Source organism: Bufo gargarizans, unplaced genomic scaffold (assembly GCF_014858855.1).
Source record: "Bufo gargarizans isolate SCDJY-AF-19 unplaced genomic scaffold, ASM1485885v1 original_scaffold_1162_pilon, whole genome shotgun sequence".
NCBI lineage: Eukaryota > Metazoa > Chordata > Amphibia > Anura > Bufonidae > Bufo > Bufo gargarizans.
Genome location: NW_025334262.1, coordinates 1 through 141,618, shown reverse-complemented (window position 1 = coordinate 141,618; position 141,618 = coordinate 1). Strand labels below are relative to the sequence as shown.

The following is a 141,618-nucleotide window of genomic DNA, read 5'->3' as shown; positions in this document are numbered from 1 at the left end:
ACTCCAAGGCCGCGGGGCACCCTGGAAAGAATCAGCTGTCCTGGGCGGTTTCACGTCTGTTCTGGTGGCCTTCTCTACGTTCCGACATCGCCGCATATGTAGCGGCATGCTCCGTTTGTGCCCAGAGTAAGTCCCCTCGGCACCTTCCGTTGGGCCTTTTGCAACCCATAGCCACCGGGGAGCGTCCATGGTCACACCTGGGGATGGATTTCATTGTGGACCTCCCTGCATCCAGAGGCCATACGGTCATTCTCATGATTGTGGATCGGTTTTCCAAAATGTGCCACTGTGTTCCTCTCAAGAAGTTACCCTCTGCACAAGAGTTGGCCTCGATTTTTGCCAGGGAGGTCTTCCGGTTGCACGGTTTGCCCAAGGAGATTGTGTCGGATCGGGGGAGTCAGTTTGTGTCCAGGTTCTGGCGCGCCTTTTGCTCCCAGTTGGGGATTCATCTCTCTTTCTCCTCGGCCTACCACCCTCAGTCCAATGGGGCCGCAGAACGATCCAATCAGGCCTTGGAGCAATTCCTTCGTTGCTATGTCTCCGATCACCAAGACAATTGGGTTGACCTCCTGCCTTGGGCTGAGTTTGCCAGGAACACGGCGGTGAACTCTTCCTCTGGGACGTCTCCCTTCATGGCCAATTATGGGTTCCAACCTGCCGTGTTACCGGAGGTATTCTCTCCCCAGGATATTCCGGCTGTGGAGGATCACCTTTCCGTCCTACGTGCTTCTTGGGTACAGATCCAGAGGTCCCTTGAGGTCTCTGCGCAGCGCCAGAAACTCCAGGCTGATCGCAGACGAGCGCCCGCTCCTTCCTACCAGGTCGGAGACCGCGTATGGTTGTCCACCCGCAACCTCAACCTTCGAGTGCCCACTCCCAAGCTGGCGCCTCGCTTTGTTGGTCCCTTCCGAGTGCTTCGCAGGGTAAACCCGGTAGCCTATGCCCTTGCGCTTCCTCCTGGCATGCGGATCTCCAACGTGTTTCATGTCTCCCTGTTGAAGCCACTGGTGTGTAATCGTTTCACTTCCTCGATTCCTCGGCCTCGTCCGGTCCAAGTGGGCAATCGTGAGGAGTATGAGGTGAGCAATATCCTGGACTCACGCCTGGTCCGCGGCCGGGTGCAGTTTTTGGTCCATTGGCGTGGTTATGGTCCAGAGGAGCGTTCCTGGGTTCCCTCCGCAGATGTCCATGCTCCTGCTTTGCTCCGAGCCTTCCACGCACGCTTCCCTCAGAAACCGTTCCTTACTCCGCGGAGGAGGGGCCCTTGAGGGGGAGGTACTGTCATGGTCTTACCTCCTTGCTGTTCCCTTCGTTTGACATGTGCTGGCGGCCATCTTGGTTTCTGGGTTTTCTTGTAGCCTCCCACCCTGCGGCTCCTCCTTCCCACTGGGAGGAGCTGGATGCCCAGCTCATATATATAGGAGGTCTGTGGCTTCAGTTCCTTGCTTGGTCCTCCTGTGTTCACATGCTTCCAAGACTGCTGCTGCTTCTGGTTTCTGATCCTGGCCTCGTCTGACTACCCCGTTGGTTCCTGATTCCGGCTTCGTCTGACTACCCCGTTGGTTCCTGATTCCGGCTTCGTCTGACTACCCCGTTGGTTCCTGTTCCTGGCTTCGTCTGACTACCCTTCTGGTTCCTGACCTCTGTCTCCGCAAGACCCTGCTTCGGTTTAGCCATCCGTTCGGACTTTGCTTACGGCTTGCTCTTCAATAAAACCTTCTTATTTTCCACTTATCCCTTGTTGTACGTCTGGTTCATGGTTCCATGACACTGCTGTGTATCGGGCAGGCTTACCGCCGCAGTCCGCTCCACTCATTGTCTAAGCTCCTGCTATGTATGGGGCAGGCTCACCACCGCAGTCCGCTCCATCCATTGTCTCAGCACCTGTTGTGTATGGGGCAGGCTCACCGCCGCAGTCCGCTCCACCCATTGTCTCAGCACCTGCTGTGTATGTGGCAGGCTCACCACCGCAGTCCGCTCCATCCATTGTATCAGCATCTGCTGTGTATGGGGTAGGCTCACCGCCGCAGTCCGCTCCATCCATTGTCTCAACACCTGCTGTGTATGAAGCAGGCTCACTGCCGCAGTCCGCTCCACCCATTGTCTCAGCACCTGCTGTGTATGGGGCAGGCTCACCGCCGCAGTCCGCTCCATCCATTGTCTTAGCCTCTGCTGTGTATGGGACAGGCTCACCGCCGCAGTCCGCTCCACCCATTGTCTCAGCACCTGCAGTGTATGGGGCAGGCTCACCGCCGCAGTCCGCTCCATCCATTGTCTCTGCACCTGCTGTGTATGGGGCAGGCTCACCGCCGCAGTCCGCTCCACCCATTGTCTCAGCACCTGCTGTGTATGGGGCAGGCTCACCGCCGCAGTCCGCTCCATCCATTGTCTCTGCACCTGCTGTGTATGAAGCAGGCTCACTGCCGCAGTCCGCTCCACCCATTGTCTCAGCACCTGCTGTGTATGGGGCAGGCTCACCGCCGCAGTCCGCTCCATCCATTGTCTTAGCCTCTGCTGTGTATGGGACAGGCTCACCGCCGCAGTCCGCTCCACCCATTGTCTCAGCACCTGCAGTGTATGGGGCAGGCTCACCGCCGCAGTCCGCTCCACCCATTGTCTTAGCAACTGCTGTGTATGGGGCAGGCTCACCGCCGCAGTCCGCTCCATCCATTGTCTCAGCACCTGCAGTGTATGGGGCAGACTCACCGCCGCAGTCCGCTCCATCCATTGTCTCAGCATCTGGTGTGTATGGGGCAGGCTCACCGCCGCAGTCCGCTCCACCCATTGTCTCTGCACCTGCTGTGTATGGGGCAGGCTCACCGCCGCAGTCCGCTCCACCCATTGTCTCAGCACCTGCTGTATATGGGGCAGGCTCACCGCCGCAGTCCACTCCACCCATTGTCTCAGCACCTGCTGTGTATGGGGCAGGCTCACTGCCGCAGTCCGCTCCATACATTGTCTCAGCTCCTGCTATGTATGGGGCAGGCTCACCACCGCAGTCCGCTCCATCCATTGTCTCAGCACCTGCAGTGTATGGGGCAGGCTCACCGCCGCAGTTCGCTCCATCCATTGTCTCAGCACCTGCAGTGTATGGGGCAGGCTCACCCCTGCAGTCTGCTCCACCCATTGTATCAGCACCTGCAGTGTATGGGGCAGGCTCACCGCCGCAGTCCGCTCCATCCATTTTCTCAGCACCTGCTGTGTATGGGGTAGGCTCACCGCCGCAGTCCGCTCCACCCATTGTCTCAGCACCTGCTGTGTATGGGGCAGGCTCACCGCCGCAGTCCGCTCCATCCATTGTCTCAGCACCTGCAGTCTATGAGGCAGGCTCACCCCTGCAGTCCGCTCCACCCATTGTATCAGCACCTGCAGTGTATGGGGCAGGCTCACCGCCGCAGTCCGCTCCATCCATTGTCTCAGCACCTGCTGTGTATGGGGCAGGCTCACCGCCGCAGTCCGCTCCACCCATTGTCTCAGCACCTGCTGTGTATGTGGCAGGCTCACCACCGCAGTCCGCTCCATCCATTGTATCAGCATCTGCTGTGTATGGGGTAGGCTCACCGCTGCAGTCCGCTCCATCCATTGTCTCAACACCTGCTGTGTATGAAGCAGGCTCACTGCCGCAGTCCGCTCCACCCATTGTCTCAGCACCTGCAGTGTATGGGGCAGGCTCACCGCCGCAGTCCGCTCCATCCATTGTCTTAGCCTCTGCTGTGTATGGGACAGGCTCACCGCCGCAGTCCGCTCCACCCATTGTCTCAGCACCTGCAGTGTATGGGGCAGGCTCACCGCCGCAGTCCGCTCCACCCATTGTCTTAGCAACTGCTGTGTATGGGGCAGGCTCACCGCCGCAGTCCGCTCCATCCATTGTCTCAGCACCTGCAGTGTATGGGGCAGACTCACCGCCGCAGTCCGCTCTATCCATTGTCTCAGCATCTGCTGTGTATGGGGCAGGCTCACCGCCGCAGTCCGCTCCACCCATTGTCTCTGCACCTGCTGTGTATGGGGCAGGCTCACCGCCGCAGTCCGCTCCATCCATTGTCTCAGCACCTGCAGTGTATGGGGCAGACTCACCGCCGCAGTCCGCTCCATCCATTGTCTCAGCATCTGCTGTGTATGGGGCAGGCTCACCGCCGCAGTCCGCTCCACCCATTGTCTCAGCACCTGCTGTGTATGGGGCAGGCTCACCGCCGCAGTCCGCTCCACCCATTGTCTCAGCACCTGCTGTGTATGGGGCAGGCTCACCGCCGCAGTCCGCTCCATCTATTGTCTCAACACCTGCTGTGTATGAAGCAGGCTCACTGCCGCAGTCCGCTTCATACATTGTCTCAGCTCCTGCTATGTATGGGGCAGGCTCACCACTGCAGTCCGCTCCATCCATTGTCTCAGCACCTGCTGTGTATGGGGCAGGCTCACCGCCGCAGTCCGCTCCATCTATTGTCTTAGCCTCTACTGTGTATGGGGCAGGCTCTCCACCGCAGTCCGCTCCATCTATTGTCTCAGAACCTGCTGTGTATGGGGCAGGCTCACCGCCGCAGTTCGCTCCACCCATTGTCTCAGCACATGCTGTGTATGGGGCAGGCTCACCGCCGCAGTTCGCTCCACCTATTGTCTCAGCACCTGCTATGTATGGGGCAGGCTCACCGCCGCAGTCCGCTCCATCCATTGTCTCAGCATCTGCTGTGTATGGGGCAGGCTCACCGCCGCAGCCCGCTCCATCCATTGTCTTAGCACCTGCTATGTATGGGGCAGGTTCACCGCCGCAGTCCGCTCCATCCATTGTCTCAGCACCTGCAGTGTATGGGGCAGGCTCACCGCCGCAATCCGCTCCACCCATTGTCTCAGCACCTGCTGTGTATGGGGCAGGCTCACCGCCACAGTCCGCTCCATCCATTGTCTTAGCACCTGCTGTGTATGGGGCAGGCTCACCGCCGCAGTCCGCTCCATCCATTTTCTTAGCACCTGCTGTGTATGGGGCAGGCTCACCGCCGCAGTCCGCTCCATCTATTGTCTTAGCCTCTGCTATGTATGGGACAAGCTTACCGCCCCAGTCCGCTCCACCCATTGTCTCAGCACTTGCTGTGTATGAAGCAGGCTCACCGCCGCAGTCCGCTCCATCCATTGTCTCAGCACCTGCAGTGTATGGGGCAGGCTCACCCCTGCAGTCCGCTCCATCCATTGTCTCTGCACCTGCTGTGTATGGGGCAGGCTCACCGCCGCAGTCCGCTCCACCCATTGTCTCAGCACTTGCTATGTATGGGGCAGGCTACCGCCGCAGTCCGCTCCATCCATTGTCTCAGCACCTGCTGTGTATGGGGCAGTCTCACCACCGCAGTCCGCTCCCTCCATTGTCCCAGCACCTGCTGTGTATGGGGCAGGCTCACCGCCGCAGTCCGCTCCACCCATTGTCTCAGCACATGCTGTGTATGGGGCAGGCTCACCACCGCAGTCCGCTCCCTCCATTGTCCCAGCACCTGCTGTGTATGGGGCAGGCTCACCGCCGCAGTCCGCTCCACCCATTGTCTCAGCACCTGCAGTGTATGGGGCAGGCTAACCGCCGCAGTCCACTCCACCCATTGTCCCAGCACCTGCTGTGTATGGGGCAGGCTCACCGCCGCAGTCCGCTCCATCCATTGTCTCAGCACCTGCTGTGTATGGGGCAGGCTAACCGCCGCAGTCCGCTCCATCCATTGTCTCTGCACCTGCTGTGTATGGGGCAGGCTCACCGCCGCAGACTGTCGGTAGTCACTTTCAGGAAAGGAGAAGGGGTGAGGGAACCATCTAACCCTTGGCCCCAACATGCCCTCCCTCCACAAATGACACAGACAACCTTGTCACGTTTATAACTTTTATTTAAAAATTTTGTTGGGTGGTAGTCGGCCACAGCTAATTCTTTAAACGGCATAACCATAGCTGAGCCCATGCGATCCGCCAGCCGCTGGACTCCCAGCGGGCGGATTACGCCAGTTCACCTGCTCAGTAACCAACTTCTCTTTACCAGCCGCCAGCTGTGACTTAATAGGATGCCCCAATGAACAAGACCTACATGACCAAAAACCCACCAACATAAACCTTGTATCCAAACAATAGGGAGGGAGGGACACAGCGCTTCTGCAAAGAGGAAGAGGGAGGGGACGCAGAGCCTTATAAAGGGGCACTCAGCAGCACGCCCCTTCCTGCCGGCAGGATGTAACCATTAACCCCCAACGCACCAGAACCTCAACCCAAACGAATGGGGCCCTATAACAAGGATAGGTGACCTAGGAAAAAGGGGAAGGGGGACCCACAGTCCCTGTACACCCTCCCAATATGGTCAGGTGTCCACCAGTCCGCTCCATCTATTGTCTCAGCACCTGCTGTGTATGGGGCAGGCTCACCGCCGCAGTCCGCTCCACCCATTGTCTCAGCACCTGCAGTGTATGGGGCAGGCTCACCACCGCAGTCCGTTCCATCCATTGTCTCAGTACCTGCTGTGAATGGGGCAGGCTCACCGCCGAAGTCCGCTCCACCCATTGTCTCAGCACCTGCTGTGTATGAGGCAGGCTCACCGCCCCTCTAGGGCGTGTCAGGAGGAGCCGCACTGAGTGGTCACCCCCTCTGGGGCGTGTCAGGAGGAGCCTCACGGAGTGGTCACCCCCTCTAGGGCGTGTCAGGAGGAGCCGCAAAGAGAGGTCACCCCCTCTGGGGCGTGTCAGGATGAGCCGCACGGAGTGGTCACCCCCTCTAGGGCGTGTCAGGAGGAGCCGCACGGAGTGGTCACCCCCTCTGGGGCGTGTCAGGAGGAGCTGCACGGAGTGGTCACCCCCTCTGGGGCATGTCAGGAGGAACCGCACAGAGTGGTCACCCCCTCTGGGGCGTGTCAGGAGGAGCCGCACGGAGTGGTCACCCCCTCTAGGGCGTGTCAGGATGAGCCGCACAGAGTGGTCACCCCCTCTGGGACATGTCAGGAGGAGCCGCACGGAGTGGTCACCCCCTCTAGGGCATGTCAGGAGGAGCTGCACGGAGTGGTCACCCCCTCTGGGGCGTGTCAGGAGGAGCCGCACTGAGTGGTCACCCCCTCTGGGGCATGTCAGGTGGAGCCGCACGGAGTGGTCACCCCCTCTGGGGCGTGTCAGGAGGAGCCGCACGGAGTGGTCACCCCCTCTAGGGCATGTCAGGAGGAGCTGCACGGAGTGGTCACCCCCTCTGGGGCGTGTCAGGAGGAGCCGCACTGAGTGGTCACCCCCTCTGGGGCATGTCAGGTGGAGCCGCACGGAGTGGTCACCCCCTCTGGGGCGTGTCAGGAGGAGCTGCACAGAGTGGTCACCCCCTCTGGGGCGTGTCAGGAGGAGCCGCATGGAGTGGTCACACCCTCTGGGGAATGTCAGGAGGAACCGCACAGAGTGGTCACCCCCTCTGGGGCGTGTCAGGAGGAGCCGCACAGAGTGGTCACCCCCTCTGGGGCGTGTCAGGAGGAGCCGCACGGAGTGGTCACCCCCTCTAGGGCGTGTCAGGAGGAGCCGCATGGAGTGGTCACCCCCTCTGGGGCATGTCAGGAGGAGCCGCACTGAGTGGTCACACCCTCTGGGGCATGTCAGGAGGAGCCGCACGGAGTGGTCACACCCTCTGGGGCGTGTCAGGAGGAGGTGGCAATGATCGGGTTCTTTTCCTGGGCCCCGCCCCTGGCTGTGTGAGGAGGCGGAGCCAAGGATCGCACAGTGAGTGAGAGACAGACCACTGCCTGATCAGAAGTAGTCGGGACATGCGCAGTGAGCCAGCACAGTGGGCCCCTGGGGGACCGCTTCCTCTTCTGTGTGCTTCAGTTATCCTATGGAGGACCCTCACCGGAATATGCAGCCAGGGTCCTCCACGATTCTTAAAGGGGTTGTCCACCATTCTTTAGAGTAGAACCCCCCCCCCCCCCGTTGGGTAAATTGGCCGTTTGAGATCTAGATTACATTTTCGGTGGCAATCCTCATTAGGGATAGACACTGAAATGACGGTTCTGTATAAATAAAATAACCAGGGCATCACACCTCAGTGTGCCATAGAGAAGTACAAAGTCATGGAACCCAATGCTGCTTTATGCTACTTCCACAGCCTGCTGGGAGTTGTAGTAATCAGTGGCTGACCCCCAAGCAGCATCACCAATATCATGCTGAAATCAACCTGCATTACCATTTTAAGATCTCTGCTTGCTGTGATTCGGAGGATTCATGTTGCTATCCAGACCTAATACTTTTTTGTCCAATGTTTTTGACCGGATCTGTGACGGAGCCTTCGAGACAAACGTGAACGCAGCCTTCAGCTTCACGCACGCGGCCACAAACGTGAACGCAGCCTTCGCATCATGCACTCAGCCACAAACGTGAACGCAGCCTTCAGCGTCACGCACGCGGCCACAAACGTGAACACAGCCTTCAGCGCCTTGCACGCGGCCACAAACGTGAACGCGGCCTTCAGCATCACACACAAGACCATATTTTTCATCTGTGTACTGTCTGTGACTTACTGATTTTGAATGCGCACATCTTTATTTTTTTCGGATGCGTGTGGCCATCCCGCAAATTGTAGAACATGTCTTAGTCTGGTCCGTAGTGTGGACGAGAATAGCTGTTACTATGGATGGGGGGGAGAAAGATGCGGAAGGTGTCCGTGTTTTGCAGATCTGTGGTTTGCGGATCAAAATATGACATGGTCACATGCATGAGGCCTTTGGCTCTGCCCGTAATCAAAAGCGTTTCTGTTTTATGACAGCAAGCGAAGGTGTTGACAACAGTGAGGAAGCGATACACTAAGTATATCAAAGTAATTAAAGGGGTATTCAGGTTAGAACAAGTTATGTGTTGGATCGGTGGGGGGCTGACTGTTGGGACCCCCACCCAACTATGAGCATTGGGGTCCCATGTCTCCTGTTTTAAAGAAGCAATGGTCGAGCATACAGTCCACCGCTCCATTCAGAGTCTATAGGACTGCCTGAGATAACCCAGCACTGTACTCAGCCTATAGATATGGATCGGCAGAGCGCAAGTTCTACCCCGCTCTCCTGATCTGTGGGGTCCCACTAGTCCAACCCTTCCACCCCACCCCCCTCTGGTCGCTGCTTATTCAACCAAAATACCCCTTTAAGGACGGTTACATCAAGTTATCCCCTATCCTGTAGGGGGATAACATAGATTGATGGGGGTCCTACTGCCGACCATGAGAAAGGAGAGGTCATCAGTATAAATCCCCTTTAATTCACATGAAAGTGGCTGAGCTGCAATACCAGACACAGCCCATGGGGAAGAGTGGCGCTTTTATTTATTTTATAAAAACTACTCGCCGGCTCCCGACACTTCCCGCTTCTTCCCCTGTGGCTCCCGACACTTCCCACTTCTTCCCCTGGGGCTCCCGACACTTCCCGCTTCTTCCCCTGGGGCTTCTGACACTTCCCACTTCTTCCCCTGGGGCTCCCGACACTTCCCGCTTCTTCCCCTGGGGCTGCCGACACTTCCCGCTTCTTCCCCTGGGGCTCTCGACACTTCCCGCTTCTTCCCCTGGGGCTCCCGACACTTCCCGCGTCTTCCTCTGGGGCTCTCGACACTTCCCGCTTCTTCCCCTGTGGCTCCCGACACTTCCCGCTTCTTCCCCTGGGGCTCCCGACACTTCCCACTTCTTCTCCTGGGGCTCCCGACACTTCCCGCTTCTTCCCCTGGGGCTCCCGACACTTCTCGCTACTTGCCATGGGGCTCCCGACACTTTCTGCCTCTTCCCCTGGGGCTCCCGACACTTCTCGCTTCTTCCTCTGGGGCTCCCGACACTTCCCACTTCTTCCCCTGGGGCTCCCGACACTTCCCGCTTCTTTCCCTGGGGCTCCCGACACTTCCCGCTTCTTCCTCTGGGGCTCCCGACACTTCCCACTTCTTCCCCTGGGGCTCCCGACACTTCCCGCATCTTCCTCTGGGGCTCCCGACACTTCCCACTTCTTCCCCTGGGGCCCTCGACACTTCCCACTTCTTCCCCTGGGGCTCCCGACACTTCCCGCTTCTTTCCCTGTGGCTCCCGACACTTCCCGCTTCTTCCCCTGGGGCTCCAGACACTTCCCGCTTCTTCCTCTGGGGCTCCCGACACTTCCCACTTCTTCCCCTGGGGCTCCCGACACTTCCCGCTTCTTCCCCTGGGGCTCCCGACACTTCCCGCTTCTTCCCCTGGGGCTCTCGACACTTCCCGCTTCTTCCCCTGGGGCTCCCGACACTTCTCGCTTCTTCCCCTGTGGCTCCCGACACTTTCCACTTCTTCCCCTGGGGCTCCCGACACTTCCCGCTTCTTCCCCTGGGGCTCCCGACACTTCCCGCTTCTTCCCCTGGGGCTCTCGACACTTCCCGCTTCTTCCCCTGGGGCTCTCGACACTTCCCGCCTCTTCCCCTGGGGCTCCCGACACTTCTCGCTTCTTCCCCTGGGGCTCCCGACACTTCCCCCTTCTTCCCCTGGTCTCTGCTCCCTGGTCCCTTCTGACACCCTGGATATTAACAATGATTGTCTGATTGATCACTTCTTGTGTGTCGAGAGGAACCAGGAAGCGAAGACCAGTGGGAGATTCGGCAAGTGTCATAGCGGGAGCAGGAGGATCAGGGAGGTGAGTAATGAATCTTTATTTGTATCCACCAGACATCCCAGGTAGTGCGAAGATGAAATCTTAGGCCGCATGCACACGGGGAAGATATTGATCCCAGCGCAGTGACACAATCATCATCATCACATGAAAAGGTCTTTCTCGCATTGTCATCTGCCTGAGGGTCAGAATCGCCCGAGGCGGTCCCTTCGGTCAGTTCTGAGTTCAGGCGGCTGGCCATGGAACGTGTAATGGCCAGAACAGGTACAGCATCATGTATATCACCATTGCTAACACTAACACACGCACTCTCCACAGCTGACTTCATACGTCACTGGTCAGCTGGAGGAGACCCGCATTCGGATCAACAATGACAGGTGCAGAAGTAGGCAAATGACATTCGGTTGCTTGTACATTTAAATCTGATACCTCCCTAGGTGCGTTAGGGACAGTAGAAATAGCAGGCAAAGTGTCCCCGTCTCCCTGTTTCCCCAAAGGGCTGTACAGTACCTGGTTTAGGTCAGGGAGCCCTGCTTGGGCCTCCTGCGCGCTTGCAGGGTATTCGTAATGGGAAACAAGGGTGCCCAAATCAGTGCCAAGCACTGTGGCAACGGGAGTATCATCCAGGACCCCAACAACTCGCTTTTGCCGTCCCATTCCCCAATCAATGGTGACTTGGTCTTGGGCCACATGAGTGCGAGTGGCCCCAACTCTGGTCAGAGCGAGGTACTTTCCTGGAAGGATATCCTTCTCCGTAACAGATGTGAACGGACCAAGGTGACATCTGCACCGGTATCACGGAATCCGATGACAGTCTGGCCGTTCACAGTGACAGGCTGGTGATTCTGGGATCCGCTGTGCACCTCGGGTCCTCCGACCAGAAATACAACAGACGAGGTAGGTGAGGAAGCGTTGGCCCCCTTAGGGCTTGGCGTCGTCACGGTTCTAGGAGGTTGGGCCGGCTTCCCTGTGTAACAGGTTTGCTTGGTGTGACCGGGCCTGCGACACAGCTCACACCAGGGCCTGGTTGTCTCACGGTTCCCAGGGCCAGCGGGCCTGCCTTCTCTCCAGTTCTGGGACATGGCTCTGTCCTGGTTGGGTACTGGAGTTTCGCGGCTGTCAGGTACCAGGGGTTTGCGGATGTCTGATACTACCGGCCTGCGGATGTCTGTTATCACAGGTTTGCGAATGTCCGGTACCCGGGTTGCGACAAACATGTCTGCCAGCTCAGCAGCTTCTTTCACAGACTGGGGCTTGCGCTCCAGCACAAACTGTCTCACATCTGTAGGGCATATCGCAAGGAGTTGGTCATGGATCATCAAATCCTCAAGGGTAGCATAAGTCTTTTCTTTAAGAATTCTAGTCCATTGGCGGAATGTGGTGCATAAGCGGCTAGCCACATCCGCGTAAGAGTCTGTGGATCCTTTCTGGATGGCACGGAACTTTCTCCGGTAAACCTCAGGGGTTAACTGGAACTTAGCAATTATGGCCTCCTTGATAGCCTGATAATCGCAATCTTGGTCAGTGGGTAGTTCCGCAAAAGCATCCAGCGCTTTACCAGTCAGCTGAGGCGTCAGGTGTAGAGCCCACTGATCCTCAGGGATGCAGAACTGGCGGCACGCTCTCTCAAACGAGCGTAAATATAAATCAATGTCCCCGTTTTTCTCCATAACTGGAAACCTTGCTTTAGGGACCATGGGTAGAGGTGTGCCTCCTGCAGCAGGAGTGTTAGGAGAGGAAGACCGCTCGGCCTGTCTCACTTGGGCCAGTTCTAGTGCACGCTGGTGCTGCAGCGCTTCTCTCTGAAGCTGGAACTGCTGCTGTCGCTCCTCTATTTGCTGCTGTCGCTCCTCTCTTTGCTGCTGTCGCTCCTCTATTTGCTGCTGTCGCTCCTCTCTTTTGAGCTGCATCCAGTGGCGTACATACAGGGGTCGCACTTGCGACCGGGCCCGGCACTCCAGGGGGCCCAGCCGCCTGTGGACCTGCCCTGCAGTAGTACTGTGCCTGTATAACCCGGGCGGCCGGCCGGGGCCCGCCCCCCAGTGTTGAGTTTCCCTGCTGCCAGCCCTACCCTCCCTTGAGTCTCCTCCCCCTAAGTCTCCTCCCCGGCCGCCTGTGGACCCGCCCTGCAGTAGTGCTGTGCCTGTATAACCCGGGTGGCCGGCCCGGGGCCCGCCCCCCCAGTGTTGTTTCCTTGCTACCAGCCCTACCCTCCCTTGAGTCTCCTCCCCCTGAGCAGTGGCTACCTACCATATAGGCAGACGGGGCCCCGAAGTGGAGGAGAGGCCCCGCCCCCTAATTGCTCCTATTTATCTTTCTAAAGCTAAAGGACCTTTGATGATGTCATCAGAGGTCCTGTAAGGGAACTGCACAGTGTAAAGTGTAGTTCCCAGGTTAGAACAGTGCATCTGCCAGGACCTGTGATGACATCATATTCAACATCACAGGTCCTGCAGAATCTAGCAAAGGAACTGCACCAAAAATGGTGTAGTTCCTAGGTTTCAAAGGTATATCTGCCAGGACCTGTGATGACATCATCCCAGGTCCTTCAACCCCTAACAGCAAGTATTAGAAGTTCACAATCAGCTCTGCGTTAACCCATACAGACTGGACTGGAGTGGTAAGAGGAGACGAGGCTGAAGTTGGTTTCTTATTCGTCCAGTTTCTTATTCACTGAAGTTGGTTTCTTATTCGGCAGTTTCTTATACATTACTATGATAAATAAACCTTTTTTTCTCTTATTCCTCTGCAGTAAATCTGTTTTTTTCTACATTAATGTTAAATATTATTTGTGAACAATCAGATTAATAAATAAAAATCTATATTATTTGTGTTTTTACTTAAAAAAACGATAGTGAAAAATGGATGAAAAAATATGCATTTTGAATAAGTAACTGAGGAATTTAAGGGGTTAAACGCTGTTGGGCCACTGATCTAAGGGTGGAAATAGAAAGACTAAGGACCCCTCCATAACACCTAACTGTACCCAGCCTGGCCCAAACTGTGGATTGGCAGGAAAACAGGTGCCAACCTTGCCAACTATATACATTTTCAACATTTTGAATAAGTAACTGAGTAATTTAAGGGGTTAAACGCCGTTGGGCCACTGATCTAAGGGTGGAAATTTAAAGAGTAAGGACCCCTCCATAATACCCAACTGTATCCAGCCTGGCCCAAACTGTGGATTGGCAAGAAAACAGGTGCCAACCTTGCCAACTATATACATTTTCAGCATTTTGAATAAGTAACTGAGGAATTTAAAAGGTTAAACGCCGTTGGGCCACTGATCTAAGGGTGGAAATATAAAGAGTAAGGGCCCCTCTATAATACCCAACTGTACTCAGCCTGGCCCAAACTGTGGATTGGCAAGGAAACAGGTGCCAACCTTGCCAACTATATACATTTTCAACATTTTGAATAAGTAACTGAGCAATTTAAGGGGTTAAACGCCATTGGGCCACTGATCTAAGGGTGGAAATATAAAGAGTAAGGACCCCTCTATAATACCCAACTGTATCCAGCCTGGCCCAAACTGTGGATTGGCATTAAAATAGGTGCCAACCTTGCCAACTATATACATTTTCTACATTTTGAATAAGTAACTGAGGAATTTAAGGGGTTAAATGCTGTTGGGCCACTGATCTAAGGGTAGAAATACAAAGAGTAAGGACCCCTCCATAATACCCAACTGTACCCAGCCTGGCCCAAACTGTGGATTGGCAGGAAAACAGGTGCCAACCTTGCCAACTATATACATTTTCTACATTTTGAATAAGTAACTGAGGAATTTAAGGGGTTAAACGCTGTCGGGCCACTGATCTAAGGGTGTAAATATATAGAGTAAGGACCCCTCCATAATACCCAAATGTACCCAGCCTGGCACAAACTGTGGATTGGCAGGAAAACAGGTGCCAACCTTGCCAACTATATAAATTTTCTACATTTTGAATAAGTAACTGAGGAATTTAAGGGGTTAAATGCTGTTGGGCCACTGATCTAAGGGTGTAAATATAAAGAGTAAGGACCCCTCCATAACACCCAACTGTACCCAGCCTGGCCCAAACTGTGGATTGGCAGGAAAACAGGTGCCAACCTTGCCAACTATATACATTTTCAGCATTTTGAATAAGTAACTGGTGATTTTAAGGGGTTAAACGCTGTTGGGCCACTGATCTAAGGGTGGAAATATACAGAGTAAGGGCCCCTCCATAACACCCAACTGTACCCAGCCTGGCCCAAACTGTGGATTGGCAGGAAAACAGGTGCCAACCTTGCCAACTATATACATTTTCAGCATTTTGAATAAGTAACTGAGGAATTTAAGGTGTTAAACGCTGTTGGGCCACTAATCTAAGAGTGTAAATATACAGAGTAAGGACCCCTCCATAACACCCAACTGTACCCAGCCTGGCCCAAACTGTGGATTGGCAGGAAAACAGGTGCCAACCTTGCCAACTATATACATTTTCAGCATTTTGAATAAGTAACTGGTGATTTTAAGGGGTTAAACGCTGTTGGGCCACTAATCTAAGGGTGGAAATATAAAGAGTAAGAACCCCTCTATAACACCCAACTGTACCCAGCCTGGCCCAAACTGTGGATTGGCAGGAAAACAGGTGCCAACCTTGCCAACTATATACATTTTCAGCATTTTGAATAAGTAACTGAGGAATATAAGGGGTTAAACGCTGTTGGGCCACTGATCTAAGGGTGGAAATATAAAGAGTAAGAACCCCTACATAACACCCAACTGTACCCAGCCTGGCCCAAACTGTGGATTGGCAGGAAAACAGGTGCCAACCTTGCCAACTATATACATTTTCAGCATTTTGAATAAGTAACTGAGGAATATAAGGGGTTAAACGCTGTTGGGCCACTGATCTAAGGGTGGAAATACAAAGAGTAAGAACCCCTACATAACACCCAACTGTACCCAGCCTGGCCCAAACTGTGGATTGGCAGGAAAACAGGTGCCAACCTTGCCAACTATATACATTTTCAGCATTTTGAATAAGTAACTGAGGAATATAAGGGGTTAAACGCTGTTGGGCCACTAATCAAAGGGATAAAATATAAAGAGTAAGGACCCCTCCATAACACCCAACTGTACCCAGCCTGGCCCAAACTGTGGATTGGCAGGAAAACAGGTGCCAACCTTGCCAACTATATACATTTTCAGCATTTTGAATAAGTAACTGAGGAATATAAGGGGTTAAACGCTGTTGGGCCACTGATCTAAGGGTGGAAATACAAAGAGTAAGGACCCCTCCATAATACCCAACTGTACCCAGCCTGGCCCAAACTGTGAAATTCCTCAGTGTGAACGGGTCTCGCGGAGTTAACACTGATGCTATGTTCACCGTGCAGAATTAAACTCCTGGGATTCAGCAGTGTGAACAGACCCTAAATAGACGAACCCATCTGTGCATCCTGTGGATTACTTCAGATTCAGTGGACTACAGTGACTAGCGTTTTTTTTGGTTTAATAATAATAAAATTGTTAACGAGGGCTTGTTAGAATGTTTTGTTTTTAGAATTTTTTTTATTTTTTTTATTTACTTTAAAGAGTCCATTACTAAGCCAGGGCTTAGAGTTAGCCACAAAAACAGCTAGCGCTAACCCCCAATTATTACCCCGGTACCCAATGCCACAGGGGTGCCGGGAAGAACTAGTACCAACAGGCCCAGAGCGCCAAAAATGCCCTCCTTAGCCTAGGCGGTAACAGGCTGGCGTTATTAGGCTGGGGAGAGGTTGTAACAATGGTCCTTGCCCACCCTGGTAACTCTAAGCCCCCGTTTAGTAATGGACTCCATCTATAAGACAGCTTCCACTACTAAGCCCGTAAAGTAATAAAAAAGAAAAAAAAACCATATTTAAAACTTTTTATTTCAAAAAACAATCCCCCACAAGCTCTCATTAACCATTTTATTAACACAAAAACTAAAAAATAATAAAATAATGCTGCTCATCAATGTAGTCCACCAACTGAAGTAATCCACAGAATACACAGATCTGAAATGAGAAGAAAAAAACGCCAGAGAAAAATAGGTTAGTACATTTATTGTCACCTGTCTGCACAACTACTACTCCTTAGAGTAAGGACATGCTGGGAGATGTAGTCATCCGCCCGCACATCTTCTACCCGAGGAACACAACTACAACTACAAAGTCCTGAGACTTTTTGTGCAACTTTTAAAAATGCTGTCAAAAGCAATTTTTTTAAGCTAGGTCTGACCTTGCTGATACTGGCGACTTTTTAAAAGGGTTTTGCCACTAGTTTGACTTTTGCAAAAAAAATATACCCTAAATCCATTGTTAAATGTCCCTCATTGAGTTCTTGACATGGAGATTTTTCTCCTTTCCAAAGGAGTAACAAAGGTCTCTTTTATAGGGTGACAACAAGCAATATTTTCTAACAATACAAAATGGCTTCAGGGGCCGGGCATTACCACAGCCGCGCTCATGCCTGAGTGGAATGGTGGGTGTTGGGGCTGTACAGCGCAGGCGCCGGGCATTACCACAGCCGCGCTCATGCCTGAGTGGAATGGTGGGTGTTGGGGCTGTACAGCGCAGGCGCCGGGCATTACCACAGCCGCGCTCATGCCTGAGTGGAATGGTGGGTGTTGGGGCTGTACAGCGCAGGGGCCGGGCACTACCACAGCCGCGCTCATGCCTGAGTGGAGTGGTGGGTGTTGGGGCTGTACAGCGCAGGGGCCGGGCATTACCACAGCCGCGCTCATGCCTGAGTGGAATGGTGGGTGTTGGGGCTGTACAGCGCAGGGGCCGGGCACTACCACAGCCGCGCTCATGCCTGAGTGGAATGGTGGGTGTTGGGGCTGTACAGCGCAGGCGCCGGGCATTGCCACAGCCGCGCTCATGCCTGAGTGGAGTGGTGGGTGTTGGGGCTGTACAGCGCAGGCGCCGGGCATTGCCACAGCCGCGCTCATGCCTGAGTGGAATGGTGGGTGTTGGGGCTGTACAGCGCAGGGGCCGGGCATTACCACAGCCGCGCTCATGCCTGAGTGGAATGGTGGGTGTTGGGGCTGTACAGCGCAGGCGCCGGGCATTGCCACAGCCGCGCTTATGCCTGAGTGGAATGGTGGGTGTTGGGGCTGTACAGCGCAGGGGCCGGGCATTACCACAGCCGTGCTCATGCCTGAGTGGAATGGTGGGTGTTGGGGCTGTACAGCGCAGGGGCCGGGCATTACCACAGCCGCGCTCATGCCTGAGTGGAATGGTGGGTGTTGGGGCTGTACAGCGCAGGCGCCGGGCATTGCCACAGCCGCGCTTATGCCTGAGTGGAATGGTGGGTGTTGGGGCTGTACAGCGCAGGGGCCGGGCACTACCACAGCCGCGCTCATGCCTGAGTGGAATGGTGGCTGTTGGGGCTGTACAGCGCAGGGGCCGGGCACTACCACAGCCGCGCTCATGCCTGAGTGGAATGGTGGGTGTTGGGGCTGTACAGCGCAGGGGCTGGGCACTACCACAGCCGCGCTCATGCCTGAGTGGAGTGGTGGGTGTTGGGGCTGTACAGCGCAGGGGCCGGGCACTACCACAGCCGCGCTCATGCCTGAGTGGAGTGGTGGGTGTTGGGGCTGTACAGCGCAGGGGCTGGGCACTACCACAGCCGCGCTCATGCCTGAGTGGAATGGTGGGTGTTGGGGCTGTACAGCGCAGGGGCCGGGCACTACCACAGCCGCGCTCATGCCTGAGTGGAGTGGTGGGTGTTGGGGCTGTACAGCGCAGGGGCTGGGCACTACCACAGCGGCGCTCATGCCTGAGTGGAATGGTGGGTGTTGGGGCTGTACAGCGCAGGGGCCGGGCACTACCACAGCCGCGCTCATGCCTGAGTGGAGTGGTGGGTGTTGGGGCTGTACAGCGCAGGGGCTGGGCACTACCACAGCCGCGCTCATGCCTGAGTGGAGTGGTGGGTGTTGGGGCTGTACAGCGCAGGGGCTGGGCACTACCACAGCCGCGCTCATGCCTGAGTGGAGTGGTGGGTGTTGGGGCTGTACAGCGCAGGGGCCGGGCACTACCACAGCCGCGCTCATGCCTGAGTGGAGTGGTGGGTGTTGGGGCTGTACAGTGCAGGGGCCGGGCACTACCACAGCCGCGCTCATGCCTGAGTGGAATGGTGGGTGTTGGGGCTGTACAGCGCAGGGGCCAGGCACTACCACAGCCGCGCTCATGCCTGAGTGGAATGGTGGGTGTTGGGGCTGTACAGCGCAGGGGCCGGGCACTACCACAGCCGCGCTCATGCCTGAGTGGAATGGTGGGTGTTGGGGCTGTACAGCGCAGGGGCCGGGCATTACCACAGCCGCGCTCATGCCTGAGTGGAGTGGTGGGTGTTGGGGCTGTACAGCGCAGGGGCTGGGCACTACCACAGCCGCGCTCATGCCTGAGTGGAGTGGTGGGTGTTGGGGCTGTACAGCGCAGGGGCCGGGCACTACCACAGCCGCGCTCATGCCTGAGTGGAATGGTGGGTGTTGGGGCTGTACAGCGCAGGGGCCGGGCATTACCACAGCCGCGCTCATGCCTGAGTGGAGTGGTGGGTGTTGGGGCTGTACAGCGCAGGGGCCGGGCACTACCACAGCCGCGCTCATGCCTGAGTGGAGTGGTGGGTGTTGGGGCTGTACAGCGCAGGGGCCGGGCACTACCACAGCCGCGCTCATGCCTGAGTGGAATGGTGGGTGTTGGGGCTGTACAGCGCAGGGGCCGGGCACTACCACAGCCGCGCTCATGCCTGAGTGGAGTGGTGGGTGTTGGGGCTGTACAGCGCAGGGGCCGGGCACTACCACAGCCGCGCTCATGCCTGAGTGGAATGGTGGGTGTTGGGGCTGTACAGCGCAGGGGCCGGGCATTACCACAGCCGCGCTCATGCCTGAGTGGAGTGGTGGGTGTTGGGGCTGTACAGTGCAGGCAGATTTCACACTCAATGAAAATTTCTCCTTGTGTAATACAAAGATGCCCTTCCACACCAAAAAATATTAGCACTTGATTTTTGGCCACTACCTTTTTGGATATAATATAGGGGCCATTATTCTTCTAATTTGTTTCCTAACGTGAGTTACCAAATGGGCTTTAACCCCTTAAAATCACCAAAATGCTGAAAATGTATATAGTTGGCAAGGTTGGCACCTGTTTTCCTGCCAATCCACAGTTTGGGCCAGGCTGGGAACAGTTGGGTATTATAGAGGGGTCCTTACTCTTTATATTTCCACCCTTAGATTAGTGGCTCAACGGCGTTTAACCCCTTAAATTCCTCAGTTACTTATTCAAAATACTGAAAATGTATATAGTTGGCAAGGTTGGCACCTGTTTTCCTGCCAATCCACAGTTTGGGCCAGGCTGGGTACAGTTGGGTGTTATGGAGGGGCCCTTACTCTTTATATTTTAACCCTTTGATTAGTGGTCCAACGGCGTTTAACCCCTTAAATTCCTCAGTTACTTATTCAAAATGCTGAAAATGTAAATAGTTGGCAAGGTTGGCACCTGTTTTCCTGCCAATCCACAGTTTGGGCCAGGCTGGGTACAGTTGGGTGTTATGGAGGGGTCCTTACTCTGTATATTTCCACCCTTAGATTAGTGGCCCAACAGCGTTTAACCCCTTAAAATCACCAGTTACTTATTCAAAATGCTGAAAATGTATATAGTTGGCAAGGTTGGCACCTGTTTTCCTGGCAATCGACAGTTTGGGCCAGGCTGGATACAGTTGGGTGTTATGGAGGGGCCCTTACTCTTTATATTTTATCCCTTTGATTAGTGGCCCAACGGCGTTTAACCCCTTAAATTCCTCAGTTACTTATTCAAAATGCTGAAAATGTATATAGTTGGCAAGGTTGGCACCTGTTTTCCTGCCAATCCACAGTTTGGGCCAGGCTGGATACAGTTGGGTATTATAGAGGGGTCCTTACTCTTTATATTTCCACCCTTAGATTAGTGGCCCGACAGCGTTTAACCCCTTAAATTCCTCAGTTACTTATTCAAAATGCTGAAAATGTATATAGTTGGCAAGGTTGGCACCTGTTTTCCTGCCAATCCACAGTTTGGGCCAGGCTGGGTACAGTTGGGTGTTATGTAGGGGTCCTTACTCTGTATATTTCCACCCTTAGATTAGTGGGCCAACAGCGTTTAACCCCTCAAAATCACCAGTTACTTATTCAAAATGCTGAAAATGTATATAGTTGGCAAGGTTGGCACCTGTTTTAATGCCAATCCACAGTTTGGGCCAGGCTGGATACAGTTGGGTATTATAGAGGGGTCCTTACTCTTTATATTTCCACCCTTAGATTAGTGGCCCAACTGCGTTTAACCCCTTAAATTCCTCAGTTACTTATTCAAAATGCTGAAAATGTATATAGTTGGCAAGGTTGGCACCTGTTTTCCTGCCAATCCACAGTTTGGGCCAGGCTGGGTACAGTTGGGTGTTATGGAGGGGTCCTTACACTGTATATTTCCACCCTTAGATCAGTGGCCCAACAGTGTTTAACCCCTTAAAATCACCAGTTACTTATTCAAAATGCTGTAAATGTATATAGTTGGCAAGGTTGGCACCTGTTTTCCTGCCAATCCACAGTTTGGGCCAGGCTGGATACAGTTGGGTATTATAGAGGGGTCCTTACTCTTTATATTTCCACCCTTAGATTAGTGGCCCGACAGCGTTTAACCCCTTAAATTCCTCAGTTACTTATTCAAAATGCTGAAAATGTATATAGTTGGCAAGGTTGGCACCTGTTTTCCTGCCAATCCACAGTTTGGGCCAGGCTGGGTACAGTTGGGTGTTATGTAGGGGTCCTTACTCTATATATTTACACCCTTAGATTAGTGGCCCAACAGCGTCTAACCCCTCAAAATCACCAGTTACTTATTCAAAATGCTGAAAATGTATATGGTTGGCAAGGTTGGCACCTGTTTTCCTGCCAATCCACAGTTTGGGCCAGGCTGGGTACAGTTGGGTATTATAGAGGGGTCCTTACTCTTTATATTTCCACCCTTAGATTAGTGGCCCAACTGCGTTTAACCCCTTAAATTCCTCAGTTACTTATTCAAAATACTGAAAATGTATATAGTTGGCAAGGTTGGCACCTGTTTTCCTGCCAATCCAGTTTGGGCCAGGCTGGGTACAGTTGGGTGTTATAGAGGGGTCCTTACTCTTTATATTTTAACCCTTTGATTAGTGGCCCAACGGCGTTTAACCCCTTATATTCCTCAGTTACTTATTCAAAATGCTGAAAATGTATATAGTTGGCAAGGTTGGCACCTGTTTTCCTGCCAATCCACAGTTTGGGCCAGGCTGGGTACAGTTGGGTGTTATGGAGGGGTCCTTACACTGTATATTTCCACCCTTAGATCAGTGGCCCAACAGTGTTTAACCCCTTAAATTCCTCAGTTACTTATTCAAAATACTGAAAATGTATATAGTTGGCAAGGTTGGCACCTGTTTTCCTGCCAATCCAGTTTGGGCCAGGCTGGGTACAGTTGGGTGTTATAGAGGGGTCCTTACTCTTTATATTTCCACCCTTAGATTAGTGGCCCAACGGCGTTTAACCCCTTATATTCCTCAGTTACTTATTCAAAATGCTGAAAATGTATATAGTTGGCAAGGTTGGCACCTGTTTTCCTGCCAATCCACAGTTTGGGCCAGGCTGGGTACAGTTGGGTGTTATGGAGGGGTCCTTACACTGTATATTTCCACCCTTAGATTAGTGGCCCAACGGCGTTTAACCCCTTATATTCCTCAGTTACTTATTCAAAATGCTGAAAATGTATATAGTTGGCAAGGTTGGCACCTGTTTTCCTGCCAATCCACAGTTTGGGCCAGGCTGGATACAGTTGGGTATTATGGAGGGGTCCTTACACTGTATATTTCCACCCTTAGATCAGTGGCCCAACAGTGTTTAACCCCTTAAATTCCTCAGTTACTTATTCAAAATACTGAAAATGTATATAGTTGGCAAGGTTGGCACCTGTTTTCCTGCCAATCCAGTTTGGGCCAGGCTGGGTACAGTTGGGTGTTATAGAGGGGTCCTTACTCTTTATATTTTAACCCTTTGATTAGTGGCCCAACGGCGTTTAACCCCTTATATTCCTCAGTTACTTATTCAAAATGCTGAAAATGTATATAGTTGGCAAGGTTGGCACCTGTTTTCCTGCCAATCCACAGTTTGGGCCAGGCTGGGTACAGTTGGGTGTTATGGAGGGGTCCTTACACTGTATATTTCCACCCTTAGATCAGTGGCCCAACAGTGTTTAACCCCTTAAATTCCTCAGTTACTTATTCAAAATACTGAAAATGTATATAGTTGGCAAGGTTGGCACCTGTTTTCCTGCCAATCCAGTTTGGGCCAGGCTGGGTACAGTTGGGTGTTATAGAGGGGTCCTTACTCTTTATATTTCCACCCTTAGATTAGTGGCCCAACGGCGTTTAACCCCTTATATTCCTCAGTTACTTATTCAAAATGCTGAAAATGTATATAGTTGGCAAGGTTGGCACCTGTTTTCCTGCCAATCCACAGTTTGGGCCAGGCTGGGTACAGTTGGGTGTTATGGAGGGGTCCTTACACTGTATATTTCCACCCTTAGATTAGTGGCCCAACGGCGTTTAACCCCTTATATTCCTCAGTTACTTATTCAAAATGCTGAAAATGTATATAGTTGGCAAGGTTGGCACCTGTTTTCCTGCCAATCCACAGTTTGGGCCAGGCTGGATACAGTTGGGTATTATGGAGGGGTCCTTACACTGTATATTTCCACCCTTAGATCAGTGGCCCAACAGTGTTTAACCCCTTAAATTCCTCAGTTACTTATTCAAAATACTGAAAATGTATATAGTTGGCAAGGTTGGCACCTGTTTTCCTGCCAATCCAGTTTGGGCCAGGCTGGGTACAGTTGGGTGTTATAGAGGGGTCCTTACTCTTTATATTTTAACCCTTTGATTAGTGGCCCAACGGCGTTTAACCCCTTATATTCCTCAGTTACTTATTCAAAATGCTGAAAATGTATATAGTTGGCAAGGTTGGCACCTGTTTTCCTGCCAATCCACAGTTTGGGCCAGGCTGGGTACAGTTGGGTGTTATGGAGGGGTCCTTACACTGTATATTTCCACCCTTAGATCAGTGGCCCAACAGTGTTTAACCCCTTAAATTCCTCAGTTACTTATTCAAAATACTGAAAATGTATATAGTTGGCAAGGTTGGCACCTGTTTTCCTGCCAATCCAGTTTGGGCCAGGCTGGGTACAGTTGGGTGTTATGGAGGGGTCCTTACTCTTTGTACTTCCACCCTTAGATTAGTGGCCCAACGGCGTTTAACCCCTTATATTCCTCAGTTACTTATTCAAAATGCTGAAAATGTATATAGTTGGCAAGGTTGGCACCTGTTTTCCTGCCAATCCACAGTTTGGGCCAGGCTGGGTACAGTTGGGTGTTATAGAGGGGTCCTTACTCTTTGTACTTCCACCCTTAGATTAGTGGCCCAACGGCGTTTAACCCCTTATATTCCTCAGTTACTTATTCAAAATGCTGAAAATGTATATAGTTGGCAAGGTTGGCACCTGTTTTCCTGCCAATCCACAGTTTGGGCCAGGCTGGATACAGTTGGGTATTATGGAGGGGTCCTTACACTGTATATTTCCACCCTTAGATCAGTGGCCCAACAGTGTTTAACCCCTTAAATTCCTCAGTTACTTATTCAAAATACTGAAAATGTATATAGTTGGCAAGGTTGGCACCTGTTTTCCTGCCAATCCAGTTTGGGCCAGGCTGGGTACAGTTGGGTGTTATAGAGGGGTCCTTACTCTTTATATTTTAACCCTTTGATTAGTGGCCCAACGGCGTTTAACCCCTTATATTCCTCAGTTACTTATTCAAAATGCTGAAAATGTATATAGTTGGCAAGGTTGGCACCTGTTTTCCTGCCAATCCACAGTTTGGGCCAGGCTGGGTACAGTTGGGTGTTATGGAGGGGTCCTTACACTTTATATTTCCACCCTTAGATCAGTGGCCCAACAGTGTTTAACCCCTTAAATTCCTCAGTTACTTATTCAAAATACTGAAAATGTATATAGTTGGCAAGGTTGGCACCTGTTTTCCTGCCAATCCAGTTTGGGCCAGGCTGGGTACAGTTGGGTGTTATAGAGGGGTCCTTACTCTTTATATTTCCACCCTTAGATTAGTGGCCCAACGGCGTTTAACCCCTTATATTCCTCAGTTACTTATTCAAAATGCTGAAAATGTATATAGTTGGCAAGGTTGGCACCTGTTTTCCTGCCAATCCACAGTTTGGGCCAGGCTGGGTACAGTTGGGTGTTATGGAGGGGTCCTTACACTGTATATTTCCACCCTTAGATTAGTGGCCCAACGGCGTTTAACCCCTTATATTCCTCAGTTACTTATTCAAAATGCTGAAAATGTATATAGTTGGCAAGGTTGGCACCTGTTTTCCTGCCAATCCACAGTTTGGGCCAGGCTGGATACAGTTGGGTATTATGGAGGGGTCCTTACACTGTATATTTCCACCCTTAGATCAGTGGCCCAACAGTGTTTAACCCCTTAAATTCCTCAGTTACTTATTCAAAATACTGAAAATGTATATAGTTGGCAAGGTTGGCACCTGTTTTCCTGCCAATCCAGTTTGGGCCAGGCTGGGTACAGTTGGGTGTTATAGAGGGGTCCTTACTCTTTATATTTTAACCCTTTGATTAGTGGCCCAACGGCGTTTAACCCCTTATATTCCTCAGTTACTTATTCAAAATGCTGAAAATGTATATAGTTGGCAAGGTTGGCACCTGTTTTCCTGCCAATCCACAGTTTGGGCCAGGCTGGGTACAGTTGGGTGTTATGGAGGGGTCCTTACACTGTATATTTCCACCCTTAGATCAGTGGCCCAACAGTGTTTAACCCCTTAAATTCCTCAGTTACTTATTCAAAATACTGAAAATGTATATAGTTGGCAAGGTTGGCACCTGTTTTCCTGCCAATCCAGTTTGGGCCAGGCTGGGTACAGTTGGGTGTTATAGAGGGGTCCTTACTCTTTATATTTCCACCCTTAGATTAGTGGCCCAACGGCGTTTAACCCCTTATATTCCTCAGTTACTTATTCAAAATGCTGAAAATGTATATAGTTGGCAAGGTTGGCACCTGTTTTCCTGCCAATCCACAGTTTGGGCCAGGCTGGGTACAGTTGGGTGTTATGGAGGGGTCCTTACACTGTATATTTCCACCCTTAGATTAGTGGCCCAACGGCGTTTAACCCCTTATATTCCTCAGTTACTTATTCAAAATGCTGAAAATGTATATAGTTGGCAAGGTTGGCACCTGTTTTCCTGCCAATCCACAGTTTGGGCCAGGCTGGATACAGTTGGGTATTATGGAGGGGTCCTTACACTGTATATTTCCACCCTTAGATCAGTGGCCCAACAGTGTTTAACCCCTTAAATTCCTCAGTTACTTATTCAAAATACTGAAAATGTATATAGTTGGCAAGGTTGGCACCTGTTTTCCTGCCAATCCAGTTTGGGCCAGGCTGGGTACAGTTGGGTGTTATAGAGGGGTCCTTACTCTTTATATTTTAACCCTTTGATTAGTGGCCCAACGGCGTTTAACCCCTTATATTCCTCAGTTACTTATTCAAAATGCTGAAAATGTATATAGTTGGCAAGGTTGGCACCTGTTTTCCTGCCAATCCACAGTTTGGGCCAGGCTGGGTACAGTTGGGTGTTATGGAGGGGTCCTTACACTGTATATTTCCACCCTTAGATCAGTGGCCCAACAGTGTTTAACCCCTTAAATTCCTCAGTTACTTATTCAAAATACTGAAAATGTATATAGTTGGCAAGGTTGGCACCTGTTTTCCTGCCAATCCAGTTTGGGCCAGGCTGGGTACAGTTGGGTGTTATAGAGGGGTCCTTACTCTTTATATTTCCACCCTTAGATTAGTGGCCCAACGGCGTTTAACCCCTTATATTCCTCAGTTACTTATTCAAAATGCTGAAAATGTATATAGTTGGCAAGGTTGGCACCTGTTTTCCTGCCAATCCACAGTTTGGGCCAGGCTGGGTACAGTTGGGTGTTATGGAGGGGTCCTTACACTGTATATTTCCACCCTTAGATTAGTGGCCCAACGGCGTTTAACCCCTTATATTCCTCAGTTACTTATTCAAAATGCTGAAAATGTATATAGTTGGCAAGGTTGGCACCTGTTTTCCTGCCAATCCACAGTTTGGGCCAGGCTGGGTACAGTTGGGTGTTATGGAGGGGTCCTTACACTGTATATTTCCACCCTTAGATCAGTGGCCCAACAGTGTTTAACCCCTTAAATTCCTCAGTTACTTATTCAAAATACTGAAAATGTATATAGTTGGCAAGGTTGGCACCTGTTTTCCTGCCAATCCAGTTTGGGCCAGGCTGGGTACAGTTGGGTGTTATAGAGGGGTCCTTACTCTTTATATTTCCACCCTTAGATCAGTGGGCCAACAGCGTTTAACCCCTTAAATTCCTCAGTTACTTATTCAAAATGCATATTTTTTCATCCATTTTTCAATATTGTTTTTTTCAGTAAAAACACCAATAATGTCGATTTTTTTTAATTAATCTGATTGTTCACAAATAATATTTAACATTTATGTAGAAAAAAACAGATTTACTGCAGAGGAATAAGAGAAAAAAAAGGTTTATTTGTCATAGTAATGTATAAGAAACTGCCGAATAAGAAACCAACTTCGGCCTCGTTTAGAGGAGGTCCTCCACTTTCCATCATTTAGCCCCCTCCATGCCCTGCTTTTACTCATTGCTCACTCATATATAATACTTCAGACAGTTAGGCTACTTTCACACCTGCGTTCGATCGGATCCGCTCCTATAATGCAGACGTTTGCATCCGTTCAGTACGGATCCGTCTGCATTATAACTTAGAAAGTTTTTCTAAGTGTGAAAGATGCCTCAGACGGATCCGTCCAGACTTTACATTGAAAGTCAATGGGGGACGGATCCGTTTGAAGATTGAGCCATATGGTGTCATCTTCAAGCGGATCCGTCCCCATTGACTTACATTGTAAGTCTGGACGGATCCGCTCGCCTCCGCACGGCCAGGCTGCTTGCAGCGTTCAGGTGTCCGCTCACTGAGCGGAGCGGAGGCTGAGCGCTGGCAGGCGGATGCAGTCTGAGCGGATCCGCGTCCACTGAGAATGCATTAGGGCCAGACGGCTGCGTTCAGGGCCGCTCGTGAGCCCCTTCAAACGGAGCTCACGAGCGGACACCTGAACGCAGGTGTGAAAGGAGCCTTACAGTGACCACTACCTCATATACCTCACACACACAGTGACCATAATGTATAACTGACCACATATATCTGTAAACACTGCAGCTACCGTATTATACCTTCTATGTCTCACATCAATACACTGCTGTGTGTGTGTGTGTGTGTGTATATATATATATACACACTGCATATATTACACAGTATTATACATGCAGTGTGTACAGATATATAGTATATACCGCAGTGCACTGATATGTGAGGTACAAGGTATAATAGATGCAGTGTGTACAGATATATAGTATATACCGCAGTGCACTGATATGTGAGGTACAAGGTATAATAGATGCTGTGTGTACAGATATATAGTATATACAGCAGTGTACTGATATGTAAGGTACGAGGTATAATAGATGCAGTGTGTACAGATATATAGTATATACAGCAGTGTACTGATATGTGAGGTACGAGGTATAATAGATGCAGTGTGTACAGATATATAGTATATACAGCAGTGTACTGATATGTGAGGTACGAGGTATAATAGATGCAGTGTGTACAGGTATAGAGTATATACAGCAGTATACTGATATGTGAGGTACAAGGTATAATAGATGCTGTGTGTAGAGATATCAGTACACTGCTGTATATACTATATATGTGAGGTACGAGGTATAATAGATGCAGTGTGTACAGATATATAGTATATACAGCAGTGTACTGATATGTGAGGTACGAGGTATAATAGATGCAGTGTGTACAGGTATATAGAGTATATACAGCAGTGTACTGATATGTGAGGTACAAGGTATAATAGATGCTGTGTGTACAGATATCAGTACACTGCTGTATATACTATATATGTGAGGTATGAGGTATAATAGATGCAGTGTGTACAGATATATAGTATATACAGCAGTGTACTGATATGTGAGGTACGAGGTATAATAGATGCAGTGTGTACAGGTATATAGAGTATATACAGCAGTGTACTGATATGTGAGGTACAAGGTATAATAGATGCAGTGTACAGGTATATAGTATATACAGCAGTGTACTGATATGTGAGGTACGAGGTATAATAGATGCAGTGTGTACAGGTATATAGTATATACAGCAGTGTACTGATATGTGAGGTACAAGGTATAATAGATGCTGTGTGTACAGATATCAGTACACTGCTGTATATACTATATATGTGAGGTATGAGGTATAATAGATGCAGTGTGTACAGATATATAGTATATACAGCAGTGTACTGATATGTGAGGTACGAGGTATAATAGATGCGGTGTGTACAGATATATAGTATATACCGCAGTGCACTGATATGTGAGGTACAAGGTATAATAGATGCTGTGTGTAGAGATATCAGTACACTGCTGTATATACTATATATGTGAGGTACGAGGTATAATAGATGCAGTGTGTACAGGTATAGAGTATATACCGCAGTGCACTGATATGTGAGGTACAAGGTATAATAGATGCTGTGTGTAGAGATATCAGTACACTGCTGTATATACTATATTTGTGGGAGGAGCTAAGCGAGGAACAGAATAGGCATGCCTACGGACTGTCCTAGATCAACTGGCTGGAGTGTGCCCGGCGCCAGTGACGAGGTACGGCCTGAATAGTGGGCCACCTAGGAGGAGAGTATGAGAAAAGGGGATGGGAGGGAGGGGCAACAACGGGCGCCCTCCTGCTTGTAGGAGGGGGTTTATAAAGGGGGAGCACGCTCCTCCCACAATTACAGGCTGCAAGCAGCCTTCAACATTTGTGGGAGGAGCTAAGCGAGGAACAGAATAGGCATGCCTACGGACTGTCCTAGATCAACTGGCTGGAGTGTGCCCGGCGCCAGTGACGAGGTACGGCCTGAATAGTGGCCAAAGAGAACTGGTACGTAGCAGGGAGTGAAGCATTAATTGAAGCATAGTGTGAACTAATGCCAAAGATCAAAAGGCTCTGGAGATCTCCGCCCGTGGATTCGGAATGTACTTTGTGAAGCCGGACGACCGCCAACGACCCATCTTGCGGATGACATGCGCCGGCACCCGATGACTTGATGCTGCGGATGCGGCCCCTAGCAGAAGGAGTGCCTGGATGTCGTGCTAGGCATGAACCCAGCCCTGCGGCCAGGGTACGGATGTTGACATAAACAGGGTTTAAGGCAGGTGCCTACCGTTGATCGGGAGCCCTGGGTCGTCTAGAGCGGAAAATCGGAGGGAGGCCAGGAGCTCCTGGAGCACCTTGGCGGAACACCAACAGTCGGCCGTAGGGAAGAACTCTACCTCGGTGGGGGGACCAGCCAGATTGGACTCGGTGGCCGGGATGGACCGTATGAAGTGGACCAAATTCCAGGCGAGATGTTGCCTGAGCAGGGTCGCTCGGTTGACCGTGCCGCAGGTGAACTCCCCCGGTCCAAGAGCCCACGGAACCCCAGGTACATGGCTGCTTGGTGACGATGCTTGCTGAGTGCCCAAGGGAGACCGTTTAGGCCTACGGCCAATCTGCAGAAAGCTAGCCCGACACTGGTTGCCTACGCACCTTGTCCGCCGCGCTAACCCTGGGGGTGGCTTTGAAGGCCTGATACGAAACGGATTTGGCGGAGGGGTCCCCGAGCACCCAACGGTATTGAATGCCGGCCAATACAGCTTGATGGTGTTGAATGACAGGTGGCGGTGCGTGTGGTAATGGGCTATGGAAGCCACTGGTTACCGCTGAAACCCTGAGCGTTCCAGGCAAATAACGGATCCTGAGCGATTCAGGCAACTGCGTACAACCTGTGGGACCAAAAGACCTGAGCGATTCAGGCAAAAGCGAACCACCTGTGGGACACAGACCTGAGCGATCCGGGAATATGTAACCTGAGAAATCAAGGAAAACACACAACCTGAAAACCGCCAACCTGGAGACAGGAAACAAAACCTGAGTGATTCCGGAAAATACGTGACCTGGGTGAATCAGGAAAACATACCACCTGGCGATACTGGCAACCTGCAAGACAGAAAGATACAAAACCTGAGCGATTCAGGGAAATGTAACCTGAGTGACTTGGGAACATACATAACCCGAGCGACACAGACAACATGAACCCGGGCGATTCTGGAACATAAACCCGAGGAACTCAGGAATACACATGAACCCGAGCGACCCAGGGAAATGCATGGACCTGAGTGATCCAGGAAACACGTGAACCGCGCGACTCCGGGAATTAGACCTGGGTGAATGGGCAAAAAACGTGCCTTTGAGCTAATCCGGAAAAACATGAAACCTGAGAATCAGCAGGAAACAGAGAAGAACATGGTATAGAAAGGATTGCAACCTACCGAATCAACGGACACTGCTGCCGAGTCTCCGGCGATAACCGCAGACCTGGAAAGGTGGCTCGTGATGAATGAAGGAAGGCTCTGAGCTTTGGAGAGGCATCACGCCGCCACTCGGCTGGAACCTACCTGAAACCCGGCCCGTGGCGTGACGGGGCATGGAGGAGCCCTGCGATATAACTGAGGATGGATCGACATTCCGGTGGGCTGAGGCCCTGCTTATAAGAAAAATAAGCTTGCGTCGGTGCGAGACCCGGAGAGAGGTGCGATCTGGTGGCACTGGAAAGAGGTGATGGAGAACCGGGATGCAGCCTGGGCGTCATGGCCAACTGCTGGGTGACCCTGGACAGCCAGCATCAGAGCCTGAAGTCGCGCAGCATGCAACAAACCTGCGGAAACAAAATCCAGACACACAGGACACGAATCGGGTACCCAGGAACCAGCCGGACGTTGCTGAACCAATCCCTGAGCATTACAGGCTGACGCATGGAACCTGCGAAAATCGGGCGATGCACTGCCTCCTGAGCGGTTCAGGCGACATGGAATACCAAGCAACGCAGGCAATTATATGCATCTACATGAAGATGACGGACATCTGGGAGGGCCGGGCAGAACCTTGAATCTGGCTGGACCTGGCCACTACATACTCCCTGGGAGAGCCGGGAAAACAGAAGCCTGAGCGAATCAGGCCAACCTGACCTGTGTGCATCAGAGGAATACATAACTAGACTGTTCAGGAAAATATGCAACCTGGGAACAACCGACCTGGAAGAGGAAGGAAAACAAAACCTGCATCAGGGAGAACGCCACACCTGAGCGATTCAGGGAACACACCACACCTGAGTGATTCAGGGAACACACCACACCTGAGCGATTCAGGGAACACACCACACCTGAGCGATTCAGGGAACACACCACACCTGAGCGATTCAGGGAACACCACACCTGAGCGATTCAGGGAACACCACACCTGAGCGATTCAGGGAACACCACACCTGAGCGATTCAGGGAACACCACACCTGAGCGATTCAGGGAACCTTACCCCTAAGTGACTAAGGGAGGCATAACACCAGAGCGATTCAGGGACCTGGCCCCTGAGTCACTTAGGGAAGAATGACATGAGCGATAGAAAACATGACACCTGAATTGGAGAAACATAACCCTGAGGATTCAGGGAAGACATGACACATGTGGTTCCTGGGTAAAATGACACCTGTAATTTGGAGAAAAAGCCAGGGAAAACAAACCTGAATGATTCAGGGTAGACATGCCCCTGGGACCTGAGGAAAAACATGAGACCTGAGCGATTCAGGGATCTGGGAAGATGATACCTGGGTGATACAGGGAAACCATGATACTTACGTGTTTTAGTGAAGACATTACCCCTGGGCGACACAGGGACGACATTGACCCCAAGATTCAGGGACGACATTGCCCCTGAACGATCCAGGGACGACCTCATACCCGAGCGATTCGGGGAAGACATTCGCACTTGGGCGATGCAGGGGGGAATGGGTCTGACCACGTAGAGGTGTTCGCTACTTACCTGAAAAAAAAACCCAACCGTGCTACTGATCTCTGGGTGAGATGGAGACCTGTGGACGGGAGCTTGTGACAATAAATACGCTGCGTAGTGGCAAGGTGCACAGCAGGCCCGTGGCTGGGTTTTACCTGGACCAGGAGAAGATTTGGCGGAACGAACGCAGCTAGCTCGCAATCCTGGAGGCCGAGACCCTGTTATACGTGAAACAAGCTGGGTTTTGGACCGATACCCGGCGAGGGATGCGAACAGCTAGACCCCTGGGCAGGGAAGGGTGCGTGACCCTGACCCAAGGGAAACTTGGGCCGGAATCGGGTCCGGATGACCCAGGGAACACATGACACCCGGGTTTGTACTGCCCGTGGCACCTGACACAACACGGGGAACACATGACCCCTGAACAACAGGGAACACATGAGCCCCGAACGCTTAGGAACACCAGGAGCTCGGCCAACCACGGAGATTCATGAAACCCGAGCGAACAGGGAACATATGACCCTGGACGAACCAGGAACACCCGGCCCCCGATTGACCCAGTGAACACGTGACACCAACATGAAGCTGGGCGGACATCATTCCTGAGTGATTTGGGAAAATATTACCTGAGTGATTCAGGGAGACCTCGCATTTGAGTGATTCAGGGAGACATTGCACCTGAGTGATTCAGGGAGACATTGCACCCGAGCGATTCAGGGAGACATTGCACCCGAGCGATTCAGGGAGACATTGCACCCGAGCGATTCAGGGAGACATTGCACCCGAGCGATTCAGGGAGACATTGCACCCGAGCGATTCAGGGAGACATTGCACCCGAGCGATTCAGGGAGACATTGCACCCGAGCGATTCAGGGAGACATTGCACCCGAGCGATTCAGGGAGACATTGCACCCGAGCGATTCAGGGAGACATTGCACCCGAGCGATTCAGGGAGACATTGCACCCGAGCGATTCAGGGAGACATTGCACCCGAGCGATTCAGGGAGACATTGCACCCGAGCGATTCAGGGAGACATTGCACCCGAGCGATTCAGGGAGACATTGCACCCGAGCGATTCAGGGAGACATTGCACCCGAGCGATTCAGGGGGACATTGCACCCGAGCGATTCAGGGGGACATTGCACCCGAGCGATTCAGGGGGACATTGCATCTGAGCGATTCAGGGGGACATTACACCTGAGCGATTCAGGGAGACATTACACCTGAGCGATTCAGGGAGACATTACACCTGAGCGATTCAGGGAGACATTACACCTGAGCGATTCAGGGAGACATTACACCTGAGCGATTCAGGGAGACATTACACCTGAGCGATTCAGGGAGACATTACACCTGAGCGATTCAGGGAGACATTACACCTGAGCGATTCAGGGAGACATCACACCTGAGCGATTCAGGAAGACATTACATTGAGCGATTCAGGAAGACACCACAGCTGGGTGATTCAGGAAGACATTGCCCCCTGAGCGAATCAGGGCGGCATTACCCCTGAGACCAGGTAGCCCAGCACCGGAGATGTGGAACTGGGAACGGCCCCCCCCCCCTTTTTTTTTTTTTTTTTTCTTTTCTTCCATTTAATTTAACCCAGCAGTGCAAGAGTTAACCATCAGCTGAATTTTTTTTTTTTTTTTTTTTTTTAACCCAGCAGTGCGAGGGTTAAATGTGAGAACAAGCTGCAGCACTTAACTTGATTATTTATTTCCCATATTCAACCCAGCAGTGCGAGGGTTAAATGTGAGCCCGAGCTGCAGAACTTCATTCTTCATTTATTAAAGGTGACTGCCGCAGGCCGGCACTTGGACGCCGGGAGCCGCCAATGCCGGCGCTCCCGACCCCGCCATGGCTTAGTCACCTGGGGAGGGAACAACAAACAAAATTTTCGCCGGCTGAGGGGCGAATCCCCAACACAGCACCCCAGCCATGCTGAAATAACGGCCCGGGTTGCCGTAACATGTCCCTGCCAGCTGACCAGTTTCCCCGCCCTCCCCCCGCCCCTCAGGCGGAGCGGCATCCCGTGACGCCGAGCGCCAGAGGAATAGCACGAGGTGCGGGGGGCGGGGAGGCCCGCGATGAACACAGATCGGGCTGCAACGGCAGCCAGAGCGGGGCCGACGGGCAAGCGCTGCCGAGCCCAAGGAACGAGGTGCCGGTGGCGGCGCGCCTGGCCAGCCGCAGAGCGGCTATACTCACCACAGGGAATGCTGCTGGAACCGGAGACACACTGACGCGGCGACCGGAAGTGATGTCAGGCGCTGGGCTGCTGCTCATTCACGAAAAGTAGGCAACAACGGGCGCCCTCCTGCTTGTAGGAGGGGGTTTATAAAGGGGGAGCACGCTCCTCCCACAATTACAGGCTGCAAGCAGCCTTCAACATATGTGAGGTACGAGGTATAATAGATGCAGTGTGTACAGGTATAGAGTATATACCGCAGTGCACTGATATGTGAGGTACAAGGTATAATAGATGCTGTGTGTAGAGATATCAGTACACTGCTGTATATACTATATATGTGAGGTACGAGGTATAATAGATGCTGTGTGTAGAGATATCAGTACACTGCTGTATATACTATATATGTGAGGTACGAGGTATAATAGATGCAGTGTGTACAGGTATAGAGTATATACAGCAGTGTACTGATATGTGAGGTATGAGGTATAATAGATGCTGTGTGTAGAGATATCAGTACACTGCTGTATATACTATATATGTGAGGTACGAGGTATAATAGATGCAGTGTGTACAGGTATATAGAGTATACAGCAGTATACTGATATGTGAGGTACGAGGTATAATAGATGCTGTGTGTAGAGATATCAGTACACTGCTGTATATACTATATATGTGAGGTACGAGGTATAATAGATGCAGTGTGTACAGGTATATAGAGTATACAGCAGTATACTGATATGTGAGGTACGAGGTATAATAGATACTGTGTGTAGAGATATCAGTACACTGCTGTATATACTATATATGTGAGGTACGAGGTATAATAGATGCAGTGTGTACAGGTATATAGAGTATACAGCAGTATACTGATATGTGAGGTACGAGGTATAATAGATGCTGTGTGTAGAGATATCAGTACACTGCTGTATATACTATATATGTGAGGTACGAGGTATAATAGATGCAGTGTGTACAGGTATAGAGTATATACAGCAGTGTACTGATATGTGAGGTACAGGGTATAATAGATGCTGTGTGTAGAGATATCAGTACACTGCTGTATATACTATATATGTGAGGTACGAGGTATAATAGATGCAGTGTGTACAGGTATATAGAGTATATACAGCAGTATACTGATATGTGAGGTACAAGGTATAATAGATGCTGTGTGTAGAGATATCAGTACACTGCTGTATATACTATATACCTGTACACACTGCATATATTATACCCTGTACCTCACATATCAGAACACTAGGGAATATACTATATACCTGTACACACTGCATATATTATACCGCCGTCCTCATATGACTGTACACTGCTGTATATACTATATACCTGTACACACTGCATATATTATACCCTGTACCTCACATATCAGAACACTAGGGAATATACTATATACCTGTACACACTGCATATATTATACCGCGTTCCTCATATGACTGTACACCGCTGTATATACTATATATCTGTACACACTGCATATATTATACCCTGTACCTCACATATCAGAACACTAGGGAATATACTATATACCTGTACACACTGCATATATTATACCGCGTTCCTCATATGACTGTACACCGCTGTATATACTATATACCTGTACACACTGCATATATTATACCCTGTACCTCACATATCAGAACACTAGGGAATATACTATATACCTGTACACACTGCATATATTATACCGCCGTCCTCATATGACTGTACACTGCTGTATATACTATATACCTGTACACACTGCATATATTATACCCTGTACCTCACATATCAGAACACTAGGGAATATACTATATACCTGTACACACTGCATATATTATACCGCCGTCCTCATATAACTGTACACCGCTGTATATACTATATACCTGTACACACTGCATATATTATACCGCCGTCCTCATATGACTGTACACCGCTGTATATACTATATACCTGTACACACTGCATATATTATACCGCGTTCCTCATATGACTGTACACTGCTGTATATACTATATACCTGTACACACTGCATATATTATACCCTGTACCTCACATATCAGAACACTAGGGAATATACTATATACCTGTACACACTGCATATATTATACCGCCGTCCTCATATGACTGTACACTGCTGTATATACTATATACCTGTACACACTGCATATATTATACCCTGTACCTCACATATCAGAACACTAGGGAATATACTATATACCTGTACACACTGCATATATTATACCGCCGTCCTCATATGACTGTACACCGCTGTATATACTATATATCTGTACACACTGCATATATTATACCGCCGTCCTCATATGACTGTACACTGCTGTATATACTATATACCTGTACACACTGCATATATTATACCCTGTACCTCACATATCAGAACACTAGGGAATATACTATATACCTGTACACACTGCATATATTATACCGCGTTCCTCATATGACTGTACACCGCTGTATATACTATATATCTGTACACACTGCATATATTATACCCTGTACCTCACATATCAGAACACTAGGGAATATACTATATACCTGTACACACTGCATATATTATACCGCGTTCCTCATATGACTGTACACCGCTGTATATACTATATACCTGTACACACTGCATATATTATACCCTGTACCTCACATATCAGAACACTAGGGAATATACTATATACCTGTACACACTGCATATATTATACCGCGTTCCTCATATGACTGTACACCGCTGTATATACTATATACCTGTACACACTGCATATATTATACCCTGTACCTCACATATCAGAACACTAGGGAATATACTATATACCTGTACACACTGCATATATTATACCGCCGTCCTCATATAACTGTACACTGCTGTATATACTATATACCTGTACACACTGCATATATTATACCCTGTACCTCACATATCAGAACAATAGGGAATATACTATATACCTGTACACACTGCATATATTATACCGCGTTCCTCATATGACTGTACACCGCTGTATATACTATATACCTGTACACACTGCATATATTATACCGCGTTCCTCATATGACTGTACACCGCTGTATATACTATATACCTGTACACACTGCATATATTATACCGCCGTCCTCATATAACTGTACACTGCTGTATATACTATATACCTGTACACACTGCATATATTATACCGCCGTCCTCATATAACTGTACACCGCTGTATATACTATATATCTGTACACACTGCATATATTATACCCTGTACCTCACATATCAGAACACTAGGGAATATACTATATACCTGTACACACTGCATATATTATACCGCGTTCCTCATATGACTGTACACCGCTGTATATACTATATACCTGTACACACTGCATATATTATACCCTGTACCTCACATATCAGAACACTAGGGAATATACTATATACCTGTACACACTGCATATATTATACCCTGTACCTCACATATCAGAACACTAGGGAATATACTATATACCTGTACACACTGCATATATTATACCGCCGTCCTCATATGACTGTACACCGCTGTATATACTATATACCTGTACACACTGCATATATTATACCGCGTTCCTCATATAACTGTACACCGCTGTATATACTATATACCTGTACACACTGCATATATTATACCGCCGTCCTCATATAACTGTACACCGCTGTATATACTATATACCTGTACACACTGCATATATTATACCGCCGTCCTCATATAACTGTACACCGCTGTATATACTATATATCTGTACACACTGCATCTATTATACCGCGTTCCTCATATGACTGTACACCGCTGTATATACTATATACCTGTACACACTGCATATATTATACCGCCGTCCTCATATAACTGTACACTGCTGTATATACTATATACCTGTACACACTGCATATATTATACCGCCGTCCTCATATAACTGTACACCGCTGTATATACTATATATCTGTACACACTGCATATATTATACCCTGTACCTCACATATCAGAACACTAGGGAATATACTATATACCTGTACACACTGCATATATTATACCGCCGTCCTCATATGACTGTACACCGCTGTATATACTATATACCTGTACACACTGCATATATTATACCGCGTTCCTCATATAACTGTACACCGCTGTATATACTATATATCTGTACACACTGCATCTATTATACCGCGTTCCTCATATGACTGTACACCGCTGTATATACTATATACCTGTACACACTGCATATATTATACCGCCGTCCTCATATAACTGTACACCGCTGTATATACTATATACCTGTACACACTGCATCTATTATACCGCGTTCCTCATATGACTGTACACCGCTGTATATAATACACATCTGTACACACTGCATCTATTATACCGCCGTCCTCATATGACTGTACACCGCTGTATATAATACACATCTGTACACACTGCATCTATTATACCGCGTTCCTCATATGACTGTACACCGCTGTATATAATACACATCTGTACACACTGCATCTATTATACCGCCGTCCTCATATGACTGTACACCGCTGTATATACTATATATCTGTACACACTGCATCTATTATACCGCGTTCCTCATATGACTGTACACCGCTGTATATAATACACATCTGTACACACTGCATCTATTATACCGCGTTCCTCATATGACTGTACACCGCTGTATATAATACACATCTGTACACACTGCATCTATTATACCTCTTTCGTGTGCCAGGGCTGTTTTGTAATCCCAATCCGGCCCTGATGGAATAAATTATAAAACGCAGCAGCAAGAATAGTTCATGGAACAAAGGGAGGGGCTATTAAAGGGGAATGGGGGCCCAATTTAGATTCCTGCTATGGGCCCCAGTGATTTTTATGTACGCTCCTGCCCCTGAGTCTCCTCCCCGGCCGGCAGTGCGGCGTGCCGGACATGGCGTTGAGATGCAGGGACAGGGAGAAGGCGCCAGAAAAGAAAGGGAGAGGGAGAGCGCTGCGCAGGGAAGCCGGTCCGGCTTTCAGAGTGAGTGAGGTCTGATGGGGCTGAGAGTTGGGCAATGTATGTAAAGTTATGACCGGTGACTTGTGCTATGAAGTAATGGGGTTTTCTGTTGTCTTGGGGGGGCAGCTCTTCTGTGTAGGCACTTCTATTGAGCTTCTAGTATATGCTTGGATGTAGCAGAGCTGGTTTTGTCATGCATTTCTTTTGCCTTCATATAGTAAAATACTTTATTGGCCTATCAATGGCTTTATAACTAACTCTGCTATATTTCTGTAGCCTACAACCTCTGACTGCCCAGTTGAAACTACTACACCCAACATGTTCTGGCAGTAATAGTAAATGGATAATGGTGCAATTCTGAGCGACTAGTCTATATATTACATAATGTAGCCTACATATTTATTATATAGACTAGTAGCTCAGAATTGCACCAATATCCATTTACTATTACTGCCAGAACATGTTGGGTGTAGTAGTTTCAACTGGGCAGTCAGAGGTTGTAGGCTACAGAAATATAGCAGAGTTAGTTATAAAGCCATTGATAGGCCAATAAAGTATTTTACCATATGAAGGCAAAAGAAATGCATGACAAAACCAGCTCTGCTACATAATGTAGCAGAGCTGGTTTTACGTGGGAATACCGTGGGTTATACCGAATATCATCCTCTTGTATATAGTAATATACAGTATGTGTGTATATATATATATATATATATATATATATATATATACATATACATACACACACACACACACACACGCGCGCATACACGCGCGGCAGCGGGTTTGGGGGGGGGCCCATGGATCAGTTTCGCACCAGGGCCCCGTGGATTGTGTGTACGCCACTGGCTGCATCTGAAGTTGGAACTGCTGCTGTCGCTCCTCTCTTTCGAGCTGCATCTCCAGGTATAAACGCAAATCCGCGCCAGTCAGGCCCGGTAACAACTGCTGGCTCATAGGGCCCAAGGCAGTGAAGTTCAGTCCAGAGCTGCTTGTTCCTTGCTGAGGGTTAGCAGGAGCTGTGGACATGCTGTTATCCAGGGTACCTGCATCACCCGGAGCTGAATAGCAACATCAGCACTCCCATAGCTGGCGATGCTGGGTGACGTTGAACGAAGGGGCAGCGAAGCCTCCCGCACGGGATTGGAATCCTGCTATCCCACTAGCTGCCACCAATGTGACAACCACCCGCCAATCCACTGTGAGCACAGAAGACGTTTAAGATTGGTTGGTGGGCCCAGACAGGATGCAATCACGGTTGTATGTACAATCGGTAAAAATAAAATTACTGATTTCACGCTGGAAATCAAATTAATTTGCTGCCAACCGATTCAATACGAAGAGTGGTGGCAGCAAATTAATTTGATTTCCAGCGTGAAATCAGTCATTTTATTTTTACCGATTGTACATACAACCGTGATTGCATCCTGTCTGGGCCCACCAACCAATCTTAAACGTCTTCTGTGCTCACAGTGGATTCGCCTCCAGAAGTCTCTAGTGGAGACCTGTATGGCAACTGTGGCTTAGTACGACGGGATTGGCGGGTGGTTGTCACAGCCCCTGTCCCTCAGTGCTTGTTGGCAAGGGGCAGGGGAGCACATATCCTTCCTGCTGCCTGAGGCAAACATTGAAAGGGCACCCCTCATGCCAAATTCTTAACCTAACCCCTTACCTCCAGCCAGAGGGGTAACTTGACCAGCATACGCTTTCTATAATGCCAGTGTCTTATGTGGCACAAGGGTCTTTGGGCCCCCTCAGACTCCTGGGCCCGGTAGCGACTGCTACCTCTGCACCCCCTATAGCTTCGCCCCTGATTGCGTTGTCATCTCATTCAGGCAGCATAGAGAAGGCGTTTATTCTACAAACAGAGGTTCTTCGAAGAAGGAGAAAGAGTAGGTCACATGCTTTCTATGATGGCTCAAGAGCAGCAGGGAATAACATGTATTACTGGTTTGATAGACTCGAGTGGACAACTCAGACAAGATACTAATAGCATATTGGAAATTTTGGGACATTTTTATACAGCTCTATACTCCTGTAAAACATCATGCTCAGACATTAAGGAATTCTTACAAGAGGCTGACCTCCCACAGCTTCCGCATGAAGCCAGCTCTCTTTTAGACGCCCCTTTAAAATTAGAGGAGCTGGAGGAAGCAGTGAAACTAATGGCTAATGACAAGGTACCAGGACTAGATGGTCTCCTGGTTGAGATATACAAAAAAATGTTTGGATATACTACTCCCGGAACTGTTGAAGGTATTTAACAATTCCCTGGAAGTGGGATATTTGCCTGCCTCCATGCAAGAAGCAGTGATAGTAGTCCAAGCCAAACCTGGGAAAGACCCAAAATCACCAGACTCATATAGACCATTTTCACTATTATCCACAGATGTCCAGTTCCTGGCAAAGGCCTTGGCTGCAAGACTATCTCAAGTAATATTATCTGTTATCAATTCAGACCAGACGGATTTTATCCCACAAAAGTCCACCTCCATCGATATTTGGAGAGTATTCAAGAGTCTATAGATTCCATCTGACAATATGTGGGATAGGGCAGATTTCTCTTTAGATGCACCTAATCGTTGGGGTGGTTGCACCTAAAGGGTCGGAGTGGGTGCACCTAAGGGTCGGGGTGGTTGTACCTAAAAGTCGGGGTGGTTGCACCTAATCGTTGGGTTGGGTGCACCTAAGGGTTGGAGTGGGTGCACCTAAGGGTCGGGGTGGTTGCACCTAATCGTTGGGGTGGTTGCACCTAAGGGTCGGAGTGGGTGCACCTAACGGTGGGTGCACCTAACAGTCGGGTGGGTGCACCTAATGACTAGGGTTAGTGCACCTAAGGGTCGGAGTGGGTGCACCTAAGGGTCGGACCCCATGACTAAGTGACCCAAGTTTGGTGACTTTAGTTTCAAATCTGTGCGACTGGGAGCAATTTGAAAATGTTCCCTGTCAAAGTGAATGGGAAAACCGTGGATTGCTTAGCCGTGGACATTGTTAGTGGCAGCAGGGGTAGCGGAACGGTCTGATATAAGATTTGTGTAGGTGGCCTGACAGTGAGGGAGTGGTGGCCGGTTAGAAGTCGTGTCCGGATTTTTCAGCTTTTGCAGCTCGCACTCTAGCTTTGCCATTCATTACTATGGGACAACTTTCGCCACAAGAACCACGATATTCCGTGAACCATCCGGCGAAACGTTCCACAAAGTAATAGCAATCCGATCGGGAACAATCTGCACGTTTTGGTAAATTTTTGTCTATGTAGTGTAAAAACTGTGGGAGGAGTTCGGGTGGCAAATTTGGCTATAAGAAGAATAATATATATGTGAGGTAACATTAAGGGGTCCTGCTGTGCGACAACACGTAACTAAGGCCTCATGCACACGGCAGTATTTTTTCACGATCCGCAAAAACGGGGTCCGTAGGTCCGTGATCCGTGACCGTTTTTTCGTCCGTGGGTCTTCCTTGATTTTTGGAGGATCCACGGACATGAAAAAAAAGTCGTTATGGTGTCCGCCTGGCCGTGCGGAGCCAAACGGATCCGTCCTGAATTACAATGCAAGTCAATGGGGACGGATCCGTTTGATGTTGACACAATATGGTGCAATTTCAAACGGACCCGTCCCCATTGACTTTCAATGTAAAGTCTGGAGTCCCTTTTATACCATCGGATCGGAGTTTTCTCCAATCCGATGGTATATTTTAACTTGAAGCGTCACCATCACCATGTCATTTCCGACAGTATATTCTAACACAGAGGCGTTCCCATGGTGTTGGGGACGCTTCTAGTTAGAATATACTACAAACTGTCTACATGACTGCCCCCTGCTGCCTGGCAGCACCCGATCTCTTACAGGGGGCCGTGATCAGCACAATTAACCCCTCAGGTGCCGCACCTGAAGGGGTTAATTGTACTATCATAATCCCCTGTAAGAGATCAGGGCTGCCAGGCAGACCCCCCCCTCCCCAGTTTGAATATCATTGGTGGCCAGTGCGGACCCCCCTCCCTCCCTCCCTCTATTGTAATAATAGGTTGGTGGCACAGTGTGCGCCCCCCCCGCCCACCCGGCCCCCCCCTTCCTCCCTCTATTGTGATAATTTGTTGGTGGCACAGTGTGCGCCCCCCCATCGCCCCCCCCCCTTCCTCCCTCTATTGTAATAATTTGTTGGTGGCACAGTGTGCGCCCCCCCATCGGCCCCCCTCCTTCTATAGCATTAACAACATTGGTGGCCAGTGTGCGGCCTCCCATCTCCCCCCCCCCCCGATCATTGGTGACAGCGGAGTTCCGATCGGAGTCCCAGTTTAATCGCTAGGGCTCTGATCGGTAACCATGGCAACCAGGAAGCTACTGCAGCCCTGGTTGCCATGGTTACTTAGCAATAGTACAATAGTAGAAGATTGATACTTACCTGCTGGCTGCTGCGATGTCTGTGACCGGCCGGGCGCTCCTCCTACTGGTAAGTGACAGTTCATTTAGTAATGCGCCGCACAGACCTGCCACTTACCAGTAGGAGGAGCTCCCGGCCGGACACTAACATCGCAGCTGCCAACAGGTAAGTATGAATCTTCTACTATTGTACTATTGCTAAGTAACCATGGCAACCAGGACTGCAGTAGCGTCCTGGTTGCCATGGTTACCGATCGGAGCCCCAGCGGTTAAACTGGGACTCCGATCGGAACTCCACTGCCACCAATGATCGGGGGGGGGGGGAATGGGAGGCCGCACACTGGCCACCAATGTTGTTAATGCTATAGAGGGAGGGGGGCCAGGGGAGGCCGCACACTGTGCCACCAACAAATTATTACAATAGAGGGAGGAAGGGGGGGGCGCACACTGTGCCACCAACGAATTATCACAATAGAATATACTGTCGGAAATGAGTTTTCACGAATTGAAAACTTAGATCTAAAAAAGGTTTTATGCAGACGGATCTTCGGATCCGTCTGTATGAAAGTAACCTACGGCCACGGATCACGGACACGGATGCCAATCTTGTGTGCATCCGTGTTCTTTCACGGACCCATTGACTTGAATGGGTCCGTGAACCGTTGTCCGTCCAAAAAATAGGACAGGTCTTATTTTTTGACGGACAGGAAACACGGATCACGGTCTCAGCTGCAAAACGGAGCATTTTCCGATTTTTCCACGGACCCATTGAAAGTCAATGGGTCCGCGAAAAAAAAACGGAAAACGGCACAACGGCCATGGATGCACACAACGGTCGTGTGCATTAGGCCTAAATCGTACCCCACTGTTAAGTGTAAGGGGTTACACTCTCAGGCTGGGCGGCGATGACAGATTCTCTTGCAGACCGCAGGATTAAAGTCCAAATGCTGCTTTATTCATCACACTCTGGCAATACAGGCACCGCAGTTATAATTCACTGGGTAGGGTGAAGGTCCAGCACCACAAAACATAAACCAAACTAAAATAAACCCCTGCCCGTCTGGGCTCTGGCTAATACAGTGAAGATCCTAGCTCACCTATGGCACATCGGTCACACTGAGGACTCGGCTTCTCTAGCCAGCGGGGCAGCCAGCTTCCCAGGCTTTCTCCAGGCATTCCTCTCCTCAGACTGACAGCCTGGACGGTGCTTTATCTCCCCTTGATGATCCCAGCTGGCTTCAGCTGGGATCCCTCAGGCTAGGGGAAAACCTGTCCCGGAATGGGGTGGACTGGGGAGGTCCCTCTACCAATCCTACCTTCTCCCAGTCCAATAAAATCCAGCCCATAAACTTAACAAAACTGTCTCAGCAACCTACACATTGAGGAGACCATTGTAACCGTCTGGATTTTATTTACCTCACCCAGTTGAGGAAGCTGGGTGGGATATACACCCCTTCCAGGACTTTACCATTTCTGTTCACCTTACCACATAAGGAACTTTCGTAATAAAGGCAAGGCTTGGTGCAAATTACATCTATCAGTCGTGGGTGGAACGAACCTACTTAAGATGGTTTTGATGCCGCAGCTTTTGTACATTCTACACAATGCCCCGGTCTGGCTGCCAATGGACAGGTTCAAAAGGATTGACCTGATATTTAGAGACATAATATGGCGTAGGGGAGAGGCTACAATAAAGCTCGAGACACTACAATACTATAAAACGGAGGGAGGCCTAGCAGTTCCTAATCCCTGGGTGTACTACCTTGCAGCTCGAGGCCAGCACTACAAAGGATGGCTAGAATTAGAAACCGCAGACATGACTGGTCAGATATATAGAAACCACCTGAAAGGTAGAGACCTAATGATGCTACTGGAGGGACTGGAAGCGAAACCAGTGTGATCAGAGATTCCTATAAGACAGAATCACCGGAATCACGGCATATACCCCAATATGGCCAAATCCAATCATTGTCAGGATTTGATGAGTGGAAGGACAGAGGGGTGATAAGAATGGGTCACCTCCTGGAGGGTGGAGTGTTCAGATCCTTCACCAGTATTCAAGGAATATATGGCATCCCTCACGGGCGCTTTTATCAATATCTGCTATTGCGTCAAGCATATAATACGATGATTAGGAATGGTAGCGTAATGGCACAAAGAGACGCAGCGTTGCATCGGATTGTTTCAGGGGGAAAGAAGGGGGATGATATCTCTAACGTATCGATTGATACGAGATAAATACCTAGAATCTCACCCACTGACTAGAAGGCATAAATGGGAGACAGATGTGGGTGAACTCACGACAGAGCAATGGGCTGATATATTAGAGGCGCTGCCCGTGTCATCTGTCCGTGACAGTGGAAAGCGCTCACAATTATTTATTATCCGTAGAGTGCACAAGACGCCAGGGTTTTTACACTGAATTGGTCACAGATTAGATGCTGAGTGTCCTCGGTGTGATGTGGCATCTGCAGACTTGATACACATGCTATGGAAATGCCCGGTCCTGACTGTATCCTGGAGAGAGGGGACTGCTATCATACCAAAAGCATACCCAGTAATACTCCACAAGACCCGCAAGTGTGTATCCTAGGCTATGTATCGGAATGGGGTACGGAACACGTGTTCAGACTTGCTATAGGCAGACTACTGTATGTGGCTAGCTGATAGCTCAGCACCGGATACAGGCCGAGCCTCCCACAATCGGGGAATTTAGGTGCAAAGTCAACACTAGGATTGTATATGAAAAGGCCATTTTCCAGAAAAGAGGCTGTCCCAGCAAATCTGAGAAATGATGGGATCCATGGCAGGCACAACTGTGCATGGGTGCTAACTCAGGTAGAAGAAGCAGCCGATGCCGGAATGGAGGGCTGGGCGGTGGGGGGCTAAGAGTTTACATAATAAGTATACATGGCAGTTATCAACTAAGGGCTCTTTCACATCTGCGTTATTGTCTTCCGGCATAGAGTTCCGTCGTCGGGGCTCTATGCCGGAAGAATACTGATCAGGATTATCATAATGCATTCTGAATGGACAGTCTGTCCTTCAGGATGCATCAGGATGTCTTCCGTTCCGGAACGGAACGTTTTTTGACCGCAGCAAATACCGCAGCATGCTGCGCTTTTTGCTCCGGCCAAAAATCCGGAACACTTGCCGCAAGGCCGGATCCGGAATGAATGCCCATTGAAAGGCATTGATCCGGATCCGGCCTTAAGCTAAACGTCGTTTCGGCGCATTGCCGGATGCGACGTCTAGCTTTTTCTGAATGGTTGCCATGGCTGCGGGGACGCTAAAGTCCTTGCAGCCATGGTAAAGTGTAGCGGTGAGCGGGGGAGCAGCATACTTACCGTCCGTGCGGCTCCCGGGGCGCTCCAGAGTGACGTCAGGGCGCCCCAGGCGCATGGATGACGTGGTCGCATGGATCACATGATCCATGCGCATGGGGCTCTCTGACGTCATTCTGAAGCGCCCCGGGAGCCGCGCGGACTGTAAGTATACCGCTCCCCACTACTACTATGGCAACCAGGACTTTAATAGCGTCCTGGCTGCCATAGTAACACTGAAAGCATTTTGAAGACGGATCCGTCTTCAAATGCTTTCAGTACACTTGCGTTTTTCCGGATCCGGCGTGTAATTCCGGCAAGTGGAGTACACGCCGGATCCGGACAACGCAAGTGTGAAAGAGGCCTAAGACAACAAGACTCATGTTGCATCCTAATTATTGTTACAAATCAAGTTTATTGTCTAATGTATTCTGTACATTTGTGTTGGACTCTCTTTTGGAATCAATAAAAAAATATATATTGTTGCCCTTTCTGACGGATTCCTCAGAATTACACCTGAAATGTATTTCAAGAAACTGGTTCCTCTCTAGTGAAATACTTTTCATAATCTTTGGATGGTGTGTACAGTATATATGAGTCACAAGCACTTAAAGGAGTGGCCTCCTCTGAGACAATGGGGGCAAATCACTAGGATGTGCCCCATTGTCTAATAGGTGCGGGTCCAACCGCTGGGACCCACACCTATATCGAGAACAGAGCTGGCCAAAGTGGTGGCTGGAGGACTCTGGTCCGGCCACCACCAAGCTCTCTCCCCATAGAAGTGAATGGGAGCGAACTGTGCATGACCGGCCACTGTTTCCAGAGCCACTGTTTCCAGAGCCTGAGTAATAATGTCCCCCAGGGTGGCCCCCATCAGTAATATAATTAGTAATGTTAATAATGTGCAGGGTTCTGTTTAGGAGATACCAGACAATGGGGCATATCCTAGTGAACTGACCCCATTGTCTCAGATGAGAAAACCCCTTTAATATAAATGCGTGAAAAAAGTAGAGCGACTTTTCTCTACGCGTGCAAGTGGATGAGAGGCGTAATTTTTTTACCCCATAAAAACAAAACCCTGCACATTATTAACATTACTAATTATATTACTGATGGGGGCCACCCTGGGGGACATTATTACTAACTGGGGCCACTATGGGGGACATTATGTATACTGCAGGGATTGGTCATTAAATAAAAACAAGCAACAAAAAATCATCCCAATCATCCTCTAATAATGGCTGTTAAAAATGAATGGAAAACGTCCGGACGACTAAGAAAGGGTTGCAAAAAATGGTTGAAAAATGGGCATGAAATCTGAGTGTGTCCGTTTTTATGGTATTTTTTTTCAAGTGTAAATGTAGCCTTAAGAGCTCATACAAAAAAGTCTGACCACTGAACACCAGCTATTTCCTGCCTGCCTGTGAATAAAGACCCCAAGATATCCTGACCCAGGTGACCAACGCTGCGTATTATCAATAGTAATTCTATGTAAAGGAATAAACACGTCGGGGAGCTCCCCGATGGTCAGTGACGGCTTACCGTGCTTCCTACTGTCCATTCTACTCTCCTCCCTCCGAGTCCTATAGCCCAGGTCTCATTCCCCGGCCTGCACTCTCCCCAGCAGCAGGTGTGATACAGTGATGTCATTGTACCCGCTGAGCAGGAGAGCGCCCAGACCTGAGATAATGCCCCGGCCTGTGCGCTCTCCTCAGCTCAGCAGGAGAGATGACGCCATCACGTCTGCTGCTGGGAAGAACATGATGTGCTCAGTAGTACTTTTTTTACTTTATTCACAGTACAGGAGCTTCACTGATGTGAAGGGGACACTAAGGGACAGCACTACCGCAGGGGCGCACAAAGGGGGCATAACTACTGTGTGGACACATCATGGGGACATTCTACTGATTAGGGGCACTTGGGGCCCTTGTAGACCAGCGTCGGTCACGCTGTGAGCCCACAGCGCAGCACCTGCCCTGAACTCCCAGCGCTGTTGGGGGTCACATAGCATTATATTGATTTATGATGCTATGTAACCCTTACAGTTCTGGAATATATTGGATAACACTGTCATAATGCTGCCAGTTATCCGATACATTCCAGAACTGTAAGGGTTACATAGCATCATAAATCAATATAATGCTATGCAACCCCGTCAGTGCCGGGAGGCCAGGCCGGGAGCTGAGCTGCGGACTCGCAGCGTGACCAACGCTCGTCTGCAAGGGCCCTTAGGGAGCATCAGTACTGTGAAGAGGGCACTAATGGGGAATTCCACTGTGAAAGGGACACTGAGGGGAGATAACTATTGTATGGGGCACTAAGAGGGCATTCAGCGCTAGGAAATGTTTTATTTATAAGTGACTGATTGGGTGGGGGTTGCATGGAAGTTGGTCAAAGTGGAGGCCAACCTGGCCTAGTTATGCTCCTTGGTCTACTATTAGATTGTGGTCTGTTTGGCCACCACAGTTTTAGTCAATTCATACTTGAATTGTCTGCCATGTCTTGTTCTTTATGTGGATTTTTTTTATATGGAAAAGTTATAAAATTTCAATGCAATTAAATGGTATATTATTCATCAATAATAAAATGTGTGTTTTATCCTTGGCAGATGACTGTACCAGGAACTCAGAAAAACATCTGATTTCTAAACAGGTCCGATCTTCTGATTCATCACAGACTGAAACACAGAACAGAAGTCACAGAAAGGGTCCATTTTCATGTTCAGAATGTGGAAAATGTTTTAACCGTAAATCAATTCTTGTTATGCATCAGAGAATTCACACAGGGGAGAAGCCATATTCATGTTCAGAATGTGGGAAATGTTTTAACTGTAAATCATATCTTGTTAGACATCAGAGAATTCACACAGGAGAGAAGCCATTTTCATGTTCAGAATGTGGGAAATGTATTAACCGTAAATCACATCTTGTCAGACATCAGAGAATTCACACAGGAGAGAAGCCATTTTCATGTTCAGAATGTGGGAAATGTTTTCACAATAAATCAAATCTTGTTATGCATCAGAGAATTCACACAGGGGAGAAGCTATTTTCATGTTCAGAATGTAGGAAATGTTTTCACGATAAATCAAATCTTGTTATGCATCAGAAAATTCACACAGGAGAGAAGCCATTTTCATGTTCAGAATGTGGGAAATGTTTTAACCGTAAATCAGCTCTTGTTATGCATCAGAAAATTCACACAGGAGAGAAGCCATTTTCATGTTCAGAATGTGAGAAATGTTTTAACCAGAATTCAGAACTTGTACTACATCAGAGAATTCACACAGGGGAAAAGCCATTTTCATGTTCAGAATGTGGGAAATGTTTTAACTGTATATCCCATCATGTTATTCATCAGAGAATTCACACAGGAGAGAAACCATTTTCATGTTCAGAATGTGGAAAATGTTTTAACCGTAAATCAGCTCTTGTTGTACATCAGAGAATTCACAAAGGGGAGAAGCCATTTTCATGTTCAGAATGTGATGTGTTTCAACCATAAATCCTCTCTTGTCAAACATCAAAAAACCCACAATCTTCATGCTTAGCCCCTTAGTGACCTCCTCCTCCTCCCTTATGTGTTTTTTTTTAAATTAAAATCTTTTTATTGTTAGCAAATCAAAATATAGGTTGCAAACACTGCATATTGCTTTGACAGCAAATAAAGCATAAAAATGATCTAAAGTCTTACTTGTTTTCTTTTTCTATTACATAATGTTTACAATGTAGAAAGTGTCCAACAGTTGAAAACTTTAAATTCCCTCCCCTTCCCCCAAACCCCCAAATCCAACATCCTTCCCCCCTCCCTCCCCCAGATGCCTCTCCCTCCATTGAGCTGCATTTGAACGATGGAATAACCTGCTCTACTTATGGACGAACACGCTATCTCCAGGAAAACACTCCCTCATCAGTCCCCTCCGATGGACAGCCTACCCAGATCTCCCCTTAGTTGGGAAATTAAAAACCATTTTGTTTGCTGGAAGGGAGCCATCAGCTCCTGTATCTCTGCGTGAGACAGCACTTCCGTAATGAACTTATTCAATTATTTATGAGCCTGCCTTTCCTTATGTCTCTCAATCTCCAACCTTTCCATGCAAAGCACATGTTTCATTGTGCCTATGACTTCCATACCCGAGGCTCCGGTTGCCGCCATTTCCTCAGAATGGATTTCTTGACAGACATAAGCAAAATGTGTATATCCCCGTCTGACACTCCCTGACCGTGATCATCGGTCTGGTCTCTTTGGATGAATTGAAAGATACATTGTTTAGGGTTAACTAACATTTCAATTCCCCATACCTTTTGTATAAATTCTACAGTTGTTGACCAGAGAGACTGTATTCTCGGGCAGGTTAGGAGGCCATGTGTAAGATCCGCCCTGGACAGGGCACATTTAGGGCAATGTCTAAGGTAGTGGGATGGGGCGTCCCTATAAGACAGATTGAATGCATAGTTGGCCCTATGTAGAATCCTCAATTGGGTCTCTCTCCATTGCTCGTTTTGAATAGCTTTCCTGATAAATCCCATGGCCTTTCCATGCCATCATCGTGTCTCTCAGTAATACACTTTGTTTTATTTGGGGAGGAGCGTCGCGTAGCCTTGTGTGAAGGAGGGCCGCCAGATGCCACGGATGAGCCAGTTTTCTCTCTAGTGGGGTCACCGAGAAGTGAGAGGATCCCTATGTCCACTCTCTTGCATGGCGGAATAGGGCCGCTAAATTATAATGCCTAATATTCAGTAATTGTAGACCTCCACTTTAGCATTGTGAGTTTATTGTACGCTATCCGAGGTCTTTTATGCTTCCAGAGAAAGGCTGTGAAAGCTGACTGTAACCCCATAATGTCTTTATGCTTCAGTAATAGGGGAATGGTCTGCAGGGGGTACAATAATCTTGAAAAGCATGCCATCTTGATTACGTGGGCCCTGCCACTCAAAGAAAGCGGGAGGTCCTTCCACTTTGAAAAATCTTGTAATATTTTTTGTATTAAAGGGGAATAGTTCAGGAAATATAGTTTTCCCGAGTCCCTTCCTATTTTAATGCCCAGGTATGTCATATAGTCCTTGCTGACCTCTACCCTACTGTAATGCAATGTGTCAGATGGCGTGCTGGTTAAAAAGAGAAGTTGGCTTTTAGTGACATTGATTTTATAACCTGTGACTGAGCCATAGTATGACAGGGACTCTAGTATCTCCTGAAGCTGGGTGTCTGGGGAGTCTATGAACAACAGTAAATCATCCGCAAAACATGCTAGTTTTACTTCTTCTTCTTTGCCTACTCTTAGCCCCCGGAACAGGGTGGATTTTTTTAAAGTATAACACCAAGGGCTCCATTGCTAGATTGGACAGTAGAGGGGATAAGGGACACCCCTGTCTTGTCCCCTTCTCTAACCGTAGGGTATTAGAGAGGAAACCCGGAATGAAGACTTTCGCTTGGGGCTAGGCCAGTATACAATTCTGGAATTCTTCGTCCAGGCCTATAGTATCCAGGACCTTGCCGAGCCATTGCCAACTCACGTTATCAAAAGCTTTTTCGGCATCCACTGCCAATAAAGCAGGATTACCCCTTCCTTTCTGTCCCCTCAGGCTATCCTGCACTGCCAGTACCCTTCTGATGTTAGTGACCGCTGACCTGCCTTTCATAAAGCCTACCTGGTGATCCCCAATTATTGCCGGCAGTATAGTGGCTAACCGGTTGGCCAGGAGTTTCGCTAAAAGCTTTATATCCTGGTTTATTAGCAATATAGGCCTATAGGAGCCTGGATGAGCCAAATCCCTTCCGGGTTTGGGTAGGACCTTTATGTAAGCCATATGTCCCGAGGTTGGCAAATCGTCGCCCTTCAGTATACTATTAAATAGCAGAACGAGTGTCGGGGTCACTTCGTCTCGCATAATTTTATAGAAGCCTGCCGAGAAGCCGTCAGGTCCCAGGGCTTTACCGTTCGGGAGGGATTTTATCGTATGTTTGATTTCTTCCTCTGTTAACTCCTTATTAAGCATGGCCTTAGCCTCATCTGACATGAGTGGTAACAGAATTTTTCCCAAAAGGTCGTTGGCTCTTCCCTCATCAAAGGCGTCTCGCAAGTATAAAGTTTGAAAGTATTCCCACAGGATCCCCACTATGTCACCCGGCTGGGTATGGAGCACTTCCCTTTTATCTTTCAGGGGGTGATAATGTGCTTGCGTTGTGTGAGGTTTGGTTAGATTTGAAAGTAACCTGCCTGCTTTATTCCCATGCTGGAATAAGTCTGCCCGTTTGCGGTCTTCATACCATTTGGATACCTGCTCTATAATAATCGTAGGAGTGTTTGGCTGTTACCCTAAGGCCTCATGCACACGACCGTTGTGTGCATCCGTGGCCGTTGTGCTGTTTTCCGGGTTTTTTTGCGGACCCATTGACTTTCAATGGGTCCGTGGAAAAATCGTAAAATGCACCGTTTTGCAGCCGAGACCGTGATCCGTGTATCCTGTCCGTCAAAAAAATAAGACCTGTCCTATTTTTTTGACGGACAACGGTTCACGGACCCATTCAAGTCAATGGGTCCGTGAAAGAACACGGATGCACACAAGATTGGCATCCGTGTCTGTGATCCGTGGCCGTAGATTACTTTCATACAGACGGATCCAAAGATACGTCTGCATAAACGCTTTTTCAGATCTAAGTTTTCACTGAGTAAAAACTCAGATCCGAAAGTATATTCTAACACAGAGGCGTTCCCATGGTGATGGGGACGCTTCTAGTTAGAATACACTACAAACTGTGTACAAGACTGCCCCCTGCTGCCTGGCAGCACCCGATCTCTCACAGGGGGCCGTGATCAGCACAATTAACCCCTTCAGGTGCGGCACCTGAAGGGGTCAATTGTACTATCATATCCCCCTGTAAGAGATCAGGGCTGCCAGGCAGCAGGGGGCAGACCCCTCCCCCCTCCCCAGTTTGAATATCATTGGTGGCCAGTGCGGCCCCCCCCTCCCTCCCTCTATTGTAATAATTCGTTGGTGGCACAGTGTGCGCCCCCCCCCGCCCCCCCTTCCTCTCTCTATTGTAATAATTCGTTGGTGGCACAGTGTACGCTCCCCATCGGCCCCCCCATTCCTCCCTGTATTGTAATAATTATTTGTTAGTGGCACAGTGTGCGCCCCCCCTCGGCACCCCCTTTCTCCCTGTATTGTAATAATTATTCGTTGGTGGCACAGTGTGCGCCCCCCATCGGCCCCCCCTTCCTCCCTGTATTGTAATAATTATTTGTTGGTGGCACAGTGTGCGCCCCCCATCGGCCCCCCCTTCCTCCCTGTATTGTAATAATTATTCGTTGGTGGCACAGTGTGCGCCCCCCATCGACCCCCCCTCCTCCCTGTATTGTAATAATTATTCGTTGGTGGCACAGTGTGGTCGTAGACTGCTGTACGGGCACACGGCAGGGCGAAGAAGGAAAGGAATGTCATACAGTTTTTGGAAGGCAGATTTTGCTAGACAGTTTTGTTGGACACCATGTCCCATTTGAAGCCCCCCTGATGCACCCCTAGAGTAAAAACTCCAAAAAGTGACCCCATTTTAGAAACTACGGGATAGGGTGGAAGTTTTGTTGGTACTAGTTTAGGGTACATATGATTTTTGGTTGCTCTATATTACACTTTTTGTGAGGCAAGGTAACAAGAAATAGCTTTTTTGGCACCGTTTTTTTTTTTGTTATTTGCAACATTCATCTGACAGGTTAGATCATGTGCTTTTTTCATAGAGCAGGTTGTCACGGACGCGGCGATACCTAATATGTATAGCATTTTTTTTAATTTATGTAAGTTTTACACAATGATTTCATTTTTGAAACAAAAAAATATGTTTTAGTGTCTCCATAGTCTGAGAGCCATAGTTTTTTCAGTTTTTGGGTGAATATCTAAAGTAGGGTCTCACTTTTTGTAGGATGAGATGACGGTTGGATTGGCGCTATTTTGGGGTGCATATTACATTTTTATCGCTTGCTATTACACTTTTTGTGACATAAGATGACAAAAAATGGCTTTTTTTACACCTTTTTTTTTTTTTTTTTTACGGTGTTCATCTGAGGGGTTAGTTCATGTGATATTTTTATAGAGCCGGTCGATACGGACGTGGCGATACCTAACATGTATACTTTTTTTTATTTATGTAAGTTTTACACAATGATTTCATTTTTGAAAAAAAAAATAAAAAATCATGTTATAGTGTCCTCATAGTTTTTTTATTTTTTGGGCCATTGTCTCATGTAGGGGCTCATTTTTTGCGGGATGAGGTGACGGTTTGATTGGTACTATTTCGGCGTACATGCGACTCTTTTGATCACTTTTATTACCTTTTTTGGGAAGTAAGGTGGGAAAAATGTCAATTTCCTAATAGTTTTTATTTTTATAGCGTTCATGACCGTTTTATAGATCATGTCGTTACGGACGCGGCGATACCTAATATGTGTACTGTATTTTATTTTTTTAATTTTTATTCAGTGATAAATGTGTTTTTATTATCTTTACTTTTTTCACTTTTTTTAAAATATTTTTTGGACCCAGACTACTTGGTTCTTGAAGATCCAGTGGGTCTGATGTCTGTATAATACAGTACAGTACAATATATATTGTACTGTACTGTATTTTACTTACACTGAACAGATCTATGCTTTTAACCTTCCCCGTCTGCCACAACTGAGCAGACGGGAAAGGGGAAGGAGGGGAGCTCCCTCCCTCTGTCCCCCCATCCATCTGGATCCCGTAAGGACCGCGGTATGGAAAGGGTGAAACGGCTAAACGGCTGACATCGCAGCGATGTCAGCCGTTTATACCAGAGTGTCAGCAATGTGCTGACACTCTGGTACCACTGACCCACCAATGAAAATTTAGCGGGAGGCGCAACTGCCACACCGCCCCGCACCACCCACAAACCACCCCCCTGCACCCCGCCGTCTTAAATGAATTCAGGGGTGCAGGGGGGGGTTAAAAAATTTTTATTTTGGCCATTTTTAGGTTTCTTATCAGAAACTACTTAAAGCGCTGCAAACCGCAGTTCTGAATTGACCTGCGGTTTGCAGCGATCGCCGATATGGGGGGGTCACAGGACCCTCCTCAGCATTGAGCCTGAGTGCCTGGCTGTGTGTAACAGTATACTCGTCCTGGAGCGATAAGTACAGTTGCTCCAGGACGAGTATACTCGTCCAAGGTCCTGAAGGGGTTAAAATAAAAAAACAGTGTCACACCTATCCATGCTTTATATCTTGGATTACAGTTTGGCTCCATAGGAGTCAATGGGACTAAGCTGCAATACCGCACACTACCTGTTGACAGGTGTGGCGGTGTTTTTAAAGAAACCCACCATGTTTTCTAATCCTAGATAACCCATTCAGAGGCGGCTTCATATGGACCTAATCTTTATCTCTTCACCACACTAAGGTTTCAGCAAGCAAGACAGCTACGAAGGAGATATATTGAGGCGGCACGAGAACTGCGAGTGTATACTGGACAGTCAGAGAGGACATATAGCAAGAGAAGGAGATATCTCCCCGATTATTACATCGGCCCAATTCCAACTGAATAAGCCTGTACATAAAAATCTGTCAGTCACATTCATCAAAGAAAACCAACTACATCAGTAAGTTCAATCAGAGCCTTGTGTGCCACGAGTTAACTATAAATCCAGGAAATGAACCATTTAATGTATCCACAAGTTAGCCGTGGCCCATGTCAGGATCTTGCCCGATTCCTCAGGTCGCAGGACCTGATCGGACCGGGATCCCATATCAGCGGTCAATCGGGACAAGTACTGACACTACACACACTATTGATCGCCCTGCTGCCTACAATCTACCAGATTGCACGGGAGATCAAATTGTCGCCGGTTCCTTCTAACAACGACTAAACTTCAGAGATTCGCATTTTAAAGCAAACAGGTAAATTGCCTTAAAAAATATTGCCCGTGCTAGGTTAAATAATTGGTTTTAATAAAAATGGAAAGATGTAAAAAACAGAAGCATACAAATATACCAGAACAGTTATTAAAATAAAAAGGATGAAAGAAAGCTGAGGCGACTTTCCTCACACAGAGACCTGCAGCCATGGGCGTAGGGATCACCATAGCAGCCATAGCAATGGCTATGGGGCCCTACGCCACTGGGGGCCCAGGCTGCCTGCTGAGGATTATTATAATTTTTTTAATTCATGTGGTATAGCTACAGGGGTCACAGGCCCCTCCAGGACAGACAGATAAGGCGCTATCTGCAGGGCCTGTAGGCTGCAGGCAGTGCGATAGGGGGCGGCCGGTGGCAGAGAGGCGTACCTGCAGTGAGGAGAGGGAGTGGTCCCGCTCCCAGTCTGGGCGTCAGTCCTACTGGCCGGAAGTGGAAGAGGCGGAGCGTACAGCGAAGCTGCGTGCTGCTGGGCCTGGCAGCACTGCTGGAGTGTGGGTGCGCAGACGTTCAAGTGGCTGTGAAGTGAGGGCTGGCTGACTCTGGGACTGGTAAAATTTACGCTGGAGTCCTCGACCATTATATCTAGGGAGGAGGGGGGAGCAGGACCCTGGAGGTCTGGACCAGTACATTTAAGGAGAAGGGGGGAGCAGGACCTGGAGGTATGGTCTGGGCCATTATATAGGTCTAGACCAATTTATTGAGGGGGGTTTGAGGGGGGAGTCGCAGGCTCTCCAAGGTCTAAACCATTAAATTGTGGGGGGGAGCAGGACACTTGATGTCTGGACCATTATATCTGGGGACTGGCGGTGGGAGATTTAGGATGGATGTGGGGGTGGGAGGTCTTGGAGGAGTGTCGGGATGCTGGGGTGGGAGGTACTGGAGGGATGTTTGGGTGGGAGCTCTGGAAGGGGTGGCAGATCCGGGAGGGGGGCCCATAATTTTTTTTGCTATGGGGCCCAGTCATTTCTAGCTACGCCCCTGCCTGCAGCCATCAGGTCCTGAGGCAAGACAGGAAGACACGGATCCTCATTCAATCAGATTGGCCTCTAAACGGGGAACTCAGTACAATCTGCTCTGTCCGATGTGTAAGAATTGGTCCAGGCAGTCTGTAAACCCACCTTTAGGGCGCGACATATGGGTTGGCCGGTCAGTCACGCAGAAATCTGGTCTAAAATGGATTTCTGCTCATAACTCTACACAGGAGAATGCCTGCCCGATAATTGTGGGCTTATTTTTCAGCTCTCAGTATTGGGGTCACAGGGGCAGCAAACACGGGGTGTCCACGTGACCCCAATCAGAAGAACTGATTTCCTGAGCCAGGATTTAACATAAGTGGTTGGATTTTGGTATGTGTGGCACAGTCACCTCCTGACCGTTAAAATGGCGTACCTCAATAATCTCTATTGAGTTATATTTTCGAATTATGACCGGAGTAAGATTTTAGTATTTTCCCACTGACAGCGAGGCATGGAGAGAAGCTTGCCCCCTGTGAGGAATATGGATTAATATTTACTGTCAGCCATGTCCTCACACCCCATCTGCTGACAGATAGCTCCACAGGAGGGCCCTGGTTCAAAGCCCCAGCCCTGATTGTAATTTCATGCACCTCTTGGCATGTTCAGTGAACATTCAAAATAAGTTCCCCCCCTCCAGCCATCTGAGTGTCAGTTGGCCAGGAAGAAAGCCCCCAGGGGGTCCAAGCTTCAAGGAGAAGGTCACACCTCAGTGCACCAGTTTGGAGCCACCTGAATTCGGCAGGAAAACCCTCAGCATGGGGTATCCGCCCTTGCCCAGGATCAATGAGACCTCCCAGACATGTTGGCACCTACCTTTCATAAGGAAATATGAATTGCCTGGCCATCGCATGCGCAAACCGGATACATATTTGTGTCCCGGTGGCCACGAGGTACGTTCCCATGGTCTTTGTGTACTGGGACGAGGTCGGGGTAGGGAGATATCCATACTTCCCCATAGAAACCACATAACGGTACCAGGTTTGGGCTCTACTTGTAGCCGGAACCCAGGCAGGTCCATTGGTCCCAGAACCATCTCCCTGTGACCCTCTGGTCTGGAGCTATGAACCCTAAAGGGTTTTGTGGGTCATTTGCTGCCAGCCCAGAAGAGGGGGAGTGGACCCCTCCCTGAGGCCAGGAGGGGAGGGGTTGGCTACAGGTTAAAAGTCTGGTGCCAGCAAGTAGGCGGGTCTTTCTCTGAAGAGGGGTCACATCCCATACACGTGTGTTAAGAGGGACCCAGGAAATAACTGAGCTCACGGTTCTTCATGTGGACTCCAGCAAAGAACATCTCAAAGGAACTTTCATCCAGGGCTGTCGTTACCAAGGGGCAAAAGGGGCAGCTGCCCCGGGCCCAGTTGCTCCTGGGGGGCCCAATGCAGCTGCCTCTTGAGCCCTGCTAGCCACTGCCCCAGGTGTCAGGCTGTCAGCTACACAGGGGGTGCTGCCATGCCATGCCTGCCGGCACTGAGTCCAGGCATCGTACTGTGTTAGAGCTGTGAATGTGATCTAGGACCTTAGATGACATCATCACCATGTGACCAGTAACCTAGCAATATTACTGGTCACATGGCTATGAGGTCATCACAGGTCCTACCAGGAGTGTTGCAGAAGTTAACTGTAGAGCTTTTTTGTGTGAAGATTACATCAGAAAAAGGTGACAGGGGCTGTTATGTTAACCACTTTAACCCCGCTAGCTAAAACCCCCTTAATGACCAGGCCACTTTTTACACTTCTGCACTGCACTACTTTCACCGTTTATTGCTTGGTCATGCAACTTACCACCCAAATTAATTTTACCTCCTTTTCTTCTCACTAATAGAGCTTTCATTTGGTGGTATTTCATTGCTGCTGACATTTTTACTTTTTTTGTTATTAATCGAAATGTAACGATCTTTTTGCAAAAAAATGACATTTTTCACTTTCAGCTGTAAAATTTTGCAAAAAAAACGACATCCATATATACATTTTTCGCTAAATTTATTGTTCTACATGTCTTTGATTAAAAAAAAGATGTTTGGGCAAAAAAAAAAATGGTTTGGGTAAAAGTTATAGCGTTTACAAACTATGGTACAAAAATGTGCATTTCCGCTTTTTGAAGCAGCTCTGACTTTCTGAGCACCTGTCATGATTCCTGAGGTTCTACAATGCCCAGACAGTAGAAACACCCCACAAATGACCCCATTTCGGAAAGTAGACACCCTAAGGTATTCGCTGATGGGCATAGTGAGTTCATAGAACTTTTTATTTTTTGTCACAAGTTAGCGGAAAATGATGATTTAATTTTTTTTTTTCCTTACAAAGTCTCATATTCCACTAACTTGCGACAAAAAATAAAAAATTTGAGGAACTTGCCATGCCCCTCACGGAATACCTTGGGGTGTCTTCTTTCCAAAATGGGGTCACTTGTGGCGTAGTTATACTGCCCTGGCAATTTAGGGGCCCAAATGTGTGAGAAGTAGTTTGCAATCAAAATGTGTAAAAAATGGCCTGCAAAATCCGAAAGGTGCACTTTGGAATGTGGGCCCCTTTGCCCACCTTGGCTGCAAAAAAGTGTCACACATGTGGTATCGCCGTACTCAGGAGAAGTTGGGGAATGTGTTTTGGGGTGTCATTTTACATATACCCATGCTGAGTGAGAGAAATATCTTGGCAAAAGACAACTTTTCCCATTTTTTTATACAAAGTTGGCATTTGACCAAGATATTTATCTCACCCAGCATGGGTATATGTAAAATGACACCCCAAAACCCATTGCCCAACTTCTCCTGAGTACGGCGATACCACATGTGTGACACTTTGCGCCTAGATGCGCAAAGGGGCCCAAATTCCTTTTAGGAGGGCATGTTTAGACATTTGGATCCCAGACTTCTTCTGGCTCTTTAGGGCCCCTAAAAAGCCAGGGCAGTATAAATACCCCACATGTGACCCCACTTTGGAAAAAAGACACCCCAAGGTATTCAATGAGGGGCCTGGCAAGTTCATTTATATTTTTTTTTGGCATAAGTTAGCGGAAATGTATTTATTTTTTTGTTTTTTCTCACAAAGTCTCACTTTCCGCTAACTTAGGACAAAAATTTCAATTTTTCATGGACTCAATATGCCCCTCAGCGAATACCTTGGGGTGTCTTCTTTCCAAAATGGGGTCAGTTGTGGGGTGTTTGTACTGCCCTGGCATTTGAGGGTCTCCGCAATCATTACATGTATGGCCAGCATTAGGAGTTTCTGCTATTCTCCTTATATTGAGCATACAGATAATGAGATTTTTTTTTTCCGTTCAGCCTCTGGGCTGAAAGAAAAAAATGAACGGCACAGATTTCTTTATTCGCATCGATCAATGTGGATGAAAAAATCTCTGCCAAAAAAAAAAAAGGAGGGGAAAGGCGTCTGCCAGGACATAGGAGCTCCGCCCTACATCCATACCCACTTAGCCCGTATGCCCTGGCAAACCCGATTTCTCCATTCACATCAATCGATGTGGATGAATAAATCATTGCCGGGATTTTTTATTTTTTTTTATATACAAAGTGTTTGCCAAAGCATAGGAACGCCGCCTCCTCCTCAGCTCGTAAGCCTCGGCAAACGTATCTTTTTTTTTTTTAAACATCTCTTTATTGAAGTGAAAGGAACCATACAATAAGCACACCGGTTACTTGACATACATGATACAAGACATTATCTGCGGATTGTACAGACAAGTAACATTGCATAGTTCCCCACTCATTTTTTTATTATTTTTCCCAATAAAGTTACCATCACTTCTCACCCTCCCCTCCCCCAACCCTCCCAACGCCCCCCAACCCAGGAACACTAGTCTGGTCACTGAATGCCACTTTACAGAATGCTCATTACGTCAAGATACATTATATTTCTAGCTTCCCCAACCTGTTTGCAAGTTGCGCTTCTAGGTACCATTTTGTCAACTTGAATGGGGCCATCAGCTCTCTGATCTCGCAAGAAGACAAAAACTCCTCTACAAAAACCTTCCATTTTTTGATGAATTTCCCCACCAGTTGCTCTTTGTCCTGCTCCACCTCCAGCCTTTCCAAATAGAGGACATTCTTCATCGTCCCAACCACCTCGTCCCATGACGGCACTTCCACTCCCAACCAGTGTCGCAAAAGAGACTTTTTCATTGACATTAACAAAAGATGTACCCCTCCCTTATTAACCACTGCCCCTAAGTCTTCCTCCTGATTTTTTGGTATATAGTGGAAGATACATTGTTGGGGCGTTGATCCCACTTTCTCCCCCCAAACCTTTTCTATCGTTGTTATTGCTTGTTGCCACAGCGATTGTATTTTTGGACACTCCCATATAGCATGTAGGAGTCCAGCCTTTGGGAGATCACATTTAGGGCATTTTCGTAAGTAATGAGCGGGTGCGTCTCGGTATGATAGATTAAAGGCATAAGTCGCCCTATGTACAGTATAAGTCTTAGTTGCGTTTCTCTCCACTGCTCATTATATGTTGCCCGCCGTACCAATTCAAGACCCTCCCTCATTTTTTTCCCATGTTTTGGTCTGACAGCTCCCTCTCCCATGGCTTATATGCCCCCTTAACTAGGCCTATCGTCTGGATATTGTGGAGTTTTTGGTGGAGATCAGATAGAGACATGGGAGAGCCATCCCTGCCTAGCAAAGCTGTAAACCATGCCAGCCTCTCAGAGTCACCCAATGTGCTCGCCTGCGCTGTGCAATAGCTTTTGACTTGCTGGTAGGGGAGATAATGTGCGTCCTGAAGGGCATATTTTTCTTTCACCTGCTCCCATGACAGCCATAGGATACTGTCACCCTGCAACAGGTCACCAAGCCTCATAATGTTTTTGTTTCTCCATACCTGGAATAAGCTGTTCTCCCTGCCTTGGGGAAATGCCGGCAGCGACCACAGTGGTAACCTAGGTGATACATAATAGGGGAGACCGTAGATCTTTCTCATCGCCTTCCACGCCATTATGGTGTCTTTTAATAAGACTGTCCGTTTAATTGAAGCCGGAATATCTCTTAGCTTGGAATGTAATAGGGCTTCTAAATTCTCCCTGCCAGCCAGTTCTTTTTCGAATAAAGTCGCAGAGTAATGGCCTGTTCCCCACACCCAGTCTCGTATATGCCTAAATAAAGACGCCAGGTTATAATGGCGTATGTTTGGAAGTTGCAACCCCCCTTCATATTTTAACATCGTCAGTTTAGCATAGGCGATACGAGGTTTTTTAGCTTTCCATAGGAAGCGGTTAAAAGCTCTCTGTATCCTCGTGACGTCTGTGTGTTTTAGCAATAGCGGAATTGTTTGGAGCGGATAAAGCAACTTTGGAAAGCTCATCGTTTTAATTAAATGTGCTCTACCACACAGGGACAGGGGTAACTCTTGCCATTTGTCTAACTCCCTTTCTATTTTCAAGAAGAGAGGAGGATAATTCAGTGTATATATTGAGCTCGGGGTACGCCCTATCTTAAACGTATCTGTTACTGCAGAGTAGAAATCTCGTCTTGCAGCGCCGCATACACCGACTTGTGTGTAATCTGACAGCAGCGCAATGCTTCTGTCAGAATGCACATCAGTGCTGCAGCTAGTCGATCGGTTGGTCCACCTGGAAGGTAAAAAAAAAAAAAGAGAAAACCAGGCCGCAACGCAATAATTTTCTTAACTTTGGAACAGAATATATAAACTTTAACTTTTTGAACTAAACATTAACCTTTTTGCTTACTGGTGTTTTTTTTGTTTTTTTTACCTTTATAGAACAAACCTCTCCTTCCCCATGGGACAATGTGCAAAGCGCAGATCGCCCAAAGATGTGGCGAAGTGCGTTATGCACTTTGTCCCAGGTAAAAGGAGAGGTTTGCAGCAGCTGTATGTGAATGGGCCCTAATAGCCCTGTGTACCTGTCCTGGTGAGATGATCCCTATGCTAGGTGTACCTGTGTGTGGTACTTCCGGAAACACTCTCCAAAGCATAGGGCAGGGTGGTCCGGACAGTCAGGACAGAAATAGCGGGTGTCACGCCTTATTCCACTCCTGCTACAGACACGACATCTTTTTCGGGGTGGCGGTCGGTTTGAGGTACCAGCAACGACACTGGGGAAATGTCGCTCGTGTAGACAGCTAACTACACTGGTGGATGGGGCCACGGAACCTCCTGGGTACAGGAGGCTCTCGATGATCATCTCCTTCTGAAATTTGAGGAAGGATCCTGTTCTCCCAGCCTTACTGTAGAGAACAAAACTATTGTACAGAGCCAATTGAATTAAATATACAGACACCTTCTTATACCAGCGTCTGGTTCTGCAGGAAACTAAATACAGAGACAACATCTGGTCATTGAAGCCCACCCCTCTCATGTGAAGGTTATAGTCGTGGACTGAGAGGGGCTTTTCAATGACACGGGTTGCTCGCTCAATTTGTATTGTCGTGTCTGCGTGAATGGAGGAGAGCATGTAAACGTCACGCTTGTCTCTCCATTTCACCGCGAGCAGTTCTTCGTTACACAATGTGGCCCTCTGCCCCCCTTGCAAGACGGGTGGTAACGAGCCGTTGGGGGAAGCCTGCGCGACTAGTTTGCGCGGTGCCACAGGCGCCAATCCGTTCTAGAAACAAATGCCTAAAGAGGGCCACACTTGTGTAGAAATTGTCCACATAAAGATGGTACCCCTTGCCAAATAAGGGTGACACCAAGTCCCAGACTGTCTTCCCACTGCTCCCCAGGTAGTCAGGGCAACCGACCGGCTCCAGGGTCTGATCTTTTCCCTCATAGATCTGAAATTTGTGGGTATAGCCTGTGGCCCTTTCACAGAGCTTATACAATTTGACCCCATACCGGGCGCGCTTGCTTGGGATGTATTGTTTGAAGCCAAGGCGCCCGGTAAAATGTATCAGGGACTCGTCTACGCAGATGTTTTGCTCTGGGGTATACAAATCTGCAAATTTCAGGCTGAAATGGTCTATGAGGGGCCGAATTTTGTGGAGCCGGTCAAAAGCAGGGTGGCCTCTGGGATGGGAGGCGGTGTTGTCGCTAAAGTGCAGGAAACGCAGGATGGCCTCAAAATGTGCCCTGGACATAGCAGCAGAGAACATGGGCATGTGATGAATTGGGTTTGTGGACCAATATGACCGCAATTCATGCTTTTTAGTTAGACCCATGTTGAGGAGAAGGCCCAGAAAATTTTTAATTTCGGACTGGTTTCCACCGGAAAGGCTAGGCATAATAGCTTCCCGGGTTGGCGGTTATAAATTGTGTGGCATACCTGTTTGTTTCGGCCACAACTAAGTCCAAGAGCTCCGCAGTCAAGAACAGCTCAAAAAATCCCAGGGCCGAACTGATCTGAGCTGTCTCAACCCGAACTCCAGACTGGGCAGTGAAAGGGGGAACTACAGGTGCGGCTGAAGTTGGGGACTGCCAATCAGGGTTTGCCAGCACCTCTGGGATTCTAGGGGCTCTACGGGCCCGTCTTTGCGGTGGCTGCAACGGGGTTACTACTGCTCGTGCCACCGTACCAGCTTCAACTGCCCTTCTGGTGCTCGCCACGTCACCAGGTTGTACGGCAGTGCTGGTACTAGGTCCAGGAAGGGCTGGGCTGCTGGTGTATGCCTCACCACGTAATCCGACAGCGCCAGCCCCACTCTGCTGCTCTTGAAGCGGATCCTGCGCAACCTGTGGTCTAGCGACACGGGGCCGGGTACGTCTGGTGCTATCAGGGACCTCAGCCTCCTCGTCCGAACTTTGGGTCAGAGAGCCACTGCTTTCTACAGGTTCGTATTCTGACCCACTAGATTAATCAGATGAGGGTTCCCATTCCTCATCCGACTGGGTCAGAAGCCTGTACGCCTCTTCAGAAGAATACCCCCTGTTTGACATTTGGGCAACTAAATTTAGGGGTATTCACTGAGACTACCCAAGAAAAAAAAGCAAGCCTGTCTTACAAAGGGGAGGCTAGCGAAGTACCGGAGGCCGCTGCGGTTGATAAAAAATATCAAAACTGACTTTTTTATCGCCGCAGCGCGTGTAAAGTGAATGTGCAGTGATCAAAAAATATATATTTTTTGTCACTGCGGTGGGGCGGGCGTGGGTGAACGCACGTGTGGGCGACCGATCAGGCCTGATCGGGCAAACACTGCGTTTTGGGTGGAGGGCGAACTAAAGTGACACTAATACTATTATAGATCTGAACGTGATCAGTTTTGATCACTTCCAGATACTATAAAAGTACAGATGCTGATTAGCGATACGCTAATCAGTGACTGCGGTGCGGTGAGCTGGGCGCTAACCGATCCCTAAACTACCTAACCAAGGGGCCTAAACTATACTGAAACCTAACCGTCAATACCAGTGAAAAAAAAAAGTGACAGTTTGCACTGATCACTTTTTTCCTTTCACTAGTGATTGACAGGGGTGATCAAAGGGTTAATTAGGGTGCAGGGGGTGATCTGGGGCTAAGTGTGTACTGTTGGTGCTACTCACTGTGAAGCCTGGTCCTCTGCTGGATCCAACCGACGAAAAGGACCAGCAGAGGAGCAGGGCAGCCATATAACACATCATATTTACTAATATGATCTGTTATCTGGCACTTGATTGTTTTTTTTAAAAATCATCAGCTTGCTAGCCGCGATCATTGGCTGGCAAGCTGATGACGCGACCCCCCTTGACGAAATGCCGACCCGAACTGCGCATGCGCAGGCCGGCAAAGCGCGTCATCTCGCGTCTCGCGAGATGACGCCTATATGCGTGACTCTGCGCAGCGCTGCCGCCTCCGGTCCGCACATCTGCGTTAGGCGGTCCGGAGGTGGTTAATATACTGTAAACTACTGTATAGTGGGGTGCTGTATACTGTGTGGGGGCCTGTATACTGTGGGGGGCTGTATACTGTGGGGGGCCTGTATACTGTGGGGGGCCTGTATACTTTGGGGGGGCCTGTATAGTGTGGGGGGCCTGTATACTGTGGGGGGCCTGTATAGTGTGGGGGGCTGTATATTGTGGAGTGCTGTACTGTATACTGTGGGGGTCTGTATACTGTATACTGTGGGTGCTGTATAGTGTGGAGTGCTATACTGCTGTACTGTATTGTGTGGGGGGCTGTATCGTGTATAGTTTGGGGTGCTGTATACGGTGAGGTGCTATACTGTGAGGTGTTGTATACTGTGGGGTGCTGTATACTGTGGGCTGCTATACTGCTCTACTATATACTGTGGGGTACTGTATAGTGTGGGGTGCTATACTGCATACTGTGTGGTGCTGTATACTACAGGGTGCTATACTGCATACTGTGGGGTGCTGGGGTGCACTGTAACACTAGGGTGAGCCGAGCCCTGGTCTCCTTCCTGCAGAGTGGTGCCCACTTCCAGCCTGAGCCCAGCTGCCCAGAGCACTGATCCTGAGCCGCTGGAGTCATCAGAACTGGAAGTATTTACAGTCATTTACTGTACTTTACCAGATGTGTGGATTTTTTGTGTGTGTGTTGTGGTGAAGGGCGTGATTGCCTGCTAGGGTGTGGGAAGGCGGCATCCAGGGGGCCCAAGTAAATTTTTGCCCAGGGTCCAATAAATATTAAAGACGGCACTGCTTTCATCATACTCGGTAACTGACTTTTACACTGCTTAACCCCGTTGTAACCATATAACCTGTAATCTGTAACCTCAGACCACTGTATATATTCTTAGTGTATATTGTGTTAAATCTAGTGTGCCCATACGGCTATTAAGTCTATAATTTAATCTTGTGCTATCTTGTATCTCGATCACGAATCCCCACGTCCGTGTTTTGGCCTAGTTATAAGCTACGGCGGGTTGGTTTCTGGCCCTATATAATCCCGTTAGCGGACCGGGCTTATATCAAACGAGAACTGGTGGCAGTTACCCGGGCTGAGTGCGTCCTGTTTTCACTGCGGCAGTGAAAAGGCTCTCTCAGCTTGTCGCCTCTCTGTGCCCGCGTAGACAGGAGGTGTGTGTGTAAACTATACCAGCCTGACCTTACGTGCTCATCTGGAGGGCTTAACTTCACGTTTTTGGTAAACCCTGTGATCATACCAGGTCTCGTGAGCCCGACGTGGTTGATGTCAGGTGGGCACGAGGTGTGGTATTCATCACATATTGGTGGCAGCAAGGTGGGATCGAGATACTAGTGTGTGTGAGTGTGAGACCCATACTCCCAGACACTAAAGATGACCAGCAGTAGCTCTTGCCACTGGAGTCTTAAGATCAGCTTAACACTAGATAGTCTGAGTGCAGATACAATAAGGTGTGTGTGCATCCGGTAGCAGTCAGTGTCAGTGACCATCCTTGGCAATGACGGCCAGTATGACAAGGAAAAGAGCTAAGGAGATGGCCGATGCTTTGAATGATGGCGGGAGGATGCAGTCCAGATGGGGGGCGGAGAGGAGGTGGAAGGCGAGGGGGAGCACAGCCAAAGCTCCCCAAGGAGCCAGTTGCCAGAGGTGAGGTCCGCGGTGGGCCTCACTCCACCTGCCCATCCCTCCAGCCAAGCTGGCTCAGCTGCTCTCCTACAAGCTGCCATGGACCGTCTCCAGGCTGGAGACCAGGCAGCCTCTGAGCTCCTACTGGCGGCTGCAGAACGTCGCGAGCAAGCAGAGGGTGCAGAGCGCCGCAAGCAAGCAGAGGCTGAAGAACGTCGCGAGCAAGCCCAGGCCGAGCGTGAGCACCAGCTACAAATGCTCCAGCTGAAGCTTCAATTCCAGCAGCCCTCCCCAGCCCAATGTGAGTCTCCAGAGGTCCAGATTCCCAAACTGCGGGCGAAGGACTTTCGCCTACTGGACAAAGATGGGGACCTGGACACCTTTTTGTTGGCATTTGAGACAGCTTGCCATCAATACCAGCTGCCAGAGGACCAGTGGGTCAGATTCCTCACACCACAGCTCAGGGGAAAGGCCCTTGAAATCTTCGGGTACCTGCCCAGCAAGACCATCCTGAGCTATGAGGACATCAAACAGGCTCTGGTCAGGCAGTATAACTTAACCCCTGAGTCGTACCGGAAAAGGCTCAGGAATTTGCACCGGGGTTCTACCCAGAGCTGGGCCGATCAGTTTATGTCGCAATTGATGGAGTCCCTCTGTAGGGAAACACAGGTGCAACATCTGGTGACCAGCCCGTACCACCCACAAACGGCCTGTGTGAACGATTTAATGGCACCTTAAAGCAGATGCTTAAGATGTTGGTCGACTCCCACGGGCGTGACTGGGAGCGGTACCTCCCACATCTACTGTTTGCCTACCGAGAGGTCCCACAGGCCTCCACGGGGTTCTCCCCCTTCTAGCTCCTGTACGGGCGACGTGTGCGGGGCCCCCTGGCTCTGGTGAAAGAGGCCTGGGAGGGAGATGTAGTCACCCCTGGAGTGTCGGTCATCGAGTATGTCATGTGCTTCCGGAACAAAATGCAGGCCTTGTCGCAGCTGGTGCACGATAATATGGAGCGGGCACAGACCGTCCAGAAGCGATGATATGACCAGAATGCTTGTAAGAGGACCTACCAGGTGGGTCAGAAGTTATGGGTACTGGACCCCGTACCTCAGGACAAGCTTCAGGCAGCCTGGGAAGGCCCGTACCTCGTGCATCAGCGCCTCAATGCCGTGACGTACCTGGTCACCCTGGACCACGCCCGAGGAAGGCAGAAGGCCTTCCACGTGAACATGATGAAGGCCCATCATGAGAGGGAGGCATGTGCCCTCCCTGTCTGCAACCTCCCCGAAGAGGGGGAGGAGGAAACCCTCCTGGACATGCTCACCCAGGTGAAGGCGGGTGGGTCCATCGAGAATGTGGAGGTGGGCCAACAGCTCTTGAAGGACCAACGGTCCCAGCTGTGGGCCACCCTTCATCCCTTCCGGGAGTTGTTCAGCAACAAGCCTGGAAGGACGGAGTTGGCCGTCCATCACGTGGACACTAGGGATCACCCCCTAATCCAGCATTCAGCATATCGGGTTTCCTTGGAGGTGCAGCAACACATGCGCCAGGAGATTGACAAGATGCTGAAGCTGGGGTTCATCCAGGCATCCAACAGCGCTTGGACCTCGCCTGTGGTCCTCGTCCCAAAGAAGGACCGGACCACCCGGTTCTGCGTAGACTACAGGGGACTCAACGCTGTCTCGGTCACCCTAGGCCACGCATCGATGACCTACTCGATCAGTTGGACGGGGCCCGGTACCTGACCATCATGGATCTGAGCCGGGGGTACTGGCAGATTCCCCTGACCCAGGAGGCGCGGGAACGCTCTGCCTTTATCACCCCCTTTGGATTGTACGAATCCACGGTGATGCCGTTTGGCATGAAGAATGCCCCTGCCACTTTTCAGCGGATGGTCAACACGCTGCTTAAGGGACTTGAAGAGTACACGGCCGCTTACCTGGATGACATTGCCGTCTTCAGTCCCACCTGGGAGGATCACCTACAGCACCTGACGCAGGTGCTGGGGCAGATCCACCAGGCAGGGTTGACCATTAAGCCGCAAAAGTGCCAGCTGGGCATGAGCGAGGTCCACTACCTGGGGCACCGGGTAGGCAGGGGGACCCTTAAGCCAGAGCCCAGGAAAGTGGATGCTATCGTATCCTGGCCCACCCCCACAACCAAGAAACGGTGATGTCCTTCCTGGGCACCGCCGGGTACTACAGGAGGTCCGTCCCCCACTATAGTAGCCTGGCGAAGCCCTTGACGGACCTCACCAAGAAGAAGCTGCCCTCCGCAGTCGATTAGACGAACGACTGCGAGACGGCATTACGAGAGCTGAAGGCCGCCCTCTCGAGCTTCCCTGTACTACAGGCGGCCGACTTTACGCTGCGGTTTATAGTGCAGACCGACGCCAGTGATTTTGGCCTCGGTGCCGTACTCTGCCAGGTTGACACTACGGGCCAGGAACACCCCGTTCTGTACCTGAGTCGGAAGCTCCTGCCGAGGGAGGTGGCGTACTCCACAATGGAGAAGGAGTGCCTGGCAATTGTCTGGTTGCACCTGTATTTATACGGGCGCCGCTTCACGGTGGAGACCAACCACAACCCCCTCAGCTGGTTAAACACTGTATCCGAAAGGAATGGGAGGCTGCTACGCTGGAGCAGAAAGAAAGCCCCCGGGGGGTCCAAGCTTCAAGGAGAAGGTCACACCTCAGTGCACCAGTTTGAAGCCACCTGAATTCGACAGGAAAACCCTCAGCATGGGGTATCCGCTCTTGCCCAGGATCAATGAGACCTCCCAGACATGTTGGCACCTACCTTTCATAAGGAATTATGAATTGCCTGGCCATCGCATGCGCAAACCGGATACATATTTGTGTCCCGGTGGCCACGAGGTACGTTCCCATGGTCTTTGTGTACTGGGACGAGGTCGGGTAGGGAGATATCCATACCTCCCCATAGAAACCACATAACGGTATTAGGTTTGGGCTCTACTTGTAGCCGGAACCCAGGCAGGTCCATTGGTCCCAGAACCATCTCCCTGTGACCCTCTGGTCTGGAGCTATGAACCCTAAAGGGTTTTGTGGGTCATTTGCTGCCAGCCCAGAAGAGGGGGAGTGGACCCCTCCCTGAGGCCGGGAGGGGCTGGTTATAGGTTAAAAGTCTGGTGCCAGCAAGTAGGTGGGTCTTTCTCTGAAGAGGGGTCACATCCTACACATGTGTTTAGAGGGACCCAGGAAATAGCTGAGCTCACGGCCCTTCATGTGGACTCCAGGAAAGAACATCTCAAAGGAACTTTCATCATACTCGGTAACTGACTTTCACACTGCTTGACCCTGTTGTAACCATATAACCTGTAATCTGTAACCTCAGACCACTGTATATATTGTCTGTGTATATTGTGTCGTATCTAGTGTGCTCTTACGGCGATTAAATCTATAATTTAATCTTGTGCTATCTTGTATATCGATCACAAATCCCCACGTCCGTGTTTTGGCCTAGTTATAAGCTACCGCGGGTTGGTTTCTGACCCTATATAATCCCGTTAGCGGACCGTGCTTATATCAAACGAGAACTGGTGGCAGTTACCTGGGCTGAGTGTGTGCTGTTTTCACTGCGGCAGTGAAAAGGCTCTCTCATCTTGTTGCCTCTCTGTGCCCACGTGGACAGGAGGTATGTGTGTAAACTATACCAGCCTGACCTTACGTGCTCCTCTGGAGGGAGTAACTTCACATTTTTGGTAAACCCTGTGATCATACCAGGTCTCGTGAGCCCGACGTGGTTGACGTCAAGTGGTCACGAGGTGTGGTATTCATCACACCGCCACCCTCTGTAAGGCGTGCCCCTATCATAAAGTAATTAACCCCTCTGAAGCTGTCCACTGGGTCAGGGACTAAGAAGTTTATGGCGGTGGTCTGGTTTTGGATGTGGGGGAAGATGGAGAGGGAGAGAAGGGACAGTTATTTGTTTTAATAAGGAGGAGCTCCGAGTCCGAGAAGGGACAGTTATTTGTTTGGATAAAGGGGTGCTCCGAGTCCCCAGAACTCAGGCCAAGCACTCATGCTCAGTGTGCCACAGCCCATATCGCCACACAATGGGGAGTGTGTTGCATACATAAAAACTGACAGAGCTTTAGTTACTAGATTTCGTGTGTGGCAGGTTCCCCTGGCATTTAAGGAGAGGTGCTGCAGTGTCTCGGCTCTTGCACTATACAGGAAGCAGGAATCTATAGTGCTTTGAACCAGAACAAAATCGTTCACTGTGCAGCAGTGTCCGTCCCGCTGGCTTGGGTACTCCTCCGTAAACCTTTGAAGAACAGAATTCACTTGAAGAACGCGTGTCATAGAAAAACCTGCCGTTTGGCACCCACCACCTTTGCAAACATTTTAATGAAAAACAAAAAATGGTATAACGTTTAACAATAAAGTCTAACAATTCAAATACAAAGATTTTCACTCTTCTCCAGAACAATAAATAACTTAACTTAAACTTTTTATATAAGTAGGGGGTCGGCTAACGAGGACTGGCATCCTCTTCTAAAATTCTGTTTAGGCCAGGGACAAACTTCAGAAGCCTTTTCTGAAAACTTGTGTTTTTCTTCCTGGGTAAAGAGACAAAGGTACTCTGCTCCTTGGGCATCTCCCAGTTCGTAGCAGGACTTGTACACTTAACACTCGAGCTGCGAGTTAGTGGAGACTTGTAAGGCTTGATTGTGCTTTTGTTGAGAACGGTGTGAATATCATCTGTAGAGTTGGAGCTGAAGTAGCAGGTCTGATAGACCGCTTCCTCGTTATCCTCGGCTGTGCTCAGGCAGCTTGCGCTGCTGCATATACTTCCAGTGGCCAGGGTACTGGGGAGTGGAACTTTGGTACATTGTGGAACTGTCCCGTAAATGTATGACCTGATGGATTCCAAGGTGTCATAAACACTGGGGTCCTTTACAACAATGCCTGGAAGACAGAAAATGATTGCATGAGAAAACAACAAACTGAACTACAACATGGCAAAGTGGACTTGCCTGAGCACAACATGTCTCAACGTTAACCTCAAGTCAAAGTATATTATTCAACTGAAACAAGTATTGGCCTTGTCTCCTTTGGTGGCATAAATAAGCCCATTATGACAACCTAGGGCATAGTTAACCGAACCTTTTATTTTTATTTTTTTAAACTATTAGAACCTGGTTCAACTTAGTCCAAAAACACCTCAAGACATGGCAGCAACGTATGCAAACATGTGTCATCTGTTTGGAAACCCTAAAAAACTGCCGTCTCCAAACATTTTTCCACTCCTTATGATGAGAGCTAGGAAATTCCACCCGTGAGTGCGTACTGGTGTTGTACAAGAAGTACTGCAGCAGATTTAGTTATAAAAATAAAGAAAAAGACAGCTGATAATATAGACAATATAGAAAGAAAAAGGAAAGCTGTGCAGTTACACCAGCCTGTTACCACAACCATCTGTGGTAAGACTACGATTTCCGATTCCCAGCATGCACCCTTGCTTGGCTGTTCTCGGAACTCCCATAGAAGTGAAAGGAGCATGCTGGGAGTTGTAGTTTCGCCACAACTGGGAGTGCCAGCAGTTGCGGACCCCTACATTACACCATATGAAAGAATTGGTTGCTACTCCAACATTTTATCTAATTCAATTTGCCGACCAATGAAGTGAATTCGTAGCAGAATGAAATTATAATCGCACAATTCAGTCCTTCATTAAGACCGATATGGATAGAAGCAGCGACAGAAGGGTCTATTCAGCAGGAAGAACTGGAGTGTAAGCTTTAGATTGTAACCATGTCACTTACCATGTAACAGTCTATGCTCCTGCACCATTAGTGAGCGATATTCTTCCCATTTCTGATATAATGTTGGCTTTAAGAACGAGAAAGAAACCAGTAAGTTCAGAGCAATGGGAGGAAATAGTACAAAGTAATCAGCGGCGAGCTGCTAGGTCGACTTTGGAACCTGAGGAGTGTTTTCTTATTGGGTTATATAATAAAATTAAAGGGGTTATCCCATGAGTAATGTAAAATCTGATCTAGTACATGACAATCTCTTTCTAACAAAGGTAGACCCCGCGCTGACCCTCACATGGATCTGGTGATCTCCTCCTTGATTGCTCGGATAGATTTCTTTCTAGCAGGCAGCTCAGGGATAGTGTCCTTTCTGCCCCAGCAAGCTGGACTGATCATTTAAAAGGGTTTGCCGAGATTTGTATACTGATGACCTATCCTCTAGATAGGTTATCAGTATCTGATCGGTGAGGGTCGGACACCCAGAACCCTCTCCGATCAGATGTTTGAGAAGGCACCCACGGCTCCTGTGAGGGCCACAGCCTTCTCTCAGCTTTCCTTGGCCAGTGACAACATGTTCATCTATCATCATGTCACCTAGGGGCCACCATAAAATGAATGGGACCAGTTCAGGTCTGAAGTCACTTTGTGAGGGTTACATAATAGAAACCACCCAAACCCCATTCTATAAACTACACCCCCCAAGGTATTCAAAACTGATTTTACAAACGCCATTAACCCTTTAGGTGTTCCACAAGAGTTCATGGCAAATGGAGATAACATTTCAGAATTTAGTTTTTGGGCTCATTTTCCATTTTTTTAAGTAACAAAGCAAGGGTTAACAGCTAAACAAAATGCTATATTTATTGCCCCGGTTCTGTAGTTTGCAGAAACACCCCATATGTGGTCGTAGAATACTGTACGGGCACACGGTAGGGCGTAGAGGGAAATTAATGCCATACGTTTTTTGGAAGGCAGGTTTTGCTGGACTGGTTTATTTACACCATGTCCCATTTGAAGCCCCCCTGATGCACCCCTAAGGTAGAAACTCCATAACAGTGACCCCATCTAAGAAACTACGGGATAGGGTGGCAGTTTTGATGGTACTAGTTTAGGGTACATATGATTTTTGGTTGCTCTATATTACACTGTTTGTGAGGCAAGGTAACAAGAAATAGCTGTTTTGGCTCAGGTTTTTATTTGCTATTTACAACATTCATCTGACAGGTTAGATCATGTGGTATTTTTATAGAGCAGGTTGCCACGGACGCGGTGATCCCTAATATGTATACTATTTTTTTTATTTATGTAAGTTTTACACAATGATTTCATTTTTGAAACAAAAAAAATCATGTTTTAGTGTCTCCATAGTCTGACAGCCATAGTTTTTTCAGTTTTCTGGGCGATTATCTTATTTAGGGTCTCATTTTTGTTGGGATGAGATGGCGGCTTGATTGGCACTATTTTGGGGTGCATACGACTTTTTGATCGCTTGCTATTACACTTTTTGTGATGTAAGGTGTTTTTTTTACAGTGTTCACCTCAGGGTTTAGGTCATGTGGTATTTTTATAGAGCAGATTCTTACGGACGCGGCGATACCTAATATGCCTAGTTCACACAATTGTTTTTTTGCGAGTGTACGGGCCGTTTTTTTGTGTTCCGTATACAGAACCATTTATTTCAATAGTTCCGCATTAAAAACGGAATGTGTTCCGTAAGCATTCCATTTCCGTATTTCCTTTCCGTTGGAAGATAAAACATGTCCTATTATTGCCTGCAAATCATATTCCGTGGCTCCATTCAAGTCAATGGGTCCGCAAAATAAACGGAACACATACGGAAATGCATTTGTATGTCTTCCATATCCGTTTGGTCTTTGCAGAACCATCTATTAAAAATGTTAGGCCCAGACCAATTTTTTCAATGTAATTACTGTATACTGTATATGCCATAAATGGAACAGAAACACAACGGAACTCAAAAACGGAACAACGGATCAGTGAAAAACGGACCGCAAAAAACTATAAAAGCCATATGTTCGTGTGAACTAGGCCTTAGTCTGAGAGCCATAGTTTTTTTTTTTTTTTTTGGGGGCCATTGACTCATGTAGGGGTTCATTTTTGGCGGGATGAGGTGACTGTTTGATTGGTACTATTTTGGCGTACATACGACTATTTTATCACTTTTATTACCTTTTTTGGGACGTAAGGTGGGCAAAATGTCAATTTCATCATAGTTTTTTTTTTTTTTTTTATGGTGTTCACCATGTGGGGAAAGTAACATGACCAATTTATAGATCAGGTCGTTATGGACGCGGTGATATCAAAATTGTGTATGGAATTTTATTTTTTCCATTTTTAATCAGTGATAAATGTGTTTATTTTTTTTATCCAGACCCACTTGGTTCTTGAAGATCCAATGGGTCTGATGTCTGTATAGTACAGTATACTATGTAAAGTGAAAATACAGTACAGTACACTAGAAGTCTGATCAGCACCATGGACAGCCGGACACCTGTGAAGGCGTCCGGTTGCCATGGTAACCATCACTCGCTGCCACAGTAGAGCAGTGGGTGATGGGGAGGGAGGGGGGCCACGGTATGGAAGGGGTTAAACGCCTCACATCATGTGCTGACACTCTGCAAACCGCTCGGCCATCCTGAGAGAGGGGGCGGGCGGATGATCGTGCACCTGCCCACCCCCCCCCCAGCACACCCCTGATGATCGTGCGGCCCTCCCGCACATAACACAGAGGGCTGCAGGGGTGAATTGACCTGCGGTTTTCAGCGATCGCCGATACGGGGCATTGACCCTGGGTGCCTGCTGATTGATTTCAGCAGGCACTGGGTTCCGATCACCGGCCGCCGAGTGGCGTGATTGGAAATACATAGGACGTAACGGTATGTTCTGTGTCCTTAAGGATCGGGACATCAGGGCGTACCAGTACACTCTATGTCCTAAACAGGTTAAGGGCAAAAAGTATGTGGTGCTACAGATATAGATTTTATTGAATAACTCAGTATCTATGCAAAATTTTTAAGAACAAAAGTATTCAGATCCAGGTGCTGGTGGGAAAAATGTAGAATATTTGTCGAGGGACAATGTGTTTAACAATGTGTATTATATTGCATCAGTTTATGCTCAGCCATACAGCCCAATGGACCAGACATAGATCAATAGGCAATAGCACAGCCACAAGGGAGACATATAGGCGTTACTGACAGTCACTGACCTTTAGATACTGTAGTCTGGCCTCCAGTACCGCTTTTTGGATGGCAGAACCATAGACAATCTCCAGCCTGTTAGACAACACAAGAGAATGAATCCACAGTCACATAAAATGTCCAACTTACAAGGAGACGGCACCAGTGGAATCCTGAAGCCTCGCACAAATACAGTTTATTCTAAGTCACAGATAAGATAAATGAATCCAATATATCAGTAATCGACTCCGCTCCGAAAATCAGCAGCCATGTCAAGGCGCTCAGCTAGCCACTGATTGAATAATTAGGCTCACAGCTAGAACTCCCAAATGTCATAAAGAAAAGGGATAGGAGAGGGGCTGCCCAGAAACGGATCAGGCTACTTTCACACTTGCGTTTTTGCAATTGTAATACAACCGTCTGCATCCGTTATGAACAGATCTGATTGTATTATCTGTAACATAGCAGCGACGGATGCAACATTAAAACCATTGTATGTCAATGGGGGACGGATCAGTTTTCTATTGTGTCCGAGAAAACGGATCCGGCATAACCCACAACTCAAGTCAATGGATGGATCAGTTTTCTCGGACACAAGCTTGCTGCGGATTGCTCTCCGGTATGGAAACGCAACCAAAAGGAACGGAAGGCATTTTGGAGCATTCCATTCTGTTCACTTTTGTTCCCATTGACAATGAATGGGAACAAAACGGATCCTCTGCCGGATCTCAATAACAGAAAGCGTATACGCTAGTGTGAAAGTAGCCTTAGTTAGAATTCTATGGTGACTGTTGCGGGTCCGCCATTATGGGCATTACTATGGGAGCCAATACTTGCACTGAGGGACCAGTAAATTCAAGATATGACCACTCTGCTAAAGACTTGGAAAACATCTATGGCATCAGCTGTGCTCGTCACATGTAGCCATCCCTCTCACCAATTTGGCAAAACGAGGGACGGTGACATCATTTTACCTTCCACCACTGGCAGCAAAAGGCTAGAAGTACCCAGCGATGTACAGGAAGTTTCCAAATACATATGTGGGAAGCAAGAACTGGCCACGTTCCCAAGTGCTTTGGACTAGATGTAAAATAGCACATTGTTCTGTAACTGGAAAAATGTAATAAAAATCCTACCTGATTTTATTCCCAGATGCTTTACTCAGTTCGACAATGTCTTTGTGCCTGACTCCTTCCATGTTCAGGCCATTTACACCAGCAATGATATCACCTAATAAAACATAAGACATTTACATGGAGGATGTACTAATCCCCTAGGGGACAGAGGGGTAAAACGTAACATTTATGGGAAATGCTTCTAAAATAATAGGCGCTAAAGGAGAAACCTCTAAGACAAACCAACATAAGACAGCCCAAAGGGCCTAAACTAGACATACACAGTATGATGACAAATTATACTGAGCAAAACAGGAACGTTCCCACCCATGTTGGATGGCGGAATTTCTTTCATGTTGCTGATGTCAAACGATGGACATTAATGATGTGTCGCCCTACTGGATCGGTGCCAGCGTAAAAGAATCGGGAGCCAAAAGCCCTAGGAAGCCCTACTAGAGGGGCAGGGGCTAATGCGCCCTACCTGTCTATACGAGGTACTAGCCCCGCAAGGGGCGTCCCGTCCGTATACCTATCCCTATCAGAGGCGGAATCCCTAGTACACCCTATTCAGGTAACTCCCGACGTGTCACGTTTCATTCAGTGAACTCTTCAGGGGAGATGTACTTATGTAATGTCAAGCAATGGATGGGGCTTGCATTACAAAACAAAAAATGGTAAGGGGAGGATTGATAGAGGATATTCAAGAAAAACGCAGGTGGTTGGACAGTCGGACTGAAGCCACCTTGAATAGCTACAACAACCCACTTAGCTTAACCACTACAGGACCGCCGTACGCAGGATTGCGTCCTGCCGGTGGCCCTGCTCTTCTGGGTGGACGCATATACGCGTCCTCCCGCGAGAGCCGAGATTTCCTGCGCGCGCTCACAGGAACGGAAGGTAACCGAGTGGATCTCCAGCCTGCCAGCGGTGATCGCTCGCTGACAGCTGGAGATCCGAATTTTTTAACCCCTAACAGGTATATTAGACGCTGTTTTCATAACAGCGTCTAATATACCTCCTACCTGGTCCTCTGGTGTCCCTTTTGTTAGGATCGACCACCAGAGGACTCAGGTAGGTCAGTACAGTCGCACCAAACACCACACTACACTACACTACACTACACCCCCCCCCGTCACTTATTAACCCCTTATAAACCCCTGATCACCCATGATCACCCCATATAAACTCCCTGATCACCCCCCTGTCATTGATCACCGCCCTGTCATTGATCACCCCCCTGTCAGGCTCCGTTCAGACGTCCGTATGATTTTTACGGATCCACGGATACATGGATCGGATCCGCAAAAAGCATACGGACGTCTGAATGGAGCCTTACAGGGGGGTGATCAATGACAGGCGGGTGATCACCCATATACACTCCCTGATCACCCCCCTGTCATTTTTCACCACCCTGTCATTGATCACCCCCCTGTAAGGCTCCATTCAGACGTCCGCATGATTTTTACGGATCCATGGATACATGGATCGGATCCGCAAAGCACATGCGGACGTCTGAATGGAGCCTTACAGGGGGTGATCAATGACAGGCGGGTGATCACCCATATACACTCCCTGATCACCCCCTGTCATTGATAACCCCCCTGTAAGGCTCCATTCAGACGTCCGCATGCGTTTTGTGGATCCGATCCATGTATCCATGGATCCGTAAAAAATCATGCGGATGTCTGAATGGAGCCTTACAGGGGGGGTGATCAGTGACAGGGGGGTGATCACCCTGATCACCCCCTGTCATTGATAACCCCCCTGTAAGGCTCCATTCAGACGTCCGCATGTGTTTTGTGGATCCGATCCATGTATCCATGGATCCGTAAAAGATCATGCGGATGTCTGAATGGAGCCTTACAGGGGGGGTGATCAGTGACAGGGGGGTGATCACCCTGATCACCCTGATCACCCCCTGTCATTGATAACCCCCCTGTAAGGCTCCATTCAGACGTCCGCATGTGTTTTGTGGATCCGATCCATGTATCCATGGATCCGTAAAAAATCATGCGGATGTCTGAATGGAGCCTTACAGGGGGGGTGATCAGTGACAGGGGGGTGATCACCCTGATCACCCCCTGTCATTGATAACCCCCCTGTAAGGCTCCATTCAGACGTCCGCATGTGTTTTGTGGATCCGATCCATGTATCCATGGATCCGTAAAAAATCATGCGGATGTCTGAATGGAGCCTTACAGGGGGGGTGATCAGTGACAGGGGGGTGATCACCCTGATCACCCCCTGTCATTGATAACCCCCCTGTAAGGCTCCATTCAGACGTCCGCATGTGTTTTGTGGATCCGATCCATGTATCCATGGATCCGTAAAAAATCATGCGGATGTCTGAATGGAGCCTTACAGGGGGGGTGATCCGGGAGTCTATATGGGTGATCACCCCCCTGTCATTGATCACCCCCCTGTCATTGATCACCCCCCCTGTCATTGATCACCCCCCTGTCATTGATCACCCCCCCCCCTGTAAGGCTCCATTCAGACTTTTTTTTTGGCCCAAGTTAGCGGAAATTTTTTGTTTGTTTTTGTTTTTTCTTACTAAGTCTCATATTCTACTAACTTGTGTCAAAAAATAAAATCTCACATGGACTCACCGAACCCCTCACCGAATCCAAATGCGTAACATTTTTAGACATTTATATTCCAGACTTCTTCTCACGCTTTAGGGCCCCTAAAAAGCCAGGGCAGTATAAATACCCCACATGTGACCCCATTTCGGAAAGAAGACACCCCAAGGTATTCCGTGAGGGGCATATTGAGTCCATGAAAGATTGAAATTTTTGTCCTAAGTTAGCGGAAAGTGAGACTTTGTGAGAAAAAAACTCAAAAAATCAATTTCCGCTAACTTATGCAAAAAATAAAAAATTTCTAGGAACTCGCCAGGCCCCTCATTGAATACCTTGGGGTGTCTTCTTTCCAAAGTGGGGTCACATGTGGGGTATTTATACTGCCCTGGCTTTTTAGGGGCCCGAAAGTGTGAGAAGAAGTCTGGGATCCAAATGTCTAAAAATGCCCTCCTAAAAGGAATTTGGGCCCCTTTGCGCATCTAGGCTGCAAAAAAGTGTCACACATCTGGTATTGCCGTACTCAGGAGAAGTTGGGGAATGTGTTTTGGGGTGTCATTTTACATATACCCATGCTGGGTGAGAGAAATATCTTGGTCAAATGCCAACTTTGTATAAAAAAATAGGAAAAGTTGTCTTTTGCCAAGATATTTCTCTCACCCAGCATGGGTATATGTAAAATGACACCCCAAAACACATTCCCCAACTTCTCCTGAGTACGGCGATACCACATGTGTCACACTTTTTTGCAGCCAAGGTGGGCAAAGGGGCACATATTCCAAAGTGCACCTTTCGGATTTCACAGGCCATTTTTTACAGATTTTGATTGCAAGGTACTTCTCACACATTTGGGCCCCTAAATTGCCAGGGCAGTATAACTACCCCACAAGTGACCCCATTTTGGAAAGTAGACACCCTAAGGTATTCCGTGAGGGGCACGGCGAGTTCCTAGAATTTTTTATTTTTTGTCACAAGTTAGCGGAAAATGATGATTTTTCTTTTTTTTTCTTTTTTCCTTACAAAGTCTCATATTCCACTAACTTGCGACAAAAAATAAAAAATTCTAGGAACTCGCCATGCCCCTCACGGAATACCTTGGGGTGTCTTCTTTCCAAAATGGGGTCACTTGTGGCGTAGTTATACTGCCCTGGCAATTTAGGGGACCATATGTGTGAGAAGTACCTTGCAATCAAAATGTGTAAAAAATGGCCTGCGAAATCCGAAAGGTGCACTTTGGAATATGTGCCCCTTTGCCCACCTTGGCTGCAAGAAAGTGTCACACATCTGGTATCACCGTACTCAGGAGAAGTTGGGGAATGTGTTTTCGGGTGTCATTTTACATATACCCATGCTGGGTGAGAAAAATATCTTGGTCAAATGCCAACTTTGTATAAAAAAAATGGGAAAAGTTGTCTTTTGCCAAGATATTACTCTCACCCAGCATGGGTATATGTAAAATGACCCCCCAAAACACATTCCCCAACTTCTCCTGAGTGCGGCGATACCAGATGTGTGACACTTTTTTGCTGCCAAGGTGGGCAAAGGGGCACATATTCCAAAGTGCACCTTTCAGATTTTGCAGGCCATTTTTTACACATTTTGATTGCAAACTACTTCTCACACATTTGGGCCCCTAAATTGCCAGGGCAGTATAACTACGCCACAAGTGACCCCATTTTGGAAAGAAGACACCCCAAGGTATTCCGTGAGGGGCATGGCGAGTTCCTAGAATCTTTTATTTTTTGTCGCAAGTTAGTGGAATATGAGACTTTGTAAGAAAAAAAAATAAAAAAATTAAATCATCATCATTTTCCGCTAACTTGTGACAAAAAATAAAAAGTTCTATGAACTCACTATGCCCATCAGCGAATACCTTAGGGTGTCTACTTTCCGAAATGGGGTCATTTGTGGGGTGTTTCTACTGTCTGGGCATTGTAGAACCTCAAGAATCATGACAGGTGCTCAGAAAGTCAGAGCTGCTTCAAAAAGCGGAAATTCACATTTTTGTACCATAGTTTGTAAACGCTATAACTTTTACCCAAACCATTTTTTTTTTTTGCCCAAACATTTTTTTTTATCAAAGACATGTAGAACAATACATTTGGCGAAAAATTTATATATGGGTGTCGTTTTTTTTTGCAAAATTTTACAGCTGAAAGTGAAAAATGTCATTTTTTTGCAAAAAAATCATTACATTTTGATTAATAACAAAAAAAGTAAAAATGTCAGCAGCAATAAAATACCACCAAATGAAAGCTCTATTAGTGAGAAGAAAAGGAGGTAAAATTCATTTGGGTGGTAAGTTGCATGACCGAGCGATAAACGGTGAAAGGAGTGTAGTGCAGAAGTGTAAAAAGTGCTCTGGTCATGAAGGGGGTTTCAGCTAGCGGGGCTGAGGGGGTTAAATGCAGGCACAGCAGTGGGTAGTGCCTGCCAGAGTCCAGGTCTGACCCTAGGATATATACAATCCAATTTGGCTGTCAGCAAGGAGTGCCTACCTGTCAGCGCCTTTTAAATGTACCAGGTCTCGCGCCAGTGTTCCCGATCCGCCCAACTTCCGGTCACGTGACCAGTGGAACGCAAGAAAGTGGGCCGGCATTCCACAGCGCAGCGTCCTAGAGCCTGCAACGCCAGTGACGACGACGCAAATCACGTGACAAAGCACATGATCGGACAAAGCCGGCCCTGGAGCGCAGCACCGACAGCGCGCCACGCCCACAAACATACAGACCATAGCAGGAGCGGTTATATATGTAATCAGGAGGCGGGACTAAATACTTAGCGGCCACAGTGTCTGACAGTAAATTCAGACAACAAAGGAAGCATGTGGGGCCCATGATAGAAGGGAACCCCTAGTAACAATGCTGATGTTTAATAAACCGAGCTATTAGAGGCAAGCTTGAGAAGACACCAACCTCAGGTGGAGCTAGCTTGCTAATTACCACGAAGACCTAAAGATAAAGAAGTAAAAAGAAGGAAAGGAAGGGGGGAGGGGGAGGGAACGGATTCATATATAATAACTAAAATTCAGATGCTCATTTAAGCCCAATGGGGCCATTTTTTTAAAATAATAAATCCAACGAGTCTCACGCTGAAGAATAGCGTGGTCCCAGTCTCCCCCACGTCTTGGGGGGAAAATCCGATCGATGCCCATAACTGAAATACGGGCTTTCCCATTGTGGATGTGATTAGCCACAGGAGTGTCTTTGGCCTTAGATATATCATTTAGATGTTCCCCAATTTGTCTGCGGAACTCGCGGATGGTCTTGCCCACATACCCTCTGCAACACTCACATGTCAGAAGGTATATCACTCCGCGGGTTTGGGGTGAATAGAGTATTCTTTGCCTGCGACTACACTGCTGAAAACCTTCCCAGTTTTCAAATAAGGGCAGGCAATACAGCCGCTACACCTATAGCAACCTTTCACATTAGATTTTAACCATGTGGAATCCGACAGAGAGGGGGATATGAACTCACTGGATACCAGCCTGTCATGGAGACTGCGGCCGCCACGATAAGTGAGGTGTGGATATTCACCCACTACCTCTCTCAAGTCGGGATCCAGTAGAAGAATGCCCCAATTTTTCTGAAAAATCTCCGATTTCACTTGACGCCCTATCATAGGTCGTAACTGGGCAGATAAGTTTTGAAGTCTGCACTGAGCTGGGTTTAGGAGTAAGAAGAGTCATTCTATCTACATGAAGTGCAACCCAAACGCTCTCCTCAGAACTTTGTCCGGGTATCCTCGCTGGCGAAACCTAACACGTAGGTCAGCCGCCTGCCTAATAAACTCACGCTTAGTGGAACAGTTCCTCCTAAGACGGAGGTACCATCCATTAGGGATACCTTGCTTAAGTGGGAGAGGATTACTACTCTCCCACCTAAGTAGGGCATTAGTAGACGTCGGTTTTCTATACACAGATGTCTCGAATTCACCAGTGTTTTGGAAACAAGGACATTGAGAAAAGGTAGCTGTTTACCCATCAACTTCACAGGAAAAATGCATACCAATGTTATTATCATTGAGCATCCCCACCAACGTACGGAACGATGGTTCACTTCCGCTCCATATGATGAAGATGTCATCAATGTACCGCGCCCACAAGCCCACTTGGTCCATGAGTATAGACCAGTCCTCCCTGAAGACCAGGGTCTCCTCCCACCAGCCCAGGAACAAATTTGCATACGATGGGGCACATGAACTCCCCATCGCTGTGCCCCTGAGCTGGTGGTAGATCCTCCCATTAAAGGTGAACACATTACTGGTCAGAGTGAATTCCAATAGGGAGAGGACAAAAAGCGTGGTACTGACATCCACGGGTACTCAAAAAGTGTTCCACTGCCCTTATACCGAGGGTGTGGGGAATGCTAGAATATAAAGCCTCCACATCAATGCTTGCTAGCATACTCTCATCCTCGATGTGGATCCCTTCTAGCTGTTTCAACAAGTGCGTGGTGTCATGGGTGTAAGAAGGGAGTGCAGTAACAAAGGGCGCCAAAACCCGATCTACATAAATCCCCACATTCTGGGAAAGACTGCCCACCCCCGACACAATGGGACGCCACTTCAAGGGGTGCGTCCCCTTGTGAAACTTTGGAAGAGAATAAAAAGTTGCCAAACTGGGATGGGTAGGTAGCATGAAATTGTATTCATCACCCATAATGATCTGTGAAAACTTGGCCTCATCAAAGAAGGTCTTCAATTGTGCTCTGAACTTTTCCAAAGGGTTATGTGCCAGGACCTCGTATGTGGATGAGTCCCTCAGCAAGGCCTCGCACATAGCACTGTATTGACCGTGGTCCATAACCACTGTGTTACCCCCTTTGTCTGAGGATTTGATCACAATAGAGTGATCGTTCTCAAGATTAGAAATAACATTGGCCCGGGCCCCGTCAATATTGGAACAGTGCGAGGGGCGTAAATCCTCAATCTGTTGCGAGACCGTGCTGAGGAAAACATCCACACACGACAACTCACCAAAACTAGGTGGCATTTTATTGCTTTTAAGCTTCAGATTAGTAAAAGGTCCCTGACCTTCCTGCTGTTCAAATTCTCTATCAAGACCATACAGAAGACGCACGTCCGCTAGAATGTCCAAGGGAATGCCCAATTCACGGCACTGTTTCTTTTCTTGTAACTTATAGAATGTGTGCCAGCGGAGCTTGCGAACGAACAGATTTAGGTCTTTAATAACATCAAATTGATTAAAGGAAGGACTTGGTACAAAAGAGAGACCGAGTTGGAGGACCTCGCTCTCAATTGGGTTATGGGGACGAGAGGAGAGGTTAACAACCTGAGGTCCTAGGGGTTTGGAGGTGGCTGTGTGCGACTGCGCAATGGATAGGTCTGTGGAGGATTGGGTTGGCTCTGATATTGGCCAGTGTGGCGAAACCAACCTCGCCACTGGGTTTTGGAGAGGGCTGTTTAAAAGCCTCTTCCCTCAGGATTATGGCCCATAGTAACTGTAAAGGAGAAGACAGACCGGCCGCACAGCTTAAATCTGTCTGTAGAATTGTATTTTATGTTATTATGCGTTCGGTTAAATTGTATGTTATGTGAGGGCACCCAGATAGCTAATATTATTGTATTCATGTATTCTGAGTGCCATTCACCTAATGATATGCACTCAGACTTGAGCTATCTGGGGATATGTTACATGTCTGTGTTTGCTGTGGGGGTGTGCCATTGTGTGTTTGGGTGGTGATTCCTGTCCTGTTGTCTCCACATGTGTATTGGTGATCTCCCCTTTGTCCTGAGAGATAATTGGATTGTGTTTGGTCGTCTCCGGGACAGAGGGGAGGAAACCATGATGCATTGTGGGGATATGTTGTATCTGTCCTGTATCTGCAACAAACTGTAATAAAAACCAGGCTGGGTGTGCCAGCACTTCAGACCACTGCTTGACCCTGATCACGGAGCCTTGTCTCGTCATTGGGGGGATTCCATGTATGCTGTTGGAGACTGATTGCCAGGAGTGTAAGCTGACGGATACGCTTTTCCTGTTCGTCTGCCGGCAGCTACTTGCGAGGTTCCAGTTTGAAGTGCTATTTTGTATCCAGTTCGGGAGGTTGGTGTTCTGCAGTAGCTGTGCCTGTCTCTCGGAAAGGGGCTTATTGCCTAAACAGATTTTAACCCCTTGTCTGCGGAAACGGTGCCGTTACATTGGTGGCAAGCAGCGGGATCGTTCCTACAGCCAGAAGGACAGCTACAGGAGACATCATTTCTTTGGATTCTACAATTTAAGGGCAACGTATGTCCCAGTACAGCGACCCTAAAAGCACCAGGATGGAACCAGCAGTGTTATACGAGGAGGAGGACCTGGATGGCCGGGATGCATTAAGGAAAGGCATCTGGTACCAGGCCCTGGATAATGTACAATACCAGCGAGGTGAGAGTCTCCCCAGTGAAGAGCAGCGGTTGCAGAAGCAAGTGGCCCTGCGGATGTCCTTCCTGGGAGAGCAGCCCCTGGAGGAATGGGTGATAGAACTACAGCACCGGGTATGGCAGGAGCTATGGCTGGAGGATGCCTACCAGGCGCTTTGGTGGTATGTGGCACAGTTTATACCCTGGACAGCTGAGCATGACAAGCCAGAGGGAGAGGAGTTTGATGGTCCTGGCTTGTTATGGGAGTCCTTTGCAGAGCCTGACTTCGGGAGCCCTGCACAGTCCAGACTTCAGGACATTTTCTATGAGAGGGAGGCTAGGCATGAGTGGGATGACCCCCATGAAGTAGAGAAAGACCTGGCTCACCTAGCAACCCTGGAGTGGGAACTGGAGCAGGACTACCGAGATCTCTTCCACTCCATTGGGACGGCTCAGCAGGACGGTAAGGTGACAGACCCAGATCCAGACCCATTGTCACGGAATGTGTACAGGTAACAAGGCAAAGCAACATGTATAAACGACTCGCTGGATCCAAAAACTAAGGAACCAAGGGAGACCCCTGCAGAAGACCTGGCACTTTCCCTGGCTGCTCAGCCTATGCAAAGATCCTAATGGTGGAGGTTTGCATATCCACGAACCTTGACTATAAAGCCCTGAGCACCCTACTATAGTGAGGGGACACGACCACCGGCTCCCTACACAAGACACGGAGGGAGTCAGGGTCATCTGGGATCCAGCAAACAGATATTAACATATAAAAGTACACTTAGCTTTGAAGCAAACAGGAGGACAGATCAGCGTGCACACACACTCCAGGAAGAAATATAAGCCGCCCCGAAAAGCATTCTGGGGAGGCATTTAAAGGGAAGCAATTAAGACATGACAGCTGAGAGAGGCTGACGAGAGGAGGAGCTGAATACCACAACACAGAAATTCAAGGAGGAGGTTCTGAAAGGCCTCTGTCAGAGCTTCTCAGCTGTCTGGTTGTGACAGTACCCCTCCCTCTACGAGTGGACTCCGGACACTCAGAGCCCACCTTCTCAGGATGGGACCTATGGAATGCCCTGATGAGACGAGAGGCCTTAATGTCCGTCACTGGGACCCACATCCTCTCCTCAGGACCATACCCCTCCCACTGAACAAGGTACTGAAGAGAACCGCGGACAAGACGAGAATCCACAATCCTAGAGACCTGAAATTCAAGATTCCCATCAACCATAATCGGAGGGGGAGGCAAAGGCGAGGGTACAATGGGTTGAACATAAGGTTTCAATAAGGACTTATGAAAAACATTATGGATCTTCCAAGTCTGAGGAAGATCAAGACGGTATGCAACAGGATTGATGACAGACAGGATTTTGTAAGGCCCAATAAACCTAGGACCCAACTTCCAGGAGGGAACCTTCAATTTGATATTCTTGGTAGACAACCACACCAGATCACCAACATTCAGGTCCGGACCAAGCACACGTCTCTTATCAGCCACACGCTTATATCTCTCACTCATGCTCTTTAGATTATCTTGAATCTTTTGCCAAATAGATGACAAAGACGAGGAGAATCTGTCCTCATCAGGTAAACCAGAAGACCCCTCTCCCGAGAAAGTCCCAAACTGTGGATGAAACCCATATGCACCAAAAAATGGTGACTTATCAGAGGACTCCTGACGACGGTTATTTAAAGCAAACTCAGCAAGGGACAAAAAAGAACACCAATCCTCTTGATTCTCCGCCACAAAACAACGCAGATATGTCTCCAGATTCTGATTGACGCGCTCTGTCTGGCCATTCGACTGCGGGTGGAAAGCAGAAGAGAATGACAACCGAACCCCCAAGCGAGAACAGAAAGCCTTCCAGAATCTGGAAACAAACTGCGTGCCCCTATCAGAGACTATGTCTGAAGGAATACCGTGCAACTTGACAATGTGATCAACAAATGCCTGCGCCAGCGTCTTAGCATTGGGCAAACCAGGAAAAGGGATGAAATGCACCATTTTGCTAAAACGGTCCACCACCACCAGAATCACAGTCTTCCCCGAGGAACGAGGCAGGTCCGTGATAAAGTCCATGGACAGATGTGTCCAAGGACGGGAAGGAATGGGTAAGGGAAGGAGAGGACCTGATGGTCGTGAATGAGGGACCTTGGCACGAGCGCAAGTCTCGCAGGCTGCCACAAAACCCTCAACCGACTTACGAAGCGCAGGCCACCAGAATCTCCGAGCGATGAGATCCAGTGTGGCTCTTACCCCCGGGTGCCCAGCAAGGACCGTATCGTGGTGTTCTTTAAAAATCTTGTGTCTTAAAGCGAGAGGCACAAACAACCTCCCAGGAGGACAAAGATCAGGAGCCTCTGACTGGGCTGCCTGCACCTCTGCCTCCAATTCAGGAAAAAGAGCAGAGACCACCACACCTTCAGCCAAAATGGGACCCGGGTCTTCAAAATTCCCGCCTCCCGGAAAACAACGTGACAGGGCATCTGCCTTCACATTCTTAACTCCAGGGCGGAACGTGACAACAAAATTAAACCTAGAAAAGAACAACGACCATCTGGCCTGTCTCGGGTTCAGACGCTTGGCTGACTCCAAGTAGGCCAGATTTTTATGGTCAGTAAATACGGTAATAGGGTGTCTGGCCCCCTCTAGCCAATGGCGCCATTCCTCAAAAGCCAACTTGATGGCCAACAATTCCCTATCTCCCACATCGTAATTTCTCTCTGCGGAGGAGAGTTTTCTTGAGAAAAAGGCACACGGTCGCCAATTGGCAGGAGAGGAACCCTGAGACAAGACCGCCCCCACACCCACCTCAGAAGCATCAACCTCAACTATGAAGGGTAATGAAACATCAGGTTGCACCAAGATGGGAGCGGAAGCAAAACTCTCCTTGATATCAGAAAAGGCCTTACGCGCCTCTACTGACCAAGAAGAAAAATCTACCCCCTTTCTGGTCATATCAGTGAGTGGTTTAACAATAGAAGAATAATTCAAAATGAACTTCCTGTAATAATTGGCAAAGCCCAAAAAACGCATCAGCGCCTTTTGATTCTCAGGAAGCTCCCACTCAAGCACAGCGCGGACCTTCTCGGGGTCCATGCGAAAACCAGAAGCGGAGAGAAGAAACCCCAGAAATTGAATTTCTGGAACCGCAAACACACATTTTTCCAGTTTCGCATATAATTTATTCTCCCGCAGGATGAGCAAGACCTGACGTAAATGTTCCTTATGAGTTTTGAAATCGGGAGAAAAAATCAAAAAGTCATCCAAATACACCAATACAAATTTTCCCATCAAATGATAAAAAATGCTGTTCACGAAATGCTGAAAAACGGCTGGGGCATTCATCAACCCAAAAGGCATAACCAAATTCTCAAAATGGCCCTCAGGGGTATTGAAGGCCGTCTTCCATTCGTCCCCCTCTCTGACCCTGACCAGGTTGTATGCCCCTCTTAAATCTAATTTGGAAAAGACTTTAGCCCCAACAACCTGGTTAAACAGGTCCGGGATCAGAGGAAGCGGATAAGGGTCACGAATTGTGATATTGTTCAGCTCCCTGAAATCCAGACAAGGTCTTAAAGAACCATCTTTTTTCTTAACAAAGAAAAAACCAGCGGCAACAGGTGACTTTGAGGGTCGTATGTGTCCCTTTCTCAGACTCTCAGAGATATAAGCACGCATAGCGATCCTCTCAGGTTGGGAAAGATTGTATAAACGAGATTTAGGCAGCTTGGCGTCTGGGATGAGATTAATAGGGCAATCGTACTCCCTGTGCGGGGGCAAATCCTGAACTCCACTCTCAGAGAAGACATCCGAAAATTCAGAGAGAAAAGATGGTACAGTCTTAGTAGCAACCTCAGAAACAGATGTCGTGAGGCAATTCTCTCTGCAAAAGTCACTCCAACCATTTATTTGCCTTGCTTGCCAATCAATGGTGGGGTTATGTTTAGTGAGCCAGGGTAGCCCCAACACTAGAGGAGTCGGCAAACCGCTAAGGACGAAACATGACACATCCTCAACATGAGCATCACTCACAATTAAACGGATATTGTGAACTATGCCCTTTAATGACTTCTGAGAAAGTGGAGCGGAATCGATAGAAAACACAGGAATATCCTTTCTCAAAGCGCACACCTGGAAACCATGAGTTATCGCAAAGTGATTATCAATGAGATTAACCGCTGCTCCACTATCCACAAAAATCTCACAAAAAATGTTCTTGCTCTCTAGCGCCACCCTAGCCGGCAGGACAAAACGGGAACTACAAGCAAACGGAAAATCTTCAATTTCCGCCTCAATCCTGCCAATAGTAACAGACGGAACCTTTTTCAAAGATTTTTTCCTCTTTGTTTCTTTATTATACCCAGAGAACTGCCTGAATCTCCTAGAGGGACAAATATTTGCCAAATGATTAATACCTCCACAACAAAAACAAACCCTCCCATGCGGGCTGAATCTTCTATTGTCAGAAGCAATCAACCCCAGCTGCATGGGCTCCTGCTCAGAAGGGGCTGACAGCGACTGAGACCCCTGCGCAGAGAATGGGACCGCTGCACAGTCCTGGGACCGAGTATGACAGGAAAGAGAGATCTCTCCTCTCTCTCTAAGACGCCTGTCAATACGAACGGCCTGAGACATAGCAGAGTCCAAAGAAATAGGCCTTTCATGAAAGGCAAATGCATCTTTCAATCCCTCTGAAAGACCATGGCAAAATTGACTTCGGAGTGCAGCATCATTCCAACCAGTATCAGCTGCCCAACTCCGAAATTCTGAGCAGTATATTTCTGCGGATTGTTTACCCTGGCATAGGAGACGTAGTTTAGACTCAGCCAGAGCAATACCATCCGGATCATCATATATCTGACCCAGGGCTAAAAAGAATTCATCCACTGAACGGAGAGGCCGTGCCCCCTCCGGCAGCGAAAAGGCCCAAGACTGAGCGTTACCCCTGAGCAGCGATATAATGATCCCCACCCTCCGTTCCTCATCACCAGAAGAATGGGGAAGAAGGCGAAAATGGAGTTTGCAAGCCTCTCTAAAACGCACAAAATTCTCACTACCCCCGGAGAACGTATCCGGGAGCGAGATCTTAGGCTCAGAACAAGCTCCATGAACGCAAGCTGAACCGGTCACTTGAAGCTGAGACAAAGTCTTACGGAGGTCAGCTACCTCCAATGAAAGACCCTGGAAGCGTTCAGCCAAAAGTGAAACCGGATCCATGCTTAAGACGGTTTTGGCGGCTTATAATGTCACGGAATGTGTACAGGTAACAAGGCAAAGCAACATGTATAAACGACTCGCTGGATCCAAAAACTAAGGAACCAAGGGAGACCCCTGCAGAAGACCTGGCACTTTCCCTGGCTGCTCAGCCTATGCAAAGATCCTAATGGTGGAGGTTTGCATATCCACGAACCTTGACTATAAAGCCCTGAGCACCCTACTATAGTGAGGGGACACGACCACCGGCTCCCTACACAAGACACGGAGGGAGTCAGGGTCATCTGGGATCCAGCAAACAGATATTAACATATAAAAGTACACTTAGCTTTGAAGCAAACAGGAGGACAGATCAGCGTGCACACACACTCCAGGAAGAAATATAAGCCGCCCCGAAAAGCATTCTGGGGAGGCATTTAAAGGGAAGCAATTAAGACATGACAGCTGAGAGAGGCTGACGAGAGGAGGAGCTGAATACCACAACACAGAAATTCAAGGAGGAGGTTCTGAAAGGCCTCTGTCAGAGCTTCTCAGCTGTCTGGTTGTGACACCCATTCAGCTGGGCAGATATTGTTGATGTTTACTGGGAAGAACCCCAGGTGGCCGGTGGAGATGGGACCGAGGTCTCTCCACCGGTCCTGCAGGGAATTGGGAGCCTAGTCTCCATTCCCCAGTGGCAGGCTGAGTTACAGGGGGCAGAGGTAGTCGTTCCTGCCCCCCAGCAGCAGCATGATTTTTTGGGAATTGGGAGCCGTGTCTCCATTCCCCAGCGGCAGTGTGAAATGCAGGGAGAGGAGAGCAACGGCCTCCCTCCCCAGCGGCAGGCTGAGTTACAGGGGGCAGAGGTAGTTGTTCCTGCCCCCCAGCAGCAGCATGATTTTTTGGAAATTGGGAGCCGAGTCTCCATTCCCCAGCGGCAGATGGAGTTACAGGGGGCAGAGACAGTCGGTCCTGTCCCCCAGCGGCAGAGTGTCCTACAGGGAATAGAGAGCCCAGTCTCCTTTCCCCAGCAGCAGGACACTGTATTGGGAGCGGAGGCGGTCGGTCGCCCTCCACAGCGGCTGGAAGTATGTATGGGAGAGGAGCTCGTTACCCCCTCTCCCCAGCGGCAGCTTAACGCACCAGGGGGAGACAGTAAGCCCCACAACAGGGCAGATGGGACCGTGGTCTCTGCACGTACAGCACAGGGGTAGAGACAGTCGGTCTCCCCCTCCAACAACCAGGCTCCCACCAGGCTTCTTCCGTGGTAGCGCTGGCACCAGGGCAGAGTACCGCTGATCCCTGGCCACAAAGCAACCTCCACTCCAAGCCAGGGAGCAACACAGAGACCGGGAGTACCAGCTACCAATATAACCTTGGGGGATTCACTGGACAGAGACAGCCTACTAAATTCTACAGGTCCAGTATTGGGTTGTGGGTGGGCTGCCAGACTAATTTAGGTACCGACCGGCGTGAGGTCAGGTATCTGGTTAGTCTTCCCTGGGGGGGGGGGGAGATGTGTGGCGAAACCAACCTCGCCACTGGGTTTTGGAGAGGGCTGTTTAAAAGCCTCTTGCCTCAGGATTATGGCCCATAGTAACTGTAAAGGAGAAGACAGACCGGCCGCACAGCTTAAATCTGTCTGTAGAATTGTATTTTATGTTATTATGCGTTCGGTTAAATTGTATGTTATGTGAGGGCACCCAGATAGCTAATAGTATTGTATTTGTGTATTCTGAGTGCCATTCACCTAATGATATGCACTCAGACTTGAGCTATCTGGGGATATGTTAAATGTCTGTGTTTGCTGTGGGGGTGTGCCATTGTGTGTTTGGGTGGTGATTCCTGTCCTGTTGTCTCCACATGTGTATTGGTGATCTCCCCTTTGTCCTGAGAGATAATTGGATTGTGTTCGGTCGTCTCCGGGACAGAGGGGAGGAAACCATGATGCATTGTGGGGATATGTTGTATCTGTCCTGTATCTGCAACAAACTGTAATAAAAACCAGGCTGGGTGTGCCAGCACTTCAGAGCACTGCTTGACCCTCAACACGGAACCTTGTCTCGTTATTGGGGGGGATTCCCTGTATGCTGTTGGAGACTGATTGCCAGGAGTGTAAGCTGACGGATACGCTTTTCCTGTTCGTCTGCCGGCAGCTACTTGCGAGGTTCCAGTTTGAAGTGCTATTTTGTATCCAGTTCGGGAGGTTGGTGTTCTGCAGTAGCTGTGCCTGTCTCTCGGAAAGGGGCTTATTGCCTAAACAGATTTTAACCCCTTGTCTGCGGAAACGGTGCCGTTACAGCCAGTTCCCCCTAAAAAACGTCTATCCCTCCCCCGTGAGCCTCCTCTCTGTCGCCCACGGCGATTACCTCCCCGAGGTGACAGTCTAATTCTCTTGGATATACTGTCAGAGTCAGAGCACTCTGTTTCTGTCGAGGATTGGTCAGTGTTACCACCCACGATGTCTCTCCTATTGGCGATAGAGGAATAAATCCTGTTCTCTTTAAAATCTGCTAAATCTCTCACAAATTGGCGGTGCTTGTGCTCCTTGAGATGGTACTGGTATTTCTCAAGGAAGTTGTGTAACTGCTTCTCTTTATTTGCAAACTCTGCCTCTTGTGAAAAGGTTTGAGCAGCCTCAACACCTGCAGTTAGTTTTTTATTGAGGTTTCTAGATTATTTTTCTCCTCTATTAAAAGGAGGCGCATCAGCCGCAGAGAACTCTCAGTGGCTTCCTCCTTCCATTTACTGAGAAAGCCAGGGCTTCTGAATCTAGCTGCGGGTAACAGCGCGATCCTGAGTCCCCTCGGAACAATGCTATGTTTGAGATAATTCTCCAAGCTTTGCACTTCCCACCAAGAGAGAATTTGATCTTTGCAATTATCCGTCAGTGCTTTAAATGCTGCATGAAATGATAGGGTATACTTCTTTTTGTAAAATTCTTTATCTAAAAATACTTCTCTGGCCTCCACCAGCCAGCTCTCAGCACTGAAGCCATGGAGGCACACAAAGTACACGTAGGTCAGTCGCAGAACTAAATAAGCAGCATACATTTTGCTAGCACATGCAACCTTGTCATCTGTCCAATGTTCTAATACTCTAATAGAAAATCACTGGGTAGATCAGCAATGTATGCTAGCTATAAGGCCTCAAGCACATGGACATATTTTTTGTCCGCAGCCGATCTGCATTTTTTGCGGATCGGAGGTGCACCCATTCATTTCCATGGGGCCACACTATGTGGTGTCCCTATCCATTAGTCCGTTCCATCGTCCAGCAAAATGGATAAAACATGTCCTATTCTTGACCATTTCGTGGACAAGAATAAGCATTTTTAACATATTGGGAAAATATGGAACGCACACTGCCGATTTTTGGACTGCAAAAAATGTATACATTGGGTGCATGAGGTTTTAAAACGCACAAGAACAAGGTTTATGGATAGACGCTAGCTAGGGGGTACTGACTTAAGTGAGGGGAAATGTACTGTAGAATAGATCGAGGTCCAAGTGGTAAAAAGGAGACGATATCTACTAGGAGACCGCATTGCAGTTATATTAGAGAATTACGGCAACTATAACCTAAACTCTAGACTGTGGTCATATGGACTGGAGGGAAGGGGCCTGAAATGCAAGGATTTCCTTGAATTTCTAAAACATTTGGCAGCTCTGATTAGAGCAGGAACAGAAGAAGTTCATGCTCTCTCTCGGAGGCTCCTGTACAAGTCCTCGGCTTCACTCATTTCCTGCACTGAACATGCTGTATAATGTAAAAATAAAAAATAAAAACTAGGACGAAAACATCCCAGCAAGCATGAGTTTCACATTAACACACTGTTGTTCAAAGTCAAAGAATCATTAGCCAAACAAACACTGGACATGGACGGCACATTTTCTTAAAATACAAGAAATGAACCGGATTTAAGAAAGTAACCAGAGTTGAGGGAAGGAAACACTAGTAAACAATGCTGTCAGGGTTCATGTACATTATACAGTCATTCACTAGGATCGTTAAGGTCCACCATACATAGGAATACATGGAGAGTTTGTATTGTTGTCTTTATACTATTTATGTACTTTCTGCACAGATCTCAAATCTTCTGGGTTCCTGACCATATCACCAAATATACCCCTAGGGGCTCTTTCACACTTGCGTTGGCCGGATCCGTCGTGTACTCCATTTGCCGGAATTACACGCCGGATCCAGAAAAACGCGTGAGAACGCATCATTATTTCTTTCCGGATGCGTCTTTCCGGCTTTTTTTCTAAGATACTGATCCGGAAATCCTGAATGCAACATTACCGTTTTTTGAAACAGCGGATCTGTTGTGTACTGATGAGCGGATCCGGTAAAATAATTATTATCAGAAATGAATTCTTATCACTAAATTTATAGTTGTCCAACTAATAAAATATGCAAATATTTTGGTCTATAAAAAGTGAACCTAGATGACTAGCTCAGATTCTGCTTAGGATTGTCGCCAGGATGATGCCTGAACAAGAGTTTGCTTTCAAAGCCCTGATCTTGGTTTCAAGATGGAGGAAACAAGAGCGAGATAGACGTCAGCGTCGTCTTCGTCGGTATTGGGTTCATCCACCACACCCTCTCCCACCGACCGGACAGCGACACAGTTCCAGTGTCGCTCCCCAAGCGGTGGGAGAGCATGTCAGGCCTTTATCCACCACACCCTCTCCCACCGACCGGAGAGCGACACAGTTCCAGTGTCCCTCACCAAGCAGTGGGAGAGCATGTCAGGCCTTTATCCACCACACCCTCTCCCACCGACCGGAGAGCGACACAGTTCCAGTGTCGCTCACCAAGCAGTGGGAGAGCATGTCAGGCCTTTATCCACAGTTCCAGTGTCGCTCACCAAGCAGTGGGAGAGCATGTCAGGCCTTTATCCAACACACCCTCTCCCACCGACCAGAGAGTGACACAGTTCCAGTGTCGCTCACCAAGCAGTGGGAGAGCATGTCAGGCCTTTATCCAACACACCCTCTCCCACCGACCGGAGAGCGACACAGTTCCAGTGTCGCTCACCAAGCAGTGGGAGAGCATGTCAGGCCTTTATCCAACACACCCACTCCCACCGACCGGAGAGCGACACAGTTCCAGTGTCGCTCACCAAGCGGTGGGAGAGCATGTCAGGCCTTTATCCACCACACCCTCTCCCACCGACCGGAGAGTGACACAGTTCCAGTGTCGCTCCCCAAGCAGTGGGAGAGCATGTCAGGCCTTTATCCACCACACCCTCTCCCACCGACCGGAGAGTGACACAGTTCCAGTGTCGCTCACCAAGCAGTGGGAGAGCATGTCAGGCCTTTATCCACCACACCCTCTCCCACCGACCGGAGAGCGACACAGTTCCAGTGTCCCTCACCAAGCAGTGGGAGAGCATGTCAGGCCTTTATCCACCACACCCTCTCCCACCGACCGGACAGCGACACAGTTCCAGTGTCCCTCACCAAGCAGTGGGAGAGCATGTCAGGCCTTTATCCACCACACCCTCTCCCACCGACCGGACAGCGACACAGTTGCAGTGTCACTCACCAAGCGGTGGGAGAGCATGTCAGGCCTTTATCCACCACACCCTCTCCCACCGACCGGAGAGTGACACAGTTCCAGTGTCGCTCCCCAAGCGGTGGGAGAGCATGTCAGGCCTTTATCCACCACACCCTCTCCCCCCGCCTGTAGAGCGACACAGTTCCAGTGTCGCTCCCCAAGCGGTGGGAGAGCATGTCAGGCCTTTATCCACCACACCCTCTCCCCCCGCCTGTAGAGCGACACAGTTCCAGTGTCCCTCACCAAGCGGTGGGAGAGCATGTCAGGCCTTTATCCACCACACCCTCTCCCCCCGCCTGTAGAGCGACACAGTTGCAGTGTCACTCACCAAGCGGTGGGAGAGCATGTCAGGCCTTTATCCACCACACCCTCTCCCACCGACCGGAGAGCGACACAGTTGCAGTGTCGCTCCCCAAGCGGTGGGAGAGCATGTCAGGCCTTTATCCACCACACCCTCTCCCACCGACCGGAGAGCGACACAGTTCCAGTGTCCCTCACCAAGCGGTGGGAGAGCATGTCAGGCCTTTATCCACCACACACTCTCCCACCGACCGGAGAGTGACACAGTTCCAGTGTCCCTCACCAAGCGGTGGGAGAGCATGTCAGGCCTTTATCCACCACACACTCTCCCACCGACCGGAGAGCGACACAGTTCCAGTGTCGCTCCCCAAGCGGTGGGAGAGCATGTCAGGCCTTTATCCACCACACCCTCTCCCACCGACCGGAGAGCGACACAGTTCCAGTGTCGCTCACCAAGCGGTGGGAGAGCATGTCAGGTATATTTTTATTTTAGTAAATAAACACAAGGACACATAAAAACGTTTTACAGAATTTTACTGATTTAAAATAATAATAATAATAATATATATATAAATAAAACAATATTAATATAAAAATTAAATCAACAAAATCACAAATCCCGGTATTGAGGATTTGGAGGAGGAGGTTGGGGGGTAGAAGGCAGTGCATGGCTTGATCCCTCTCCACCTTCGTATGTTCTGGTGGACACTGAAATGTGTGATGTGGGAGGAGAGACAGCGGGAGTATGCAACCGGGATGGGGATTGGGTGAAGGAGTTGCCCGAGCCAGCGAAGAAGGAGTGGTTAAAGTTGATGGTTGAAAATAGTTAGGAGGAGAGAGAGAGAACAGTGGTGAAAAGGCTCGGGGGTTGGAGAATGGGGAGGTGGTTGAGGTGGACGGGTTGGAGTTTGCGGAGGTTGGAAGTGGTGCGGAGGTTGGAAGTGGTGAGGAGGTTGGAAGTGGTGAGGAGGTTGGAAGTGGTGAGGAGTTTAGAAGTGGTGAGGATGTTGTGGTGGGGGATAGGAATGGGACGTGGGATAGGTCGGTGGTTGGGGGACGGAAGTTGTGCGGTGTCTCAAATCCCACACCGCATCCTCCACCCTACGTCTGAACTCCAACACCTGGTCGGGCGTGAAGTCCGCCACCAGCTGATTAACTGATGGCCAATAGGTTTGTAGCGGGCCCGGCTGAGAAAACTGCGCCACACACTCCCGCAGACTTCATAGCGGTACGGCTGCCGGCGGGTTCCGCCAGACCCACTCGGGCGATTGACCTCCTCGTTATAATCTTTCTTATAGCGGTCCCTTATTGAGCGCCATCGCACCTTGACTGACGTCTCTGAAAAATATAAAAATAAACATTACTCTCAAATTACAGGCATTACCAAACTGCAGCCCTACAGCTGTTGCAAAACTACTACTCCTGACATGCCTGGATAGGGCATGCTGGGAGTTGTAGTTTTGCAACAGCTGGAGGGCCGCATTTAAAAAATGTAAGGCTACTTACTGCAATCTTCCTGTTGGCCTTCACTGAGGTCGTCCCAATCCGGAAGTATTTTGCAACAAATCTCCATCCACAGACTCCGGGTCAGGTGATGGTCTGCATGGTCCCAGAGTGGGACACGTTCCTCCACCAGATGGATGAGCAGTTCATTGTCAATATAGAATCCGGATAATTCCTCCTCATCCGTCCTGGCAGAGGCCCTTGAACCCTAAATAAATGAGAAAATAAATTAATAATTAAAATAAAATATATAATAATTTACACATATGATATAACAAGAGTCAATAATGAGATATACTCACACGTTCCCGACCGCCGCGTGCTCCCCGGCGCCTTGTGGGTGGTTGCTGACGACCTCTTGAGGCAACAGTAGGATTAGACTAAAATAAAAGAATATCAAACTTAATACTAAAAAAAAAAAAAAAAAAAAGTAAAAGCACAAAAAAACGTACCGCTTCATGGTGTCCACCCCGGACTTCCTCCTCTCCCGCTGTCGGAGCAGGGCCGGAACACCTCTCCTCCGTTGACGATTGCTGTGAAAGAAAAAAAACATTAATATTTTGGACATGGGATAATAAAATAAAGCTTTAAAACATGACCTACCGTATCCAAGCGAACTGGTTGGCTTGGCGGAGAGTTCCCGGACTCACTTGTAGAGCCTACTGAAACAATTAAAAATAATTAAACAATTGAGTTTGAATCACTGAAAATAATCCCTCGAAAATGATACTTACTGGACACTATCAGGTCTCTCTCCCAAAAATATAACCTAAAAACAATGAGACCAAAAAAATGAAAATGATCAAATTAATATTAAACAACAGTGCCACCTTAACCAGGGGACTACTACCCCCAACATCCTCCATGCAGTCACCCCAGCTGCAGTCTCAAAGCAAAAGCACTTGGGACTGAAGCTGGGGTGACTGCACGGTGGGTGCTGGGGGCAGCATTCCCCAAGGGACTACTACCCCCAACATCCTCCATGCAGTCACCCCAGCTGCAGTCCCAAAGCAAAAGCACTTGGGACTGAAGCTGGGGTGACTGCACGGTGGGTGCTGGGGGCAGCATTCCCCAGGGGACTACTACCCCCAACATCCTCCATGCAGTCACCCCAGCTGCAGTCCCAAGCAAAAGCACTTGGGACTGAAGCTAGGGTGACTGCACGGTGGGTGCTGGGGGCAGCATTCCCCAAGGGACTACTACCCCCAACATCCTCCATGCAGTCACCCCAGCTGCAGTCCCAAAGCAAAAGCACTTGGGCCTGCAGCTGGGGTGAGTGCACGGTGGGTGCTGGGGGCAGCATTCTCCAGGGGACTACTACCCCCAACATCCATTTTCTGCCTGTCTAGGACATAGTAGAGTAGGACAAACACACACAATACTCACCTCCAGGAGCTGCTTTCACGCCCTGTCTTCTCCCGCGCGGGTTGTCTGTGGAAGTTATCGCGTCAGCCAAGACCTTCCTACTTCCTGGCGCAGACGCAACTTCCGGATCCGTCGTTGCGTTGTAACAACTGAAGATGTTAGGATGGATCCGGAATAACACATTTCAATGGGCTATTATTCCGGATCCGTCGTTGCGTCGTAACAACTGAAGATGTTAGGACGGATCCGGAATAACACATTTCAATGGGCTATTATTCCGGATCCGTCGTTGCGTCGTAACAACTGAAGATGTTAGGACGGATCCGGAATAACACATTTCAATGGGCTATTATTCCGGATCCGTCGTTGCGTCGTAACAACTGAAGATGTTAGGACGGATCCGGAATAACACATTTCAATGGGCTATTATTCCGGATCCGTCGAAGCGGCAAGTGTTCAGGATTTTTGGCCGGAGATAAAAGCGCAGCATACTGCGGTATTTTCTCCGGCCAAAAAACGTTCCGGTCGGAACTGAAGACGTCCTGATGGATCCTGAACGGATTTCTCTCCATTCAGAATGCATTAGGATAATCCTGATCAGGATTCTTCTGGCATAGAGCCCCGACGACGGAACTCTATGCCGGATCCGGACAACGCAAGTGTGAAAGAGCCCTAAGGCCTCATGCACACGGCCGTTGTTTCGGTCCGCATACAAGCCGCAGTTTTGGCGTCTTGGATGCGGACCCGTTCACTTCAATGGGGCCGTAAAAGATGCTGTGTGCCATCCGCTGCTCCGTTCTAAGGCCCCGCACAAAAAATATAACCTGTCCTATTCTTGTCTGAGCTTTGCGGACAAGAATAGGCAGTTCTATTAAAGGCTGTCCGTGCCGTTCTGCAAATTGGGGAACGCACATTGACGCCATCCGTGTTCTGCAGATCTGCGGACCGCAAAAAACGGAACGGTCGTGTGCATGAGGCCATAGATAGAGGTCGGTTAGAAAGCTCCTTCAGCTGACAAGGTTTCCTCCAGGGTGGATAAAAATCTATGATTTCTTTAAAAAAATCAAAAAAATCTGATTTTTTTCTTTTTATTTAAATCGGATTTTTGGGATTTAAATCAGATTTTTTGATATAAAATTCTTTTTGAGGAAAATATATTACCATCCAAAGGTTATTTCAGTAGGAAATAAGGGTGACTTTTTGAATGATGCAGAATAAGGCTGTTTATGTGTAATTTTTGGTAAATTCCATGAATCCATTCACAGAGGTTTTTGTAGGATCACTGGGCAGTTTCTCGGCCTACAAGACAGTATCACAGACGCTCGGTTACTTCTGGAGTTCTCAAAACTGAATTTAAAACATGAAAAGAGGTGAGAAAAAGATCTTCATCCCGACTTCTCCAAACCTATAAATACAGACTCAACCCCTTCAGTGCCAAGGTTAAAGTTCAGTGAATAGAATATAAACAATATGTTTCTGATTGTTTGGAGTGGAATCTGCACAAGAAGAAAGTGAAGCTAAGTGTGAGGAGGAAAAGGCAAGCAGACAAGGAGCACTACAAGAGCACCCTACTGCACAGCCACAGACAGACAAGTCTTTGGCTCTTTGTGTATCACCTGAGGTTTATCACATTCTTTCCTTGGAGGAAAAAAGCTATAATGGCAGCAGCCGTAAGAGACCCAGTTTGGCAATATTGTAATGAAGTTCCTTTACCTATCGGTGAGGCAGGCATGGTGCAAACTGCAAACACTGCAACAGACATGGATGTGTCAGCAAATAGCCCGCTGTAATGTTATCGCTTCAGCTGAAGAAATCCTATTAGAATTGTTATTATTAAAGTACAACAGAAAAATGGTCCAAATATGAATCTTTATGTAAAAAACTATGATTTAAATGAAATCCACCCTGGTTTCCTCCCCACTTTGCCACAGACATTTCAGCCTAATGTGTAACATGCCGTCTACTACTGGGGAGGAATCTGGACACCCCTCCCCCATTTACTCCAACCTGTAAGGCCGGCCATTCACATGAAACACTTGTTCGGCCACCACTCTCCTCATCCCCTCACATAGGGACAGAAGTGGAAGACGCTAGTAGACATATCTGGAGCAGCCCAATCCTTCTATCTCCTGTAATATGCAGCCAAGGGAGGCCCCGACCCATATGCACATCTAATATGTATTGCCCTCTTAAAAGGGATTCACTCAGCAGTTCTGGCCATTCAAAACGGCTGAGAGCACTAGGTGGGGGCTGGGAGAAAGCAGGAAAAACAGATATCAGGAGTAGTGTGAATAGGAACTTTTTTCTGCTTCTGTAAATGTCCTGAAGCAGAGCTATGAAGTGTCCTGCCCTACATGACAGATGTACTGGCCTCCTGGTTGGATGCTACAGCTGTCACTTAGAGCAGAAGGGAAGGGCTGTGAACAAGCTTAATGCACAAGACAGAGCTCGTCAAATCGCAGAAGCAGCGCCTAACAGAGTAACAGTTTATATTCACACTACTCCTGATAATAAACGCTCCACAAAACAGCTGTGTGTGTCCTGCTTTCCCCACAGCCCTGACCTAGTGCATGTTGAACAGTGCGGACAGACTCTCTTCACCTACTATCATTCACAGAGGACATATGGATGTGGCAAAGCCGCATGGACTCTCACCATGTACGGCTTCCTTTAGAAAACGCCTCGGAGGTAAAAATTGGATTTTTTGTACTCACCGTAAAATCCTTTTCTCGTAGTAGGCATTGGGGGACACAGCACCATGGGTATATGTCCAACTACCACTAGGAGGCACTAGACACAAAAAGTGTTGGCTCCTCCCAGGTGGGCTATACCCTCTCCACAGGCACGAGGCTATTCAGTTTGTACCAAAAGCAGTAGGAGAGAGAAGAAAAGCAAGGAACCAACAACTCCCGTACCGGGAAAGATCAAGAGACCAGCCCGGAGAAGCGGAAGAAAAAACATAGGGAGGGATCTGTGTCCCCCAATGCCTACTACGAGAAAAGGATTTTACGGTGAGTACAAAAAATCCAATTTTCTCGTGCATGGCATTGGGGGACACAGCACCATGGGACGTCCCAAAGCAGTCCCTGAGGGAGGGAAAAGAAGAGACGCGCCACCGGTTGGGCATACAGGTGCAGGAGAACCATGTGACCCAACGGGAAAAAACACGAGATGGGCAAGAGGTTCGATAACAAGGAAGAAACCTCAGAAGAAGCAGGGAAGACTGCCAGCACCCCAGGACAAATGACTGGAAGAAAATCCCAAATGCAAGAAGGTGGCAAAAGGAAACAGAGCGCAGCCAAGGGCTGGAGAAAAAATTAGGACAGCACCGCGTGGTGAAACTACCCAACGCTCTACATTGTTCCAGACCCAAAAAAACCTGTGGCCATCCCCTGAAAGGCCAGGGGAGAAAAGAAACAGGGAAGCACTGAAAACCAAACGAGTGGGGGAGCCATAGCAAGGCTCACATGTGAAGGGAGGGGACTCCCCTCACCGCAAGGCCAGGAAAGAAGCTAAGCGCCCCATGTAAAGGTGAAAACCCAAGGCTGCTAGAGGAAACCGCCAACCCTGGAGAAGGAGGGGGTTGTAGGTAAAAAACCAGGAAAAGAACGATAGCTCCTGCGTCCCCAAAAACAGGAGACGAGGCGCAGGCCTCCGAAAACAAGATATCACCGTGAAGCGTAAGACCAGAGGAAACTCTGGGCATGTGAAGTATCATGGAAAAAAGAAAGCCAGATACAGGCCAGGCAACCTCGGCAGGACACACTGGACTGAGAGACATGGGAGTAGAAGGAGAGCACTCCAAAAAACCTAAAGAGGAAAGGTCCTACAACAGGAGGAGGTCCCTCCCGAAGGAGACCATACGGTGGAACTGCAAACCGCAGCACTAAACCACTCAATACCAGGTACTTGACGTGGGAGGATGGAAAAAGAGACACAAATCCCAAGAGGACCTCAAATGAACAGGGACAGGGACTCCAGAAAGGAGTACCCAGTATGGGCTCACAAGGAACCAGGAGCTGAACCACCAGAAGACAACGCAAGCCAGAATATCCAGGAAAGGCGAAAAGAAACCACCATAGGGGAAGGGGCATTGGCCATGGACAACTAGCCGTACCAAGAATATTGACCAGCAAACCTTAAACATTGTCCCAGAGAGGGCAAGTACAGCAGCTCGGGATGTACCACAAAACGACAGACATCCATATGCATAAGGAATGCAGAAGTCGCCATGAAAAAACCGGGGTAGCCTACATAGAAATGTAGAAACCAGCTGCGACCGGCATACAGAAAACTTCCAGGGGGGAGAAAGCACCAGACAGGTGCAGACGACGGCAAGGTCCAAGAGGACTGCCCCTCCGCCACAACTAAGCAGAAAATACAAGGGAATACCGAAAACACCTGGACCCAGAAGGAACTACGGGGCCCTGTCCGATACCAGAGCAATCAGCTGAAAATTCAGACAGGTGTGTGTGGCGCTCAGAGGTCCTGTCCTTGACCCATCAGGGAGGACGTCCAGCAATGATAAAAGCCGTGGACCCAGAAGGATTCCGTGTGGCGGACATCCAGCGATGACAGAAAACCGCAGCCGCGGCCGATGCCACCAGCTACGTGTCCAAACAAGGTAGAAGATCCAGTGGAGATCCTTGTACTTCACCAGGAATGGGCCGCTCAGCAATTAGGAAACAACGCGAGTACTCCCCTATAACATGGGGTAACGCGGAGCACAGCATACCGTAGTACCGTAAAGAGAAGGCAAGAGCAACTACAGCACGAAGGCCAACAACCACCTGGCCACGGAGTAGGGAGCGTGGTTGAATGAGGACCACCCGCCGGATCAGACAGATCAGTCATATACTGGAGCTACCAGAAGTAGCAGTAGACCGACAAGGTGGGGGTTGGGCTGGCCCACACCTGCCAGACATGGTAACCATGCACACGCTGAACGAAGGGGGCCTGGTGCAGACAGTGCCTTGAGAGGTACAAGGAGACCAATGAGCGCGACAGTAAAGGAGTGGCAGATGTATGGAAGAACCGAATGGATGGAATCAACATCCGCAGCACAGATTAGAACCCGTGGGCAGAAAACACCCAGTGATACAGAAACTGTCTGAGCTACAGACCGCACCACAGGGCCCAGCGCTTGGGGTACTACAAACACACGCCTAAAATATGGGTAAAGTGGCTGCATGTTGCCAACTAAGGAGAGTGGAAACATAGCCACAGCATCTGGGAATGAGACAGCATACGGAGGGTACAGGTACACAACCTGTAAAGTAGAAATATGGCTGTGTTAGAGGAACTACATTTAAGATCGAAGCAATGTGGCCGCATGGTGCACCCTAGACCCAGAGAGGTGCAACAGCAACCGCGTTAATAATGGAACCCAGTAGGGCCGCACGGTACCACAAAGAACAAGATAGGTGCACACCACAATCAGGTAGGTGCAATGGCAACAGAAACAGGGCCGCATAGCACACCCTAGAAGCCAGACAGGTTGAACGGCTGCAGCATCGGAGACGGTTCAGGGACTCTACCCATGAAGGGAGTAAGATGGCCGTTTGGTGCACACTATGATGAGGTAGGTGCAATGGCCACGGCAATAGGAGGAGGCCTCAATATCTCGTCCTGTAAGGAGAGAAAATGCCACATGGAACACCATAAAGCCGGACAGGAGGAACGGCTACCGCATCCGGAGATGGCTCAGGTACTCCACCTGTTAAGGGATCAAGGCGGCAGGGAACAGACAGGTAACTGAACCGGACAGGGGCAATTCTACGGCAATTGAAAGTGGCCTCTATATTCCGCCCGTAGGGAGAAATGTTGCCGCATGGAACACAACAGAGCCCGCCAGAGGTATCGGCTACAGCACCGGCGATGGCGTAGGTACTCTACCTGTGAAGGAAGCAAATTGGCTGGGAACAGACAGGCGCAATTGCAGCGGCAATTAAAGGCAGCCTGTATATCTCGCCAGGAAGGGAGAAATAGTGTCGCATGGAACACCATAGCGCCAAGCCAGGGGAATCGGCTACAGCATCAGGAGATGGTGTAGGTACTCCACCTATGACAGGAGCAAAGTGGCTGGGAACAGACAGGTGCAATTGCAACGGCAATTGAAGCGGCCTGTATATCTCACCCGGAAGGGAGAAATAGTGCTGTATGGAACACCATAGAGCCAGCCAGGAGTAATGGCTTCTGTAGGTACACTACCTAAGAAAAGGGGCAAGGCGGCTGTACAATTGCTCTGAACTCACCAACCTACAGGAGGCGATAGCCGAGCTAACCGCTTGCCCAGAACAGGAACTCCCTGTAATGAGGTAGAGTGGTGAACACCAACAACAGGATGGGGACCCCACGGAAACACTCTCAAATGTGTAGAGGATAGCCCCTGGTGTAGGGGAATCAGGAAGGCTTGTCAGGGACAGCCTATGGCAGTGGTGCAGGAACCCCCCTGTTAAGGAGAAGGCGTACGTATCAGACACCGGGTAGGTGACTCAGTATGCTAAACACGGGGACGGCTGCCTTACCTGTGCGGTTGAATACCTGTGCGGTCAGGGGAGCACCATCCGAAAATCCACTAGAGGGGATACCAACCCTGTTTAGGTAGGAGAGGTTCCTCCGTGCACGTAGTCTTGACCTCCCAGAGGGCTTCTATATGGAGGAAGACCGCCTGATGCTCTGTTCCGAGGGAATCGGTGCAGAGGTGTCCCCAGAGGCAACGGATGGGGTGACAGGAAGGATTCGTCACCAGCCTCAGGCCTGTCCTGGGGGGGATCCGAGGATGCCGAGGAGGGGTGGGACCCCGTTGAGACCACCCGAGGGTGTACTGTGAGCTACCCCTCGCCGAACCCGGGTGCAGGTACCCCTAACTAAGCATGCCCCATCTGCAGGGAGGACCCTGGGAGGGCAGAGGTGGCCGCAATTTGGGTTGGTAGCGTTCCAGCGACACTGCCAGGGAGAGTCGGCCAAGGTTCCCATGGCATTGACACGGAGGGACCCATTCATGGGGAACCTACACAAAAAGATTGTTCAGGGAAAACAATGGGATCTGGGAAGAGGTACTGCACACCAGCAGGGACAGGATGACCACATGGCAGCCATTGTAGACAGCGGACGCACGTGAAAACACGTGGCGACCGAGGAGCTGTTGGGAGAAGAGATGCTCAAAAAGCAGCCAGCAGAGGCTGTCTATCCTGACCCGGACGCAGTGTTCCCCCAAAGAGGTGCAGCAGCAGCTGTTCCCCAAAAAAGAGGTGGTTAGTAGGGCTGCAGGGGACATGAAGCAATCGAGGGGTTAACCACCCCCTCCAACAGAAAAAACATGTTAGCCCAGGAAAGGGTGAGGAGATAGCTCCTCCCGAGGGCCGGGCGGGGCTCAGAAAAGCCCGGGAAGCAAGGGGGAGGGGCCGGGAAGGTTGCGGCCTAGCAGGCCCAAAAGCCGGGGCCTCGATTTATGAGGCGGCCGGGAATGGAGCAAGGGGGGCGGGGCGAACCGCGGCCGACAGAGGGCCCACCGGACCATAAAAATAGGTGAGTAGGGTAGGGGGGGAGAAGCGACACCTGGGGATAGGCAGATCAGGGCAAACAGAGCACCTGGGAGCCGGGGACAGGCCATAGAAGATGAGGCCTAGTCCCGGCAGAAGCCGGGGACTAAAGTAGCAGGGAAGCCAGGGAGAGACTGTGGCCAGGGAGGAGAGAAAAGACCAACCGAGGGGGAAAAGAAGGGAGGAAAAACATGAATATAACCCCCCCAGGAGGGGGGTGGGGGGGTTGGCTAGGAGGAAAGAAGAGGCTCCCCAGGACCCCCAGCTAAGGTGGATCCCATCCCCCTGGCCACAGAAGGGAACCTAACCCTGGGGCAGGGACACAGGGACAGGGGAGTATACTCACCATCCGATGTCTTCGGGCGCAGCACGGTCACCCCTTCGGCAGACTCAACACGGGAACCGTGGGAATGCCGGCAAGCCACTGCGGATGCAGTCCGTGGGGACTGGGTGACCGGCGATGGTACCGAAGTACGCGCCCGCAGGGGGGGCAACTAAAGTGGAACACGATGGAGCCCCAGCCTGCAGCAGGCATAACGGTGGAAAAAAACCGACCTGCGGAAGAGAGAAAAAAAAAAAACAATAAAAATAAACAGCAGAACCTGCAAAAAAGCAGGACAGGTCTGCCTCCTACGGACACTAGACTAAAACTGAATAGCCTCGTGCCTGTGGAGAGGGTATAGCCCACCTGGGAGGAGCCAACACTTTTTGTGTCTAGTGCCTCCTAGTGGTAGTTGGACATATACCCATGGTGCTGTGTCCCCCAATGCCATGCACGAGAAAGTTGCGCATTTTATTATCAGTCAGGATTTATTTCTATGTTTTACCACAAATGATTCCCGCGCTCTCACATGTTTTGTGGGAAAATATTAGATAAATTCTGTGACAGAAAATGGACAAAGTGCATTGCTGAGCAACATTCAGTCTGACCGCACGCAATTAGGCCTCATGCACGCGACCGCCTTCTGCAAACCACGGATCCGCAAAACGCGAAGGGTGTCCGTGTGTGTTCCGCAATTTGCAGAACGGAACGGACAGCCATTAATATAACTGCCTATTCTTGTCCGCAAAAAGTGGAGAATAGGACAGGTTATATTTTTTGGCGGACCACGGAACAGAGCAACGGACGCAGACAGAACACGGAGTGCTGTCCGCATCTTTTACGGCCCCATTGAAGTGAGAGGGTAAGCATCCGAGCCGCCAAGACTATGACTCGGATGCGGACCAAAACACCGGCCGTGTGCATGAGGCCTAAACAATACTCAGGTCGTGTGTTGCTGCATCTCCCGGACCCACCGTAGCTCCCTGACCCGAACTGCCGGCACCAGTGACGTATGAGAGGTCAGTTCCTATCTGATAGTGGCTCTACTGTACTGTACTCACATGGATGATGCCAGTACAGTACAACAGGCCCGCCATCAGATAGGAATGGACTGTTTTATACATCGCTATGATGCAGTCGGTTCGGGTTAGGGGCGCAGCAGTCGGACCGGGAGATGTGGCCAACACGGCCTGTCTTTCCTGAATCATCCCTACAACTTCTTACCAAGACATAATGATAGTACAGACTATGCAGGACCTGGTCTGATTAGATACATTTTTCTTCTAGGTGATAGGATTTCTCGTAGTCTGCCATTTACCTCTCAGGCATACATACCTGACCATACTGTCAGTCATAACCACTATAATACATAGACATAAGCAACTGTGTTACACGGTGATAATAATTACTCTAAGGATCATTAACTGGAAAGCGAAGCTCAGACGGGAAGTCACGTCTTTGGTTTCCTAAGCAAAGCCACTCGCATTACTTCTAACGGCAGGAGGATGATGGCGAGAACCCGAGGAAATTCTAGACAAATGCCTTGAACCGAGGCAAATGGGAAAACCTGTCCTGGGGGCTTATCGAGAAAAAAAAGAAACACACTTACCAATTTTCATCCCACACCACGCGGCAGGACTTCCTTTGTGCACCCGACAGACAAACATGAACGTTTCCACAGCGTTTTTGTCCTTGTGATGTAGTTTGTACGTCTAGAGAAGGGGAAGAATGGTACATGTGTAATTCAGAGACAAGGATAAAGAGGAGGACGGATCCCTGGCTAGAAGGCTACGAGGCCCATGTGACACCAAAGATTGGAAGGAAACGTTTCGGGAAAAGCTGTCTAGCTTGATATTGAGAGAGAACACAAGAATAAACCTCTGCTGGAAATGGCCAGACGCTGCGCAAACACCTGGTCTGAACACGTCCTAGGAACCGTGACAGGCGGCTGCGCTGGATGATAATCCAGGAGCCCGGCTAATAATTAACCCCTTGCTGGATCCATAATCACAGGGTACATTTTATTAATTCATACTTGTCCAGTACTAATAAGGGATTCGAGATGTACTGAAGCATATTCTAGGAAAAAGAGGTGGTCCACCATGTTCCATCAAACACCCCCGTGAGACGGCATCTCTTGTCCACGAAATAAAAAGAGCTAAAGGGGTATTCCGATTACAAGTTACCCTCTATTCTCAGAACTATTACATTTTGGCTGAGGTCCTACTGCTGGAATCCCACTGATCCCGAAAGGACTCCACACCCCTCTGAGCCCCCCAAAACGGCCACTCCATTCATCTCTAGTGATAGAACAGGGATCGGCAACCTTCGGCACTCCAGCTGCTGTGAAACTACAGCTCACAGCATGCACACTCAGCTGTTCTTGTAACTCCCAAAGAAGTGAAAGGAGGATTCTGGGAGTTGTAGTTTCTGAACAGCTGGAGTGCTGATCCCTTTTCTAGAAATAGCTGGGCGCTGTACTTGGCTGTCTCCAGAACTGCCATAGAGATAAACGGAGCGGCAGTGTGCTTGAACGACCTTCGGCCCTAAGGGTTAAGGGGGCTCCCATTCAGTGTAATATTTATTCTCCATCCTGTGGACGGTGAGTAACTTGTGACAACTGGAATATCCCTTTAACTTGCGTAAATCACAAAGGCCTTCATTCATGACTTTAAAGGGAACCTGTCCCCGGGATTGTGTGTATAGAGCTGAGGACATGGGCTGCTAGATGGCCGCTAGCACATCCGCAGTCCCCAGTCCCCATAGCTCTGTGTGCTTTTATTGTGTAAAAAAATATTTGATACATATGCAAACGTCCCTGAGATGAGTCACGTACAGGACTCATCTCAGGGTAATTTGCATATGGCTCAAATGTTTTGTTTTACACAATAAAAGCACACAGAGCTATGGGGACTGGGGACTGCGGAGGTGCTAGCGGCCATCTAGCAGCCCATGTCCTCAGCTCTATACACAAAATACCGGGGACAGGTTCCCTTTAAGTCCGTTTTTTTTTTTTTGCATAAACTAAGCCTTTAAAAAAACCTAACAAAAACAAACAAACTTTGAGTGAATTTCCCTTTTTACACGGTGTGTTCCAGAAGCTAAAGTCAGCGAGGCTTGCTGGCGGGGACATGGGCTAGAACTCTGAAACAGATTTATTAATACTAAAGCCAGAAAACGGTGCACGTTTCGGCATAAATCTATTCCTGCTGATAGGCTCAGGAGTGTCACATTTATTCGGAGGGGCGCCCCTTTGTGAATCATGTGTAACATTCACATCATACGAGTGACCTGACCATAAATATACACGCCAGGCTGAGCATGCATGGTTACATAAAAAAAGGGGGTCGGGGGTTGTTTAGGGAGTTGTCCAGTTTAGAAAAGCCATTTTCCTATACCCTATTAGAGATTTAGTAAGGGGGGGGGGGTCACATTTCTTGGCCTGGAGGGTGTCCTGTGCTGCCCAGTACTGGGAATAGGCAACGTGCCATGTTCAGTTCCACCTGTGGTGGCGCTCTAGATCTCAATGAATATGGCTGATTTCATGATCATTGGCTCTAACAGTATCACAGAGGTCTGACTGTAACTGACCAGAAAGCCTCCGAGGCAAGGTGATGAGGCTCCTGGTGATGAGACGCCATACTAGCCGTCACCACTCACCTGAATCTCAAATCCAAAGGTTTCACAATCTTCTTTTTCTAAAGTGACTGTTTTCCTGGAAGAACAAAGAAAAGAGTCTCTTTTATATTTAATGCCTTCCTCCCCCCATCTTCACAGTCGCTGCCACTAACCAGGACAAAGCGTACGTGGCGCGTCTTGCACAATACGTCTCCCTGAGGCTGTGGGCTGCTGACGTAGAAAGCCACAACCGCCACCAATGCTTGAGGAGCCCGTTATTCAAGAGTCTCCTTGAAAACTTAGTTGTGCGTAAACTCCATCTACACTGTGCTACCTAAAAAGCAGTCCACTGACCAACAAAGTGTATATTAACTATGCATTATACATTATAGCAAAGAAAGAAGGGTGAGCGAAGCTCCTCCATAGTAATTGCACTAAAAGTCTACGGTTCCCAACTACAATAGGAACGCCTCAGCAGAACATGGAAAGCAGATGCCATAGGAAACCAAGACCAGGAGTCTTGTAATAAATATCCTATAAAAAAACAAAACACACCCATGGGTGTCAATAGCCTAATATATACACACAGTGGTGCGCCTTCATGTAAAAAAGACTACCCAATGTCCCGGTGTAACTGGACGAGCTTATACGTACAAGAAAAAAGGAGAACTGAAACCTCTTAGACTCCAATGCTGAAAAAATATTATTCTTTATTGAAAACTCAGTGAGTAATAAAATGCCATCACAACAAGGGGAGTAGGGAGCACAGACGCCTTCCCAGCTCTACAGTGTCGACATAGAAAATCACAAATCCATTAAACATTGCTGCAATTACATAGGAGTCCAAATGTAAGGTATGGCTGAATGACTGAAATAATGTGGGTAGTGACCAGAAGGGGAATCCACACGTAAGCACAACCCGTGAGACAGGTGGTGGTGTGACCTAACTGGACCTGCGTCCCACCAATGTAACAGTGAGCCAGACCAAGAGATGGAATGTAAATAAATGAAGGGACTCACCAAGAGTAGATGCCACCTGGATATCTGGGATGGCGTTACCCCGAGCCGCGTTTCGGCGTACCTTCGTCAGGGAGTAACGCCATCACTGTGGGAGTAGCTATTTAACAGCCCCTTAGCCAATCGTGTCCACATATTGATTCTCACCAGCTGAACAGACGTTGGCGCACAGTGCGCGGCGGTCAGGGCTCCGTCATCCAACACCGTTACAGTATATTACTATAATGTGTAAAGATATAACGATATCATAGATGCCCAATTAAATACATCATTATCTCTCATATCCATATTTAATATAAAATGGTGACGTTTGTGTAACTGTAAAGAGTATCATGTCAATAAATAAATATAAAACCGTAAATTACATAGACAGTGTCACTAAAAGGGTAATCGTGAAACCCCACAATGGATTGTATATGGCGACCAGCGGTTCCATATAAGGGTCTAATAACATAATTACAGGGACTCCAAGAAATAACATGATAGCAGCATTACCAAATCAATATGATGCACCACACATAACGAGAAACACGATAGAAAGATAAGGGAATAACATGACGATAAGCTTCCAATATACGAATAGTGTCATGGAAGAAGAGCGTCATGGCGCAATGGAAAAGAGAATAGACGATGAAAGATGTGAGCAGTGAAACTTGGAGATAAGGAGTGAATATATAGAAGGGTCATAAATACCTATGTAGATGAAGAGCAGTAACAATGATGTGTGGTGAGTAATACTGTATGAGTGATGTACTGCAGCCAAAAAGTGTAACCAAATGTATATCGCTGAAGGCCGTTCTATCATGGGCAGAAATCCCAGATGTGAAGAAGGTGCAGAGTGCGAGAGAATAATGAGGGAAACACATATATCATTGGTTTTATATAATCTATAGCTGTAAAAAGGGATAACACATAAAAGCCATGATGCCCCAAAGCATATATTATATGTAAAGTCATAAATCCCCGCAGTGAGCACATCACAACGCACACCTGCGGGCACAGTGGAGCCCTGGGTCCCCAGGTGTGCATACATCAATATAACAACCTATATACGCAAAAGAATCCCGCAAAAAAGTATAATGTTGGACAGCATAATATATATATATACATGTGGAGATATGATGTAACGTCAAATAGTCCAGGATCAGAGAGGAGCCATGATAGACTTCTAAGGTCCCATTTCGCAAAACATCTATGAATACAAAGAACAGCAAATTTGGCGAGATAAACGGGAAACAAGGCGCTCATAGGGTAGTCATTTTTGGTAGATAGTGTTAGATAGAGTACTGTATCAGTAACTGCACTCACCTTCTGGGGTTTGTGCTTGTGTCAGCACAACACTTGCAAAGGCGGGGGCCAGGGGGGGGGGGATTCGGGGGGGAGTAAAAATCCGATCCAGATGAGGTATGCTGCCGCGGTATCTTTCTCAATCCTTGGAGTCGCCAGTACTCCAGAGGAGTGATATAGAATGCTGTAAAAGGGCTGCGTACTAGCTTGTACACACTGTGATACCTTTTGGCGCAAAACCACAATAGCGAATATCGTCTTTTTAGAAATATTTATTTGTTCATTTCTAAAAAGACGATATTCGCTATTGTGGTTTTGCGCCAATAGGTATCACAGTGTGTACAAGCTAGTACACAGCCCTTTTACAGCATGAATACAAATAACGGCACCAAGCGGCAGCTTTGCTAGTACATGGCCTGAAAAAACAGGAAAGTCAGGTTAAAATGGTAAAATCATAACAAAAAACATTAAAAGCGGAAGTGAAAATACCCCACAGTGATGGTCCCGGTGATCACAGAAATGACGAGAAACCCTAATTCTCATTGAGTCCCCTTGGACGTAGAGTTCCAAGGGTCCATATCCACCGGCTGTCTTTTTGGGCTAGTTTTTTTTTAGTAGATATTGCCGGCTCTTAGGTTGGGCCTAATGCAGTCAATCCCTTTCACTTTGAACAGACTGGGATTGCATGCATGATATTCTTTGAAATGCCGGGCTATGGGTTTTTGGTCCACATTGCCCTGTGTGTCGGCTGCTGAAAGAATATCTTTCACGTGTTCGCGTACCCGCACCTTCAGCTCACGAGTAGTCAGCCCTATATAGATTTTCTTACAGGGACATGAAGCATAGTACACCACCTTTGAACTGGAACAGGTAAGGTTGTGTCGAATTTGAAATGTCCGTTCACCAGATGAGTTTACGAAGTCACATGCCCGTTCCATATTCGGGCATGCGACACACTTCCCACATGGTTTGAAATCGTTGGTTGGTCTTCCCAGGCCAGGGAACAAAGGTACAGTTACTGGTTCAAGATAGCTTTGAACCAGAATGTCACGTAGGGTGTCTGCTTTACGTGCTGTGATGAAGGGCCTTGGGGGGACAAATTTGCCAAACACCGAGTCAGTGAGAAGAACAGACCAATGTCTGTTCACAGACCTCCTCATTTCCCCCCAACGTGAGTGATATTTCGTACCTGATGTTATTGTCTTCAGATTTCTCCTTCCTTGGTTGCAATAAATCTATCTGTTGATGGCTCTTCGCCCTTTGGTAGGCTTTTTTTTGGAACGATGGCTATATCCCCTTTTCCGAAGGCGGTCCCGTAGATCCATGGCCTGTGTTTCGAACGCTGCATCTGTAGAGAAAATTCTGCGCATCCTTAAGAATTGCCTAATTGCTATGGCATTGACCGTGCTCCTAGGATGTGAAGAGGATGCATGTAGGTAGGCGTTAACTGAGGTTTCCTTACGATGTACGTCAGTCGCAATGTGACCATCCCTCGTCATACTTATAGACACATCCAAAAAATCTATGTGATCTCTATCGTACATCTATGTAAGCTTGATATTACGTGTGTTTGTGTTGAGAATCCCGAAACACTCATGTAGGCCCTCGGGGGTGCCCTGCCAGATAAGGGAGACGTCGTCTATGTAACGCGCCCAAAAAATGGCGTGGTCCATGATGACGTGTCCATCTGACATGAAAAGGTCCCTTTCCCACAGCCCCAGGAACAGGTTAGCATATGAGGGCGCACAAGCCGCCCTCATTGCTGTCCCCTGGAGCTGCAGGAAAAAGGACCCATTGAAGGTGAAACATTTTTTAGTCAACACAAACCAAAGTAGTTGCAATAGAAAAGAGGCCGTTTCCTGGTCAACATTATTGGCCCTCAAGAAAAATTCTACTGCCTGGAGTCCACCTGAATGTCGGATGCTGGTATACAAGGACTCTACGTCACATGTTACCAATAGGGTATCATCATCCAAACATATACCATGTAAAGTCTGATGTGTCCCGTGTATATGAAGGATAATAGTTCTACTATCGGTTTTAGATGATAGTCTATGAATTTACAGATGTTCTCTACCATACTTCCCTGACCAGAAATTATTGGCCTACCTGGTGGTATACGTGGGTTTTTATGGACTTTGGGAAGTAGGTATAGTGTTGGGATGGTCGGCTCCCGAATACTGAGGACATCATGTAGTTCCTTGGAGATGATGTTTTAGCTTCTGATAGCATGTGTTGTTATTCAGCTGTTTGTACGCCTCTGTCAAATACATTTTACGAGGCCATATGACAAGGTTTCCACCTTTATCGGCTGGCTTATATATAACATCAGGAATGCTCTTTAGTTTCTCCAAGCTTGATCGTTGTGTTTTTGTGAGGTTATCACTGCGTACCGCCCTAGGTGTTTTTTCAAAGTCACTGCTGACCAGTTTGACAAATGTGTCAATCGCTGTGCATAGTGACAGAGGAGGACATTTTTGGGACCTAGATTTCATAGTGGGGGGTACGTCACCCTTTGTTCCACCATCCTGTTCTAACAACAGGTCCTCTAAAGTACGGAGGGCCAGTTGTTCAGAAGGTGTGGTAAAGACCTCAGGGTGCAGATCTTTGTGATGCCATCTTCAATGAGCATCCAAACATGTGTAGGGTTTTTATAGCTGGAAATTGATCAAATTGGGGGCTCGGTGCATATGATAGCCTTTTTTCCAAAAAGGTAATGTCTGAAAGAGAGAAATCATACTTAGATAGATTAATTACCTTAAGGTCCTTGGTAGGTTCCATGTTGGTATTTCTCCGATCTTGTGCCCTTTTGTTTCCTGTACCAGGTCCATAGTCCATCTTTCTTTTATTACGGGTAAACCTAGTGGATAGGGCCACATATGTCTGTGCCTCATCCATAGAGGCCTGCGAGGATATTGAAGATGATCTACTTATGGATCTTGCTGCCTCCTTGTTTCGCCATCTGTATACCCTTTTTTGTTGGGCGTCCATGCTGTCCCTCATAAATTTCTTCATCTTGAAGTCCTGAATTTCTTTTTCCTAGGTGCCATATTTCAAATCTGTTTCCTCTTGGAATTTTTTCAAATTCTCAGAGCTGCAATCCCTAGTAAGTTTCATCTGTAAGAAGGTACGCCGTAACGCGGCTCGGGGTAACGCCATCCCAGATATCCAGGTCGCATCTACTCTTGGTGAGTCCCTTGGTTACACTTTTTTGCTGCAGTACATCACTCATACAGTATTACTCACCACACATCATTGTTACTGCTCTTCATCTACATAGGTATTTATGACCCTTCTATATATTCACTCCTTATCTCCAAGTTTCACTGCTCACATCTTTCATCGTCTATTCTCTTTTCCATTGCGCCATGACGCTCTTCTTCCATGACACTATTCGTATATTGGAAGCTTATCGTCATGTTATTCCCTTATCTTTCTATCGTGTTTCTCGTTATGTGTGGTGCATCATATTGATTTGGTAATGCTGCTATCATGTTATTTCTTGGAGTCCCTGTAATTATGTTATTAGACCCTTATATGGAACCGCTGGTCGGCATATACAATCCATTGTGGGGTTTCACGATTACCCTTTTAGTGACACTGTCTATGTAATTTACGGTTTTATATTTATTTATTGACATGATACTCTTTACAGTTACACAAACGTCACCATTTTATATTAAATATGGATATGAGAGATAATGATGTATTTAATTGGGCATCTATGATATCGTTATATCTTTACACATTATAGTAATATACTGTAACGGTGTTGGATCACGGAGCCCTGTGCGCCAACATATGTTCAGCTGGTGAGAATCAATATGTGGACACGATTGGCTAAGGGGCTGTTAAATAGCTACTCCCACAGTGATGGCGTTACTCCCTGACGAAGGTACGCCGAAACGCGGCTCGGGGTAACGCCATCCCAGATATCCAGGTCGCATCTACTCTTGGTGAGTCCCTTCATTTATTTACATTCCATCTCTTGGTCTGGCTCACCGTTACATTGGTGGGACGCAGGTCCAGTTAGGTCACACCACCACCTGTCTCACGGGTTGTGCTTACGTGTGGATTCCCCTTCTGGTCACTACCCACATTATTTCAGTCATTCAGCCATACCTTACATTTGGACTCCTATGTAATTGCAGCAATGTTTAATGGATTTGTGATTTTCCATGTCGACACTGTAGAGCTGGGAAGGCGTCTGTGCTCCCTACTCCCCTTGTTGTTATGGCATTTTATTACTCACTGATTGAGTTTTCAATAAAGAATAATATTTTTTCACCATTGGAGTCTAAGAGGTTTCAGTTCTCCTTTTTTTCTAATAAATATCCTAGTCAACATAGAGAAAGCAACGCAAACTAGGAATCTGAAATGTTTTTTAAAGGGGTTGTCAAAATCTTCTATACTGATGGTAGGACAGGTCATCAATATCTGATAGGTGGGAGTCCAAAGCCTGGAAGCCCCACTGATCAGCTGTATGAAGAGGAGGCGGCGGCACTCCAGTGAGCGCTGCATCCTCTTCCTAGACCAGTGATGTCACTTTCATTGGTCACATGGCAATTCAAATGAACGGGCCTGAGCTGCAATACCAAGCACAGCCGCTATTCAATGGTCAGCGCTGTGCTGTGAGGCCGCCGCGCTCACCGGAGTGCTCCCACCTCCTCAAACAGGTGATCGGCGGGGGTGCCTAGAAAGAAATATATATATATATACACACACACATATATATATACATAGACACACACAGTACAGACCAAAAGTTTGGACACTCCTTCTCATTCAAAGAGTTTTCTTTATTTGGCTTTTGTGACTGCACTTGGGGACACTTTCAAAGTTTTCCCAATTTTTCGGACTGACTGACCTTCATTTCTTAAAGTAATGATGGCCGCTCGTTTTTCTTTACTTGGCTGCTTTTTTCTTGCCATAATACAAATTCTAACAGTCTATTCAGTAGGACTATCAGCTGTGTGTCCACCTGACTTCTCCACCACTGATGGTCCCAACCCCATTTATAAGGCCAGAAATCCCACTTATTAAACCTGACAGGGCCCACCTGTGAAGTGAGGACCATTTCAGGTGACTACCTCCTGAAGCTCATCAAGAGAATGCCAAGAGTGTGCAAAGCAGTAATCAAAGCAAAAGGTGGCTACTGTGAAGACCCTAGAATATGACAGATTTTCAGTTGTTTCACACTTTTTGTTATGTATATAATTCCACATGTGATAATTCATAGTTTAGATGCCTTCAGTGTGAATGTACAATTGTCATAGTCATGAAGGAAAAAGTCCAGTGGGAGAACCATCCAAAAGACGGCAATACCCAATATTATAAAAGTGAAAACGTGGGACTGCGCTCCTGCAATGTAGTGAAATCAAGGAACTTTTATTCACCCATAATTTGGCAAACTTGCGACGTTTCGGCTCAGAAGAGCCTTCCTCAAGCATGGAAACAGTGACAATGAAGGTATATAGAGGCATACCCTAAGTGGCCAACCAATCACAGTGTGGCTACAATCATAGTTACAGTGAATACATCTGATGTGCATAAAGTGAGATGTGCTCTGAGATCCACAATACAAGAACTAGATACTTGCTTCTAGATCCAATAACCATATGATGTACAGAACCTCAGATACATATATATGACATCTTTAGTAAGATTATAATAACAGTGACTTAGTGTATCAGATGAAGATCACAAAGATCGCACCTCTACAAGTCATGGCGCCAGCCGAGACCATCGCGCTCCATTGAGCGTCTTCAAAAGTCCATTGCGCATGTCACTTAGGGTATGCCTTATATACCCTCATTGTCACCGTTTCCATGCTTGAGGAAGGCTCTTCTGAGCCGAAACGTCGCAAGTTTGCCAAATTATGGGTGAATAAAAGTTCCTTGATTTCACTACATTGCAGGAGCGCAGTCCCACGTGTTCCCTTATATATATATAAATAGTATATTATGTCTTACCTGTGATACTCTGAGGCCTGGCTTACGTTCTCCCAACCCATTGGAGATCCCTAAATGAAGACGAAGAACGGTGACACATGAATGATACATCTACATGCAATACATGCAATCTGTCTGCAATAAATAATATAGGAAAAAGTGAGAACAAAGGAAAGGAAACAGTTCCTATATATAAACGGGCGCCTTATCTTCTGAACAAACCCAAATGTTTGAATGGCACAGGGTTTGACAGCAGAGTCTAAAGACACCTTTACATGGCTGCTGATCAGGACAATGAATGGTCCCATGAACATTGGTTCCGGATCAATGTCCCATGTAAACATCTCGCTCTGCTGTCGGCTGCACGCTCTATTCGGCTGTACAGATGCCAGCGTGTCAGCAGGACGGTCACCGTGTACACAGGGGATGTTCTGCTAACAAACTAAAGGGGGGCGAGAGAATTTAGGTCACGCTCAGAGACTTTTATCTTCTTACAGCTGCTTATTCCTCCGTCCATGCTGAGCACATGCACGCTTGGATAACCATTCCCCATACTGGCATGTACATCAAGGGGATTCACTGCCCCAGTATGGCATGTACATTAAAGTGATTCACTACCCCAGTATGGCATGTACATTAAAGGGATTCACTGCCCCAGTATGGCATGTACATCAAGGGGATTCACTGCCCCAGTATGGCATGTACATCAAGGGGATTCACTGCCCCAGTATGGCATGTATATTAAAGGGATTCACTGCCCCAGTATGGCATGTACATTAAAGGGATTCACTGCCCCAGTATGGCATGTACATCAAGGGGATTCACTGCCCCAGTATGGCATGTACATCAAGGGGATTCACTGCCCAGTATGGCATGTACAGTCATGTGAAAAAATTAGGACACCCTTTGAAAGCATGTGGTTTTTTGTAACATTTTTAATAAAAGGTTATTTCATCTCCGTTTCAACAATACAGAGAGATTAAAGTAATCCGACTAAACAAAGAAAACTGAAGAAAAGTCTTTTCAAGATCTTCTGTAAATGTCATTCTACTGAGGAAAAAGATAGGACACCCTCACATGTATTCCCTCTTAAATTGGCTCAGATCTCACACAGGTATATCACACCAGGTGCACATAATTAGTAGATCGTTACTCTGCATGTTGAATGAGGCTTGCCCTATTTAAACCTCAGACATTTAGTTTGGTGTGCTCCTGACTGTTGAAGTGAGAGTGAGCACCATGGTGAGAGCAAAAGAGCTGTCAGAGGACTTCAGAAAAAAGATTGTAGCAGCCTATGAGTCTGGGAAGAGATTTAAAAAGATCTCAAAAGATTTTGAAATCAGCCATTCCACTGTCCGGAAGATAGTCTACAAGTGGAGGGCTTTCAAAACAACTGCCAACATGCCCAGGACTGGTCGCCCCAGCAAGTTCACCCCAAGAGCAGACCGCAAGATGCTAAAAGAGGTCTCCAAAAACCCTAAAGTGTCATCTCGAGAACTACAGCAGGCTCTGGCTACTGTTGATGTAGAAGTACATGCCTCTACAATCAGAAAGAGACTGTACAAGTTTAACTTGCATGGGAGGTGTGCAAGGAGGAAACCTTTGCTTTCCAAGAGAAACATCGAGGCCAGACTAACATTTGCCAGAGATAAAGTTGACAAAGACCAGGACTTCTGGAATAATGTTCTTTGGACAGATGAGTCCAAAATTGAATTATTTGGACACAACAGCAGAGGACATGTTTGGCGTAAACCAAACACAGCATTCCAAGAAAAGAACCTCATACCAACTGTGAAGCATGGAGGTGGAAGTGTCATGGTTTGGGGCTGCTTTGCTGCAGCAGGACCTGGTCAGCTCACCATCATAGAATCCACGATGAATTCTACTGTGTATCAGAAGGTGCTTGAAGAACATGTGAGACCATCAGTTAGAAAATTAAAGCTGAAGCGGAACTGGACCATGCAACATGACAATGACCCAAAACATACTAGTAAATCAACCAAAGATTGGCTGAAAAAGAAGAAATGGAGAGTCCTGGAATGGCCAAGTCAAAGTCCAGATTTGAATCCCATTGAGATGCTGTGGGGTGACTTGAAAAGGGCTGTACGTGCAAGAAACCCCTCAAACATCTCACAGCTGAAAAAGTTCTGCATTGAGGAGTGGGGTAAAATTTCCTCAGACCGATGTCGAAGACTGGTAGATGGCTACAAGAACCGTCTCACTGCAGTTATTTCAGCCAAAGGAGGTAACACTCGCTATTAGGGGCAAGGGTGTCCTATCTTTTTCCTCAGTTAGAATAGGCATTTTTGTAGAATGACATTTACAGAAGATCTTGAAAAGACTTTTCTTCAGTTTTCTTTGTTTAGTTGGATTACTTTAATCTCTCTGTATTGTTGAAACGGAGATGAAATAACCTTTTATTAAAAATGTTACAAAAAACCACATGCTTTCAAAGGGTGTCCTAATTTTTTCACATGACTGTACATCAAGGGGATTCACTGCCCAGTATGGCATGTACATCAAGGGGATTCACTGCCCCAGTATGGCATGTACATCAAGGGGATTCACTGCCCCAGTATGGCATGTATATTAAAGGGATTCACTGCCCCAGTATGGCATGTATATTAAAGGGATTCACTGCCCCAGTATGGCATGTATATTAAAGGGATTCACTGCCCCAGTATGGCATGTATATTAAAGGGATTCACTGCCCCAGTCTGGCATGTACATTAAAGGGATTCACTGCCCCAGTATGGCATGTACATCAAGGGGATTCACTGCCCCAGTATGGCATGTATATTAAAGGGATTCACTGCCCCAGTATGGCATGTATATTAAAGGGATTCACTGCCCCAGTATGGCATGTACATTAAAGGGATTCACTGTCCCAGTATGGCATGTACATCAAGGGGATTCACTGCCCCAGTATGGCATGTACATCAAGGGGATTCACTGCCCCAGTATGGCATGTACATCAAGGGGATTCACTGCCCCAGTATGGCATGTATATTAAAGGGATTCACTGCCCCAGTATGGCATGTATATTAAAGGGATTCACTGCCCCAGTATGGCATGTATATTAAAGGGATTCACTGCCCCAGTCTGGCATGTACATTAAAGGGATTCACTGCCCCAGTATGGCATGTACATCAAGGGGATTCACTGCCCCAGTATGGCATGTACATCAAGGGGATTCACTGCCCCAGTATGGCATGTACATTAAAGGGATTCACTGCCCCAGTATGGCATGTACATCAAGGGGATTCACTGCCCCAGTATGGCATGTAAATTAAAGGGATTCACTGGCCCAGTATGGCATGTACATCAAGGGGATTCACTGCCCCAGTATGGCATGAACATCAAGGGGATTCACTGCCCCATACTGGCATGTACATCAAGGGGATTCACTGCCCCAGTATGGCATGTACATCAAGGGGATTCACTGCCCCAGTATGGCATGAACATCAAGGGGATTCACTGCCCCAGTATGGCATGTATATTAAAGGGATTCACTGCCCCAGTATGGCATGTACATTAAAGGGATTCACTGCCCCAGTATGGCATGTACATCAAGGGGATTCACTGCCCCAGTATGGCATGTACATTAAAGGGATTCACTGCCCCAGTATGGCATGTACATCAAGGGGATTCACTGCCCCAGTATGGCATGTACATCAAGGGGATTCACTGGCCCAGTATGGCATGAACATCAAGGGGATGCACTGCCCCAGTATGGCATGTACATCAAGGGGATTCACTGCCCCAGTATGGCATGTACATCAAGGGGATTCACTGGCCCAGTATGGCATGAACATCAAGGGGATGCACTGCCCCAGTATGGCATGTACATCAAGGGGATTCACTGCCCCAGTATGGCATGTACATCAAGGGGATTCACTGGCCCAGTATGGCATGTACATCAAGGGGATTCACTGCCCCAGTATGGCATGTACATCAAGGGGATTCACTGCCCCAGTATGGCATGTATATTAAAGGGATTCACTGCCCCAGTATGGCATGTACATTAAAGGGATTCACTGCCCCAGTATGGCATGTACATCAAGGGGATTCACTGCCCTAGTATGGCATGTACATCAAGGGGATTCACTGCCCCAGTATGGCATGTACATTAAAGGGATTCACTGCCCCAGTATGGCATGAACATCAAGGGGATTCACTGCCCCAGTATGGCATGTACATCAAGGGGATTCACTGCCCCAGTATGGCATGTACATTAAAGGGATTCACTGCCCCAGTATAGCATGTACATCAAGGGGATTCACTGGCCCAGTATGGCATGTATATTAAAGTGATTCACTGCCCCAGTATGGCATGTACATCAAGGGGATTCACTGCCCCAGTATGGCATGTACATCAAGGGGATTCACTGCCTCAGTATGGCATGTACATCAAGGGGATTCACTGGCCCAGTATGGCATGTATATTAAAGGGATTCACTGCCCCAGTATGGCATGTACATCAAGGGGATTCACTGCCCCAGTATGGCAGGTATATTAAAGGGATTCACTGCACCAGTATGGCATGTACATCAAGGGGATTCACTGGCCCAGTATGGCATGTATATTAAAGGGATTCACTGCCCCAGTATGGCATGTATATTAAAGGGATTCACTGCCCCAGTATGGCATGTACATTAAAGGGATTCACTGCCCCAGTATGGCATGTACATCAAGGGGATTCACTGCCCCAGTCTGGCATGTATATTAAAGGGATTCACTGCCCCAGTATGGCATGAACATTAAAGGGATTCACTGGCCCAGTATGGCATGTACATCAAGGGGATTCACTGCCCCAGTATGGCAGGTATATTAAAGGGATTCACTGCCCCAGTATGGCATGTACATCAAGGGGATTCACTGCCCCATTATGGCATGTACATCAAGGGGATTCACTGCCCCATTATGGCATGTATATTAAAGGGATTCACTGCCCCAGTATGGCATGTATATTAAAGGGATTCACTGCCCCAGTATGGCATGTATATTAAAGGGATTCACTGCCCCAGTCTGGCATGTATATTAAAGGGATTCACTGCCCCAGTATGGCATGAACATTAAAGGGATTCACTGGCCCAGTATGGCATGTACATCAAGGGGATTCACTGCCCCAGTATGGCATGAACATCAAGGGGATTCACTGCCCAGTATGGCATGTACATCAAGGGGATTCACTGCCTCAGTATGGCATGAACATCAAGGGGATTCACTGCCCCAGTATGGCATGTATATTAAAGGGATTCACTGCCCCAGTATGGCATGTACATTAAAGGGATTCACTGCCCCAGTCTGGCATGTACATCAAGGGGATTCACTGCCCCAGTATGGCATGTACATTAAAGGGATTCACTGCCCCAGTATCGCATGTACATTAAAGGGATTCACTGCCCCAGTATGGCATGTACATTAAAGGGATTCACTGCCCCAGTATGGCATGTACATTAAAGGGATTCACTGGCCCAGTATGGCATGTATATTAAAGGGATTCACTGCCCCAGTATGGCATGTATATTAAAGGGAATAACTGTCCCAGTATGGCATGTATATTAAAGGGATTCACTGCCCCAGTATGGCATGTACATTAAAGGGATTCACTGCCCCAGTATGGCATGTATATTAAAGGGATTCACTGCCCCAGTCTGGCATGTACATTAAAGGGATTCACTGCCCCAGTATGGCATGAACATTAAAGGGATTCACTGGCCCAGTATGGCATGTATATTAAGGGGATTCACTGCCCCAGTATGGCATGTACATTAAAGGGATTCACTGCCCCAGTATGGCATGTACATTAAAGGGATTCACTGCCCCAGTATGGCATGTACATTAAAGGGATTCACTGCCCCAGTATGGCATGTATATTAAAGGGATTCACTGCCCCAGTATGGCATGTATATTAAAGGGATTCACTGCCCCAGTATGGCATGTACATTAAAGGGATTCACTGCCCCAGTATGGCATGTACATTAACCACCTCCCGACCGCCGTACGCGTATATGCGTCCGGGAGGTGGTTGCTTTATTCCTCCTGGACGCATATACGCGTCATCTCGCGAGGGCCGGGATTTCCTGTGAACGCGTGCGCACAGGCGCGCGCGCTCACGGGAACAGAAGGTAAGCGAGTGGATCTCCAGCCTGCCAGCGGTGATCGCTCGCTGGCAGGCTGGAGATCCGAATTTTTTAACCCCTAACAGGTATATTAGACGCTGTTTTCATAACAGCGTCTAATATACCTCCTACCTGGTCCTCTGGTGGTCCCTTTTGTTAGGATCGACCACCAGAGGACACAGGTAGGTCAGTACAGTCCCACCAAACACCACACTACACTACATCCCCCCCCCCGTCACTTATTAACCCCTTATAAACCCCTGATCACCCCATATAAACTCCCTGATCACCCCCCTGTCATTGATCACCGCCCTGTCATTGATCACCCCCCTGTCAGGCTCCGTTCAGACGTCCGCATGATTTTTACGGATCCGATCCATGTATCCATGGATCCGTAAAAATCATGCGGACGTCTGAATGGAGCCTTACAGGGGGGTGATCAATGACAGGGGGGTGATCAATGACAGGGGGGTGATCAGGGAGTCTATATGGGTGATCACCCCCCTGTCATTGATCACCCCCCTGTCATTGATCACCCCCCCCCTGGTAAGGCTCCATTCAGCCATTTTTTTTGGCACAAGTTAGCGGACATTTTTTGTTTGTTTTTGTTTTTTCTTACAAAGTCTCATATTCCACTAACTTGTGTCAAAAAATAAAATCTCCCATGAACTCGCCGTACCCCTCACGGAATCCAAATGCGTAACATTTTTTAGACATTTAGATTCCAGACTTCTTCTCACGCTTTAGGGCCCCTAAAATGCCAGGGCAGTATAAATACCCCACATGTGACCCCATTTCGGAAAGAAGACACCCCAAGGTATTCCGTGAGGGGCATATTGAGTCCATGAAAGATTGAAATTTTTGTCCTAAGTTAGCGGAAAGTGAGACTTTGTGAGAAAAAAAACAAAAAAAATCAATATCCGCTAACTTATGCAAAAAAATAAAAAATTCTAGGTACTCGCCATGCCCCTCATTGAATACCTTGGGGTGTCTTCTTTCCAAAATGGGGTCACATGTGGGGTATTTATACTGCCCTGGCTTTTTAGGGGCCCGAAAGTGTGAGAAGAAGTCTGGGATCCAAATGTCTAAAAATGCCCTCCTAAAAGGAATTTGGGCCCCTTTGCGCATCTAGGCTGCAAAAAAGTGTGACACATGTGGTATCGCCGTACTCAGGAGAAGTTGGGCAATGTGTTTTGGGGTGTCATTTTACATATACCCATGCTGGGTGAGAAAAATATCTTGGTCAAATGCCAACTTTGTATAAAAAAATGGGAAAAGTTGTCTTTTGCCAAGATATTTCTCTCACCCAGCATGGGTATATGTAAAATGACACCCCAAAACACATTGCCCAACTTCTCCTGAGTACGGCGATACCAGATGTGTCACACTTTTTTGCAGCCAAGGTGGGCAAAGGGGCACCTTTCGGATTTCGCAGGCCATTTTTTACACATTTTGATTTCAAGGTACTTCTTACACATTTGGGCCCCTAAATTGCCAAGGCAGTATAACTACCCCACAAATGACCCCATTTTGGAAAGAAGACACCCCAAGGTATTCCGTGGGGGGCACGGCGAGTTCCTAGAATTTTTTATTTTTTGTCACAATTTAGCGGAAAATTATGATTTTTCTTTTTTTTTCTTTTTTCCTTACAAAGTCTCATATTCCACTAACTTGCGACAAAAAATAAAAAATTCTAGGAACTCGCCGCACCCCTCACGGAATACCTTGGGTGTCTTCTTTCCAAAATGGGGTCACTTGTGGCGTAGTTATACTGCCCTGGCAATTTAGGGGCCCAAATGTGTGAGAAGAACTTTGCAATCAAAATGTGTAAAAAATGGCCTGTGAAATCCGAAAGGTGCACTTTGGAATATGTGCCCCTTTGCCCACCTTGGCAGCAAAAAAGTGTGACACATCTGGTATCGCCGTACTCAGGAGAAGTTGGGCAATGTGTTTTGGGGTGTCATTTTACATATACCCATGCTGGGTGAGAGAAATATCTTGGTCAAATGCCAACTTTGTATAAAAAAAAATTGAAAAGTTGTCTTTTGCCAAGATATTTTTCTCACCCAGCATGGGTATATGTAAAATGACACCCCAAAACACATTCCCCAACTTCTCCTGAGTACGGCGATACCAGATGTGTCACACTTTTTTGATGCCAAGGTGGGCAAAGGGGCACATATTCCAAAGTGCACCTTTCGGATTTCACTGGTCATTTTTTACAGATTTTGATTGCAAACTACTTCTCACACATTTGGGCCCCTAAATTGCCAGGGCAGTATAACTACCCCACAAGTGACCCCATTTTGGAAAGAAGACACCCCAAGGTATTCCGTGAGGGGCACGGCGAGTTCCTAGAATTTTTTATTTTTTGTCGCAAGTTAGTGGAATATGAGACTTTGTAAGAAAAAAAAAAAATAAAAAAAATCATCATCATTTTCCGCTAACTTGTGACAAAAAATAAAAAGTTCTATGAACTCACTAGGCCCATCAGCGAATACCTTAGGGTGTCTACTTTCCGAAATGGGGTCATTTGTGGGGTTTTTCTACTGTCTGGGCATTGTAGAACCTCAGGAAACATGACAGGTGCTCAGAAAATCAGAGCCGTTTCAAAAAGCGGAAATTCACATTTTTGTACCATAGTTTGTAAACGCTATAACTTTTACCCAAACCATTTTTTTTTTGCCCAAACATTTTTTTTTATCAAAGACATGTAGAACTATAAAGTTAGCGAAAAATTTATATACGGATGTCGTTTTTTTTGCAAAATTTCACAGCTGAAAGTGAAAAATGTCATTTTCTTGCAAAAAAATCGTTACATTTTGATTAATAACAAAAAAAGTAAAAATGTCAGCAGCAATGAAATCCCACCAAATGAAAGCTCCATTAGTGAGAAGAAAAGGAGGTAAAATTCATTTGGGGGGTAAGTTGCATGACCGAGCGATAAACGGTGAAAGTAGTGTAGTGCAGAAGTGTAAAAAGTGCTCTGGTCATGAAGGGGGTTTCAGCTAGCGGGGCTGAGGGGGTTAAAGGGATTCACTGCACCAGTATGGCATGTATATTAAAGGGATTCACTGCCCCAGTATGGCATGTACATTAAAGGGATTCACTGCCCCAGTATGGTATGTATATTAAAGGGATTCACTGCCCCAGTATGGCATGTATATTAAAGGGATTCACTGCCCCAGTCTGGCATTTATATTAAAGGGATTCACTGCCCCAGTATGGCATGTACATTAAAGGGATTCACTGCCCCAGTATGGCATGTACATCAAGGGGATTCACTGCCCCAGTATGGCATGTACATCAAGGGGATTCACTGCCCCAGTATGGCATGTACATTAAAGGGATTCACTGCCCCAGTATGGCATGTACATCAAGGGGATTCACTGCCCCAGTATGGCATGTACATCAAGGGGATTCACTGCCCCAGTATGGCATGTACATCAAGGGGATTCACTGCCCCAGTATGGCATGTACATCAAGGGGATTCACTGCCCCAGTATGGCATGTACATCAAGGGGATTCACTGCCCCAGTATGGCATGTATATTAAAGGGATTCACTGCCCCAGTATGGCATGTACATCAAGGGGATTCACTGCCCCAGTATGGCATGTACATCAAGGGGATTCACTGCCCCAGTATGGCATGTATATTAAAGGGATTCACTGCCCCAGTACGGCATGTACATCAAGGGGATTCACTGCCCCAGTATGGCATGTATATTAAAGGGATTCACTGCCCCAGTATGGCATGTACATCAAGGGGATTCACTGCCTCAGTATGGCATGTACATCAAGGGGATTCACTGCCCCAGTATGGCATGTACATCAAGGGGATTCACTGCCCCAGTATGGCATGTACATTAAAGGGATTCACTGCCCCAGTATGGCATGTACATCAAGGGGATTCACTGCCCCAGGATGGCATGAACATCAAGGGGATTCACTGCCTCAGTATGGCATGTACATCAAGGGGATTCACTGCCCCAGTATGGCATGTACATTAAAGGGCTTCACTGCCCCAGTATAGCATGTACATTAAAGGGATTCACTGCCCCAGTATGGCATGTACATCAAGGGGATTCACTGCCCCAGTATGGCATGTACATCAAGGGGATTCACTGCCCCAGTATGGCATGTAAATCAAGGGGATTCACTGGCCCAGTATGGCATGTACATCAAGGGGATTCACTGCCCCAGTATGGCATGTACATCAAGGGGATTCACTGGCCCAGTATGGCATGTATATTAAAGGGATTCACTGCCCAGTATGGCATGTATATTAAAGGGATTCACTGCCCCAGTATGGCATGTATATTAAAGGGATTCACTGCCCCAGTATGGCATGTATATTAAAGGGATTCACTGCCCCAGTATGGCATGTACATTAAAGGGATTCACTGCCCCAGTATGGCATGTACATCAAGGGGATTCACTGGCCCAGTATGGCATGTATATTAAAGGGATTCACTGCCCCAGTATGGCATGTATATTAAAGGGATTCACTGCCCCAGTATGGCATGTATATTAAAGGGATTCACTGCCCCAGTATGGCATGTACATCAAGGGGATTCACTGCCCCAGTATGGCAGGTATATTAAAGGGATTCACTGCACCAGTATGGCATGTACATCAAGGGGATTCACTGGCCCAGTATGGCATGTATATTAAAGTGATTCACTGCCCCAGTATGGCATGTACATCAAGGGGATTCACTGCCCCAGTATGGCATGTACATCAAGGGGATTCACTGCCCCAGTATGGCATGTACATCAAGGGGGATTCACTGCCCCAGTATGGCATGTACATCAAGGGGGATTCACTGCCCCAGTATGGCATGTACATCAAGGGGATTCACTGCCCCAGTATGGCATGTATATTAAAGGGATTCACTGCCCCAGTATGGCATGTACATCAAGGGGATTCACTGCCCCAGTATGGCATGTACATCAAGGGGATTCACTGCCCCAGTATGGCATGTATATTAAAGGGATTCACTGCCCCAGTACGGCATGTACATCAAGGGGATTCACTGCCCCAGTATGGCATGTATATTAAAGGGATTCACTGCCCCAGTATGGCATGTACATCAAGGGGATTCACTGCCTCAGTATGGCATGTACATCAAGGGGATTCACTGCCCCAGTATGGCATGTACATCAAGGGGATTCACTGCCCCCAGTATGGCATGTACATTAAAGGGATTCACTGCCCCAGTATGGCATGTACATCAAGGGGATTCACTGCCCCAGGATGGCATGAACATCAAGGGGATTCACTGCCTCAGTATGGCATGTACATCAAGGGGATTCACTGCCCCAGTATGGCATGTACATTAAAGGGCTTCACTGCCACAGTATAGCATGTACATTAAAGGGATTCACTGCCCCAGTATGGCATGTACATCAAGGGGATTCACTGCCCCAGTATGGCATGTACATCAAGGGGATTCACTGCCCCAGTATGGCATGTAAATCAAGGGGATTCACTGGCCCAGTATGGCATGTACATCAAGGGGATTCACTGCCCCAGTATGGCATGTACATCAAGGGGATTCACTGGCCCAGTATGGCATGTATATTAAAGGGATTCACTGCCCCAGTATGGCATGTATATTAAAGGGATTCACTGCCCCAGTATGGCATGTATATTAAAGGGATTCACTGCCCCAGTATGGCATGTATATTAAAGGGATTCACTGCCCCAGTATGGCATGTACATTAAAGGGATTCACTGCCCCAGTATGGCATGTACATCAAGGGGATTCACTGGCCCAGTATGGCATGTATATTAAAGGGATTCACTGCCCCAGTATGGCATGTATATTAAAGGGATTCACTGCCCCAGTATGGCATGTATATTAAAGGGATTCACTGCCCCAGTATGGCATGTACATCAAGGGGATTCACTGCCCCAGTATGGCAGGTATATTAAAGGGATTCACTGCACCAGTATGGCATGTACATCAAGGGGATTCACTGGCCCAGTATGGCATGTATATTAAAGTGATTCACTGCCCCAGTATGGCATGTACATCAAGGGGATTCACTGCCCCAGTATGGCATGTACATTAAAGGGATTCACTGCCCCAGTATGGCATGTACATTAAAGGGATTCACTGCCCCAGTATGGCATGTATATTAAAGAGATTCACTGCCCCAGTATGGCATGTACATTAAAGGGATTCACTGCCCCAGTATGGCATGAACATCAAGGGGATTCACTGCCCCAGTATGGCATGTACATCAAGGGGATTCACTGCCCCAGTATGGCATGTATATTAAAGTGATTCACTGCCCCAGTATGGCATGTACATCAAGGGGATTCACTGCCCCAGTATGGCATGTACATCAAGGGGATTCACTGGCCCAGTATGGCATGTACATCAAGGGGATTCACTGCCCCAGTATGGCAGGTATATTAAAGGGATTCACTGCACCAGTATGGCATGTACATCAAGGGGATTCACTGGCCCAGTATGGCATGTATATTAAAGGGATTCACTGCCCCAGTATGGCATGTATATTAAAGGGATTTACTGCCCCAGTATGGCATGTACATTAAAAGGATTCACTGCCCCAGTATGGCATGTACATCAAGGGGATTCACTGCCCCAGTATGGCAGGTATATTAAAGGGATTCACTGCACCAGTATGGCATGTACATCAAGGGGATTCACTGGCCCAGTATGGCATGTATATTAAAGGGATTCACTGCCCCAGTATGGCATGTATATTAAAGGGATTCACTGCCCCAGTATGGCATGTATATTAAAGGGATTCACTGCCCCAGTATGGCATGTACATTAAAGGGATTCACTGCCCCAGTATGGCATGTATATTAAAGGGATTCACTGCCCCAGTATGGCATGTACATTAACGGGATTCACTGCCCCAGTATGGCATGTACATTAAAGGGATTCACTGGCCCAGTATGGCATGTATATTAAAGGGATTCACTGCCCCAGTCTGGCATGTACATTAAAGGGATTCACTGCCCCAGTATGGCATGTACATTAAAGGGATTCACTGCCCCAGTATGGTATGTATATTAAAGGGATTCACTGGCCCAGTATGGCATGTATATTAAAGGGATTCACTGCCCCAGTCTGGCATTTATATTAAAGGGATTCAATGCCCCAGTCTGGCATGTATATTAAAGGGATTCACTGCCCCAGTATGGCATGTACATTAAAGGGATTCACTGCCCCAGTATGGCATGTACATTAAGGGGGATTCACTGCCCCAGTATGGCATGTACATTAAAGGGATTCACTGCCCCAGTATGGCATGTACATTAAAGGGATTCACTGCCCCAGTATGGCATGTATATTAAAGGGATTCACTTAAATATGGTTTTGATTTAAAATTACTTTTTGTATCAGGACAAGTAGATTGAGACTCCGCTTTAGTCCTTCGACAAGTAGTTTTTAAAGAAATGTCCACACCCCTGGTCATGGTAAGGGGTTTAGCGGGTAACCCTTCTGGTCTGTGGGGGGGGCTGGTTAGATCCTCGCTATAGTAAATCCTGATCAGGATTATCCTAATGCATTCTGAATGGAGTGAAATCCGTTCAGGATGCATCAGGACGTCTTCAATTCCGGACCGGAACGTTTTTTGGCAGGAGAAAATACCGCAGCATGCTGCGCTTTTTGCTCCGGCCAAAAATCCTGAAGACTTGCCGCAAGGCCGGATCCGGAATTAATGCCCATTGAAAGGCCTTAAGCTAAACATCGTTTCGGCGCATTGCTGGACCCAACGTTTAGCTTTTTCTGAATGGTTACCATGGCTGCTGGGACGCTAAAGTCCTGGCAGCCATGGTAAAGTGTAGCGGGGGAGCAGCATACTTACCGTCCGTGCGGCTCCCAGGGCGCTCCAGAGTGACGTCAGGGCGGCCCACGCGCATGGATCACGTGATCACATGGAACACGTCCTCCATGCGCACGGGGCGCTCTGAGGTCACTCTGGAGCGCCCCGGGAGCCGCGCGGACTGTAAGTATACCGCTCCCCCGCTCCTACTATGGCAACCAGGACTTTAACCCCCTCAGCCCCGCTTGCTGAAACCCCCTTCATGACCAGAGCACTTTTTACACTTCTGCACTGCACTACTTTCACCGTTTATCGCTCGGTCATGCAACTTACCACCCAAATGAATTTTACCTCCTTTTCTTCTCACTAATGGAGCTTTCATTTGGTGGTATTTCATTGCTGCTGACATTTTTACTTTTTTTGTTATTAATCGAAATGTAACGATTTTTTTGCAAAAAAATGACATTTTTCACTTTCAGCTGTAAAATTTTGCAAAAAAAACGACATCCATATATAAATTTTTCGCTAAATGTATTGTTCTACATGTCTTTGATAAAAAAAAATGTTTGGGCAAAAAAAAAAAATGGTTTGGGTAAAAGTTATAGCGTTTACAAACTATGGTACAAAAATGTGAATTTCCGCTTTTTGAAGCAGCTCTGACTTTCTGAGCACCTGTCATGTTTCCTGAGGTTCTACAATGCCCAGACAGTAGAAACACCCCACAAATGACCCCATTTCGGAAAGTAGACACCCTAAGGTATTCGCTGATGGGCATAGTGAGTTCATAGAACTTTTTATTTTTTGTCACAAGTTAGCGGAAAATGATGATTTATTTTTATTTTTTCTTACAAAGTCTCATATTCCACTAACTTGTGACAAAAAATTAAAAATTCTAGGAACTCGCCATGCCCCTCACGGAATACCTTGGGGTGTCTTCTTTCCAAAATGGGGTCACTTGTGGCGTAGTTATACTGCCCTGGCAATTTAGGGGCCCAAATGTGTGAGAAGAACTTTGCAATCAAAATGTGTAAAAAATGGCCGGTGAAATCCGAAAGGTGCACTTTGGAATATGTGCCCCTTTGCCCACCTTGGCAGCAAAAAAGTGTCACACATGTGGTATCGCCGTACTCAGGAGAAGTTGGGCAATGTGTTTTGGGGTGTCATTTTACATATACCCATGCTGGGTGAGAAAAATATCTTGGCAAAAGACAACTTTTCCCATTTTTTTATACAAAGTTGGCATTTGACCAAGATATTTCTCTCACCCAGCATGGGTATATGTAAAATGACCCCCCAAAACACATTCCCCAACTTCTCCTGAGTACGGCGATACCAGATGTGTGACACTTTTTTGCAGCCTAGATGCGCAAAGGGGCCCACATTCCTTTTAGGAGGGCATTTTTAGACATTTGGATCCCAGACTTCTTCTCACGCTTTAGGGCCCCTAAAAAGCCAGGGCAGTATAAATACCCCACATGTGACCCCACTTTGGAAAGAAGACACCCCAAGGTATTCAATGAGGGGCATGGTGAGTTCATAGAATTTTTTTTTTTTTGCACAAGTTAGCGGATATTGATTTTTTTTTTGTTTTTTTCTCACAAAGTCTCACTTTCCGCTAACTTAGGACAAAAATTTCAATCTTTCATGGACTCAATATGCCCCTCAGCGAATACCTTGGGGTGTCTTCTTTCCGAAATGGGGTCACATGTGGGGTATTTATACTGCCCTGGCTTTTTAGGGGCCCTAAAGCGTGAGAAGAAGTCTGGAATATAAATGTCTAAAAAATGTTACGCATTTGAATTCCGTGAGGGGTACGGCGAGTTCATGGGAGAGTTTATTTTTTGACACAAGTTAGTGGAATATGAGACTTTGTAAGAAAAAACAAAAAAAATATTTCCGCTAACTTGTGCCAAAAAAAATGTCTGAATGGAGCCTTACAGGGGGGGGGGGGGGGGGTTAGGATTCCCTCATCACCCCCTGTCATTGATCACCCCCCCGTCAGGCTCCATTCAGACGTCCGTATGATTTTTACGGATCCACGGATACATGGATCAGATCCGCAAAACGCATACGGACGTCTGAATGGAGCCTTACAGGGGGGTGATCAATGACAGGGGGGTGATCAGGGAGTCTATATGGGTGATCAGTGGTTCATAAGGGGTTAATAAGTGACAGGGGGGGGTGTAGTGTTTGATGCTACTTATTACTGACCTACCTGTGTCCTCTGGTGGTGGATCCAAGCAGAAGGGACACCAGAGGACCAGGTAGCGGAATATCAGACGCTGTTATCAAAACAGAAGCTAATATACCTGTTAGGGGTTAAAAAAATCGCTTCTCCAGCTGCCAGTGAGCGATCGCCGCTGGCAGGCTGGAGATCCACTCGCTTACCTTCCGTTCCTGTGTGCGCGCGTTCACAGGAAATCTCGGACCTCGCGAGATGACGCGTATATGCGTCACTCTGCGCAGGGCTGCCGCCTCCGGACCGCACATCTGCGTTAGGCGGTCCGGAGGCGGTTAATAGCGTCCTGGCTGCCATAGTAACACTGACCGCATGTTGGAGACGGATCCGTCTCCAAATGCTTTCAGTACACTTGCGTTTTTCCGGATGCGGCGTGTAATTCCGGCAAGTGGAGTACACGCCGGATCCGGACAAGTGTGAAAGGGCCCTTACCCTTCTGGTCTGTGGGGGGGGCACAGACGGACAGCGCAGACAGACAGGTGGTCAGTAAGGGCTACCAGTGTCCAGTACCAGACAGCGGACGTGCCACCACCTCAGACACCTCCACCTATTACTGGGGCACTGCGGGGGCAGCCCCGGGCAGCACTCTGCCCTCCCGGAGCCGCAGCTCTATTCACACTGTACAGGTTCTTACTTCCTTAGCCCTGGGAAGGGTCCCGCCGGGGACCACCAGAGCCTCGGACATGTCACCGCTCCTATAGCTGCTCTGCGCCATGTCTCTCTCCCGGTATGGCAGTGTCTGAACGCCAGACACCGAACGGAACGTCTGACGTCACACGGTCACGTGACATTCCTAGGTCACGTGGGCCGGCAGCCAGCGCGCGCTTCTGCAGTGTCTGCCTGAGGGGGCGTGTCTGCCTGAGGGGGGAGTGTCTGCCTGAGGGGGGAGTGTCTGCCTGAGGGGGGAGTGTCTACCGGAGGGGGGGGAGTGTCTGCCTGAGGGGGGCGTGTCTGCCTGAGGGGGGAGTGTCTACCGGAGGGGGGAGTGTCTGCCTGAGGGATGAGTGTCTGCCTGAGGGGGCGTGTGTGCCTGAGGGGGGAGTGTCTGCTGAGGGGGGAGTGTCTGCTTGAAGGGGGAGTGTCTGCCTGAGGGGGGAGTGTCTGCCTGAGGGTGAAGTGTTTGCTTGAGGGGGGAGTGTCTCCCTGAGGGGGGAGTGTCTGCCTGAGGGGGGAGTGTCTGCTTGAGTGGGGAGTGTCTGCCTGAGGGGGGAGTGTCTACCGGAGGGGGGGGGCGGGTCTGCCTGAGGGGGGAGTGTCTGCCTGAGGGGGGAGTGTCTACCGGAGGGGGGGGGAGTGTCTGCCTGTGGGCGGAGCGTCTGCCTGAGATGGGCGTGTCTGCCTGAGGGGGGCGTGTCTGCTTAAGGGGGGAGTGTCTACCGGAGGGGGGGGGAGTGTCTGCCTGAGGGGGGCTGCCATGTGTGATGGGGGAGTGTAGTGTGGGATTGTGTGATGGGGGGTTGTGTAATATTGTATGTGGGGGAGGGAGCCTGTAATATTGTATGCGGGAGGGAGGGGGCCTGTAATATTGTATGCGGGGGGAGGGGGCCTGTAATATTGTATGCGGGGGGGAGGGGGCCTGTAATATTGTATGCGGGGGAGGAGGGGGCCTGTAATATTGTATGCGGGGGGAGGGGGCCTGTAATATTGTATGCGGGGGAGGGGCCTGTAATATTGTATGCGGGGGGGAGGGGGCCTGTAATATTGTATGCGGGGGGAGGGGGCCTGTAATATTGTATGGGGGGGAGGAGGCCTGTAATATTGTATGCGGGGGGAGGGGCCTGTAATATTGTATGCGGGGGGAGGAGGCCTGTAATATTGTATGGGGGGAGGGGGGCCTGTAATATTGTATGCGGGGGGAGGGGGCCTGTAATATTGTATGCGGAGGGAGTGGGCCCTGTATAATATTGTATGGGGGGGAGGAGGCCTGTAATATTGTATGGGGGGGAGGGGCCTGTAATATTGTATGGGGGGGAGGAGGCCTGTAATATTGTATGCGGGGGGAGGGGGCCTGTAATATTGTATGCGGGGGAGGGGCCTGTAATATTGTATGCGGGGGGGGAGGGGGCCTGTAATATTGTATGCGGGGGGAGGGGGCCTGTAATATTGTATGGGGGGGAGGAGGCCTGTAATATTGTATGCGGGGGGAGGGGGCCTGTAATATTGTATGCGGAGGGAGTGGGCCCTGTATAATATTGTATGGGGGGGAGAGGGCCTGTATTATTGTATGGGGGGGGGAGGGGGCCTTTAATATTGTAGGGGGGAGGGGGCCTGTAATATTGTATGCGGGGGGAGGGGCCTGTAATATTGTATGGGGGGGAGGAGGCCTTTAATATTGTATGGGGGGAGGGGGCCTGTAATATTGTATGCGGGGGGAGGGGGCCTGTAATATTGTATGGGGGGGAGGAGGCCTTTAATATTGTATGCGGGGGGGGGCCTGTAATATTGTATGCGGGGGAGGGGGCCTGTAATATTGTATGCGGGGGTGGAGGGGGCCTGTAATATTGTATGCGGGGGAGGAGGGGGCCTGTAATATTGTATGCGGGGTGGAGGGGGCCTGTAATATTGTATGCGGGGGGAGGGGGCCTGTAATATTGTATGCGGGGGGGGGAGGGGGCCTGTAATATTGTATGCGGGGGGAGGAGGGCCTGTAATATTGTATGCGGGGGAGGAGGGGGCCTGTATATTGTATGCGGGGGGAGGGGGCCTGTAATATTGTATGCGGGGGGAGGGGGGCCTGTAATATTGTATGCGGGGGGAGGGGCCTGTAATATTGTATGCGGGGGGAGGAGGGGGCCTGTAATATTGTATGCGGGGGGGGGAGGGGGCCTGTAATATTGTATGCGGGGGAGGAGGGGGCCTTTAATATTGTATGCGGGGGAGGGGCCTGTAATATTGTATGCGGGGGGGAGGGGGGGCCTGTAATATTGTATGCGGGGGGGAGGGGGGGCCTGTAATATTGTATGCGGGGAGGGGGGCCTGTAATATTGTATGCACGGGGGGAGGGGGCCTGTAATATGTATGCAGGGGGAGGGGGCCTTTTATATTGTAAGCGGGGGGAAGGGGGCCTGTAATATTGTATGCGGGGGAGGAGGGGGCCTGTAATATTGTATGGGGGGGAGGAGGCCTTTAATATTGTATGCGGGGGGGGGCCTGTAATATTGTATGGGGGAGGAGGGGGCCTGTAATATTGTATGCGGGGGAGGAGGGGGCCTGTAATATTGTATGCGGGGGGGGGAGGGGGCCTGTAATATTGTATGGGGGGGGAGGGGGGGCCTGTAATATTGTATGCGGGGGGAGGGGGGCCTGTAATATTGTATGCGGGGGAGGAGGGGGCCTGTAATATTGTATGCGGGGGGAGGGGGCCATATTGTATGAGGGGGGGAGGGGGGGCCTGTAATATTGTATGCGGGGGAGGGGGCTTTTATATTGTATGCGGGGGAGGGGGGGGGGGCCTGTAATATGTATGCGGGGGAGGGGGCCTTAAATTGTTGGGGGGGGAGGGGGCTGTAATTGTAGGGGGGGAGGGGGCCTGTATATTGTATGGGGGGAGGAGGCCTTTAATATTGTATGCGGGGGGGGGCCTGTAATATTGTATGGGGGGAGGGGGGCCTGTATATTGTATGCGGGGGAGGAGGGGGCCTGTAATATTGTATGCGGGGGGGAGGGGGCCTGTAATATTGTATGGGGGGGAGGGGGGGCCTGTAATATGTATGCGGGGGGAGGGGGCCTGTAATATTGTATGCGGGGGGGAGGAGGGGCCTGTAATATTGTATGCGGGGGGAGGGGGCCTGTAATATTGTATGCGGGGGGAGGGGGGGCCTGTAA

General features: G+C 48.4%; 1 protein-coding gene across 1 annotated transcript; it reads right to left on the bottom strand.

Annotated features, from left to right (window-relative positions):
- Nucleotides 1–73,399: 73,399 nt before the first annotated feature.
- LOC122923024 (general receptor for phosphoinositides 1-associated scaffold protein-like) lies at nucleotides 73,400–138,508 on the bottom strand. Its single transcript, XM_044273811.1, has 8 exons — nucleotides 138,428–138,508; nucleotides 121,641–121,690; nucleotides 113,407–113,461; nucleotides 111,356–111,458; nucleotides 79,021–79,114; nucleotides 77,914–77,980; nucleotides 74,694–74,760; nucleotides 73,400–73,836 (listed from the first exon to the last, which is right to left on the bottom strand). Exons 1-8 carry the CDS (start codon nucleotides 138,506–138,508, stop codon nucleotides 73,400–73,402), a joined length of 954 nt encoding a protein of 317 aa, XP_044129746.1.
- Between the last annotated feature and the right edge of the window lie 3,110 nt (nucleotides 138,509–141,618).

Coding starts and splice junctions, on each gene's coding strand:
- LOC122923024 (XM_044273811.1), bottom strand. CDS start 138,508: ATGGCGCAGAGCAGCTATAGGAGCGGTGACATGTCCGAGGCTCTGGTG. Junction 79,115..111,355: donor GTGGTGTGGGATGAAAATTG/GTAAGTGTGTTT, acceptor ATGTTTTATTAG/GTGATATCATTGCTGGTGTA. Junction 77,981..79,020: donor GCATCTGGGAATAAAATCAG/GTAGGATTTTTA, acceptor GTTGTCTAACAG/GCTGGAGATTGTCTATGGTT.